We start from the raw sequence: 129228 nt of genomic DNA on the forward strand, positions 1-129228 counted from the left end.
GTTTCTGGACCCTGTCTCCTAGATGCTGACTAAATCTCCCTCCATGGAGGTCAGTAAAGACCCTGTGAGGCCCCTCCCCAGCTCCGCCTCCTCCACGTCCAGTCGCACCTCTCAGGATGATGGGGGCAGTGAGAGTGGCAGCCCAGCAACCCTATCTACCAAACAGCTGGTTTTTATAGCCTCCGATGTGGACAAACTACAGGACCAGGTAGTGATATGGACCAATCATGACCAAGATCCTGCAAAATAAGCCAATTAAGTTTTGTACTGTATTTTTTAAATGTAATTTTATTTCACCATTATTTAACCAGGTAGGCTAGTTGAGAACAAGTTCTCATTTGCAACTGCGACCTGGCCAAGATAAAGCAAAGCAGTTCGACACGTACAACAACACAGAGTTACACGTGGAATAAACAAACATAGTCAATAATACAGTAGAAATGTCTATATACAGCATGTACAAATGAGGTAGGATAAGAGAGGTAAGGCAATAAATAGGCCATGGTGGTGAAGTAATTACAATATAGCAATTAAACACTGGAATGGTAGATGTGCAGAAGATGAATGTGCAAGTAGAGATACTGTGGTGCAAAGGAGCAAGACAAATGAAATAAATACAGTATGGGGATGAGGTGGTTGGATGGGTTATTTACAGATGGGCTATGTACAGGTGCAGTGATATGTGAGCTGCTTTGACACCTGGTGCTTAAAGCTAGTGAGGGAGATATGGGTCTCCAGCTTCAGTGATTTTTGCAGTTTGTTCCAGTCATTGGCAGCAGAGAACTGGAAGGAATGGCGGCCAAAGGAAGAATTGGCTTTGGGGGTGAACAGTGAGATATACCTGCTGGAGCGTGTGCTACGGGTGGGTGCTACTATGGTGACCAGTGAGCTGAGATAAGGCGGGGCTTTACCTAGCAGAGACTTGTAGATGACCTGGAGCCAGTGGGTTTGGCAACGAGTTTGAAGCGAGGGCCAACCAACGAGAGCGTACAGGTCGCCGTGGTGGGTTGTATATGGGGCTTTGGTGACAAAATGGATGGCACTGTGATAGACTGTATCCAATTAGTTTAGTAGAGTGTTGGAGGCTATTTTGTAAATGACATCGCCAAAGTCGAGCATCGGTAGGATGGTCAGTTTTATGAGGTCAGTTTTACCTTCCAAGAAGACAAAAATAAATCACACATTTCTTAATAGATGTGGTTTTTAATTTTAAGAATTACTTTTAGGGGTAGGCAACATTACATAGATATGCAATTGCGTTAACCTTGTTATTTTTGCATCATTAGTTTTCTTTACCATTAAACATTTGCCTTTCTCACAGATTCCGGAACTTTCTAAGATGATTATGCAGAAACTGGAGGTCATTGGGTACAAAAACGTTGTAATTGTTGGAGGTATGTCATCATCATCATCATGCTTGAAAGATTAAATGCACAAACTGATACCTTGCTCCAGACAGTGTTCAATCATGATACTTATTCCATCAGCTGTTACCGTTCTCTTACTGCAAGTCAGTTGATATAGTGCCTTTTGATTGTCTTTTTGACAAGTGTCCTTCCATGCCCTGTGTTCTCTCCCCAGAGGCCCTAGAAGACTCCAAAGCCTCCCTGTCTGGCTGCATTCCCACCCTGAACAGCAAGATGACTCAGCATTTAACTGAGAGGTGCTTTCGCTTCCTGAAGAGTGCCTCTGAGGTCCCCCGACTATACCGAAGGACCAACAAAGTGAGAAGGCCTGCCGTCATCCTCCCAAGACAATGGAGCAGTGCTCCCATTAGGCTTCAACGTTACTGAGATTATTAGAGAACATCTGCTGTATAGTACCAAAATATTGAAAAGTGCACCACAGTCACAAGCTTGAAAATATGTGCCTGTTCTTCATCTACTGTATAGGAAGTTCCCTTCAGAGCTTCTGCCTACATGGACAACGCCCTGCGGCCGCTGCACCAGCTCCTGAGCGACTCCAAAGACATGGTGAAGCCCTCCATTGCCCAGGACTGGCTACGGGTCGCACTCAATGACTGCACTCACAGGTAGGGGGACTCTGCTGTCTGTTAGACTTCCTGTGTAGGCAAGTACAGTATACTGTAAGAGATAGCTGGAGACCACTTCATGAATGGGAAAATAAGATCCTGTGAAGATAATTCTAGTCCACATATACAGCTTTCAATTTGAATGCATGCCAAAGTTTTTAGTCCTGGTAACGTGTTATAATAATATTTAATAAAATGAGGTTGACTCTCTAGGGCCAGTGCAGTGAGTCACAATGTTTTGTCCTAAGAATGGCACCACACAAGGACACAAACTAACAATTGAATTGAATTCAAGGACAGTCAACCTCACAAACTTAAGTAGCTTTTTGGTCTGCTCCACCAAGCACACAATACTAATTTTCCATCTTGACATTGGGCAGATATTTTGAAACCATATCAGATGTTTTGAGTTCCGTAAAAAAAATGGAGGAAAGTTTAAAGAGACTGAAGCAAGCGAGGAAAACGGCAACCACCAACACGATAGGTACCACTGGAGGCCCCACGGATGACAGCAAGATCCGCCTGCAGCTGGCCTTGGATGTGGAGTACCTGGGAGAGCAGGTAGGGTTCACCCTGTTAGAGAACACCAACTTATCTTGTATTTGTCCTTTGTCTATGTTATAGAAAGACAGTATGTTTAACTCAAACAATGGGAAGGCAGGTCAGGAAAACCCCAGAATATAATTGTTGTGATGGTAAGCCTCCAATACCACAAAGACTCCAGCCACCCGAGTCATCGACTGTTCTCTCTGCTACCGCACGGCAAGCGGTACCGGAGCGCCAAGTCTAGGTCCAAGAGGCTTCTAAGCAGCTTCTACCCCCAAGCCATAAGACTCCTAAACATCTAAACAACATCTAAACATCTATTTGAATTGCCCCCCCCCCCCCCCCCCCCCCCTTGAACTTTGCGACCTTTTGCCACATTTCAGGCTTCAAACATAAAGATATAAAACTGTATTTTTTTGTGAAGAATCAACAACAAGTGGGACACAATCATGAAGTGGAACGACATTTATTGGATATTTCAAACTTTTTTAACAAATCAAAAACTGAAAAATTGGGCGTGCAATTCGCACATTGACTCTGTACCGGTACCCCCTGTATATAGTCTCGTTAGTGTTATTTAGTTAGTGTTATTTTACTGCTGCTCTTTAATTATTTGTTTTATTTGTTACTTTTCTTTGGGTATTTTTCTTAACTGTATTATTGGTTAAGGGCTTGTAAGTAAGCATTTCACTGTAAGGTCTACCTACACCTGTTGTATTCGGTGTATGTGACAAATAACATTTGATGTTTGTTTCCCATGACAGATTCAGAAGATGGGTCTGCAACCTGCCGACATCACCATGTTCTCAACACTAAATGACTTGGTCCAAGGAGCACAGGACGTGACTCCATCAGAGCAGGCTGGACCATAATCCTGCACCTATCTGAATGCTCGTAGATAGAAGGAAGAAAGCACAATGAGGGACTGGGTCTTATTTATTTTGAACGCTAATCATATGAAAGATGGTATTGAAATCAAGAGAACTTCAACATTTTAATTTTCAATAGTAATTCAATATTTCTTACTGACCCCCCTGACTGTTCATAACAGCAAATGTGTAATGTAATGGGGTCAAAGGGGGTTAACCCTAACCCTCTATGCCTGCCTGAGAATTCACTGTACGTTCAATAATGCAAGTTATGTCATCATACAAAAGAGATACTGGCAAAAAGTAGACCAGGGCAGCTTCTTGGTCTACTTTTTTAGTGAAGGATAAAGATATTGTACATCGTGAACAGAGTTGGTGAAGGATGAGATTGTACATTTTTTTAAATAAGGTGAATCGAAGTTGTAATAACCTTGGTAATAAAAGCTTTCGATCTTTGTATGTTGTTGTGTAAATGTGATTCAAGTTCAGCTGTTATGAGGGGTGACCTGATAAGGCATATCATAAAGCTCAGTGACATTCAGTTCATTTGAGAGACAGGGATCCGACTTCATTATTTACGGTCTGGTTTTGCGAAGAGGTTTGTCATTATTAGCCCCATGTTATCTAAACCTTTAAGTTTCAGGAGAAATATAGTCAGTAGCTGTTCCCTTTTTTTAAAGGATTTTTCAAGACAAATGGACATTTCAACAATAGAGAAACAATGTTTTATTCATGCAATCGCAACAAAACAAACTCTTAGCATAATAGAATATACAAATTCAGACCTTTCAATAATCCTATCAACCATGTCTACCTTTATCATAGCAAACAGTAAGTACATTGCTGTAATTCTACAATGTATATTAGACAGAAAGATCTGCATAATGTTAGATATAGGTGTCAGGAAGGCCCTAAAAATTGTCAAAGACTCCAGCCATCCTAGTCATAGACTGTTCTCTCTGCTACCACACAGCAAGCGGTACCAGAGTGCCAAGTCTAAGTCCAAGAGGCTTCTAAACAGCTTCTACCCCCAAGCCATAAGACTCCTGAACAGCGAATCAAATCTGTCTACCCAGACTATTTGCACCCCCCCCCCCCCCCACTCTCCATGTACATAATTACCTCAGTTACCTCGACACCGATGCCCCCCTGCAAATTGACTCTGTACCGGTACCCCCTGTATACAGCCCCGCTATTGTTATTTACTGCTGCCCTTTAATTATTTGTTATTCTTATCTCTTACTTTTTTAGGGATTTTCTTAAACCTGCGTTGTTGGTTAAGGGCTTGTAAGTAAGCATTTCACTGTAAGGTCTACACCTGTGGTATTTGGCGCATGTGACAAATACGATTTGATTTGAATGTGCTCTATGTGAATACATTACATCTTAATACAGCGTAATATTGTGTGTTTTTTCACAAACATGACACATGATGTATACATAAGTTCTTAACTCCTGGAATAAATGATCATACTAGTAAGGGAACATGCAATATTGCATTGATCTGTCAGTACAAACAAGTCTGCTGATCCAGGAGGCTTTCATGTGCATTCTTCTGCAGTTGGTCACAGATTTGTTATGTTGATGTAGAAGTCCTAAAGAGTCGGGTTTCTTATTTTTCCCAGCATGAGAATGGCATTGGAGTTTCCCTCTACAATAGCGAAGAAGAAGGGCCTGTTGACAGTGAATTTGAGGGGAACCCCTTCATCTTGGGTCTTGTCTTGAGTCTCAGAACCACCTTCAGACATCTCAAACATGACTTTGTTGAACACCTGGAAGAGATGCACTACTACAATGAGTTCCAAGTCACCATTTGATTCCAACAAATTATTGCAAAAGACTATAGGAGTACTAGAGTACCAACAGTTCTTTCCCCCATTCTCTCTCTTTTGTCTATTTGCATTCACCACACATAGTAGGCTGCAATTTGTAAAGGTACTGTTTAGTTTAGTATCTATCTGCTCCCTATCACAGGTTTATGTAAACATATTTTTGTTGTTCCTATACCACTAAGGGGGAAATCTAGATCTTACCTTATCAACACTGAACGGCTTCTTACTGCTGAGTCTCTCAAACTCAGCATCTGAACCCAGCAGACTTTTCTCAATCTCAGCTGCCATGTCAAAGAGCAATGACCTTAGGTCAGTCAAGGCTGTCATGGAGAACTTGGGCAGAGACAGTTCCAGGAACCTACAGGGAAAACAACAGACCAGTTTGCACAGTGCTTATTTCTGTCCCTATTCCTGATAGCTGCTACAGTACATGTTCCATTAAAGCTGGAATCCTTAGTTGCTACATCCATTTAAGGACTTATAAATTAATGATATATACCCATTGATTCTTGAAGAATATAACCTATAAAAGCCTCATGAGCTTAGTTTAACTGTCATACCCCATCAGAATCCAAAATATAAGCTTGTTTTACTCCATTGTTTGCAAACAATGTAATTGTAAACAAACACTGTATGGCCTCAAAACTTGGTTAAAATTATAACGTTGATATAATGGATGGCCAGTCCTTGCATCCATAGGCTCTGTCTTAGAATTTGAGAGTGGTTACCATTTTTCCAGGCCCATACTTCTGCTTTTTACCGAAACACAGGCGGGGTGACGGCTTTATTATTGTTTCTATTAAGGATTCTACTTTTAAAATAGCTTACTATTGATCAATTGATTTAGTCTTTCCACAAATCTTTGTGGCGCAAAGTGTGAACTGGTGTCAGTTGTCAAAAAATAGATATTCTCCTCGGGACAGAAATATATTGAGCTCCAATATTTCAGTAATAGTTATCAATGTTTAATGCAGCACATAATACAGCACTTGTAGGTGTCATCATAGGTAACATAAATCTGTCAGAAACATTGCAGGATGGAGCTCAGATATTTTCTGACTTACCCCTCCTTCAGATGCCTGTGCCAGCCAGAGATGATGTCTGACTGTAGTCGAGACTCCATGTCATGCAGGCTGCTCCCCTCGTGAGGCAGCACCAGCAGCATGTAGGCCCGTTTGCTCAGAGATAGTTTCACCACGGTGCACTTCCTGTCCTTATCATTCAGGTACTTGTAGGTGCCTGTGTGGGTCATGAGAGGGACCATGACAGTTGTTGTTGCATCAACCTTGAACTCCTGCATGGTAGTTTTCTCTGTCTGGAACGCCTTCCTCCAGTTGCCTGAAAAAGGGAAAAATAGCTTGTTTGTTGCTTATGATGTGGATTTTGTAGAATTGTTTTTGTCTGCTGCTGCAATGTTTTGACACTGCTATTGTACTGTATGTGTTTTTTGGCTTGTGTGAAAACTATGAGTGTTTACCTTTGAAATGGACAGAGCTGACAAACAGTAGATCTGTGGTTGAGCTAAGGTCCTTGAACAGGCTCGTGATTTTCCTGTCTGATGTCTTCTGGATGAAGTTGTTGATCTGGGTCTCAGCTTCCTGGGGTTGGGAGAAATCCACTGCTCTGATGTACGAGGCATCAGAGAAGTCCTGGGTGCCTTGGACAAAGTCCTTCGAGAGGTCAGCGCCCTTGCGAGCAAAGGCCCACACACAAGTGTTGATCTCATCCTTGGGCCCATCCACCAGGGAATTGATGTCCTGCAGAGTGCGAAGAACATTGTGGCCGTCCACTAGGGAGACACAGTCGTCTCTGTCCGTGTCCCTGTTCAGGCCCAGCAGCTGCTGGTAAGGGATGGCTGTTTTTTTGGAGGCCCCCAGGTACAAGGTGACCAGAGAGCCAAAGGTGTTCAATGGCGAGAGCAAGGTGTTGGAGTCCTTTTGCTTGCTGCTCAGAGCCTTGTACATCCGGAGGCCCAGAGAGTTGAGCAGCTCTGCCAGTACAGCAGTGCGCTGAGTGACGTTCTGTTTCAGTCTGTCAGTGCCTGTGAAGTCTCGAGTGTCAGGCACCACACTGTCATTGTTAAGGGGGGTCAAAGGGACAGTCTCCAGAGGTTTGGTCACTTCGGTTTTGATGGTCTCACAGCTGACGTTCTCAGAGGCGAAGAGGTTAAACGGGTGGACATATACACGGTTCGCTAGGCCTACCGAGAGGCAGGAGAGCAGAAGGAGAGGGCAAAATATATGACGCATGTTCTGCCTTTTTGGCCAGAAATTTCCTTTGAATATTTCTGTGAAGAGATAGAAAAGGGTCATAGGGTTAATTCTGTCAGTGCCTGTTACTATTTCAAGCCATGGCTTTGTTATCAATGTTGACCATCTCAAATCATGATTGGCTGCCTGGAACATTGAGCTGAGGTCACTTGTCTAGAACACACCCCCGCAGGTCAGGACACCAGATAGCATATAAACACGTCATAAGCCATCAAATACATGTTTAGAAGAACAGGAAATTAGCTTTAAAATTGCAACATTTTCTCTCAGCCTCATAGCAAAATGTTTAGAATAGCAGGAAATTAGCTCTAAACAGAAACATTTTCTCTTAGACTCATGGCAAAATGCAGGCTTGCTAAGCGGGGGTCTAAGCGTAGGGCAGCGAAATTGCACTACGCCACTGGCTGAGGTCTGTCTGTCAGTGATTGATTTATTTTGACTTTATCTGTCCTTTTCTTTTTGGATAGTGAATGGGATGCTGGCTCGCCTTCAGCTGCAGAGGTCAGTGGGTTAAAGGTTAGGCCATAGCAAGTACATATGGAACTGACCACAAAGAAAAACAGCTTAGCCACTATCCAAACATACGTCCAACCCTAAATTCTGATTATATAGATCTGCTAAGGGAAGCTAATTAATATCTTGGCTTAGACAACTCTTACATCCCAGTTAGCAAAATTACATTGAAAATATAGTTATTGTAGGTTCTGAAGGAAAGGTGGAAATACATAAGAATATTTTCCGTGCATTGAAAATATGTATTTTCCAGACATTGAAAGGAAATTTTCTCGAAGATGAAAATATGTATTTTCCGACCGTTGATTTCAGGTAAATTTTCGGTTCCAATTTAAAGTTGAAAATACATATTTTCCAGACATTGAAATCAGGTTCATTATCGGTTGTAAATGAAAGTTGAAAATAAATAATTTACGGACTCGATTCTATGGCCAAATTTTAACTACACATGAATTCTCAATAAGTAAGCATTATATCACAATAATATTTGTTCTATCCATGTAACATTCAACTGAAGATCTGCTCCCATCTATCACATGCATTTACATGACATTTTCTAAAGCTTATAAAACTGGTGGCAACATAGTCCAACCTATAGAGTAAACCAACAGACCACTTCAACTACAATAACATTCTCAGTAACGGTTACAGAAATATATTTTTTATTTCTATGACTGTGATATGTTGTTGTTTATCTACCTGTTGTTTATCTAGAGCATAGTAGAGCACAGTAGAGTACAGTACAGTTAAATTCAGTAGAGTACAGCACAGTTTAGTTCAGTAGAGTAGAGTACATTCGAGTAAATTAGGGTGCAATATAGTACATTATACTGCTCTATACTCTACTGTGCTGAACTATACTTTACTGTACTCTACTGTGCTCTAATGTATTGTACTGCACTCTACTGTACTGTAGTATGCTCTACTTTTATTTACTGTACTGTACTCTGCTGTGCTGTACTGTGCAGTACTGTAATGTACTCTGCTGTGCTCTACTGTACTGTACTGTGCTGTCCAAACTTGTGAAACATAGACGTCTATGTTTGGCCCAAATATAGGCCGGTCCGGACCGGCCTTGATTTCAACATCCATCGACGTCTGGTCCGGACCGGCCTATATTTGGGCCAAACATAGATGTCTATAATCAGTCAAATTTGATCTGGTCCGGACATGAACCAAACATAGACGTCTAAGTTTGGGCCAAATTAAGGCTGGTACGGACTGGACCAAACAAAAGACGTCAGCGTCAGTCCATGCTAAGTGGGATAGGCCTACTTATCCATAAATACCACTTTTTCAAATGATCACTCCATATTGTTACTTAAACATAGCCAATGAAATGTACTATATTATTTGTGTTGGATGGCTACCAAATAATGAGAGTTCTGGAAGTACAGAACAAACACAAGAGCCTCCTCTTTCTGGGAATACATGGCCTGGATTAATGATTAGGTTTACAGTAAGCAGAGATATTGGGTCATTTAAATAAATAAAAAAACGCTGAAATTCTCTTTTTTGTACACTATGTTTGAATGCTTCCCTTCTCCTTCCCTTTTCTTAAACAAGGTACAGAATATGTTTCCAACAAATAAAGTATTGTATGGTAAAAACCAAAAGTGTTGCTGGAGTAAGTCTCCTTGTTTTAATTTAAAACTTGAAGACATTCACTATCTTGATAAACAAAGGTCAATATTTTTTACATAGATTTTTAAGACAAATCATATTCCCTCTCTCGTGTCTCCTGAATCACAGCTTTTTGACACTCTATATGCGCAAACACTGTACTTCTGTACAAGTACATTGAAAGTGAATTGAGAAAGCTTTGCCTTACCTTGTGATGGCTTGCTATTGCTGTAGCCTAACTGAGTTCAGCAGTGGACTTGCTGTCTGTCTTAAAAAAACTAATAGCTCTGAACCCCTGAGTTACTCATTAACTAGACCATTGCGTCACAGAGTATTCTGTGATGTTCCAGAGTGGCTTATGTACTTGCTGATAAATAAATTGCTCAGAGCAGAAGACCACCCTGTTGTCCTTGTGCCCAGTGTATTTACTCTGAACATGACGCAAGCAGTGGTTTGCGGGATTAACTGACTTTCACAAGAGGAAACCAGGAAATTGTGTCAGACAGGTTTTCCATCTCTTGGGTTGGAATCACAAAGTGTGTAAGAAAAATACAATGTGTTTGTGTATGTTTGTGGGAGGGTGAGTGTTATTGATAAATTCCACAAGTTCTTGGTGCATTGCAGCAAGCCCTTATAGGAAAAGGTCAACATTATAGTTTGGCTGCACCCACTGAACATCTGTTGTTTTTACATCACAAAATATGAAAACACTTTGTTGCCAGCGCCCTAAATAACGTTTATATCACACATTTTATTTATAGATATAATACATGATAATGTCAGTTTATGTCAACCACTACATGCTATGCAATGCATTACTTGTAAAGAATGTGTTACATACAAACATTTGGAACACTTTTGCCCTCAGAACAGCCTCAACTCATCAGGGCATGGACTCTAAAAGGTGTTGAAAGCATTCCACAGGGATGCTGGCCCATGTTGACTCCAATGCTTCCCACAGTTGTGTCAAGTTGGCTGGATGTCCTTTGGGTGGTGGACCATTCTTGATACACAAGGCACTTAAATGTTTTATCTTGCCCAATCACCCTCTGAATGGCATACATACACAATCCATGTCACAATTGTTGCAAGGCTTAAAAATAATTATTTAACCTGTCTCCTCCCCATTCATCTACACTGATTAAAGTGGATTTAACAAGTGACATCAATAAGGGATCAAAGCTTTCACCGGGATTCAGCTGGTCAGTCAATGTTATTGAAAGAGCAGTTCTTAATGTTTGTATACTCGGTGTACCCAAAATTGTTAGTTCAAATAATAACTATCAAAAAGCAGAGTCCCTTTTTGCTGAAACAATACTGCCACCAACTGAATTGTTTTGGTAACTTCACTTCAATTCAACGTCTGTTCCACGTTGGTTCAATTTAATTTAATTGAAGTGACATGGAAACAACTTTGATTCAACCTGTGCGTGCCCAGTGGGATGTTCCGTATAGATGAAAATATTGTAATATGGAGTTGGGTTATGGAGGATTATGTTATTTTGTCTTTATCATTCATCTAGATATTATTACTCTGAACATACATTTACATAAGTATTCACACCCCTGAGTCAATTCTTTGTAGAATCACTTTTAGCAATTACAGCTTTATGGGTAAGTCTCTAAGAGCTTTCTACACCTGGATTGTGCAACATTTGCCAATTATTATTTAACAATTTCTTCAAGCTCTATCAAATTGGTTCTGATCATTGCTAGACAACCATTTTCAGGTTTTGCCATAGATTGTCAAGTAGATTAAGGTCAATAATCTAAAACACAAGGCCACTCAGGAACATTCATTGTCTTCTTGGTAAGCAACTCCAGTGTAGATTTGGCCTTGTGTTTCAGGTTATTGTCCTGTTGAAAGGTGAATTCATCTCCTAGTGTCTGGTGGAAAGCAGATTGAACCAGGTTTCCTTCTAGGATTTTGCCTGTTCTGAGCTCTATTCTGTTTCTTTTATCCCCCCCAAAATTGCTGATGACAAGCATACCCTTAACGCGATGCAGGCACCACCATGCTTGAAGATATGAAGTGTGGTACTTAGTGATGTTTTGTGTTGGACTTGCCCCAAACATAACGTTTTGTATTCAGGACATAAAGTTAATTTCTTTGCCACATTTTTTGTAATTTAACTTTATTGCGTTATTGCAAACAGGATGCGTGTTTTGGAATATTTTTATTCTGTACAGGCTTCCTTCTTTTCACTCTGTCAATAAGGTTAATATTGTGGAGAAACTACAATGTTGTTGATCCATCCTCAGTTGTGCAGTAATATCTAACAAGTAATCTAACAATTCCACAACAACTACCTAGTACACACAAATCTAAAGGCATGGAATAAGAATATGTACATATAAATATATGGATGAGCGATGACCGAGCAGCATAGGCAAGATGCAATAGATGGTATAAGTTACAGTATATACAAATGAGATGAGTAATGTCAGATATGTAAACATTATGAAAGTGGCATTATTTAAAGTGACTAGTTATCCATTTATTAAAGTGGCCATTGATTTGAGTCTGTATGTAGGCAGTCTGATGGCCTTGAGATAGAAGCTATTTTTCAGTCTCTCAGTCCCAGCTTTGATGCACCTGTACTGACCTCGCCTTCTGGATGGTAGCGGCGTGAACAGGCAGTATCTTGGGTGGTTGTTGTCCGTGATGATCTTTTTGGCCTTCCTGTGATATTGGGTGCTGTAGGTGTCCTGGAGGGCAGGTAGTTTGACCCTGGTGATGCGTTGTGCAGACCACACCACCCTCTGGAGAGCCTTGTGGTTGAGGTAGATGCCAACTGGACAACTTTTATATTTATTGCTTTTAAATATTTTAAATTCATTTTTATCTTATTAACATTTTGTTCTAGCTAGCTATTTGTGTAGGTAGCTATAAAGTAAACACAATGATAACCCACCCATTTGGGAGCCAGGCTGACCCACTGAGGAGCCAGGCCCAGCCCATCATAAAGAGGTTTTCTCCACAAAAGCACTTTATTACAGACAGAAATAGTCCTCAGCACCCAAAACCCCACCACCACTCCTCCCCCCCACCCCTACATGGTCTGCGGTTGTGAGGCAGGACAGGACGTACTGCCAAATTCTCTAAAATGACGTTGGAGGCGGATTGTGGTAGAGAAATTAACATTCAATTCTCTGGACATTCCTGCAGTCAGCATGCCAATTGCATGCTCCCTCAAAACTTGAGTCATCTGTGGCATTGTGTTGATTGACAAAACTGCACATTTTAGAGTGGCCTTTTATTTTCCCCAGCTCAAGGTGCACCTGTGTAATGATCATGCTGTTTAATCAGCTTCTTGATATGCCACACCTGTCAGGTGGATGGATTATGTTGACAAAGGACGAAATGCTCACTAACAGGGATGTAAAAAAAAATCTGCACAAAATTTGAGATAAATAACATTTGTATCCGTATGGAATATTTCTTTGATTTCAGCTCATGAAAAAAGGGACTAGCACTTTACATGTTGTGTTTATATTTTTGTTCAGTGTAGTTTTGCTTGCTGAAATTGAAGTAATTATTTTAGTTGAGTTTAATGAACGACACTGAAATGGGTTACAAGGTTGTCGACTACACCTGTTGTTTACGAAGCATGTGACAAATACAATTTGATTTAATTTGAGATGGTTAGGGAAGACATACTTTGTTTGTGAGATATTCCATAACGTTCAGAAGAGCAGGATGAACGCCATATCTGTTTTGTTTCTTGATTTAATAAACACAGGTGTGACAATGTTTATATGTTTCACAAGACCATTGATGTAGTCATAATGTTCTCACACAGTACGTGCGCACAATGTCAAGGCTTTGGCCAATATGGTAATATATCTACATAATTTTGTTTGAAGTAATTTTCATCAACAGGAGAAGGCAATATCACCCCCAATAGCAACCCCTACAAAAATGTCCAATAATTATAATCCATAATAATCCATATTTCCTGTTTCTGCAGGATTATATCCCTGCTGTAGCAGACTGGCTAACATTTTGATCCTATACCTGTACTGTAGAGTAATGGCAGGAAATGCTGAATGTTTTCTGGGAGATATGGTAGTGTCTGAAAAAGCCACAAGAGGGGGAAAAGCTCCTTCTGTTTGAGTTCACTGCCTGTGTCTGTTGTATCTGAAATGTATCTCAAACAGTGGAGGCTGCTGAGGGGAGGATGGCTCATAATAATGGCCAGAATGAAGTGGATGGAATGGTATCAAACACGTCATGTGTTTGATACCATTCCATTCCAGCCATTACACGCCATTCCAGACATTATTATGAGTCGTCCTCCCCTTAGCAGCCTCCACTGATCTCAAGCCAACATGTCGGCAGGCAGCCTAGCGGTTAAGAGCATTGGGCCAGTAACCGAAAGGTCACTGGTTAGAATCCCAGAGTTGACTAGGTGAAAAATCTGCTGATGTGCCCTTGAGTAAGGCACCAAACCCTAATTGCTCATGTAAATCGCTCTGGATTAGAATGTCTGCTAAATGACAAAAATATATTTGCATACTCAATAAGAATGATTAATCTAACACTGTTGTGGTCTTCTTATACACATAATAGTACAAGGCCACACATCACCACAATAAATGTCTACTTGGAAATAATAGACTGTTCCTCCTTACACTAAATTAGTCATGTAATTAGTCATGTAATTACGCAGTCAGGAAGGCAGGCAGTGTAGCACCCTGTGCACATTGTGCCCTTTTTGTACAATACTCCCAAAATAGACAATTAGTTAAAATTTTACACCCCAAATGACTACGCATCAGACTTTCTGTGCCCTTTGCTACTGCCTATGTTTAACACAATACAGCTTTTTATATTGTGGTAGTACTTGTGTTTTCAACATATCTAGCATTTCATTCAATCATAGCTAGGTCATTAACAATGTACATTATGTCATGTAAAAGATGCTCAGACTACATTCTGTGAGAATTTGTACTGTAGCAGGCTCCTTGGTTTCTCAACAGGCCTAACTGGTGTGGTAATATAGTATCAATAAACATCAAAACATGCTATGTTTGTGTGTTAATTACTACATGGTTACAGCTGGATTAGTTAGGGGGAAATGATTTTCTAGGAAAGTACAACCCTTTACTAGGACCTGTAGTAACTGCGGGTGGTGCTGGATCGAAGGGAAGTGAGCTTCTTTCTCTTAAAGCAATCAGTCCCTAACCTGGGATGACTTGGAAAGTGCCAGAAAGGAACTGAAAGTAAAAGAGGGTAATCTAAGCAGTTAGCAGTTAGAATTAGAACATTATACGCTCTATACAGTATCTCTATGCAGGCAGCTGTGTGGGTACACAGATGGCTGCCTCTAACTAAGATAATTTCAGAGTGATTTCGGCTGATGTGCTCAATTAATTGTCTCTAGCTGACTGGGACTATTTCAACACAGCAGAACACCATCCCAAAGTTCTCCTCCCCTGAAATGATCTTCCCTCAGCTGTTGACCGTATCCCCTCATGGATTGGAGAACCTGGTTGATCCTGGTCTAATTTGAGAGCAGATATTTATGTCCGGATCAAGTTGTCCCACTACATTCCTGTTTTATTGTCATTGTTTTCGAGTCATATCCTCATCTTGAGTTGTGACCGACACGCATAGAGTGAAGCTTCTGGGATAAAGTAGGACAAGTATTTTCACCCAACTCATTGAAGTTACAACTTCAATATCTCTTTGTGAAGTAGATTACAGTTGTGCCAGAGAGTCACTGTTAGACAACTTATCTGAGTTCAATCTGTTTTGAAGGGCCTGCCATTGTGAAGTGTTCAGTCTGCTGGCATGACGTTACAGTAAATTAGTCTTCCTGAGCCTGTCCATCAGGCACCGACATGAACAGACATCTATTCCTGGCTTTACCCCCACTAACCTGCGGGGGACGCAGGGAAAAACGGCTCCAACATCTTCCTTGCTCAAGTTTCCAAGTGTTATGAGCTCTCTTGAATGCAAAATCGTGGCCCTGTGAGACGGCGATGCCAATAAGCTGGGTCTTATTAACATGACTCAGGATAAGACACAGATGCAGACACAGGAGGCAGACAGTTTGAATCTCAGATGTTTATTACAAAACAGGGGCAGGCAAATGGCCGGTCTAGGGCAGGCAGAGGTCGGTATTCTAAGACAGCGCCAATAGAACGGGATAGAACGGAAGGTAGACTCAGGGTCAGGGCAGGCAGAATGGTCAGAACCCGGAGGACTAGAAAACAGAAACTAGAGATGCTGCTGAAAATGGGAGAACGCTGGTAAGACTTGATGAGATAAGACGAACTAGCAGCAGATCAACAGGAAACGCAGATATAGTAAGTACACAGGGGAAAATGGGGGGAAATGGGAGACACCCGGTGGAGGGGTGGAGAAAGCCTTATGTTTTTTAATTGCTTATAAAAGGTTTATTTAGTTTTGCTGTCTTTACAGTTATAGTAATGACTCATCCTCATGGGTCAAGTTACAAAATAGTTCTGAATATCTGCATCTATGCTGCTGCCACATATCATACTTTGTTCCATGACCATGGTTTATAAGTTCCGACAGTAAAACTCAACCTTTAAAAGGGACAGCGTGACTTAAAGTTATACAACAACCTGACTGTGCCACGTCAGTGGCTCACTGTGTTTATCATTGCTTAAAGAGCCTCGAATACAAAGTTGTTTCCGCTGTCACTGTCAAAAATACGTACAGAACTGCCTTACAATTTCCTCCCACATGAGCTGACCCAATTGTCAAACAGTAACTCAGCTCAGTTAATGTCATACTTTAGGTCATTTGTTTCTGGAAGACCAACAGGACAAGGAGGATATTGTCACCATGTTGTAACTTGTAATAATGCTGTTCACACAATAATGATTAAATACAGTACATTCAATTACCTTTTGTTGAAACACTGGTGGAAATTTAACATGGACTATGACATTGAGAATTGAGAAGCTTTTTCAGTAATGCGGTTCAGTTGTAACACCATTAGGGATGGGAGTGTTGGGGTTTATTCTCAGTGTGTATAATTTACACAATGTCCTAAATTAGGCATCAAGTTGGTCAGGGGCAATAAAGGGCATCAAGCTGGTCAGGGGCAATAAAGGGCATCAAGCTGGTCAGGGACAATAAAGGGCATTAAGCTGGTCAGGGGCAATAAAGGGCATCAAGCTGGTCAGGGACAATAAAGGGCATTAAGCTGGTCAGGGGCAATAAAGGGCATCAAGTTGGTCAGGGGCAATAAAGGGCATTAAGCTGGTCAGGGGCAATAAAGGGCATCAAGCTGGTCAGGGACAATAAAGGGCATTAAGCTGGTCAGGGGCAATAAAGGGCATCAAGCTGGTCAGGGACAATAAAGGGCATCAAGCTGGTCAGGGGCAATAAAGGGCATTAAGCTGGTCAGGGGCAATAAAGGGCATCAAGCTGGTCAGGGGCAATAAAGGGCATCAAGCTGGTCAGGGACAATAAAGGGCATTAAGCTGGTCAGGGGCAATAAAGGGCATCAAGCTGGTCAGGGACAATAAAGGGCATTAAGCTGGTCAGGGGCAATAAAGGGCATCAAGCTGGTCAGGGGCAATAAAGGGCATCAAGCTGGTCAGGGGCAATAAAGGGCATCAAGCTGGTCAGGGGCAATAAAGGGCATTAAGCTGGTCAGGGGCAATAAAGGGCATCAAGCTGGTCAGGGACAATAAAGGGCATTAAGCTGGTCAGGGGCAATAAAGGGCATCATGCTGGTCAGGGGCAATAAAGGGCATTAAGCTGGTCAGGGGCAATAAAGGGCATTAAGCTGGTCAGGGGCAATAAAGGGCATCAAGCTGGTCAGGGACAATAAAGGGCATTAAGCTGGTCAGGGGCAATAAAGGGCATTAAGCTGGTCAGGGGCAATAAAGGGCATCAAGCTGGTCAGGGGCAATAAAGGGCATCAAGCTGGTCAGGGACAATAAATGGCATTAAGCTGGTCAGGGGCAATAAAGGGCATTAAGCTGGTCAGGGGCAATAAAGGGCATCAAGCTGGTCAGGGGCAATAAAGGGCATCAAGCTGGTCAGGGACAATAAAGGGCATTAAGCTGGTCAGGGGCAATAAAGGGCATCAAGCTGGTCAGGGACAATAAAGGGCATTAAGCTGGTCAGGGGCAATAAAGGGCATCAAGCTGGTCAGGGACAATAAAGGGCATTAAGCTGGTCAGGGGCAATAAAGGGCATCATGCTGGTCAGGGGCAATAAAGGGCATTAAGCTGGTCAGGGGCAATAATTGTAACCGAAAGGTTGCAAAATCGAATCCCCGAGCTGACAAGGTAAAAATCTGTAGTTGTGCCCCTGAACAAGGCAGTCAGTTCCTAGGCCCTCATTGAAAATAAGAATTTGTTCTTAACTGACTTGCCAAGTTAAATAAAGGTAAAATAAAAAATACATAAAAAAAACCCCATGGTTCTTCAGCTATTACATTACCAGGTGTTGGTTCCTGGGAGACAAGACAGGTTGTGAGTGGAATACATAAGTGGCAGTACTTGCAGTCGTTATCTTGTCAAGTATGACTCATTCCTTTTAGAACAATGTCCAATTTCAACACTGTGCTTTAAAAAAAAAGATTTTTCACACAGTGGAGATTGGATCCCTCAAACCCACTTGTTCAACGACTTCAAGCATCAAGCACGCTCACATAACTTTCCCATTTTTTCTCTGATAATCGTGATGGGTATTGACACATGGAGTCTGGGGTGCAGAGATCATCTAAAAATGTAGGTGAATAGCAGCAATGGAATTAGTCTGGCTTTAATGAAGGTTGCAGAGCTCCCTCCCACCCTCCCCCTTTCTCTCTCCTTCCCTCTATATTTCTCTCTTCCCGTGGCCTCAGGCTGCAGCTAAAAGCCCCAGTGGACAGGAAGGTTCCAGACTGGCTCAATCAGGCCCTGCTAATGGAGGTAATGGTTGTTGTGTCATCCCCCTGTGCTCCCTGGGCTGCTTCATGGTCAGGTCCACTGAAGAGAGGCAGGCAGTGAGGAACACTGATGAATGTCAGAGAGCTAGCTCCCTGCACAAGAGAGAGAGAGAGAGACATCTCCCTGCACGAGAGAGAGAGAGAGAGAGAGAGATAGAGAGAGAGAGAGAGAGAGAGAGAGAGAGAGAGAGGGAGAGAGAGCCATCTCCCTGCACGAGAAAGAGAGAGAGAGAGAGACATCTCTCTGCACGAGAGACAGAGAGAGAGAGAGAGAGAGAGAGAGAGAGAGAGAGAAAGAGACGAGGAAAAGAAAGGATCTGCTTACAAGGGTGATCGCTTTCTCCTCTTCCAGTCATGGAACATGCTCGTGAGTGCCCTTTACTCTGTCTCTGTGTGTGTGTCTATGTTATTGTGTCTATTTGAGTGTGTCTGTGGGTGTGAGAGTTTCTTGTCTTTGTGCTTGTTGTCAAAGTTACTGTGTGTGTGTACTGTACAGTAGTTGATAGTAGGAGCTCTCTAATGTTCTCTGTTGGCAAAATTGCCCCTGGACTGTGCATGAAGAGGGTCACCTAGAGCCAGCTGTGATTGCTAAGTACCCTACTTTGCAAGCCTATTGAAAAGGACCTTTATGAGTTTCCCTCTGTGTATTCAGATCAGCTGTTCAGGGAACACCGCCAGGCAAATAGACCCTTGCCTGTAATGTGATGGTTGTTGGTTTACAGTTGTTTAAATTACTTCTTTTTTGCCTAAATTGTTTCGAAACCTGGTTTGTGTTGTAGTTATTTGATTAAATAACGACAAAACACATGGCCTTATCACTTTGAGAGATTACATTTAATAATATTACATGCATCATCATCACATAACTTATCGTATAGTCATATCTAGTGACAGGGTATGATGACTTATTCTTTAGTAGTGCATTACGGTCCGTCTATATTTAGTTGATGTCATTTTATATGTTTAATTACGTTTGCCACACTGTGAATGTCATAACATTTAGCCAAGTCTATTAACTCATGCCATAACTCCTGTTCAAATGCAACTTGTATTGGAGAAAGTGGACTGACAAGGAGAACTAAGTACATAGATTGCCCACACAGAAATATATCAACTGCCACTATGATAATTCTACAGTAGTAACAAACAATGATGTAATGTATACAAAGATGCGAAACAAAGCCATCCTGCATGACTTTGTGTGTGTCTGTTACAGCTTTGTATATTTCTTTACCCATGATTTCATATGGTCCAGGTTGTGCTCTTCAATATTTGTTTTACAATGCAAAACATAATTTGTATTCTGTATCATACGAGGCAGGTTGTCCACGTTTGCATCGCCTCAGACCACAGTGAATCAGCAGTGTCATATTGATGTAGAAAACCCCAAGGCTTGACAAGGCTAAAGTCATTTAAAGTGATTGATAGGATCTGCTTACTCCTTTGTTTATTTCACAAAACTCAACAAAGAGTGAAAACTAATTTCTCAACTCTTCCGTGTGGCATTACTAATGCTGAAAGTTGGTTTATTCTGTCACAATCAACCATACCCCAAAATAGATGCACTCCATGGTGGGAAATGTTGTACTATTTCCATTGGTTAATGATTAAATGCATTCTGACAAATGTTTGATTATTTTGTCTAGTTTTATGTTGTACTTTCAATCGAACTTTTAATTGAAAGAACTTTAGTACAGTGTGGCAGCGTATACCCTTGAAGCAGCAGACCAGTCTTGGTACAAACAACAGGACATTGTGGCAGTGTAATGGTTCAGTCTTGGAAAGGGACCAAAGTAACTGTAATAATGGTAAAAATCAATGACACTAAGCATCAATAACCTTAGCAGCATGAAACGTCTGAACAAAGACAATTGGATTCTAATTGAGGAAGATCAGATGTCTCCTTTGCTGCAGGTAGTGGTGGTGATTTTTCAAGAAACAAACAGTCCTACATTGTTTATTTTTTTGTGAATGAGCAATGGGTGTGTAGACCTCTGTCTCTGGCTGAGTCTGTTGTTGTCTCCTCTCTCTCATAGTGAACCTGTACTTGATCATTAAGCCCCAATTTCTCTGCACTGTGAAATATAATGCTCTCAATTCTCTCTGCAATGGGCTATTATTAAGCAGCCTAGATTTCAAAATAAGAGCCATCCAGACCAGGGAAAATAATCTACTTACTGACAGGATGCCATGTATTGATTTGTATATCTACAACATTTAGGTGTAGGAAGTGAAGTGGTCCCGTAATGATAGATTCACGCCATCCAAACAAAGTAACAAAGTAACTGGTATCAGTTTCAATAATAGTTTGCTTGTGGAGAAGATCAAATCTAATCATGTTGTGTATAAAGTAGATCATTCTGATATGTCAATGTTATTTTTTTTCTTAATATACCATACAGGTATATATAGTATTTGTATGTAATCGCTAATGATTTGTGTATGTGATGAAAGGTTGAGGTTGCAGCATACAGAATCAAACTGTGGTGCAAATTGCACATGCAAAACATAGTTACCATCCCTTCTCTACCATTGGAAGTATGAGTACGTGCTTGCACCTCTCTAGCTCATATAATGCCATTTTCATTTTTGTCTTTTAACTGTTGGAATGGAATGCCGAAATGGTATAACTTAATTCCTTTCTTAAAAACCTCTATAACAGCAAATATTAGCTGGGTCCATCACATAAATTCACTTCAATGTGTACTGTACTGCCGCCTGTAATCTGAATGCACTCACTGACACTTAGCTCTGTGTGATTAGACTATAAGCAACTTGACAAACTCAACGACCATCCAATTATTTCCCAGTGCTTGATAGCGAAACTAGGCCTTTGCTTTTTGGATCTAATAGCAATTACCTGTATGGGCAAACGGTCCTGTCTGCTCCACTCAATCCTTCATGCAGAACAGGTCATATAGTATGGGACCTAAGTCGATTCAGAGCACTGAATGTATCAAATTTGTTATGACACAGTTAGAGATGTTCACCATGGTTTTGCTGTCATTTTAGACAGATAGAAACTAGGTTATATAAAAGATTGTTTACCAACACTTTGGAACACATTCCCTTTGGTTCCACATTTGAGGTTAATAAATAAATAATCTAAAGGAGGAAGAACTAAAAAGCACCACTTAAACAATAATTACCGTGAATTTTTTTCTGAGATTGCTGCTTAATAATGTATGACTCTTTCTCTTTTTCCTCCACATGTCGATGAGCTGTGTGCCCATCGAGCTATTTTCTCAGACATCCTGTTACAGTGCAGTTCCTTTTTCATCCTTGGCCATTAGTCAATGAGTGAGGTATACTGTAACAATACAAAGACATACAGTCAGTATCCATTACGCTATTTCACTTCCTACTACTGGGCCTTCTTCATAATTAATAATTAGGATAATGCTGAGCGGAAATTGTACTAGAATAGCAAAGTAATTAGGCCATACATAATTACTTGTCAAGTATTGAAACAATATAAATGTTGTACTATTTTTAACTTAGTATTTACCCAGTGATTTGTAAAAGTAGGCTGTCCCAACATACCTATCAATACATTCAGGAACTGAAGAAGTTGTAGGGCTAGCTGGGGAATAAGTGTATTAGCACTGATAGATTCATGGGGCTGTATTTGGGTTCTTGTGGAGAGGTTGATAAGTAAAGAATATACTCTTGGCCAATCAAAAATCAATTCCCTTCCATATCCACTTAGACTGCACATTGGTTATAGTCCTCAGGGATTTCCTTCCTATGCCACTGCAGGCTTTCATCTCTAGAGCAATGTTTGGTAACACTTTACTTAAAGCTGACTAGTAATGCTTTAGTACAAATGTTGGATCTTAATTTGACCAGTATTGTCACAGCAAAATAATTCTGCAGCAACAGGATTTGAACGTTTAGTCCATAATGTTACTTGATCGGTGGTTTGGCTGTTAGCTGGACAAAATTAGGCTACATGAAAAGTGCAATACTGTTAATATGTGTGTTAGTATTAGTGCGAGTTTTCAGAGAATGTATGTAAATCACAAAGCTCATCTGAATTTCCTGCGGTGTAGAAATATTCTCAGCAACAAGAGTGATCAAATGAACATCCTACACCTGCAATTATTATAAGCATATATATATTTATTTTATTTATTTAACCTTTTTTTAACTAGGCAAGCCAGTTAAGAACAAATTCTTATTTTTCAATGACTGCCAAACCCTCCCCTAACCCAGACGACGCTGGGCCAATTGAGCGCCCCCTATGGGTTCTTAACAGTAAATTGTCTTCATTCTGTGTTTTACAAAGCAAAACATAATTTGTATGCTGTATCATACGAGGCAGGTTGTCCACATTTGCATAGTGTCAGACCACAATGAATCAGCAGTGTTATAGTGATGTAGAAATATATGAGCCGTGATTGTGTTCAATATTATAAGGCTAATGTTATGTTTCTCCATGTACTGTGGAACATTTTGGTAACACTTTTCTTAGGTCTGATTTTGATTTATGGTATAGTTTCAATAAATCCTTGTATACAGAACATTGTTTATTAAACAGTAGATGGCAGCCCTGCACCTAAACCAAACAGTCTCTGCAAAGGCCAATTCATTTTTACAGCCTCTTTTCATTAGGCTACTCTGTATATCAACTCACCATAGACCCTATTATGTACATACATTCTGGCCATTAATCATGATTCAAATTTTCCTACATGTCAACACTACCTGGTCCTTTAATTGAGCTTCTATATATAGTAGTTTGCACATTTCACTTTATCTACACTCACAGTTTCCCTATTTGTACAATGCCAATGCTCTTACTTAAGGTATAAGTTGTAGTCAGTGTGTGTGTCAGTGCTGGACTGTTTAGTATACCCATGTTTTGGTATGTGAAGGTATTTTATCTCCTGCTAACACACGTCATGCAGCCAAGGTGTCAGCTGAGCCCCCGCAGAGCACTCTATGACATAAGAATCGCATTGCCCACGGGCTGTCGAAAGCTGGAGTTCACTCCAACACACGGGTTGAGCCTCTTGCCTCGAAAAGAAATAGAGTCAGCCATCTTTGGTGTATTTTTAAATGGTGTGAGTGTGCTCAGGGCTGGTGATCTCATAGCATTTAGGGCCAAAGTAACAGCATATGCTTATTGTACAGCGCTGGCTTTGCCAATTCCAAATGATCGTGCTGTAACATTAGGAGATACACTATGGAATAGGAGGGAGGTGGGAGAACGTGGAGATAGATTATGGTGATAAGTTCACCATGTAGCTGCCTATGAGCCAATGCTCAGAGAAGGTCTGGAGGCAGGAGAGGGCTGGTTTCCGTCAGCTCTTGGCAGGAATTGGAGAGCCTTCCTGAGTGGTCCCCACCCACTGGCAATACAGCTCACTCAGGGCTTTTTTCTCCTTCTCAGCAAACCATAGCCTACAGCTAAAGAGGAACTGTTTGGATGGCTGTTACACTCTAAGAAAGTTGTGGGAAAAAAGAAAATACAAAATAATAGATATAATAAAGTTGTGCAGGTAGTAGCATAGGCAGCCGACAGTGGCCGCTAGATCTCTAAGATTGATGTTCATTCCCGGTAATACACTCTTGTCCCCTGTGGACCGGCTAGTACATAAAGCATCCTCCATTCAGGCTGAAAAGGCATAATTTTCCTCCTCAACTAGCTTTAATGGCGGACCGTCTGAAAAAGAACTGGGAAAATATGTGTACTGTCTTAATAAAACATAATTTTCCACCACAATTTTCAGATTTTCCGACAATTTAAGATGATTTATGTAGATCTAAGCTTTCCATTGGCCAAATACATTATTAAACAAACTTTCTATTCCGTTTTCAAAGACCTATTTTAAAATTTGTGCTGAGTTCATATTTATTTTAAACTAGCTAACTAAAAAGAACACTAAAAAACAATACCATGATTATAGTGATTTGAAAGATTTAAAAAAATAAAAGTTATATTGTCACATGCGACAAATACAACAGGTGTAGACTTTACTGAGGAATGCTTACTTACCTAAGAAAAGATTAGCATAAAAAGTAAATCGTAACACAATAAAATAACAATAACGAGGCTACAGTATATACAAGGAGTAACGGTACCGAGTCAATGTGCAGGGGTACGAGGTAGTTGAGGTATATGATGTAATGTGTACATGTAGGTAGGGTAAAAGTCCCTAGGCAATGAGGATAGGTAATAAACAGAGTAGCAGTGTATGTGAAGAGTGTGAATGGTGTCGATATGCATGCGTATGTGTGTGTATTGTGTGTGTGAGTGTATGTAGTTTGTGTGTGTGTGTGTGTGTGTGTGTGTGTGTGTGTGTGTGTGTGTGTGTGTGTGTGTGTGTGTGTGTGTGTGTGTGTGTGTGTGTGTGTGTGTGTGTGTGTGTGTGTTGAAGTGTCAGTGTAGTATATGTGAGTGTGCATAGAGCCAGTGCAAGAATATCAGTGCAAAACAAATCAAATATGAAAGGGGGTCAATGCAAATAGTCCGGGTAGCCATTTGATTAACTGTTCAGCAGTCTTATGGCTTGGTGGTAGAAGCTGTTTAGGAGCCTTTTGGTCCCAGATGTGGTGCTCCGTTACCGCTTGCCGTCTGGTAGCAGAGAGAACAGTCTATGACGGGTGGCTGGAGTCATTGAAATTATTTTTAGGGCATTCCTCTGACACCGCCTGGTATAGAGGTCCTGGATGGGATGGAGCTCAGCTCCAGTGATGTACTTGGCCATATGCATTACCCTCTGTAGCGCCTTGCGGTCGGATGCCAAGCAGTTGCCATACCAAGCGATGATGCAGCCAGTCAAGATGCTCTCAATGTTGCAGCTGTATAACTTTTTGAGGATCTGATGGCCCATGCCAAACCTTTTAAGCCTCCTGGGGGGGAAGAGGCATTGTCGCCCTCTCTTCACGACTGTATTGGTGTGTTTGGAACATGATAGGTCTGTAGTAATGTGGACACTGAGGAACTTGACCCGCTCTCGACCTGCTCCACTACAGCGCTCCACTACAGCCCTGTCGATGTGAATGGGGGTGTGCTCGGCCCTCTGTTCCCTGTAGTCCACGATCAGCTCCTTTGTCTTTCTGACGTTGAAGGAGAGGCTGTTGTCCTGGCACCACACTGCCAGGTCTCTGACCTCCTCCCTGTAGAATGTCTCATCGTCGTCAGTATTTTTGGTTGAAGTTTAATTGAACAGTATAAAACAATCAGAATGGAGAAAGACCCATTGAAATCACTTAGAATGCATGTGTTGCCACCCTAGGGTCACACACTACCAAAATAAAATTTAGAACGTGTATTATTCAAAAACATCAAATAACATCAAATAGCACCATACCTTAAAAAGAAAATGTAATACTGTGATTTTATATTTTGGCCATATCTCCAGTCTGTGCTAGCTAAACAGTCCTGTATCTTAGATTGTTTGCTTGTTGTGCAATCCTCAAACTGCCATCAGTTTGAAGATCTGAACACTGTAATTGTATTATGGTGTCACTGTGTGGTTGAAAAATATCTATACTGTGTTGATTAAATGACATCCAACTATTTACATCTGTTATAGGCACCGAGGTGGTTGTAGGCTATTGGGGCAGTATACCAGAGATTGTGGCTATAATTGTATTTATTTATTTATTTCACCTTTATTTAACCAGGTAGGCAAGTTGAGAACAAGTTCTCATTTACAATTGCGACCTGGCCAAGATAAAGCAAAGCAGTTCGACACATACAACGACACAGAGTTACACATGGAGTAAAACAAACATACAGTCAATAATACAGTATAAACAAGTCTATATACGATGTGAGCAAATGAGGTGAGATAAGGGAGGTAAAGGCAAAAAAAGTCCATGGTGGCAAAGTAAATACAGTATAGCAAGTAAAACACTGGAATGGTAGATTTGCAATGGAAGAATATGCAAAGTGCAAAGTAGAAATAAAAATAATGGGGTGCAAAGGAGCAAAATAAATAAATAAATTAAATACAGTAGGGAAAGAGGTAGTTGTTTGGGCTAAATTATAGGTGGGCTATGTACAGGTGCAGTAATCTGTGAGCTGCTCTGACAGTTGGAGCTTAAAGCTAGTGAGGGAGATAAGTGTTTCCAGTTTCAGAGATTTTTGTAGTTCGTTCCAGTCATTGGCAGCAGAGAACTGGAAGGAGAGGCGGCCAAAGAAAGAATTGGTTTTGGGGGTGACTAGAGAGATATACCTGCTGGAGCGTGTGCTACAGGTGGGAGATGCTATGGTGACCAGCGAGCTGAGATAAGGGGGGACTTTACCTAGCAGAGTCTTGTAGATGACATGGAGCCAGAGGGTTTGGCGACGAGTATGAAGCGAGGGCCAGCCAACGAGAGCGTACAGGTCGCAATGGTGGGTAGTATATGGGGCTTTGGTGACAAAACGGATTGCACTGTGATAGACTGCATCCAATTTGTTTAGTAGGGTATTGGAGGCTATTTTGTAAATGACATCGCCAAAGTCGAGGGTTGGTAGGATGGTCAGTTTTACAAGGGTATGTTTGGCAGCATGAGTGAAGGATGCTTTGTTGCGAAATAGGAAGCCAATTCTAGATTTAACTTTGGATTGGAGATGTTTGATATGGGTCTGGAAGGAGAATGACGAGATGCTCGTGTCTCCACCCTAACAACGGGAGTCGTTGTTCACAAAGGCGGAAGACATGCAGGAGGACGCCAGATCAGGTGGGAACATTATAGCCAATGAGAGGGCAGACACAACTCTGATATCAAATATGTGTTCAAAGTTGCTGGAATGACACGTGCGTCCACTTATATCAGTACACTTGTAACAACCTAAGCATTACGAAAGTTATATTCGATCAAATAAATCGCACGTAGCAAATTTGCAATATATATATTTTTAACCAAATTCGACACACTCATTGGCCTCCAGACACAAATTCCTCACTTCGTGGACAGATTTTGGGCGGAGTAAACCACCTCGCTTCGCCTCTTCCTCTCTGGTAGTAGAGAATTCCTCCCTTCGACCTCTGACGGGTAGTATCCTAATCTGCATAAAGAAATGACAGGCATTCTTGAGCTGAATCGGAGGGAGGTTAAACAGAGGTTCTCAGACCAAGCGACGTTTTTTTCAATAGTTTTAACCCAACAATTGGCCTGAAGTAGGTCAAATTAACTTTAGGATTTGGCGATGACTTTATTGTGAAAGTTCATCGGGGACCGCGTGATTGTTGGTTTGGCGGTCCATTGAAGACAGAATGGGCCAGACTTCTGTCTCCTCCTTGTCTCAAAATGCGAGTGGTGAGTCTGCTTTCCTCATTCACGCGCATACAGATATATCTTATTGTTCAGGAAGTCGATAATGTCTGACAATTTTAACTCGTCTTACTTTTCTAACTTTACCCTTTTGAAATGCACATATTCAACAAGTGTGAGTTGGTTTGCTTGAAAATATCGGTCTTATTTTCCTTTTACTCCAATGTGATCGTACATGGGCATCTACATCATTGCAACTGATTTTGAATGCATAAAGAAAGCTTTTAGAATAATTGTCTTGCATTAGGAGATTGACAAGAATCGGATACTTTGTACCACTAACGGTTACGTTATGCTCATCAGTCATGGAACTAATGAGTCAACAATGACTCATCTTCGAAACCAGTTTTCAATACCCAAACTAAATCGCAATGCAAACTGGAAGACATGCAAAACAGATCATTTGTGCAATAGTGAACGGTTATTCCATAATAAAGAATCCAGTACCAAACTGCTCTGACTCTCCTTTTGACCGGTTTGAGTACTATGAGCTACATACTCAATGGGAGAGATACTGATCAGCACATCTGTTGTCTTTTCAAAAGAGAGCAGGGGCATGTAGGTTTGGTGAATTATCATACACACAATGAGTAACGAAACCTCGACAATGACCAGTGGTGTAAAGTACTTAAGTAAAAATACTTTAAAGTAAGTTGTTTTCTGTACTTTACTATTTCTTTGCCTGCTTTTACTTCACTACATTCCTAAGGAAAATAATGTACTTTTTAGTCCATACATTTTCCCTGACACCCTAAAGTACTTGTTACATTTTGACAGAAAAATTGTCAAATTCACACACTTATCAAAAAGTCATCCCTACTGCCTCTGATCTGGCGGACTCACTAAACACAAATGCTCTGTTTGTAAATTATGTCTGAGTGTTGTGACCCTGGCTATCCATCAATAAAAAAATATAACAAATATTGTGCCATCTGGTTTGCTTAATATAAGGAATTTGAAATGGTTTATACTTTTACTTTTGATACTTAAGTATATTTAAAAAATATATATACTTTTAGACTTTTACTCAAGTAGTATTTTACTGGGTGACTTTCACTTGTATTTGAGTCATTTTCTATTAAGGTATCTTTACTTTTAATCAAGAATGACATTTTAGTACTTTTTCCACAACTGACTGAGACCAGTGGGATAACACAGTAGTCTTGCAGACGACATGTGTTCAATACCCGGTTGGTCACACATGCTCGAGCAAATTGACATTACTGTATTGATGTCAAAGTTACAGTAATATGTGGGTGGTTTAGAAATGTGCGTGGTCTCTGTCGGCATGCCACCTTTGGTGAGACAAAAAATTGCGGTCCTCCTTTTATCCCTCAGCAGAATAGTAGCCTAGGCTATGCAGTGTCAGCCGACAATGCACTTTAATTAATGCCTATCCATGTGGTCGCCTCTGTTTATAAAACAGGCAGTTGGAATGGCTTTATAGTCCTGATACCTGACAAAGATTTAAGACAGCATTTTGGTTATTCAAGCTCTAAATATCAGCTACCGTAGGTGGCGGTTCCTAAAGTAAATTGGAAAACATTTTCCAAATGTTTATACAGTGGATTCGCAAAGTATTCAGACCCCTTTTCTTTTTCCTCATTTGTTTTACGTTACAGCCTTATTCTAAAATTGATTAAATAAATATTTTTCCTCCTCAATCTACACACAATATCCCCATAATGACAAAGCAAAAACAGGTTTTTAGATTTTTTTAACGAAATGTATTAAACATAAACAGATACCTTATTTACACAAGTATTCAGACCCTTTGTTTTGAGACTTTCGAAATTGAGCTCAGGTGCATCCTGTTTCCATTGATCATCCTTGAGATGTTTTTTCAACTTGATTGGAGTCCACCTGTGGTAAATTCAATTGATTGGACATGATTTGGAAAGGCACACACCTGTCTATATAAGGTCCCACAATTGACAGTGCATGTCAGAGCAAAAACCAAGCCATGAGGTCAACGGAATTGTCCGTAGAGTTACGAGAGAGTATTGTGTCAAGGCACAGATCTGGGGAAGGGCACCAAAAAATGTCTGCAGCATTGAATATCCCTAAGAACACAGTGGCCTCCCTCGAAGAAGTTTGGAGTTGGCCGCCCGACCAAACTGAGCAATCGGGGAGAAGGGCCTTGGTCAGGGAGGTGACCAAGAACCCGATGGTCACTCTGAAGGAGCTCCAGAAATGGAAATGGGAGAATCTTCCAGAAGGACAACCATCTCTGCAGTACTCCACCAATCAGGCCTTTATGGTAGAGTGGCCATACGGAAGCCACTCCTCAGTAAAAGGCACATGACTGCCTGCTTGGAGTTTGCCAAAAGGCACCTAAAGGACACTCAGATCCTGAGAAACAAGATTCTCTGGTCTGATGAAACCAAGATTGAACTCTTTGGCCTGAATGCCAAGTTTCACGTCTGGAGGAAACCTGTTGTGGGGATGTTTTTCAGCGGTAGGGACCGGGAGACTAGTCAGAATCGAGGGAAAGATGAATGGAACAAAGTACAGAGAGCTCCTTGGATGAAAACCTGCTCCAGAGCGCTCAAGACCTCAGACCTGGGCCAAGGTTCACCTTCCAACAGGACAACCCAGGAGTGGCTTCGGGACAAGTCTCTGAATGTCCTTGGGTGGCCCAGCCAGAGCCCGGAACTGAACCCAATAGAACATCTCTGGAGAGACTTGAAAATAGCTGTGCAACGCTCCCCATCCAACCTGACGGAGCTTGAGAGGATGTGCAGAGAAGAATAGGTGAAACTCCCCAAATACAGGTGTGCCAAGCTCGTAGCATCATATCCAGGAGGACTTGCGGCTGTAATCACTGCCAAAGGTGCTTCAACAAAGTACTGAGTAAAGGGTCTGAATACTTATGTAAATGTGATATTTCAGCTTTTTATTATTAATACATTTGCAAAGATGATTAAAAACTGTTTTTGTTTTGTCATTATGGGGTATTATGTGTAGATTGAGGAACACATGAATGTAATCCTTTTTAAAATAAGGCTGTAATGTAACGAAATGTGGAAAAAGTGAATACTTTCCAAATGCCTCAGAGGATCATTAACTTCTTAATTGTTTTGCTGTGGATTGTTTCAAATCACAGGCGAGTAGGCTTTGCATTGTTGGGTTGTCCTCAATTTTGGCAGCACTCATGGCAATAGACTTAGCTGATTATTGAGTTGTGCCTGTCAGTGAAAAGCATCAAAAATATGTGTGAAGATGATGTCTTGAGTATAATTTGAAATGTTAAGACAAAAGAAGGGGAGGTTTTGGTGGCGAAGATATGGGCTCATCGCTCTCCAGAATGCACTCAGCTCTCCAGAATGTGCTCAGCTGTCTCCTGCCAATTCATGCACATTAATTGTTTCATTGTGTGAATTGTTTGCCCTTTGTTTATTTGTATCAATTCCTCATTACATATATCACCAGTAGTAGGCTGTATCACATCTGGCCATGAATGGGAGTCCCATAGGGCGGCGCACAATTGTCCCGGCGTCGTCCAAGGTTTGGCCGGGGTAGGCCATCATTGAATAAGAATTTGTTCTTAACTGACTTGCCTAGTTAAATAAAGGTAAAATAAAATGTTTAAAAAAATAAAATAATAATAAATACATATATACACCAAGTTTTATTTATATATATATATATATATATATATATATAATAAAAAGAGTACATTTACAGTTAATCTCTGTCATTTGGTTACATTAATATCTCTTAATGAATGGATTAATTACAGTCATTCTCTGAATGGAAACATTGTTTGCAGAGTTCAAAAGTTTTGGTTTATTTCATACCATGATTTATGAGGTTTGTCAATGTTTTTATTGTCTTGTTTGGAGTGGTCCATATGAGCATGTGTCTGGTTGTTCCTCTATCCTGTTGATGGAGTGCGCGAGCCTGATCAGCATAAAGCAGGCTACCTGGCCTGCAGCGTGCACATGTAGGAAAGTACATTTGAAGATCAGACATTTGGGGATGTCTGATTTCTGACCACCACTAATAATACACTAAGGTTCTGTCATTTTTGTAACCATGTGACAAAGATTTTGAGAAATTAAATGTGAGTATGAAAATCATAACTGGCACGTAGAAGTGGTAGGATACATTCTTAGCTTACCCAAAAGTGAAACTCACGTGCTGCCTGTCAGCTACCCAAGTTTATCATGCGTTGCGTTATCTTGAAAAATGCAGTTTGTATTTTCTTCTTTGCCAAATTTGAAATCGCTAATTATCATGACAATTTAGCCCACTTTGTGAAACTCCCGGACAGCAGTAGTGAGTAGCCTAATTTCATTCCATAGGCTATTGTCCATTTGACCTGTCCTGTTTTTAGAATATGGTGTGTTTGCTAACATGATAGTTCATATTCACATTGAAGCAAATGTTTTATTTGATAGGACACCATTTAGGCTATTTGATCGGAAGCATACATGATATAAAAAGTGTCTCTCTCATGACATGTTTATACATTTGGTTGCCCTGCAGGCTACAGAAAAGGCCACAGAGGCTATATACTCTATCTACTCTATAGGCTACATGATTTGATGTATTGGTGAAGCACCACAGCACTGCGTCTCCAACAGCACCATGGAGAGGCGTGCTGTGCGTGGACAAGATACATATTTTGCACCCCTGCCTTTGGCAAAGTGCACTGCTTATCATGGGGAGGCATCGGCGTTCAATTTAATAGCCCAAATGCCACTGAGTGAGAGAAGTTTTCATTGTTTTGAGGCTGAGTTATGTGAGGTGTTATGTGTTGGAGGTGCGTCTTGATCAGTTTAGCTCGGAAAATGCCGCCCTCGTCAATCTGCAGCTCTAGGCGTCCGCCTAATCCTGTCTGATGGGCGGGCCTGCCCTGCTGTCGGCACAGGGTGGAGCAGGGATGCATCTTCTGTAGCATACTAACCACAATGCTTACTTAACAATAACATTACTCACAAGTAAATGCATGCCTGACATTTCAACTCTTCAAGGCCTAAAGGACCTTCTAGTGCAGCAACATAACCCAAGGTGTTATGGTTGAGTTTACCTTGCAAGGTATGCATACTCTTTAACAACATTGTTCTCTCCATGTTCTTTTTTCTCCTATAAGTAATCATAGCCCATCATTTTCACTGTTCATAATAAAACATATCAGCTTTTTACATGTTTGGTTGGTTACACTAAATTTGAAAAGAATATTGAATGTCAAATAGCTTGGGATCTTAAAATACCATGATGTTTAAGTGCATAAACCCTCCCCGGTGACTGTATAAACACTCCCCGGTGGCTTCAGCTGAAGAAACCTCTCCCTATTTCCCCTTGACCAAATATTTTTCTGGTTGCCGGTGGCACATAAAGCAAGACAATGGGAAAAACATCTGGTGTGCAAACAGCATGTCTGATTGAATTTAAAGCACACAGATGGATGTGAAGCATTTGAATGCTTTTTGTTTTGGTGTGTAGTTCCATCGTATGTCATTTGGCTACTCAAAGTTCTATTTGAGGCCCAAACGGTATTGATGTTTTTGGTTATGACATGCCTTTCCAATGATGTCATCATTCGTTCAGTACGAGTCACACACAGCTTCAAATAAAACTTCAGGCTAATTGATAAATTGCCAAATCCGTCAGGTTATTAAACGTCTGCATAGGTCACAGTTCATAGTTCTTATTGATATGCATTATTATTTCGACTTTCTCCGAACTGAAGACCATCAGGCCAATATTAGGCTATCCCTAGACATTTGAAATATTCACGTCTAGAAGAGCCTCCAGGTTTCCGTCATAGCTGGAAAAAATATAATTACAGGGGCAGTTTGGTGAAACTAATCCCGTCCGGACATGACGTTCTATAGTAATACTAGTCCTGTGTGAATATGGCTTATATACACATTTATGACTGGGACTGTACAGAAGTGGCATTTTCTGTGTCCTTCATTTCGTTACGGCTCCAAGTCATTCTCCTTGACTCTGAAGGGAGGCGTTGTTAGAGCTGAGGACTAACTTTGTTTGTGTCCCTAAACCATTTTCTCCCTTGTCAAGCAGCTGTTTGAATTATTATTGTCATGCAGTACTTTGTTTCATACTGTCTGTGAGTTATACCGCCACCCAAACATGAAAGCTGCTGCCTGGACTACACCAGAGATCAACACTAATCTAATTTTAGGCTTTGTATACTGTATGTGTTAGGAGATCCACATTGACAACAAATCCTGAATGTTTTTTTCCCCTAGCAGATTGGCATTCTTCTGTATGTGGCTTAGATTTTTCTGCTGTCAGTGCAATCTCAATCATTGTCTGTTTGTTTGGTTTGACAGTCAATTAATTCACAAGATAATCAAACACATTTGAGAAGGACTACTGTTCCCTCTGTCAATGAAATTTGCTTGTCTAAGACCAGACTAAAGTTGTCAGTAGCCCCATTTAAAAGTTGGTACTGTAAATTTCAATGTCTCTCAATTGATTTGAAATATAGAGCTATGTCCCAAATTAGTTCTCCCAAATAGTCAACCTCTCTAACTCTCTCCACTGAGCAGCAACAAGTGAAGCCATTGTCCATTCGCTCCCAGGCAGTTCTAGTCTTTTTATTGAAGTCTAATGGTGATAATTGTGAGCTTTACAGATTTTTCTGTCATTAACCACACAAAGAACCTACTGTAACAGTCCCATTGTTCCTATTTGATATCAATCTGGGAATGAAACCATGGGATTGGAAGTTTGGAATGCAGCTGGCCCCACCTCTTTCATATTTGTTTGAAAGCTTAGCTTGATTAATTGAGACTAAATGTGATTATTGTAGAAAATAAATATAATGTGTCCTTCAATAGGCTTACCCCAAAATGCCCCAAACAGTTTGTGGTTGTTTGTGTCAAACTTTTTTGTTGTGTTTTTTTTTTGTTGGTAGTTTTCTATATCCCAAACAGCTATCTATCAATCCCCCTACTGGGGAGCCAGGCCCAGCCAATCAGAATGAGCTTTTCCCCAAAAAAGAGCTTTATTACAGACAGAAGTTCACTTCTGGTGTGGTTACACGTGGTCTGTGGTTGTGAAGCCGGTTGAACGTACTGCCAAATTCTCTAAAACGATGTTGGAAGCAGTTTATGGTAGAGAGATTAACATTCAATTATCTGGCAACAACTCTGGTGGAAATTCCTGCTGTCCACATGCCAATTGCACGTTCCCTCAACTTGAGACATCTGTGGCATTGTGTTGTGTAACAAAACTGCACATTTTAGGTGGCTTTTTATTGTCCCCAGCAGAAGGTATCTTGATATGCCACACCTGTCAGGTGGATGGATTATCTTGGCAAAGGAGAAATGCTCACTAAAAGGGATATAAACAGATTTGTGCACAACATTTGAGAGAAATAAACTTTCTATGCACAAGAAACATTTCTGTGAATATGACATTCACTGTAAATTCCTTGTCAGAATTGAGGAGCAAAGTCTGAAGGGAAGGTATTTATTGATCTGCTGTCGTTGTGTATGACATGTTCTTGCAGTATTCAATGCTGATCACCTCCGGCCTTTTCAAAATTCAATGTCAGGCCTCAGGTAAGACATTATCCCTGCCGGTCTGGTCATTCATGTTAATAATCACGAGTCATCATGGTTGTAAAAAAATATATTATAATAATTGCACCAATGTTTGGTAACTGCCATTTGCAATGAGAGAGAGTTATCAGTTTTTATATAGCTAATCAGTTTTATATGGGTACAATGTTTGAACTTGGAACTGGCACTCTGCTGAAAGGATGAATGGTCAATACATATTGGAAATGATATGTCGACCGTGTAAACACAATTCAGGCTATAAACCTGCCTGATGGCTTGAAAAAGTACTTTTTCATTGCAATTGCATAAGATATGAATCGCCTTAGAATGATGGACAATTGTCATTCTCTAATCAAAACCCAACCCTCGAACAGTGTCACATAAGCTAGCTAGACAAAAACAAGATTAGCTGAAATGGAGGTGTTCGCTCAAGTTGCTAGAAATCACACTTGCCTCATACTGTGCTTCTCTTCACACTGGAGCACTTGCAATATACACTGAATGTACAAAACATTAGGAACAGACTCAATTCATTGGGGCATGGACTCTACAAGGTGTCAAGCATTCCACAAGGATGCTGGCCCATGTAGAGTCCAATGCTTCCCACAGTTGTGTCAAGTTGGCTGGATGTAGTGGACCATTCTTGATACACACGGGAAAGTTGAACGTGAGAAACCCAGCCGTGTTGCATTTCTTGACATACTCAAACCGGTACGCCTGGCACCTAATACCATACCCTGTTCGAAGGCTCTTAAATCTTTTGTCTTGCCCATTCACCCTCTGAATGACAAATACACAATCAATGTCTAAAGGCTTAAAATCCTCCTTTAACCTGTCTCCTCCCCTTAATTTACACTGAAGTGGATTTAACAGGTGACATCAATAAGGGATCATGGCTTTGACCTCTTCACCTGCCTGATCAGTCTGTCATGGAAAGAGCAGGTGTTCCTAATGGTTTCTACACTCTGTGTATAAACACTGGCTGTGACACATTTGATTATTCTCTAGGACCGGTGCCTGGGGTAAAACTCTCACAGTTAAAGAGCCGCATTAGCTTATTACCTGTTATTTGTTTACTCAAAATGTTGTGCAGACATGATACCTTTCAGACCAATCAAATACATCAGACCAATCAAATACATTCAGACCAATCAAATACATCTGCCTTTGATTCTACTAGGTTCTACTCTATAGATGTGTGTGAATATAGGTTGTGTGTGACAGTGAATAGTGATTTGACGTAGGCTAGGTAACTTTCTTTGAATCAGAATTCAGTTGAGTGACAGAGAGAACAAGGATGGTGTGATTAACTCAAATTCCATTATCTTTTTGCTTTTCTTTTCCTCGTGACAGTTCCCTACCTCCTTTCCTTTTTCAATTTAGGTCAAGCTAAAGAATACACAAGGTCACATTTTACAGCCTAAGAATCCAAAAACAACCAAGGACTCAAGATCACTGGATCTTGGGGGAGCGTCCTTGGCAGGGAATGTGGGTGTGCACCTTTGACCTGTGTAGAGGAGTGCATACTGCGTAGTCTCCATGTCTGACTCCTCATATAACATAGAATTGCTAATGAAATCCATCATAAGGTGTAGGACACACGGTTCCTGGTTGTTAGTGATACGGTACCTCTTGTCTGTCGTAATCTTATGGTCTTTGTAGAGCCACACCTCCTAAGGTATTGAGGTAGGTAATGTTAACCTATATGGCCTTTTTGACGCCTCCAGCAATTAACCTTTGAACTACCTTCCGGCTTCCGCTTTTGAATCCTTGAGAAAAATATACATATAGGCTCATCCTTGTGCACTGCAGTGAACAGCAAATCTAAAAAGGAAGTGTTGAGTATACTGGAGATGTTGGTGTGCTTTTGTACTACGTGCTATTACTCAAAGGGAAAATCTGTAGTTGCTACATATACTACCGTTTAAATGTTTGGGGTCACTTAGAAATGTCCTTGTTTTCCATGAAAACATACATGAAATGAGTTGCAAAATGAATAGGAAATATAGTCAAGATGTTGACAAGGTTATAAATAATGATTTTTAATTGAAATAATAATTGTGTTCTTCAAACTTTGCTTTCGTCAAAGAATCCTATATTTGCAGCAATTACAGCCTTGCAGACCTTTGGCATTCTAGTTGTCAATTTGTTGAGGTAATCTGAAGAGGTTTCACCCCATGCTTTCTGAAGCACCTCCCACAAGTTGGATTGGCTTGATGGGCACTTGTTACTTACCATACGGTCAAGCTGCTCCAACAACAGCTCAATAGGGTTGAGATCTGGTGACTGAGCTGGCCACTCCATTATAGACAGGATACCAGCTGACTGCTTCTTCCCTAAATAGTTATTGCATAGTTTGGAGCTGTGCTTTGGGTCATTGTCCTGTTGTAGGAGGAAATTGGCTCCAATTAAGTGCCGTCCACTGGGTATGGCGTTGCAAAATGGAGTGATAGCCTTCCTTCTTCAAGATCCCTTTTACCCTGTACAAATCTCCCACTTTCTCCAGCATCTCTAAATCTCCCACTCCTCCAGCATCTTTACATTTTTCTGCATCTCACGAATGTTCTTCTTTGTGATCCGAACACCTCAAACTTAGATTTGTCTGTCATAACACTTTTTTCCTCTGTCCATCTTAATCTTTTCTTAATCTTTTAAGATCTTAATCTTTTCTTTTTATTGGCCAGTCTGAGATATGGATTTTTCTTTGCAACTCTGTCTAGAAGGCCAGCATCCCGGATTTGCCTCTTCACTATTGACGTTGAGGCTGGTGTTTTGCAGGTACTATTTAATGAAGCTGCCAGTTGAGGACTTGTGCGGGATCTGTTTCTCACACTAGACACTCTAATACTTGTCCACTTGCTCAGTTGTGCACCGGGCCTCCCACTCCTCTTTCTATTCTTGTTAGAGACAGTTTGCGCTGTTCTGTGAACGGAGTAGTACACAGCGTTGTACGAGATCTTCCGTTTCTTGACAATTTCTCACATGGAATAGCCTTCATTTCTCAGAACAAGAATAGATTGACGAGTTTCAGAAGAAAGATCTTTGTTTCTGGCCATTTTGAGCCTGTTATTGGGCCCACAAATGCTGATGCTCCAGATACTCAGCTAGTCTAAAGAAGGCCAGTTGTATTGCTGTTTTAATCAGCACAACAGTTTTCAGCTGTGCTAACATAATTGCAAAATTATTTTCTAATGATCAATTAAGCCTTTTAAAATGATAACCTTGGATTAGCTAACACAACATGCCATTGGTTTGGTTGCTGATAATGGGCCTCTGTACACCTATGTAGATATTCCATTAAAAAGCAGCCGTTTCCAGCTACAATAGTCATTTATAACATTAACAATGTCTACACTGTATTTCTGATCAATTTTGTTATTTTAACGGAGAGAAAATGTGCTTTTATTTAAAAAACAAGGACATTTCTAAGTGACCCCAAACTTTTGAATGGTAATGTACATTTTGGGAGTTCTAAGTTAATGATATGTACCCATTTGATTCTAGAATAATATAACTTAGAAATGTCTCATGAGCTTAGTTCAACTATCATACCCCATCAGAACCCAACATATAACCTTGTTTTAATCCAATGTTTGTAAGCAAAGTACACTGAACAAAAATATAAACGCAACATGTCAAGTGTTAGTTTCAAATCCCAGAAATGTTCCATATGTACAAAAATCTTATTTAGATATGCCAAACCTGTCAGGTGGATGGATTATTAAGAATCTGATTAAACAACATGATCATTACCAGTGGTGTAAGTACTTAAGTAAAAAATAAATTTTCCCTGACACAAAAAGTACTCATAACGTTTTGAATGCAATTCACGCACTTATCAAGAGAACATCCCTCTACTGCCTCTGATCTGACGGACTCACTAAACACACATGCTTCGTATGTAAATTATATCTGAGTGTTGGAGTGTGCCCTAGCTATCAGTAAATGAAAAATAAATTGTGCTGTCTGGTTTGCTTAATGTGAAGATTTTTATACTTTTACTTTTTGATACTTTAAAAAAAATATATTTTATTTTTGCATTTTCCAATTAAGAACATTCAAAACAAAAGTGAAAAGATATTAGACAACGATAGGACAAAGTGACAGTAACAGATGAGCGTAACAAAAATAAATAATAATAATAATTATATAAACAAACATACAATAAGAAAAAAAAAATAACGAGACATTGGATCACCTGCCGTAGGCTACATATTATACATTACGTGTGAAACATTGTGAGGATTATATATAGGTTCAATCAATGAGATGTGGGGGGAGATTCTCCATATAGTCAATAAAAGGTTTCCAAATTCTGTAAAATGTCTTTAACTTATTCCTCAAGCAGTAAGTGATTTTCTCCAAAGGGATACAACTATTAACTTCTGATAGCCACATTGCAACTGGCAGGGAGGAATCCAATTTCCATTTCAAGGCAATACATTTCTTGGCAATCGCTAGCAATATTTCTGTTAGCTTTATAGTATGGCTTTGCCTAAGATTGGTGTTAGTAAAGTTACCCAGTAGACATACTTTTTGATACTTAAGTATATTTAAAATCAAATACTTTGACTTACTCAAGTAGTATTTTACTGGATGACTTCCACTTTTACTTAAGTCCGTTTCTATTAATCTTTATTTTACTCGGGTATGTCAATTGGGTACTTTTTTCATTACTGATCATCACACAGGTGCACCTTGTGCTGGGGGACAATAAAAAGCTACTTTAAAATATGCTGTTTTGTCACACAACACAATGCCACAGATGTCCCAAGTTTTGAGGGAGCGTGCAATTGGCATGCTGACTGCAGGAATGTCCACCGAAGCTCTTGCTAGAAAATTGAATGTTAATTTCTCTACCATAAGCTGCCTCCAACATTGTTTTAGAGAATTTGGCAGTATGTCCAACCGGGCTCACAACTGCAGACCATGTGCAACCACGCCACCCCAGGACCTCCACATCAGGCTTCTTCACCTGTGGAATCATCTGAGGTGGGGTGCTGAGAAGTATTTCTGTCTGTAATGAAGCCCTTTTGTGGGAAATACACATTCTGATTGGTTGGGCCTGGCTCCTCAGTCGGTGGGCCTGGCTGCCAAGAGGGTTGGGCCTATGCCCTCCCATGGCTGCACCACAGCCCAGTCTTGTGAAATCCATAGATTAGGACCTAATTTATTTATTTCAATTGACTGATTTCCTTTTATGAACTGTAACTCAGTAATATCTTTGAAATGGTTGCATTTATATTTTTGTACAGTATGAATGTAAACAAACACTATATAGCCTCAAAACATGGATAAAACTATGGTTTTGATATCATGGATGGTCAGTCCTTGCATCCATAGCTGTATGAATTTGAGTGGTTACATTTCGCCAGCCCCATCTTTTAGCCTTTTACTGAAACGGGCAGGGAGTTGGAGTTATTGTTTCAACTAAGGATTGCTGCTTTTAAGAGGGTCTTCACATTTACTAGACTTTTTGCAAAAATACCCTCGGCTACACATATATATATATATATATATATAGGTCCAGTCAAAAGTTTGGACACACCTACTCATTCCAGGGTTTTACTTTATTTTTTACTATTTTCTACATTGTAGAATAATAGTGAAGACATCAAAACTATGAAATAACACATATGGAATCATGTAGTAACCAAAAAAGTGTTAAACAAATCAAAATATAGGGCCTCCCGAGTGGCACTGCATCGCAGTGGTACTGTGCCACTAGAGATTCTGGGTTCGAGTCCAGGCTCTGTCGCAGCCGGCCGCGACAGGGAGACCCATGGGGCAGCGGCGCACAATTTGCCCAGCATTGTCCAGGTTAGGGGAGGGTTTTGCCTGGCATGGATGTCCTTGTCCCATCGCGCACTAGCAACTTCCGTGGCGAGCTGGGCGCAGTGCACGCTGACACGATCGGGTTAAGTCGGCATTGTCAAGAAGCAGTGCGGCTTGGTTGGGTTGTGTTTCGGAAGACGCACGGCTCTCGACCTTCGCCTCTCCCAAGTCCATACGGGAGTTGCAGCGATGAGACTAGACTGCCACTACCAATTTGGATACCACGAAAAAGAAAAAAATCCAAATGTAAATGTTATATTTGAGATTCTTCAAAGTAGCCACCCTTTGCCTTGATGACAGCATTCACTCAACCAGCTTCATGAGGAATGCATTTCAATTAACAGGTGTGCCTTCTTGAAAGTTAATTTGTGGAATTTCTTTCCTTCTTAATGCGTTTGAGCCAATCAGTTGTGTTGTGACAAGGTAACGGTGGTATACAGAAGATAGCCCTATTTGGTAAAAGACCAAGTCCATATTCTAGCAAGAACAGCTCAAATGAGCAAAGAGAAATGACAATAAAGGTCAGTCGATCTGGAAAATGTCAACAACTTTTAGTTTCTTCAAGTGCAGTCGCAAAAACCGTCAAGTGCTACTGGCTGTCATGAGGACCACCACAGGAATAGATAGTCTTTTACCAAATAAGGCTAAGTCCATATTGTGGCAAGAACAGCCTTGCCAGCCCAATTTTGAATATAAACTAAATTTGATCACATTTACATTTTCTCCTGACACACAAATGGACTATAAATACATAACGTTACCAATTAGTTACCCTGACCAGATGGACAGCGCACATCGGCTGTATGCAGCTGCTCTTATTAGTAGCCTACAGTTGATCAGACTGAAAGATTTTCCCGTTTTTATCCCATACAGAATGTCAGATCTCTAATGTTTAGGTGTAGCCTAGGCTGCTGTAACATTTATGTAATGAGGTTTTGCTTGTCTGTCCGGAGTGATTATGTGTTATCATCTTTGCTAAATAAATGCCGGAGGAAAGTGGAAAGCCCCCAAAAATGCGCTGTGTCAACCTCTCTCTATAATCTAACTTTTAATTGATGATGCGATGGAAGCTATCAAATTGTTCTGAATTGATTTTGACATCCCAGAAAAGACAGTAGAAAGCATCATAATGTGCAATTACCGCTGCAAGCTCCTTGTAGTTGCACTTGTTAGCGGAACTATGCCTCTTGTCGTGTTCTCTAAAAGCCAATTCTTGCATGCCCAAAAACGCAGTGGTGTTGATAAGCCGCTTGAGAACATCATCCCTGTTTATTCTTACTTTCTCATTGTGTTGCGCAGTTTGAATACGCAGACCTTTGTCATGATCGATGCAGCTTTTTCCCTGAAGCTTGAATCTGATGTGGGCATTTATATGCTCCCTGCTTTTGTTTTGCCGTTTAGCTGAACGATCAATGTTCTTCGGGTCACTATACCTCCCCCTGTCGCCCAAGACTCACTTTTCAAAAAGCAGACAAGGCCAGCAATACAGGCGGCTTGATGAAAGGCTCCTTGTTAACCAGCTATACTTTTGATTCCAATTTATATTGAATGCCCTCACCTTTTCATCCTTCTTCATGAAACTGATCTCAGGCAGAGGTCGACCCTCGGTTTTAATTTGCACCTTTTCCGTGTACCCCAGAGAATGAAAGGGGTTCTTAAACAAAAAGTAAACAACATTTGCAGTGAAAACTGCACACTCGAGCTGGTAGCTAGCAAGCTACTGAAGTTTGATATAAATTGCAGTAACTAGACACAAAAAGAAAGTTCTAAAATCAAAACTATTTATAATCTACCTCTGTCTCCTGTAACTTGAAGAAACTAATTTGAATTGAATAATATAAAAAAAATGCTCAACTATCGCTTTTCAATCTCTATCTAATGATGTCACCAACTCACCAAGCCTCTCAACACATGGAACACCCCCCATAATGGTCTGCGGCACAACCCCAATACAACACACTAGGTTAATTCTCTGATCCTAACCCTATGATTGGATGGACACAAAAGCTTTGATTGGTTGGAGGCCGTCCTCCAGAGGTGGTCAAAATGACCATGTAGGACTATGGAAGGGAGTGAGGACAACGAGCCTCCTAGGTTTTGTATTGAAGTCAATGTACCTAGAAGAGGGCAGAAGCTAGCTGATGACATTTCACTGAGGAGGATGGTCCACCCCTTCCTCCTCTGAGGAGCCTCGACTCCAAAAAATGTCCATATTTTCCTGTTTTATTGTTAGTTTTTTTTACATGAAATTGTAGTAACAGCCTGTTACATTCTGAAATTGTCGCCGTAGCTTTACATTTCAATAGTGTTTTTTGCTTGTTTTTTGGGCCTCCACCGAGAGAAGCAGCTCCCAAGGGAATGATCAATGTTTTCAGTCGCGATTTTGCTTGTACCTCATATTATGACTTCCATGATATTTATAAAATTAAGCCTGGCATGTTCTAAGGTAACTTTAATACGGGAGCTTTTAGGCTTACACTAGCTACTATCTAGCTATGGTTCAGCTAAACGTCAGCATTCAGCTATAGCCAGCACGTTTATGTGAGGATGCAGAAATTATTTTGTTGAGCTAGCTAGCGTTACACAGCTGTGTAGCCTATACTATAATATGAATGACATTGTATGATAACGGTACGGTACTTTTATATTCGTATGGGAGGGGTATACGTTCATTATTATATGCTAACATTACTTAATTATGACGAATGTTGTTAATGTTAGTTAGCTAGAGAGCAGGAATTGTTTTTTTTGTCAGCTAATTTAAAGTTGCAGTAACTTTTTGGGCGACCCAACCAAATTCACATTGAAATGTGAGTTATAGATCTGTCATTCTCATTAAAAGCATGTCTAAGAAGTGGTCGATTTGTTCTACAGTTGAAGTCGGATGTTTACATACACTTAGGTTGGAGTCATTAACTTGTTTTCCAACCACTCCACAAATTTCTTGTTAACAAACTATAGTTTGGCAAGTCGGTTAGGACATCTACTTTGTGCATGACACAAGTAATTGTGCCTTTTAAACAGCTTGGAAAATTCCAGAAAATGACATCATGGCTTTAGAAGCTTCTGATAGGCTAATTGGCATCATTTGAGTCAATTGGAGGTGTACCTGTGGATGTATTTCAATCCCTACCTTCAAACTCAGTGCCTCTTTGCTTGACATCATGGGAAAATCTAAATAAATCAGCCAAGACCTCAGAAGAAAATTGTAGACCACCACAAGTCTGGTTCATCCTTGGGAGCAATTTCCAAACGCCTGAAGGTACCACATTCATCTGTACAAACAATAGCAAGCAAGTATTAACACCGAGATGAACATACTTTGGTGTGAAAAGTGCAAATCAATCCCAGAACTACAGCAAAGGACCTTGTGAAGATGCTGGAGGTAACGGGTACAAAAGTATCTATATCCACAGTGAAACGAGTCCTATATCGACATAACCTGAAAGGCCGCTCAGCATGGAAGAAGCCTCTCCTCCAAAACGGCCATAAAAAAGCCAGACCTACGGTTTGCAACTGCACATGGGGACAAATATCGTACTTTTTGGAGAAATGTCCTCTGTTCTGCTGAAACAAAAATAGAACTGTTTGGCCATAATGACCATCGTTATGTTTGGAGGAAAATGGGGGAGGCTTGCAAGCCGAAGAATCCCATCCCAACCGTGAAGCACAGGGTTGGCAGCATCATGTTGTGGGGGTGCTTTGCTGCAGGAGGGACTGGTGCACTTCACAAAGTAGATGGCATCATGAGGACGGAAAATTATGTGGATAAATTGAAGCAACATCTCAAGACATCAGTTAGGGCTTGGTCGCAAATGGGTCTTCCAAATGGACAACAACCCCAAGCATACATCCAAAGTTGTGGCAAAATGGCTTAAGGACAACAAAGTCAAGGTATTGGAGTGGCCATCACAAAGCCCTGACCTCAGTCCTATAGAACATTTGTGGGCAGAACTGAAAAAGCGTGTGCGAGCAAGGAGGCCTACAAACCTGACTCAGTTACACCAGCTCTGTCAGGAGGAATGGGCCAAAATTCACCCAACTTATTGTGGGAAGCTTGTGGAAGGCTACCCAAAACGTTTGACCCAAGTTAAACAATTTAACGGCAATGCTACCAAATACTAATTGAGTGTATGTAAACTTCTGACCCACTGGGAATGTGATGAAAGAAATTAAAGTTGAAATAAATCATTCTCTCTACTATTATTATGACATTTCACATTCTTAAAATAGGCGGTGATCCCAACTGACCTAAAACAGGGAATTTGTACTAGGATTAAATGTCAGGAATTGTGAAAAACTGAGTTTAAATGTATTTGTTTGTGTATGTAAACTTCCGACTTCAACTGTATGTGCGTTATTTCTATGCTTCCCGCTAAGTTTAGTTTTTGTGTCTTTTAATTTCAGAGTTGTACACCAGCTGAAAATACAATATTTTTGGTTATGGAAAAGATTTTTCACACCGGTTTAGATGGTACAATGATTCTCTATACTATATTTGCTTGCTTTGTCACAAACTGAAATTAGGTGAACTATTAGAATGTTAGCAACCAGGAAATGGTGTAGCGGATGTTAAAATAAACCCTTTAATTGTCTGCACATGCTTGTGGATTGTTGCTTTATTCAAGAGTGTAATATGGTTTGGTTTAACATATTGTCATATGTTTTAGAAGAAAAGTTACTTGGATTGTTAAATAGTTTGCTTACTAGCTAGTGGCCACTGTGATATGTACGGTGAAGTTGAGCTGCGGACCAAGAATGTCATGTTGCAAGCCACAACGAAAGGTAAGGCAATTATGTAATGTGAATTGAAAAGTGGAAATCTGTTTGGCCCCTCTGCTCCTTAGACTCTCCTCCATCTCTCGTAGTTGGAATAGGGCCTAAATCTTTGACACTTCCTATGTTTCTCAAGCACATTATTTTTACACTGTCTTGGGAACCTCCCATGTGTTGCTCTTGTGTTCCCCTTTTGTTTGGACAGGCCTCACTTCACTTCCCCTCCATCAGACAGAGACCCATGATTTCATATACAGTTGTGCTGCTTATTTACAGCTACCTGGACATTAAATGAAACAGAGCTTGAGTTGTTCTTGAGATGGTTAGGGTTTCTGTCCCACCATTTTTTATAAAACACCTTTCTTTAATTCAATTTTAATAAATCATCCTTGGGTATTAAGTGTTTTTTTTTTCCTGAACAAGGATGTGCTCCTTCAGCAATCAAAACAAACATCAAACATACAATAATAATTGCATTTGTAGAGCGCTTTTCATTTACAGACATAAATCACAAAGCTCCTTAAATTGAAAGCTACCATTAAATGGAGAAAAAAATTGAATTAAAGGGCTAAAAAACTTAAAGCAAGAAATTAAAAGATCGCAAGCAGCCTCGTATTATACGAGATACATACATTTAATAAAGGAGGCGACATGGACAAAATAATAACTTGAAACGAATGTATAAGACTGACAACAGATACCACAACAATCACATTAAGCGAAATCCAGTTTGAAGAAGTGTTTCTTTAGCTCAGACTTCAAGGCAGTGGTGGTCTGGGGGGGGGGGGGGGCTCGTTCCAGAGCCGGGGGTCGAGACAGCAGAATGCTCAGTGACCCATTGTTTTTAGGTGCGTCTTTGGAACTGCAAGTCATTGATAATTTGACCGGCGTGAACGTGAAGACTGTTTGGGGCTGAAGAGTTCACTGAGGTATTGGGGACCAGAGGAATTGGGGGTTATGAAGAAGAGGGAGTCTGGGGTTGTGTTTATGTTCTCGTGGAATTGGATGTTGCGTTTCCTGATTAGGAAAGGAATGGGGCCTAAGACGGAGCCTTGGGGAACACCACAGTTAATCGTTGAGGCGATGATTCCACTTCTTAATCTTTTCAAATAAGTAGGTGGATAATCTTCCACTGTCCTCTGTGGTAGCAATGTTTTATGTATGGAAGGATGGATGAATGGATGATGCGGAGAAAACAACATTCAGCAGCCATGAGCCATGGAACCTCCCTATTCCTGAGAAGTGAGGCATGAGGAAACGCCACACCTCTTTTTTCCCCCCTCCAACCTTAGTATTCCAGCCTGTTCCCATTCCCCTGGTTTCTTACTTTCAAACAGGAATGGAAAGGATTAGGGAAGGACATGAATCTGGTTGCTAAGGCCAAGTACAGCAACAAATGAATCACTGTGAAACAGGGCTGCACGTGGGTTATCAAAAGGTTTTATCTGCTCTTTTGCTTTGCTATGGAGATTATGATTTGTTTAGCAAAGAAGATATATTATTAAATGCAACAAAGTTGGGTTAATTGTTGACAAAATGATTGACCTAGAAAATCTAATTAAAGTCATGTGAAAGTACATGTTTATTTCTGACGCATACTGAAGTGAATTCACCATTGTGCAACATCCGCTTTCTCATGTTGTGTTTAGTAATTCTTAAAGCATAGTGTTGCAACTGGAGGGTCGATTACCGGTAACTTTCAAAGTTTACCAGTAAACTACAGGAATTTCGAAAACATACAGGATTTTATGGAATTTTCGTAACATATCAAGTATATTTATTTATTTTACTATGTCAATATATTTTTGTAAATGTTTTGATGCCAAATTGGTGGCAGTTGTGAAAAAAAGTGTTGTGAAAAGTGTATTAGTTGGAAGAGTTGCAGAGTTAATAGAAAATTATGCCATTGTTGATTTAAATGTTTTTTCATTAATTAGGCTCTTTTCCCTTGAACCTTGGGTCTTTACTAGAAACCCATGGACAATATGTACACAGATATAAGGATTAATAAATATGTATTTGTAATTCAAATATATTACCAAAGTTACGGTAGATTACCTGTTAATTACCACAATTATAGAAAGTTCCGATAACTTGGTAAATTACCGGTAGTTTTGCAACCCTATGTTCCACGTAGGAATGAACAGGGCTAAGTAAGTATGTTTTCTGATCAGGTGTGTCCTTGTGTGATTTCCCCACAGTTGATGGACTGGAAAAAGCATCTCTCTCCAACTGTGATGTTGTGGTGGGCAGCACCCAGACTCCTCCACTGAAGCAGAAGGGGAAGCTCTCCACTATAGGGAAGATCTTCAAACCCTGGAAATGGCGCAAGAAGAAAACCAGTGACAAGTTTCAGGACCTATCCAAAGGTACGTCTGAAGTAGCCTGGTCACATACTGTTTCATTATGCTGTAGCCAACTATTCCTTTGTTGCCATGCCATATGTTTTCATGCTAACATGAAACTTGTTCTATTTAATATCCCCTGAAATTACCCCCCCCCCCCCACACACACAAAGCCATTCGTTTGTATCTTGCATGACGCTGAAATTCCTGGCAAGCTACATAGTGTGAATACCTTAACTAATGTAAATCTTGTGATATTGACAATTTACATTTATGTAAAGATCTCGAGCGATAGAATATAGGCTGGCTATGGGCAGGTTTGAAATGAATTCGGTGCTGCCAAAGAATAGAAGTGTGATCATGGGTTTAATTTCTCAAGCATCCTCCACTGTCTGTACTATGTAACACATAACTAAATGAAGTGATATCTGATCATCATATGCAGTCATGTTGAGCTCTTCATGTCATTCTAGACCTGGCTTCAAATCATTTTTGTTTTCTTTCAAATACTTTCACCATTTGATGGAGCCTGTCTGGGTGGGGTTTACATTGTTGGTTCTAACCCATTTGTTCCATTGTGCCAGGCAAGCTCAATCAAGTGCAGCTGTTTGAAAGAAAACCAATACTATTTGAACCCAGGTCTGTTGGCTAGTGGAAAGGACTTCTCAGGTTAAACTCTTGGTGTGATAATTGTTATTAGAACACAAATGCTCTCCATTAGCTGTGTTACAGTGGAAGTGATTGTCTGGCAGCATCTCATTTGAACAAAAGCAGCTTTTTGTGCTCTTGCATGGCTAAAGTGTTGGATGGCTGTATATGGGCCGCCAATAGTCAGCAGTGTATTCCCAGTCTATGCCAGCCTATTGAAATATCTGTCACATGCAAGGTGGTATAAAATCCAACCTTCTCGTGTAACTAGTATGAGTGAAACTTTATGCTTAAAGTCAGTTACTATTTCTATGGAAAACTAGAAGAACTACGACTAAATTAAAGTTGTAAACAGATTACATTATCTAAAGGCTTCAGAAGGCTTGAGAATACTCCTCTGGTGTGGACTGAAGAATGGTCATACCTAGGACTGTTGCGGTGACCGTATTACCGCCACACCAGCAGTCATGAGTCATGACCGCAGGAAAAATTCCACTTGACCGTTGAGTCACTGTAATCTCCTTTTATGCACTCTGGACATGCTTTGGTAGTACCCAACTCACTAATGACCGTCAGGTCACTAATGGCCTGGTACTCAGCACTCTATTGTCCCTCAAACCACTCTGACATCAATGCAAATGCCATTAAAAATCACATCAAACACTTATCATCAAAACAGTATCATGCTTTTAAAACTCACTTCACTGTGATCGATCAATTTGAAGAAAGAAGTTCAACAACAGGTTGAAACTGAGGGGAAAACACAGTTGTTGTGAATCTCGTTTCAAAGCCTAATACAACTAAATGGACAGCACTTTCTAAGGGGATGATTAATTCAAAACACCCAAAATAGCCTAGTAATAGGGCATTTTTAAAAATGTTTTCATAATTAATAGACTGACATTACCCCTAGCTACAGAATATCTCACCACTGTGCGTTTCCCTCTCTCTCCTTTCTCAAGCGTGCAGAGAGGAGGGCTGTCAATAGTTTAATGAAATGTTTTCTTGCGAAAAAAAGTTACTATCAATATTCCCTAACAGATTTGACTTTGTTTCCCAAATGAAGCTGCAGGAACAGGGCTGGACAGCCCATGGCATACAGAGTTTGGGCGGAAAAAACCTGTCGCACAGCGAGAGGCTGCATGCTCCTCAAACAGTGGAGTGAAATGGGTGTTCCTATGAGCCCAGTGTGAAAGCAGAGTTTTGATGGTTGCCACTAAAAAGAGGAGGATCCCATCTGCTACTATATTTAGTTTTCAGCTGCTCATATTAAGCACATGCTCCACTATAATACCAGAGTAGCCTACCCTGCATGATTGAAAAACAAGCTATGGGAAAGCGGCCTCCATTCTCCATTCGAGTGCATGTGGATGACATTTCTTTTTTCCCCTACACCTGTTCTTGCCCATTTTATAATGGGCCATTCTAAATCGAAACAACTTTGACATATTAGTGAAGACAAGATTACATTTAGAATAGTCTGATGGGTGAAATATGGTCACTAGTGGTTAGGGCGTTGGACTAGTAACCGGAAGGTTGCAAGTTCAAACCCCCAAGCTGATAAGGTACAAATCTGTCGTTCTGCCCCTGAACAGGCAGTTAACCCACTGTTCCTAGGCCGTCATTGAAAATAAGAATTTGATCTTAACTGACTTGCCTAGTTAAATAAAGGTGAAAAAAAGAGAGAAGAGTGTGTGCAGCCTGAGGCAAGGAACAGAGTGCAAGCTTTTTTTGTGGCTTTCTCAAGTCTTCAATAGCCTATAGACGCACCATGCAGTCCCATATACATTCTAAGGTTTGTATCATTCACAACTAAAGTGGCCAAATAACTCTAAATCTAGCATAAGGACCTGTTTCAAATGATCACTTTTACGCTCAACATAGCCACTCCATATGCTCACTCACTCCAGAATGGGAAAATATATATTTTCTATTTCATCCAGCTAAGGTCAATTATATTCTTCTTTCTATAAAATCATATAATATAAAATAATGGCACAGGATTTGTAAGCAATATCTTGTCTGCTAAATGAACAAGCCTACAGCCTATGGTATGGCACATAGCCAGATAACATACCGTAGGACAACTCATATTCTTTTCTTCTGAAATACATTTTATTCATATCATAATGTTTCTTTAGACCTGCCAAAAAAATGGATTTATTGTGATGTATAGTAAATGGATTCATTCTACTCTTTAATATGTAAATGTTCCAAAGACGCGCATCAGTGGCTTGTAGGCCTATGCGTGGAGGCCTGGAGATGCTAAACATGTTTTAATGTTAATTAAAAGGTCAATTACTGTGAGACTGGCAGTCATTTGCATGACAATAACCGTCTGATAAAATGTCAAGACCTCCACACCCCTAGTCATACCAGGTATTGTATTAGTCCTATGCAGTTTACTCATACCTTGGACAACCTCTAGTTAGTACTAATCCATTCTCTTGAACACAAACACAATCTCACCTAAAGGCTCATGTAACACTTCACTGTGAGATTGTCATGCAAGTACTATTAATGATGTTAAGTGCTGTCGTGCTGTTAGGTGACCTTAACTTAAACTGGGACATGCTTAACACCCCGGCCATCCTACAATCTAAGCTTGATGCCCTCAATCTCACACAAATTATCAATGAACCTACCAGGTACAAACCCAAATCCGTAAAAACGGGCACCCTCATAGATATCACCCTAACCAACCTGCCCTCCAAATACACCTCTGCTGTCTTCAACCAGGATCTCAGCGATCACTGCCTCATTGCCTGTGTCTGTAATGGGTCTACGGTCAAACAACCACCCGTCACCCAGCTGCCCAATGCACTGAGGCTAGGAAACACTGTCACCACCGATAAATCCATGATAATTGAGAATTTCAATAAGCATTTTTTTTTACGGCTGGCCATGCTTTCCACCTGGCTACCCCTACCCTGGTCAACAGCCCTGTACCCCCCACAGCAACTTGACAAAGCCTCCCCCATTTCTCTTTCACCCAAATCAGATAGCTGATTTTCTGAAAGATCTGCAAAATCTGGACCCCTACAAATCAGCTGGGCTAGACAATCTGGACTCTCTCTTTCTAAAACGTATCTGCAGAAATTGTTGCAACCCCTATTACTAGCCTTTTCAACCTCTTTCGTATCGTCCGAGATCGCCAAAGATTGGAAAGCCGCCGCGGTCATCCCCCTCTTCAAAGGGGGAGACACTCCAGACCAAAACTGCTACCTATATCTATCCTACCCTGCCTTTTCTAAGGTCTTCGAAAGCCAAGTTAACAAACAGATCACTGACCATTTCGAATCCCACCGTACCATCTCCGCTATGCAATCTGGTTTCCCGAGCTGGTCATGGGTGTACCTCAGCCACGCTCAAGTTCCTAAACGATATCACAACCGCCATCGATAAAAGCCAATACTGTGCAGCTGTATTCATCGACCTGGCCAAGGCTTTCGACTCTGTCAATCACCACATTCATATCGGCAGACTCAACAGCCTTGGTTTCTCAAATTACTGCCTCGCTTGTTTCACCAACGACTTCTCAGACAGAGTTCAGTGTGTCAAATCGGAGGGCCTGTTGTCCGGACCTCTGGCAGTCTCTATGGGGGTGCCACAGGGTTCAATTCTCTGGCTGACTTTGTTCTCTATATACATCAATGATGTCGCTCTTGCTGCTGGTGATTCTCTGATCCACCTCTACCCAGAAGACACGATACTTCTGGCCCTTCTTTGGACACTGTGTTAACTTCATTGGGATAGCATTTTCACTTTTGGATGAAAAGCGTGCCCAGAGTAAATTGCCTGCTACTCAGTCCCAGATGCTAATATATGCATGTTATTAGTAGTATTGGATATAAAACACTCAGAAGTTTCTAAAACGGTTTGAATGATGTCTGTGAGTATAACAGAACTCATATGCCAGGCAAAAACCTGAGAAAAAAAATCAAGCCAGGAAGTGGGAATTCTGAGGTTTGATGTTTTTCAACTCAGCCCCTATTGAAGATACAGTGGGATATTGGTAATTGTGCACTTCCTAAAGCTTCCACTAGATGTCAACAGTCTTTAGAACATTGTTTCAGGCTTCTACTGTGAAGGGGGGCTGAATGAGAGGGGGATGAGTTAGATGTCTGGCAGAGAGCCATGGGCTCGTGACGCGCGGTCATGTGAGAGTTAGCTCGCCTTTCATTGCTTTTCTACAGACAAAGGAATTCTCCGGTTGGGACATTATTGAAGATTTATGTTAAAAACATCCTAAAGATTGATTCTATACATCGTTTGACATGTTTCTATGGACTTTTTGGACGTTTCGTCCGAACTTTCCGCTGGACTTGCACGCGCGTTTGGATTTGTTTACCAAACGCCCTAACAAAAGGAGGTATATGGACATAAATGATTAACTTTATCGAACAAATCAAACATTTATTGTGGAACTGGGATTCCTGGGAGTGCATTCTGATGAAGATCATCAAAGGTAAGTGAATATTTATAATGCTATTTCTGACTTCTGTTGACTCCACAACATGGCGGATATTTCTTTGGCTGGTTTGGGCTCTGAGCGCCGTACTCAGATTATTGCATGGTATGCTTTTTCCGTAAAGTTTTTTTGAAATCTGACACAGCGGTTGCATCAAGGATAAGTTTATCTAAAGTTCCATGTATAATAAATAGGTGTATCTATTATCAATGTTTATTATGAGTATTTCTGTAAATTGATGTGGCTCTCTGCAAAATCACTGCATGTTTTGGAACTACTGAACATAACACGCCAATGTAAAATTAGATTTTTGGATATAAATATGCACTTTATCAAACAAAACATACATGTATTGTGTAACATGAAGTCCTATGAGTGTCATCTGATGAAGATCATCAAAGGTTAGTGATGAATTTTTATCTATATTTCTGCTTTTTGTGACTCCTCTCTTTGGCTGGAAAAATTGCTATGTTTTTCTGTGACTTGGTGGTGACCTAACATAATCGTTTGTGGAGCTTTCGCTGTAAACGCCTTTCTGAAATCCGACACTGTGGCTGGATTAACGAGAATTTTATCTTTAAAATGGTGCCTAATACTTGTATATTTGAGATGTGATTTATGAGATTTCTGTTGTTTGAATTTGGCGCCCTGCAATTTCACTGGCTGTTGGCGAGGGGTTCCGCAGAACCCCGTTCCCAGACAGGTTAACTAACCTCCAGACGAGCTTCAATGCCATACAACTCTCCTTCCGTGGCCTCCAACTGCTCTTAAATGCAGGTAAAACTAAATGCATGCTCTTCAACCGATCGCTGCCCACACCTGCCCGCCCGCCCGCCCAGCATCACTACTCTGGACGGTTCTGACTTAGAATATGTGGCCAACTACAAATACCTAGGTGTTTGGTTAGACTGTAAACTCTCCTTCCAGACTCACATTAAGCATCTCCAATCCAAAATTAAATCTAGAATCGGCTTCCTATTTCGCAACAAAGCATCCTTCACTCATGCTGCCAAACACACCCTCGTAAAACTGACTATCCTACCGATCCTTGACTTCGGCGATGTCATTTACAAAATAGCCTCCAACACTCCACTCAACAAATTGGATGCAGTCTATCACGGTGCCATCCGTTTTGTCACCAAAGCCCCATATACTACCAACCACTGCAAACTGTATGCTCTCGTTGGCTGGCCCTCGCTTCATATTCGTCGCCAAACCCACTGGCTCCAGGTCATCTATAAGTCTTTGCTAGGTAAAGCCCCACCTTATCTCAGCTCACTGGTCACCATAGCAGCACCCACCAATAGCACGTGCTCCAGCAGGTATATCTCACTGTTCACCCCCAAAGCCAATTCCTTCTTTGGCTGCCTTTCCTTCCAGTTCTCTGCTGCCAATGACTAGAACGAACTGCAAATATCACTGAAGCTGGAGACTCATATCTCCCTCACTAGCTTTAAGCACCAGCTGTGGGAGCAGCTCACAGATCACCGCACCTGGACATATCCCATCTGTAAATAGCTCATCCAACTACCTCATCCCCCATACTGTTATTTATTTTGCTCCTTTGCACCCCAGTATCTCTTCTTGCACACACACCTTCTGCACATCTATCACTCCAGTGTTTAATTGCTATATTGTAATTATATTGCCACCATGGCCTATTTATTGCTTTACCTCCCTTATCCTACCTCATTTGCACACACTGTATATAGACTTTTTATATTGTATATTTGACTGCGTGTTTGTTTATTCCATGTGTAACTCTGTGTTGTTCCTTGTGTCTCACTGCTTTGATTTATCTTGGCTAGGTCGCAGTTGTAAATGAGAACTTGTTCTCAACTATCCTACCTGGTTAAATAAAGGTGAAATAAATAAATAAATAAAACATGATAGAGAATCGGAGTTCCATAAAGCCTTCGAGGGATCATAATTTACATATTTAATGGGCTTACTTTCCCGACTGCATCATGGAACCATTTCCCTAAGCTGTTCATCTTTCACATGGCATGTTGTAATCAATTCATCTGTGTAATTGTTCCTGTACTTTTATTTAATCCCTAATTTAGGGTGTGTGTGGGGGGGGGGGGGGGTGCAGTGGGTAATATCCTCCCCTGTCATTGCAAAAGGCATAGAATTAATGACTGCATCTGGTCAATGATTAACAACTCTGCCATGCTCATCTCCATAGTTCTGGAGAGGAAAATCTCCACGAGGCAAAGTCGAGAGGAGCTGATAAGAAGAGGCGTTCTCATTCCCGATCAAGGTGAGTTATGGCGGGAAAATGTATGAAATCTAACAGTGTGCTAAGTGTTCCATTTGTTTATTATAGTATTGAGTAGAAGTCCCGCCCCAAACCCCCGTTTTCCTCTACGTCATCAGGAAGTGGAATACCACCTGATGTTAGCTGTTGCTACGATGGGGAAGAAACCCAAACTGCAGTTCCGTCTAAGTTGTTTGTGTCCTCCTGGTACACTGTACTGTAGTCCCCTCCCACGCATTGTTTAACACCAATGTAACATTACCTCAAATCTGCGTCAAGGAAGACAAATGTAATTTTGTTCTTAGGGGAGCTAATCTAATGGTAAATGTCTCGAGACGGAAGCCTCCTTTCTTCTTACATTCCTTGTGTGTACTGTATAATTAATGGATGTAGTAAAATAGCTGTCAGTTAAATGTCAGGTAATGTCAGCTAAAATGTACCCCATTCTCACCCCTTGCTAACTCTTAAATGTTTCATTTGCACCAGAGGAGCCAGTGAACTCTGAGAATCTAAATGGCCATGCAACGCCTAGTGTGGGGTCAGATGAGGTCAAAGTTGACATGGAGTCTCCGCAAACACCTTTGGAGGAGAAGACAAAAGGGTCGGAGAATGTGGAGGACAAAGCAGGTATACTGGAATGCGTTTAACATGTTTGTCTGCAAGCAGGCCAGAGCTAAATGAAATGGCATGGTCTAAATCCATTCGGTGAGCTCCAATTGAATAATGTGTCCACTAGCGCTTCCTATTTTGGCTTTGACCTCCAAGCAGGAGTCTGAACAGAGCAATAACCCATCCACTAATGGTCATTATCACCCTTTTAGACCTGCAGGAGTATTGCCATCTGAAGCTTTTTAAGTGTTGTGGGGGTTCCTCAATTCAATTTTTTCCATCCCATATCTATTAACACGTCTCCATTGCTGTTGATCTTTTAGCAGTAGCCCCTGACTGATAGGCATAATGCTGCACACTCCAGCAGAATGTATCCAGATACACCTATGTTAAATCCCCTTAACAGTCTGATAGGGAAACGAAAGAGCAGAAATCCCCTTTTCTTAAGCCCTGCAGACAAAAGGAGGCTGTCACTTCTGCAATGATCAAAGGCCCTCAGTACTCTACTGACCATAACAATATGGGCCTCTGGAGCCAGAGCTCTGGCCTCTTCAGATCAATAGTAGGCCAATCTACTGCTGGGGCGGCAGGTAGTCTAGTGGTTAGAGCGTTGGGCCAGTAACCAAAAGGTTGCTAGATCGAATCCCCAAGTTGACAAGGTAAAAATCTGTCATTCTGAACAAGGCAGTTAACCCACAGTTCCTAGGCCATTATTGTAAATAAGAATTTGTTATTATCTGACTTGCCTAGTTAAATAAAGGTTAAATAAAAAAGAATACTGCTGCCCACTTAATACTGCTGACCAAAGACAAACTGGGATGACCAGCTAGAGCTCTCTCCAACAACACATTCAGAGTGGTTCAGCTGGTCAGTGCGGGTCAGGAAGACTGATTCAAATGAGGCCTCAGTTCATTATGGAGTCATTTGGCGCCCTGTCAGGGCAGATACCCGGACAATGTCTCATCTAAAGTGCCCGGGCACTGAGGGCAATAATCTGTTGCTTTATTGAAGGCAGCAGGAGCTTGGTCGTGATGAGAAGAATGTAAAGAGAAATGATCCTACTCTATAAGATATACTTTATTAGTCCATACTAGATGGTACCAGTACCATTCAAAAGTTTGGACACACCCACTCATTCAAGGGTTTTTCTTTATTTTTTTTACTATTTTCTACATTGTAGAATAATAGTGAAGACATCAAAACTATGAAATAACACATATGGAATCATGTAATAACCAAAAAAGGTTTAAACAAATCAAAATATATTTTATATTTGAGATTCTTCAAAGTAGCCACCCTTTGCCTTGATGACAGATTTGCACACTTTTGGCATTCTCTTAACCAGCTTATGCTGGAATTCTTTCCCAACAGTGTTGAAGGAATTACCACATATGAGCACTTGTTGGTTGTTTTTCCTTCACTCTGCGGTCCAACTCATCCCAAACCATCTCAATTGGGTTGAGGTCGGGTGATTGTGGAGGCCAGGTCATCTGATGCAGCATCATCACTCTCCTTCTTGGTCAAATAGCCCTTACACAGCCTGTAAGTGTGTTGGGTCATTGTCCTGTTGAAAAACAAATGATAGTCCCACAAAGCTCAAACCAGATGGGATGGTGTATTGCTGTAGAATGCTGTGGTAGCCATGCTGGTTAAGTGTGCCCTGAATTCTAAATAAATCACTAACTGTGTCACCAGCAAATCACCATCATAACACCTCCATGCTTCACGGTGGGAACCACACATGCGGAGATCATCCGTTCACCACCTCTGAGTCTCACTAAGACACGGAGGTTGGTACCAAAAATCTCAAATTCGGACTCATCATACCAAAGGACAGATTTACACCGGTCTAATGTCCATTGTTCATGTTTCTTGGCCCAAGCAAAACTCTTCTTCTTATTGGTGTCCTTTAGTAGTAGTTACATTGCAGCAATTCGACCATGAAGGCCTGATTCACACAGTCTCCTCTGAACAGTTGATGTTGATGTGTCTATTACTTGAACTCTGTGAAGCATTTATTTGGGCTGCAATTTCTGGGCTGGTAACTCTAATGAACTTATCCTCTGCTGCAGAGGTAACTCTGGGTTTTCCTTTCCTGTGGCGGTCCTCATGAGAGCCAGTTTCATCATAGCACTTGATGTTTTTTTCCAGATTGACTGACCTTCATGTCTTAAAGTAACGATGGAGTGTCATTTCTCTTTGCTTATTTGAGCTGTTCTTGCCATAATATGGACTTAGTCTTTTACCAAATTGGGCTATCTTCTGTATACCAACACTACCTTGTCACAACACAACTGGTTTGCTCAAACGCATTAATAAGAAGGAAATTCCATAAAATAACTTTTAAGAAGGCACACCTGTTAATTGAAAGGCATTCCAGGTAACTACCTCATGAAGCTGGTTGAGTGAATGCCAAGAGTGGGCAAAGCTGTCGTCAAGGCAAAAGGTGGCTACTTTGAAGAAAATATGTTTTGATTTGTTTAACTTTTTTTGTTTGTTTTTTACTTAACCTTTTGGTAACTACATGATTCCATATGTGTTATTTCATAGTTTTGATATCTTCACTATTATTCTACAATGTAGAAAATATTACGAAAAAAGAAAAACCCTGGAATTAGTAGGGATGTACAAACCTTTGACTGGTACTGTATATATTTCATATATACAGTTGAAGTCGGAAGTTTACATACACTTAGGTTGGAGTCATTAAATCCTGTTTTTCAACCACTCCACAAATTTCTTGTTAACAAACTATAGTTTTGGCAAGTCAGTTAGGACATCTACTTTGTGCATGACACAAGTAATTTTCCCAACAATTGTTTACACACAGATTATTTCACTTATAATTCACTGTATCACAATTCCAGTGGGTCAGAAGTTTACATCCACTAAGTTGACTGTGCCTTTAAACAGCTTGGAAAATTCCAGAAAATGACATCATAGCTTTAGAAGCTTCTGATAGACTAATTGGCATCATTTGAGTCAATTGGAGGTGTACCTGTGGATGTATTTCAAGGCCTACCTTCAAACTCAGTGCCTCTTTGCTTGACATCATTGGAAAATCAAAAGAAATCAGCCAAGACCTCAGAAAAAAAAACTATAGACCTCCACAAGTCTGGTTTATCCTTGGGAGCAATTTCCAAATGCCTGAAGGTACCACGTTCATCTGTACAAACAATAGTACGCAACTATAAACACCATGGGACCACGCAGCCATCATACCGCTCTGGAAGGAGATGCATTCTGTCTCCTAGATATGAACGTACTTTGGTGTGAAAAGTGCAAATCAATCCCAGAACAACAGCAAAGAACCTTGTGAAGATGCTGGAGGAAACCGGTACAAAGGTATCTATATCCATAGTGAAACGAGTCCTATATCTACATAACCTGAAAGGCCCCTCAGCATGGAAGAAGCCACTGCTCCAAAACCGCCATAATAAAGCCAGACTATGGTTTGCAACTGCACATGGGGATAAAAAGTTTGTACTTTTTGGAGAACTATCCTCTGTTCTAATGAAACAACAATAGAACTGTTTGGCCGTAGTGAGCATCGTTATGTTTGGAGGAAAAAGGGGGATGCTTGCAAGCCGAAGATCACCATCCCAACTGTAAAGCACGGGGTGGCAGCATAATTTCGTGGGGGTGCTTTGCTGCTGGAGGGACTGGTGCACTTCACAAAATAGATGGCATCATGAGGACGGAAAATGATGTGGCTGTATTGAAGCAACATCTCAAGACATCAGTCAGGAAGTTAAAGCTTGGTCGCAAATGGGTCTTCCAAATGGACAATGTTCCTAAGCATACTACCAAAGTTGTGGCAAAATGACTTAAGGACAATAAAGGCATGGTATTGGAGTGGCTAATACCATGTCCTGACCTCAATCCTATAGACAATTTGTGGGCAAAACTGAAAAAGCGTGTGCGAGCAAGGAGGCCTACAAACCTGACTCGGTTACATCAGCTCGGTCAGGAGGAATGGGCCAAAATTCACCCAACTTATTGTGGGAAGCTTGTGGAAGGCTACCCAAAATGTTTGACCCAAGTTAAACAATTTAAAGGCAATGCTACCAAATACTAATTGAGTGTATGTAAACTTCTGACCCACTGGGAATGTGATGAAAGAAATAAAAGCTGAAATAAATCATTCTCTCTACTATTATTCTGACATGTCACATTCTTAAAATAAAGTGGTGATCCTAACTGACCTAAGACAGGGAATTTTTACAACGATTAAAGGTCAGGAATTGTGAAACTGAGTTCAAATGTATTTGTCTAAGGTGTATGTAATCTTCCGACTTCAACTGTATATAGGCGTACAGAGGCCCATTATCAGCAACTGTCACTCCTGTGTTCCAATGGCACTTTGTGTTAGCTAATCCAAGTTTATCATTTTACAAGGTTCATTGATCATTAGATACCACTTTTTGCAATTATGTTAGCACAGCTGCAAACTGTTGTCCTGATTTAAAGAAGCAATATAACTGGCCTTCTTTAGACTAGTTGAGTATCTGCAGCATCACCATTTATGGGTTCGATTACAGGCTCAAAATGGCCAGAAACAAAGATCTTTCTTCTAAAACTCGTCAATCTATTCTCGTTCTGAGAAATGAAGGTTATTTCATGCGAGAAATTGCCATGAAACTGAAGATCTCGTACAACGCTGTGTACTACTCCCTTCATACTCCCTTCACATAACAGCGCAAATGGTCTCTAACCAGAATAGAAAGAGGAGTGTGAGGCCCCGGTGCACAACTGAGCAAGAGTACAAGTACTTTAGTGTCTAGTTTGAGAAACAGACACCTCACAAGTCCGCAACTGGCAGCATCATTAAATAGTAATACCCACAAAACACCAGTCTCAACATCAACAGTGAAGAGGGGACTCCGGGATGCTCTGATCCACCTCTATGCAGACGACACCATTCTGTATACTTCTGGCCCTTCTTTGGACACTGTGTTAACTAACCTCCAGACGAGCTTCAATGCTATACAACTCTCCTTCCGTGGCCTCCAACTGCTCTTGAATGCAGGTAAAACTAAATGCATGCTCTTCAACCGATCGCTGCCCACACCTGCCCGCCGTCCAGCATCACTACTCTGGAAGGTTCAGACTTAATATGTGAACAACTACGAATACCTAGGTGTCTGGTTAGACTGTAAACTCTCCTTCCAGACTCACATTAAGCATCTCCATTCCAAAATTAAATCTAGAATCAGCTTCCTATTTCGCAAAACAAAGCATCCTTCACTCATGCTGCCAAACATACCCTTGTAAATCTGACTATCCTACCAATCCTTGACTTTGGCGATGTCATTTACAAAATAGCCTCCAACACTCTACTCAGCAAATTGGATGCAGTCACCAAAGCCCCATATACCACCCACCACTGCGAGCTGTATGCTCTCGTTGGCTGGCCCTCGCTTCATATTAGTTTCCAAACCCACTGGCTCCAGGTCATCTATAAGTCTTTGCTAGGTAAAGCCCTGCCTTATCTCAGCTCACTGGTTACCATAGCAGCACCCACCCGTAGCACGTGCTCCAGCAGGTATATTTCACTGGTCACCCCCAAAGCCAATTCCTCCTTTTGGCCGCCTTTCCTTCCAGTTCTCTGCTGCCAATGACTGGAACGAACTGCAAAAATCCCTGAAGCTGGAGACTCATATCTCCCTCACTAGCTTTAAGCACCAGCTGTCAGAGCAGCTCACAGATCACTGCACCTGGACATAGCCCATCTGTAAATAGCCTATCAAACTACCTCATCCCCATACTGTTATCTATTTCATTTATTTTTGCTCCTGTGCACCCTAGTATCTCTACTTGTACACTCATCTTCTGCACATTTATCACTCCAGTGTTTAATTGCTATATTGTAATTATTTTGCCACTATGGCCTATTTATTGTCTTACCTCTGGTATCCTACCTCATTTGTACACACTGTATGTAGACTTTTTTTTCTACTGTATTATTGACTGTATATTGTGTTTATTCCATGTGTAACTGTGTTGTTGTTTGTGTCGCACTGCTTTGCTTTATCTTGGCCAGGTCGCAGTTGTAAATGAGAACTTGTTCTCAACTATCCTACCTGGTTAAATAAAGGTGAAATAAAATAAATAAAAATACATACATACATACATACATACATACATTGTATCATACAGGGCGCAACGAGTTTTGATCAGTCATGGAAATAAAAGTGATGAAAAAAGTGTGCTAAAAAGAAGATGGAGAACAAGATACTGGAGTTTTGGTGCTGGTGCAGCCAACTAGTGCTATATTGTCAAAACAATACGATATATCATCTAAAATAATATCCCGATATGTAAATGTATCCATTTTTTTTTTCTTCTCCCAACATCATAATGCACATTAGGTTGGAGGTCAGGTCATGTCTGTTAGACTTCGCTTCCTACCTTAGATATGCACATGATGGAGCCACTTTACGTTCCTGACTTTTACGAGTATTAGCTAGACACATTTTTCTACATGGTCCCACCCTTGTGTTTGTCTCTCCCTGACTCCCTCCCTCTGGGTTTGGTAAATTACAGGAGAGGTTGCTCTGCTCCCCCCTCCTCTACCTCCCTTAGTAAGGAATGAAATCAAAGCTACTCCAAAAGGAAACCAGGCCAGAACGCGGGAGGCTAAAAAACATCCCACCACCGCTCCTCCCAAATCAGCTGGTGGGGCTACAGCAGGGCGCAGGGACGGGACCGCTGGTGTTAAAAAGCTGCCAAAAAGCACAGGCAAGCAAGCTTCCACTCTGCCGCCCAAACAAAACCCTCGAAACAATTACATTGGGAACGGTGAGTATCAGTGGCACTGGTTGATTGGGAGAGAGCCCTGTTGGCATGGAGAATGTACCCGTCTTCGCATGTGGAAGGCCTCCCACTGCCCATCAGTGCATCCCTCCTTGTTCCCCTTTAGGATTGAATGGTAGTGTCCATGCTAGAAGGCTAGGGATTTACAGTAGTTGAACGTTTAATTGTTCTTGTTGTGAAACAGGAAGTGAGGAGAGTGTGTACAGAGAGTTGTGTGTACAGAGAGTTGCGTGCAGAGACTTCTCCATTTTCAGACAGCATAGCACTACAATAAGATACGCTGTGTACTGTGTGTCCCATCTTTGTTCCCCTGCCTGCCTGCCTGCCAGCCTCCGAGGGTTTCTGAAAACCCTTGCTTTTTTGTCTTTGGTGCATGACTATTTGGTTCATGGATTGTTTGGTTTCCCAGGGCAATGTGGCCATGTCTCGTGTCTGTGTGTGCGCCAGCGTCCGTGCATGTGACTTGTTTGACCCCACTGGAGTAAACTGCACTACCCAGGAACAATTGTGTTGATTGTAATGGGCATGCCTAACTTGATATTTTATGAGTTTCTTAGAAGAAATGCCAGATTTGGGGCTCTTTCTGTTTCTGTTTAATATCCATTGTCTATAATAATTTTGAGTGCACATTGTTCTCTTGTTGAGTGTCAGTAGTTTATTTGGTTTTGAATAGCTTTTGTATATCTGCCAAATGGCTTATCCACATTACGACCTCTTTCACAGCCACTAATAATATTTGACTTAGACCCTGGCCATGACCCCACTCTATGAAGGTGTCTCAGGGAGAGCTGGGATATGCAAAAAAAGGAAGGCTTATAATACACACTTGAACATGTGTGAAATAGGACAAATATAAGCACCAACCAAATTATTATTATTATTTTACTCTTTTTATTCCGTCACATGACCCCCAACATTCTATAGAAGTAATATATGTTTTTTGTCAGGGACAATGCATCATTACCTGTTCATGTGTGAGACTTAGACAAAAGGCTCATGTTCATCTGTAGTGCCTGGGCAGGTCATTTGACATGAAGGTGCATAAAATGCTACAAGACATCAGACAGTTTTTGCCGTTGTGTTTATCATAAATCTAATGAAGTTTCCTCTCCTCTCAGCCAAATCCTCTCATCCTAAGAAAACTGGAGGCACATCCAAGAGCACGGCCCAGTCCTCATCCTCCTCATCGTCCACACCGCGTACCACAAAGACCTCCAAGGACAGGCCTGCCAACCCAACTGGGACAGAGAAGACAAACAAGCGCGTCCTCCAACTAGTAACTAACCCTTCCAGCTTCTCTGGAGCTCCCAAGGCCTCCCCAGAGACAGTCAACCTTTCTGGGGAGAGACGGGTCCCGGGCACTGGGCATGGGAACCAGGGGTGCAAGGAGGAGCCCTCTTCTGGCTCAGAAGGCAGGCCTGCTGCTCAGGATGACTCTTCTCTGACTGGAATGGATAAAGACAATGCCTCAGGAGCCAGTCCTCAGGACCCTGGGGAGAAGGCCCCTCTGGTCAACAACGCCACTGAGGACACTTTCTTCACCGAGTCTCATAGCGAGAGCTCCAAGGAGGAATCCCTGGGGACTGGGGAAGATGGAGGTGGGCAACAGTCGGGGGACGCAGACCATGAGTTAGAGAAACGTCAGTGGTATGTATCGATACTGCAACACTGATCTATAGGCTTCTAGTGCAGAAAAACCCTATGGGAAGACCTGGGTCAAACACACTTTCAAGTATTTAAGATATGTGAGGTACACTTAATGTAGCTTGAATTCTGCACTTTTGGGACTGTTCTGTTGAACCAGACCAATTAAATTAAATAAGTATTTGAAAATAATTGAGTTATATATTTGACCCAGGTTGGAATTAAACGTCTCCTCCAAACTGAAGAAAATAAAATGTCGTCTTAAATCATAATTGCTGTCATGAAACTTTAGAATGAAATCTGGTGGCATTGGAGGGAAAGCTCTTTACCGCAATCATGATTCCCAAAATAGTACAGTATGCTTTAGAAAACTCCATTGAATACATGGTGTAATTCTTGCTGCATGTGTAGTGTAAATAAATATGAAAAGTTTCAAGTGTTATTACATGATGTGGCAATGTTGTTCGTCATTCTCAGTGTTTTGCAGCTTGAGATGGTTAGTGTTGGGAGTCACACAGTACTGCAGAAAATGGCACAGCAGTGTGAAAAGCTATCCTGTGTGGAAACATAATTATGATAGGTTTTGCTTTACTGGATTATTTCCCACTGGTATTGCACTTGGTCATGTGTTTAACAGTAAGGTCATCACAAAGGTCAAAGTCTATAAATGTACAATACTCTACCTTATAGCCACTACCACCTCACAGTATGCATTCTAAAAGCTGTTGTGCTTAGTTTTCAACCTTCACATTTTACTATGTGCTGTATTCTTAGATGGCTCCTCATTGCCGATGTACTGTTCTGATGATGAACGGCACCACAGCTTGAGTTCAAAGCCCAGAAAATGCTGTTAAAATTTTAGCAGCATTAGCAGCCTAGTTTACCATTTACCGCTACCTGGATTCAGTATTGTCATAATTCATAATGGCTGCTGTGTAATAGGGAGTAACCTATTTAGCCCTCTATTTAAACATTTGGTGTTGTGGCAAATGGTTGTCTCTCTCTCACACACACACGTCTGAGTCAGCATAGATGTCATAAATGGCCTTCATAGCCCTGAGCTGAACTGGTTTAACTTGAATTGGGACAGTAAGTCACAGAGCTCTGTCTGTGTTATAGGCCTTAAACCATTTGGAAAGATGATCATGTTCACATGACTTGCATGATACCAGATTCATGAGGAAAAGACTGTTGGGAAAGAAAAGGCCTGTTTTCACCTATGTTTTTGGTCTATATACCCTTCATTAGAGTTTATATATCGACATTTTCCATTATGCAACAAGGAAAACAATGGACATGATAAATAAATCAGAAGACAAGATAAATCAATTGGGTAAGAATGGTTTATCAGGGTTTTGGTGATGTGACTCCAGGCCTACCAATGGGATTGGAGAGAAGAAGCTCCACAGTGTTAACCTGGAGAGCCCAGAGGTTACAGTCATCCCAGACAGCACTACGGAGTCTGACTACCAGTCCACAGTCAGCGACTCCGACTCAGATGGGCCCATCCTCTACCGAGACGAAGACGAGGATGAGGAAGACGAGTATACCACAAGTAAGGAATCCGTCGCAGATATAGAAGCTTAAAGCTCATTGTATTCTAGCCTTTTTAGTCAGTCAGCATGTGTTAAATGTCTGTCTGTCCAGCCTTTGCAACAAATTAGTCCGTAACCACTCGTGCACTAGAAACAAGGACTAGAAACAAGAATAAAAAAAAGGACTAGAAACAATGAGAACAACCTTGATAACAATCTCATTAATTGTGTTTCCACACTCTTTATTGGTGGTTTTATATGTACTTTTTGACTTATATTTTATATTTACTGCACAGCACACATTCCTATAAAGCCATACTCTTGTACTCTGACTCAGCCCATTTTAAGACTCTCTGGGGGCAGCCTGCATGGCATTGGCTGGGGGAAGGGGCTAGCTAGATTTTCATGTTTATTATTGTTTATTTAGGCTCCCTAGCCAGTAAGATCCGCCGCAGGGACACCCTGGCCATCAAACTGGGCAACCGGCCCAGCAAGAGAGAGCTGGAGGAGAAGAACATCCTGCCTCGCACCTCTGAGACTGAGAGGCAGGAACTCCGGCAACAGATTCACTCCAAGCTAGTGAGGTACAGAGTACACCCATGGAGTCACACAAACTTCTGAAGAAGGAAGAAGTTTTATTTCTACAATTTCCAAAAGATAACCAAACAAAAACGGATTTACTTTTTACAACACGTGTTTGTGCATAAGTAGCACAATTTCGAACTTATTTGTTTTTATTTTGATTGTATTTAATCTGAAATAACTGTTCTGGTGTGAGATTTCCGAAAACTTGGTAGCATTAAAATCCTCTTTCATCCAAGGGACTTAAGATGATCTTAGTGCTACAAAGCTTTTGGGGAACTCACCCCTGTTCCCAAATCACTGAGGTATCGTCTCGTTTCATTCTCCCTCTGTCCCTCACAGACGACTTAGTCAGAGGCCCAGCACTGAGGAACTGGAGCAGAGGAACATTCTGAAACGTGAGTGACGACAGACAGATGCCACCACAGACAGACAGCACCACATTGGCCCCAGTCAGACAACCCCTTAGTACTGTACAAGACATTTCCCCCACACACGGTCTGTTTGTCTTCTGGCTTTGGTCATGTGTGTTTTTCAGATTATTTACTGAACAAAAATATAAATGCAACAGTCAAATCTTTGAAATTGTTACTTGAGTTACAGTTCATATAAGAAAATCAGTCAATTTAAATTAAAAAAATTAAGCCCTAATCTATGGATTTCACATGACTTGGAATACAGGTATACATCGGTTGGTCACCGATACCTTTAAAAAAACAGATAGGGGCGTGGATCAGAAAACTAGTCAGTATCTGGTGTGAGCATAATTTGCCTCATGCAGCGCGACAGATCTCCTTCGCATAGTTGATCAGGCTGTTGATTGTGGGCTGTGGAATGTTGTCCCACTCCTCTTCAATGGCTGTGCGAAGTTTCTGGATATTGGCAGGAACTGGAATACGCTGTTGTACACGTCGATCCAGAGCATCCCAAACATGGTCAATGGGTGACATGTCTGGTGAGTATGCAGGCCATGGAAGAACTGGGACATTTTCAGCTTCCAGTAATTGTGTACAGATCCTTGTGACATGGGGCCGTGGATTATAATGCTGAAACATGAGGTGATGGTGGCGATAATGGACCTCCAGGATCTCGACACGGTATCTCTGTGCATTCAAATTTCCATCGATTTAAAATGTAATTGTGTTTGTTGTCTGTAGTTTATGCCTACCCATACCATAAACCCACCCATGGGCCATTTTTTCAAAACGTTGACATTAGCAAACCACTCGCCTACAAGACGCCATACGTGGTCTGCGATTCTATAAAACAATGTTGGAGGCAGCTTATGGTAGAGAAATTAACATTCAATTATCTGGCAACAGCTCTGGTGGACATTCCTGCAGTCAGCATGCAAATTGCACACTCCTTCAAAACTTGAGACATCTGTGGCATTGTGTAGTGTGACAAAGGTGCATATTTTAGAGTGGCCTTTTATTGTCCCCAGCACAAGGTGCACCGGTGTCATGATCATGCTGTTTAATCAGATTCTTGGATTATCTTGGCAGAGACCAACACTTTATATGTTGCGTTTATTTTTGTTCAGTGTAGATAGTTCAGTTCCACATGACCTAAACAGCTGATGACTTTATCCCATTCAGTCAAAGGTTGATGCTAGACCAGTTACGTTTTCATAAGGAGACGGTGTATGTGAATAAATTAGCCCCGCTGGAATCCAAGACAAAGGTGAAGTTGTTCTCCTGGCTTGGACTGCTGTGCATCAAGGTCTAATGGTGCATTGATGTGGGGGGAGGCCAGTTATTGACTGATGGCTCAGCTACTTGCCCAGTTTATTGGTTAGTAAATCAATTTTGTGAAACACATTACACTAGATTGAGCATGACCAGTGAACATTAACATTTTTAAGAGGATAACATCTTGAGCTCTTATCGTGCCAGACAATGTTTTACATTTTTGGGTCAGAGAAGGTCAGGATAAAAGTCAATAGGAATGTGTTATTTATGTTTACCTGGTCATTCTCTAGAAGCTCATCTCCTAGAAGCTAACTTTGTTCTAAGCAAATCAAACTTAATCTAAAGTGCATCGGAACACACTTTACAGAAAAATCTAAGGGCTACCATTTTGATCAACAGGCTTAAAACATGTTCCTGAAATACAGTCAATGCTCACGTGGAGACTTCCTGTCTATTAAACAGGAAGCAGTGAAAGAAGGGGCCATTTTGTTGTTGTAATCTTGCTGGGGTGTTTACTGCATTATTTATGAGATCTTTGTGGTGGAATCATAATGCATGAGGCCAAGAGGGAGAGGGCAGTTAACTGACTGTTGCCTTATTGAAAGCAGATGGCAAAGGTTGCATGCCTCCCAGGGACTCTATGCACATCTGTCACACACTCAACAACTACCTGTTGAAGAATATAACACAGGTCTACACTGTGCTCTGGTTTAAAGAGTTGACTCTATGTATGGTTAAGAAAATACGACACCAAATCAAAGTTTGTCAGATGTTTTCAGACCTAAAAAGCAGACTGTTGAGATAAGTCCATGTTCCAGGCCATCTGTTTTTTAGATGCAGCCATATGGCACGTTCCAAAATCAATGGGAAAGATAAGCACTGTATCATTTCCAGACTTTCCATTAACCACATTGCTTAATTAATAATCACTATATTGGGCAGTGAAGTACCACCTTAGCCTACTTACAACTTCTTTTTCATTTCACTGCAGAGACTAATGAAGCTGATAAACATGAAGCCATACAAGAGATTAAAAGGAGACTCTCCCGAAAGGTACTGTCATTTATACTTTATTTAGGCACGCCAGTACTAGGCTTGCTAAATGTCTGCATCTCATTAGACATAAAATTCATGTAATGACTCGTGTTGATAAAGTGCATTCGGAAAGTATTCAGGCCCATTGATTTTTTTCCCCTCATTTTGTTACGTTACAGCCTTATTCTAAAATGTATTAAATTGATTTTTTTTGCTCCTCATCAATCTACAAACAATAACCCATAATGACAAAGACAACAATGTTTGACATTTTTGCACATTAATAAATAATAATAATGAAATGTCACATTTACAAAAGTATTCAGACCCTTTACTCAGTACTTTTTTGAAGCACCTTTGGCAGCGATTACAGCCTCGAGTCTTCATGGGTATGACGCTACAAGCTTAGCACACCTGTATTTGGGGAGATTCTCCCATTCTTCACTGCAGATCCTCTCAAGCTCTGTCAGGTTGGATGGGGAGTGGCGCTGCACAGCTATTTTCAGGTCTCTCCAGAGATGTTCGGGCTCTGGCTGAGCCACTCAAGGACATTCAGAGACTTGTCCCGAAGCCACTCCTGCGTTGTCTTGGCTGTGTGCTTAGGGTCGTTGTCCTGTTGGAAGGTGAACCTTGGCCCATGTCTGAGGTCCTGAGCACTCTGGAGCAGGTTTTCATCAAGGGTCTCTCTGTACTTTGCTCCGTTAATCTTTCCATCTATCCTGACTAGTCTCCTAGTCCCTGCCGCTGAAAAACATCCCCACAGCATGATGCTGCCACCACCATGCTTCACCGTAGGGATGGTTCTAGGTCTCCTCCAGGCATGACACTTGGCATTCAGGCCAAAGAGTTCAATCTTGGTTTCATCAAACTAGAGAATCTTGTTTCTCATGGTCTGAGAGTCTTTAGGTGACTTTTGGCAAACTCCAAGCGGGCAGTCATGCACTTTTTACTGAGGAGTGGCTTCCGCTTGGCCACACTACCATAAAGGCCTGATTGGTAGAGTGCTGCAGAGATGGTTGTCCTTCTGGAAGATTCTCTAATCTTCACAGAGGAACTCTGAAGCAATGTCAGAGTGACCATTGGGTTCTTGGTCAACTCCCTGACCAAGGCTCTTCTCCTCCGATTGCTCAGTTTGGCCGGGCGGCCAGCTCTAGGAAGAGTCTTGTTGGTGGCAAACTTCTTCCATTTACGAATTATGGACGCCATTGTGTTCTTGGGGACCCAATTGTTTTGGTACCCTTCCCCAGATCTGTGCTTCGACACAATCCTGTCTCGGAGCTCTACAGACAATTCCTTCAACCTCATGGCTTGGTTTTTGCTTTGACATGAACTGCCAACTGTGGGACCTTTTATACACAGTTGAAGTCGGAAGATTACATACACCATAGCCAAATACATTTGAACTCAGTTTTTCACAATTCCTGACATTTTAATCCTAGTAAAAATTCTCTGTCTTAGGTCAGTTAGGATCACCACTTTATTTTAAGAATGTGAAATGTCAGAATAATAGTAGAGAGAATGATTTATGTCAGCATTTATTTATTTCATCACATTCCCAGTGGGTCAGAAGTTTACACACACTCAATTAGTATTTGGTAGCATTGCCTTTAACTTGAGTCAAACTTTTCAGGTAGCCTTCCACAAGCTTCCCACAATAAGTTGGGTGAATTTTGGCCCATTCCTCCTGACAGAGCTGGTGTAACTGAGTCAGGTTTGTAGGCCTTCTTGCTCGCACATGCTTTTTCAGTTCTGCTCACAAATTGTCTATAGGCTTTGTGATGGCCACTCCAATACCTTGACTTTGTTGTCCTTAAGCCATTTTGCCTTTGGAAGTATGCTTGGGGTCATTGTCCATTTGGAAGACCCATTTGCTACCAAGCTTTAACTTCCTGACTGATGTCTTGAGATGTTGCTTTAATATATCCACATAATTTTCTATTTTGTGAAGTGCACCAGTCCCTCCTGCAGCAAAGCACCCCCACAACATGATGCTGCCACCCCTGTGCTTCACAGTTGAGATGATGTTCTTCGGCTTGCAAGCCTCCCCCTTTTTCCTCCAAACATAACGATGGTCATTAAGGCCAAATAGTTATATTTTTGTTTCATCAGACAGGAGGACATTTTTCCAAAAAGTACCATCTTTGTCCCCATGTGCAGTTGCAAACCGTAGTCTGGCTTTTTTATGTCAGTTTTGGAGCAGTGGCTTCTTCCATGCTGAGCGGCCTTTCAGGTTATGTCGATATAGGACTCTTTCACTGTGGATATAGATACTTTTGTACCGGTTTCCTCCAGCATCTTCACAAGGTCCGTTGCTGCTGTTCTGGGATTGATTTTCACTTTTCACACCAAAGTACGTTCATCTCTTGGAGACAGAACGCGTCTCCTTCCTGAGCTGTATGATGGCTGCGTGGTCCCATGGTGTTTATACTTGCGTACTGTTGTTTGTACAGATGAACGTGGTAACTTCAGGCGTTTGTAAATTGCTCCCAAAGATGAACCCGATTTGTGGAGGTCTACAGTTTTTTTTTCTGAGGTCTTAGCTGATTTCTTTTTGATTTCCCCATGATGTCAAGCAAAGAGGCACTGAGTTTGAAGGTAGGCCTTGAAGTACATCCACAAGTACACCTCCAATTCACTCAAATGATGCCAATTAGCCTATCAGAAGCTTCTAAAGCCATGACATCATTCTCTGGAATTTACCAAGCTGTTTTAAAGGCACAGTCAACTTAGTGTATGTTAACTTCTGACCCACTGGAATTGTGATACAGTGAAATAATCTGTCTATAAACAATTGTTGGAAAAACTACTTGTCATACACAAAGTAGATGTCCTAACCGACTTGCCAAAACTATAGTTTGTTAACAAGAAATTTGTGGAGTGGTTGAAAAACGAGTTTTAATGTCTGTAAACTTCCAACTTCAACTGTTGACAGGTGTGTGCCTTTCTAAATTATGTCCAATCAATTGAATTTACCACATCTCAAGGATGATCAATGGAAACAGGATGCACCTGAGCTCAATTTCGAGTCGCAGAGCAAAGGGTCTGAATATTTTTGAAAGTAAGGTATTTCTGTTTATTAGTTTTTATAAATGTGCAAACATTTCTAAAAACATGTTTTCACTTTGTCATTATAAGGTATTGTGTGTAGATTGGTGGGGGAATGAATTAATCAATTGTAGAACAAGGCTGTAATGTAACAAAATGTGGAAAAAGTCAATGAGTGAGTACTTTCTGAATGCACTGTATATTTGGTACACAGATCCATCTGGTGGACACAGTTGGAACTGAAATAACTGGAACCAAACACATGTCAAACTCATGTAGACTGAATATATGGACTGAACTCAATATAATGAATTACCAAACAACGTCTTGATTTCTGAATTACCAAACACATGTCTAACTCATTTGTTCCTTGTCAGTTAGTTTACTTTTTTTTTTTTACAAAAAATTGTACAAATGTGTAAAAAAAATTAAATTCAGTAATCGTATGACTCAGTTGCCACAGTGCATACGGTAGGGCATTCCAACTCCGTGTGAGCAGCATGCCTCAAAGTGTAGCATCAGGCTTGAAATTCCCCAGATTGCTCAACCCCAGTGGTGGTAGGGAGGGAAGAGGGGATTGGCCAGTGTTAGGCCAACGAGGCTTGACCTCAGCTATATTGAGAACCGGAGTCTAGTTCCAACACTGTATGGCACCATTGAAGGAGTTCAACTTTTCCCACAACTCTCAACCCATCTTCTCACAGGCCCCAAATGTTTTATCTACAAGTCCCAATTTACAGTTGTCAATCACTGGTTACTTGTGCGTGTGTGTAGCTGAGTGTGAGGCCCACAGTAGCAGAGCTGGTGGCTCGGCGGATTCTGCGCTTCAATGAGTATGTGGAGTGCACAGATGCTAAGGACTATGACCGGCGTGCAGACAAACCCTGGACCAGGCTCACTCCAGCTGACAAAGTGGGTCCCAGACTCCTACTGTATGATTTTATTGCAAGAGAACCTAAAATACATGACATTCATAATGTGATGAAATACTTGGAATAAGACAGGTTATAAAAAGGTGTCATTAAAAAACATTTGTTAGAATTGTATTCCTCATGCATACCACATACTGGCCAGCAACTGAACCATACAGTAAATACATTACTCACAAACAATAATAAAGATTTATCATTTAAAGCGGCAATATGTAACTTTTTGGGCAACCTGACCAAATTCACATAGAAGTGTGAGTTATAGATATGTCATTCTCATTGAAAGTGATGTTCTATGTGCACTATTTCTATGTTTCCCATTCTTAAGTTTTGATTTTGCACCTTTAACTTTCAGTTTTGTACACTAGCTTCAAACAGCTGAAAATACAATATTTTGGGTTATTGAAAATATATTTCACAGTGGTTTAGATGGTACAATGATTCTCTACACTATGCATTTCTTGTTTTGTCACAAGCTGAAGTTAGGCAAATTATTCTAATTTTAGCAACCAGGAAATGGTGGAGCGATTTCTGCATATTGCATCTTTAATCTTCAGTTATATGAAACATGTTTACCTGTCTGAAAGTATTGAAGTTCTGACTTTTCTTTTTTTTTTTTCTTCTTTGTAAATGAAGACTTTGATCTTGAATGTTTATATTCCCTCAGGCTGCTATCCGTAAAGAACTGAATGAGTTCAAAAGCAAAGAGATGGAAGTTCATGAAGAGAGCAAGCAATTCACCAGGTAATGACAACTTTGACCTTATTGACCCCCAGCCATTATACTACATTATGTTATGAGTCATACAAGATAATAAACTGCTGATTGATTTAGTCCTAGTATGCAGTCTACTATAATAGGTAGACTGCCGTTCTGAACAGCATCTGTTTTCCCTGTGCCTTGGCAGGTTCCATCGACCCTGAGGTGTCTATTTCTTCAATGGGGGTCCTGGTCAGCTGCCGGCCCTGCCTGAGGGCTCTTTCTTCCAGCTGCCCTGTGTCCCGCTGTGGGCTTCACCGAAGCCTGGAGCCTAGATGCCCCTAGGCACGGACACATGGACAATGTCCCCTGGGGCAAACTTGTCTCCAGCCTTAGAGATCAATGACATTGGGCCACACCTGGTTACACAGACCAGACTGAGCTTTAGTGTTGTGTGGAAAGATACAGAGAGAGAGAGAGAGACCAATATCCATCCAGAGAATGTGAATGGGCCGAGCCCATGCCCATTCACCGTCTTTGCACACCATGAAGAAACAAAACTGTTGCACTTTGTAACACAGCGCTGATTGAATTACCCACATACTGTACCTGTTGGCTTCCCCTAACGCCCCCTAACAAACTTTGACCAAGTCCCTGTGGAAGGGAAATGGTTTTGCAACTATGGCGATGTTGTAGGTTAGGCAAGTCCAGCCAAGGGTAACGGTAATCAAATCAATTCAGCTTAAACGGTGCAATTAAATGCTTACTTGCGAGCTTCCTCTACAGTGCAATGAAAAATATAAACAAATAAAAAAATGAAACACATATTCATAAGCTTAACGTAATGTAAGTGCATGGAAAGGAGTGTTGAAGGAAGAATGGTCACTTTTACTGCCATGTGCTTTTGATGGTGGAAATAAAGGTGTTTTAGGTCTTGTTTTAAGAGGTGATTGTTCATGCTGATCTTAAAGTGGCTGGGACTACATGAATTGTGCCTAGAAACTAAGCATTATGTATCATTACTATATGTGTCATGCTTTTTGGAACTGTAAGTTACCATTATTGAGCATATCTTTATGAGGACAGAGCAGAGTGGACCCTTTTGATTGGTGTAGGCGATCCTTTGCAAATACCCCTCTGTCTGCAAGTCATCCAGTGAGTTTCCAAATTTAGAACAAGTTCAGACAAAATTGGTCTGCTTTTGATTGGTTGAGCTGTTCGTAATGGATGGTCTGTGTAGTTTGAAAGGATGTGGTAAATGTTAGCATTTTACAGACTGAGATAAATCCATCAGGAGCTTTATTCCTGGTCATAAAATGTCCAAAATGTATTTTGTAAAGCATTTCTTTTACATTTCTGTGATCAGGTACACCAATCCATCAGAATGTATATTAATTTCAGACTGCTAAGGGCAGGTGTAGAATATTGGAGGAGAACCACAGTATTCATGTCCATTTCTTTCTCATTCTATAGATTTTCTGTAAGAAAATGTATATCTGATGCATGATCACAACTTTACTGCCAATTACCTGATAGATTTTTACATTGATGTGATGAAGAGGACAATTTTCGTAGTTTATTTTTAAACCCACCCCAATCTCGATTGATGGCGCTATGTGCTGTTCATATGTGAGTACTGTATCTTTGAATTATGTCATGTACATAATAGTAATGTATATGCAGTTATTGTCACTCCCATATTTATCATGCATATAGGTCTATACGTGCATCATATGCCTCTAAATGTCTTTATTTTTCAGTTGTTGATCACATAACTAGATACCATTTCTGCGAAACATCAACGGTGTATGCTCAGGAGGAAGATGCCATAACCCTTCAGTATTAGCTACATAGACTGAAAGTGACCCCATGGCCACTGAATTGGTGTCACATGTTGACTTAGACATCCATTAGGATGTCATGTATATTGATGAAAATACACACTGAATGTCTCACCGTCATTGTGTGTTGGTTTGTATGAGATTCCTTTTTTTTCGTACTGCTTCTGTGATCATTGTGCACAATGGCTTTAAAGTGGCCAGGATCCAAATGTTTTCGAAGTGTGTTTTGTGTTGAAAATCATCTGTGCAGTGGAAAGTAATGTGTCTGCCTGGCCTGAGCCCGCCGTGCAGTCAACTGTGAAGCCATTGAGTGGGTCAATTAAAAGCTGAGCAGGAGGGGGTGCACTCGTTCTCAGTGGCATATTGTCTGTCTGTCTGGTCCTTGGCCATTGATTCCAGTTGAGAAGGGATAGTCCAAAGCACCTCTGTGGATCTAGGCAGCATCAAGTGCCAAAAGTAAAAAGTTCAGTCTCTTAGAAGGGTCAAACTCACAGGCAGGACTGCACACTTGACCAAAGACCACACGTCTCTCAAGTACTATTCTTTGTCATATTTTGAAGCAGTGTATCTCTGTGCTGGAAATGTATGTAGCTAATATGTGTGTGGAAGATACTTTATGTGAATGTCTATTGGAGTGGAATGGGTTACTTTTGAGCCGTTTGTTTGACACCTGCTAAACTCACACAGATGGTTTAAAAGTTGCTTAAGACATTTAACATTTTACTAGAAGTAAGACCGATGTAGCATGTCAATTTGTATCACTTTCCGTTGGGTTACGTCAACACAACTCACATGGATGGGGGTTTATTGGTTTCAGTGTGTAGGTTAATGTAGGAGTTGCAGTCAAACCGACATTGCTTGTCAGTGGAGGCTGCTGAGGGGAGAACGGCTCATAATAATGGCAGGAACGGAGGGAATGGAATGGCATCAAACACCTAAAAACCATGTGTTTGATGTACTTGATACCATTCCTGATTTCGCTCCCGTCATTACCTTGTGGTGCCACCAACCTCCTACTTACATTTGTGCACATATTTGTGACATTGGCAATTGGTTTCACAGGCTCAGCAATATGACATGACATCGGTATACAGTGAGGCGACTTCATGTTTACAGCCATGAACAACAACGGAATGTGTGAGCTTGTTTTGCACAGCCGGGGGACACCGAACCATGTAACCAAAGGCAGAGTTTGCTGTTGCAATCAATTGCTGTAGAGTCGGGGGCGGCAAATGTGGGTCACTAACTAAAACACGACAGGACTAATTGTCAGACAGATCAAAAAAGCAAGACTTATTTCACAGACAGCACCATGACACTTCCATTTGTCTCTGATTCAAATGGCTATTAACGTTTGTTAATCTGAAGTGCTAACTCCGCCCACCCGGGCAACAGCCAAGGGACTGGGCCTTGCAAAACAAGCTCGCTCGATTTCAAATCTGCCAACGTTGCTTCTATTGGCTGTTTCCAAATTGTGCCCTCCTTTGCGGCATGCCTACAATGGGAAGAGCCAATAGTAGTAATAATAATACATGGGACTTATATAGCTCTTTACAATTGTAGAAACTTAAACAATGCCAGACTAACAACAGGAAGAAACATGAAACAAAAAGAAGGGGGTAGGGCTTGAAGGTAGGAAAATAATGGGGCGGCTAAGGTAGATTGATCAGTCACTAGCCCTGTTTATACCTGGTGCTAACATGTGTCCTTTGTCCTAATCTTGTCTACATTCTGATTGTGCCCGTATATTTAGACAGGTGTAGACAATTTAAAATACTTATTGTGATCGGATCTTATAAGTGTAAACTGACATGATTAGCACAATATCTGGATGAAGGACACATGTAAGAACTAGGTATAAACAGGGCAAGTGATGAGTATATTTTGGGGATCTCGTCCTTTGAAAAGGCAGACTTGGCAGTGGCAGACTAGTTATTGACATCTTTAAGCATCAAATTGCCTAGTTATTAAAGGTAAAAAAAAATAGAGAGAAAGTTGCCCCTTTGTGTGGGATGATGTCATACTGATGAGTAAGTATGCTGTAATCAATGGAGCAGTCTAGCCAGTAAGGGACAGAACATTCATATTGTACACCCTCACCTTGAAAGAGTGAAACTCTTTCTAATAACTCTCCCATCAAATATTTTTTGATCAAAACCACTTAATAGCCTTTATTGTCCGAGGCGCCACTTCCACATTGTACACCCTCACCTTGAACTATTTAAACTATTTTCTACTAAGTCTCCTATCAAATCTGTTTTGATCAAAACAGCGTAGCGCCAGGCCTGTAATAGCGGATTTAAACGATATTTACAGTGTTTTTCTCGCGTCTTGTTTACTCCCCTGCTCCTGAAATGTCCGCAATTTGTTCGGGTAGAGATCAAGTGAAATGAAATACTTTAAAAAATGGTGTCCTGGCTTGATAATTTGATGTATTGTAAGAATTATTACACAACTATAGAAAGTTTTAATTTACTTCCTAGACCTAGACTATGCATTGACCTTGACGTTGTTTAGTGTTTCGTGGTCATTTAACGCTCTTCTAATCATATCTGGAACACAGTGTAGCTACTCAGGTTTTACAGAAATCCTGGTTGGAGTATTCCGGATTTTCTGGTATACAGTCCACATACGTTGACTAATAGTTATACAAATGCAATGCGGCCCACTCTAATTGAAGTTGATGAAGCTAGGCGATACATCCATGTTTCAATTCTCTCAAGGGTTAAAAATCCTTGAACCTGTCTCCTCCCCTTCATCTACACTGATTTGAATTGGATTTAACAAATTATATCAATAAGGGATTATAGCTTTCACATGGTCAGTCTATGTCACGGAAAGAGCAGGTGTTCCTAATGTTTTGGACAATCAGTGTACACACCAATGTATGACAAATCCCTCAGGACTGCCATGAAAATAATTTCTGTGCTTTCCAATGGACCTTTTAATTTAGTGAACGACTGCAATGAAGCGAAATGAATCAAATGGAAAAATACATATTTTAAGGAGAAATTAAAATCAAAATACTTGAATATTAATATATGTTGTTGGTAGCAATGTCATTTCAGACTAGGATAGTTGAACCTATTATAAGGGTTGTGATATACTGCTCTGAGCAGGTTGCAAATGACTTTCACGATAAATCAAGTATTGTTCCCCTACTAAATACCACTATACAAGTTTAAGTTACTGTATTGTGGCAGGTAAATGCTTTTTAAAGGTTGCTAAATGAACCACATGTCCTCTTTGTGCTCCTCGCAGACTGCACGTCACTTTAATTGGTCACAGACTGATACCAACGTACATTAAAGGATAAATTGATAACCCAATTTTTCACAGCTCATCTGCCATAACAGCCTGCCAGCTATCTGCAGAGGCTTCGGCGGCATGCGTGTAATGAAAGTGCCTCTGTGAACGGGTTAAGGGAAGCGGCTCATCCTAGCTAAGGCTCTGACTAAATGATGACACGTTTGCTCAATCTGCCCTCAGTCTGTCTTGTAGATGTCATGCACCTGGAAAATGTGATTTCACTAGCAGGATGACTTTCCCCATCTGGTACACTGCCTAGGTTTGTGTTCCATATTGATCTATAAATATTTCACAAAAGGCAGTGTTCAATCCGTTTTTCTCCCAGATGGATGTTCCTCTTTGTGAAGCTGGGATTTATCCATTTGAATGTTTTCTATTACTTCCTAATGAGTTTAGAGAACAGGGAGATACAGTGGGATTAAAGTGCTTCTTGTGTCGCTCTGAATCCACGATGTGGCAGAGGTTGAAAAGCCTTAACACATACGTTTTCTCAACAACAGGTCAATAATATCAAAGGCTGCACTGAAATCAAACAGTACAGCTCCCTAAATCTTCTTATCAATTTCTTTCAAGCAATCATCGGTCATGTATGTCATTGAGGAACATAAGCATGCTGAAAGTCTGTTAATTTAATGACAGAGAAATAGCATTGTATTTGTTCAAGAGGAAAAAAATGTCAACAGTTTGCTAAGAGCTGGCAGCAAGCTGATAGGTCTGCTGTTAGAACCAGTAAAGGCCGCTTCTTGGGTAGCGGAATGACTTTGGCTTCTCTCCAGCCCTGAGGACAAAGACTTTCCTCTAGGCTCAGATTAAAGATAATTATGACAGATAGGAGTGGCTATAGTGTCAGCTACTATCCACAGTAGCTGTCCATCTAAGTGATCAATACATGTGCAAGATCTTGTTCCTGTAATGTTTGTAAACACCCTGGTAGGTTGGTTATTACCCTGAATCAAATTACAGGCACTTGATTACAGGCAGGTTGATGAAAACCAGTCAATATTCAGGTCCCCAAAAAAAGTAGACCTCTGGGTTTACATCACATACACTATCAAGCATTTCACACATATTATTCAGATACTGACTTATCACTTGGTGCCTATAGCAACACCCCAAAAGAAAAGGCTTTAGATGTGCCAAGTGAACCTGCAACCACAACACTTCAATAACACTTGACATACGATGTTCTTTAAGCATTACAGGGATATGGCTCTGAATATATACAGCCACACCTCCCCCATACAGATTCCCGTTTATTCTATAGATTTTATAACCTTGTATTGCTACTGCTTTATCATCAAATGAAAAAAATGGCTAATATATGAATGTTATCTGATGTTAGCAAATTATATATTTCATTAATCTTATTTCTAAGGCTAAATATATTAATATAGACTATTTTCAGGCCTTTCCTGGGTAGCATATCAGAGATAGACATGGAAAAGGGCAAACAAAGCAAAAAATATATATATACATTCAGCAGTCCATAATCAGTTTGTGTGTGTGTGTGTGTGTGTGTGTGTGTGTGTGTGTGTGTGTGTGTGTGTGTGTGTGTGTGTGTGTGTGTGTGTGTGTGCGCGCGATGCGGGGTTGACCCAACGAACCCATAGGCTTGGTTCTCATCCCTTCCAGGCTTTTGGGAGGGAGGGTGGAAAATGAGCCTGTCATAGCGGATGTAAGCAATGTCCCAACTCGTTCACCCAATGTGGATGAAAATACCTTCACATTAAAGCTGACAGTCTACACTTTAACCTCATAGTCATTGTATCTTTTCCAAACCAAAGTGCTGGAATACAGAGCCAAAACAACAAAACGTGTCACGGTCCCAATAGTTTTGGAGCTCACTGTATCTAAAGAAATATGTGAAAGTAAATATCTGAGCCAGCACAATACGGTTCAGATGTGGTTTGAATGGTTAAATAAATGAATAAATTCATGATACATTCATGATACAATGCATTCAATCCATTTAAACAGACAATTAATTGACAATGTCAACATAAGACCCAGCAGTATAATTACAGACAGCATGATGTTACATTTGTGACCTGGAGACAAGACACAGGCAAATCACTCAGGGTTATATCTGAGTCATCACTGTGAATTAGTGTAAATGAATGCTTCCATTCTGTGGGCGTTTAACTACAGATGAATATGTAGAAGAATACACACACATCTTTACTCAATTGAAAAGTATATTTCCTGTTACATCTATGAACATCCACTCTGTGCATCACTATGAGTCCAGGTCCACTACTCATAAATGAAATAAGGTTCTATTAATATATTATTATTATACACTCCCCTCCATACATATTTGGACAGTGAAGATGTATTTTTATTTTTATAATAATAATACTAATAATAATAATATAATAATAATATATATATACAGTGGGGAGAACAAGTATTTGATTCACTGTCGATTTTGCAGGTTTTCCCACTTACAAAGCATGTAGAGGGCTGTAAGGGAACACTTAAACAACACAATGTAACTCCAAGTCAATCACACTTCTGTGAAATCAAACTGTCCACTTAGGAAGCAACACTGATTGACAATAAATTTCACATGCTGTTGTGCAAATGGAATAGACAACAGGTGGAAATTATAGGCAATTAGCAAGACACCCCCAATAAAGGAGTGGTTCTGCAGGTGGTGACCACAGACCACTTCTCAGTTCCTATGCTTCCTGGCTGAGGTTTTGGTCACTTTTGAATGCTGGTGGTGCTTTCACTCTAGTGGTAGCATGAGACGGAGTCTACAACCCACACAAGTGGCTCAGGTAGTGCAGCTCATCCAGGATGGCACATCAATGCGAGCTGTGGCAAGAAGGTTTGCTGTGTCTGTCAGCGTAGTGTCCAGAGCGTGGAGGCGCTACCAGGAGACAGGCCAGTACATCAGGAGACGTGGAGGAGGCCGTAGGAGGGCAACAACCCAGCAGCAGGACCGCTACCTCCGCCTTTGTGCAAGGAGGAGCAGGAGGAGCACTGCCAGAGCCCTGCAAAATGTCCTCCAGCAGGCCACAAATGTGCATGTGTCTGCTCAAACGGTCAGAAACAGACTCCATGAGGGTGGTATGAGGGCCCGACGTCCACACGTGGGGGTTGTGCTTACAGCCCAACACCGTGCAGGACGTTTGACATTTGCCAGAGAACACCAAGATTGGCAAATTCGCCACTGGCGCCCTGTGCTCTTCACAGATGAAAGCAGGTTCACACTGAGCACATGTGACAAACGTGACAGAGTCTGGAGACGCCGTGGAGAACGTTCTGCTGCCTGCAACATCCTCCAGCATGACGGGTTTGTCGGTGGGTCAGTCATGGTGTGGGGTGGGCATTTCTTTGGGGGGCCGCACAGCCCTCCATGTGCTCGCCAGAGGTAGCCTGACTGCCATTAGGTACCGAGATGAGATCCTCAGACCCCTTGTGAGACCATATGCTGGTGCAGTTGGCCCTGGGTTCCTCCTAATGCAAGACAATGCTAGGCCTCATGTGGCTGGAGTGTGTCAGCAGTTCCTGCAAGAGGAAGGCATTGATGCTATGGACTGGCCCGCCCGTTCCCCAGACCTGAATCCAATTGAGCACATCTGGGACATCATGTCTCGCTCCATCCACCAACGCAGACTGCACCACAGACTGTCCAGGAGTTGGAGGATGCATTAGTCCAGGTCTGGGAGGAGATCCCTCAGGAGACCATCCGCCACCTCATCAGGAGCATGCCCAGGCGTTGTAGGGAGATCATACAGGCACGTGGAGGCCACACACACTACTGAGCCTCATTTTGACTTGTTTTAAGGACATTACATCAAAGTTGGATCAGCCTGTAGTGTGCTTTTCCACTTTCATTTTGAGTGTGACTCCAAATCCAGACCTCCATGGGTTGATAATTTTGATTTCCATTGATCATTTTTGTGTGATTTGGTTGTCAGCACATTCAACTATGTAAAGAAGAAAGTATTTAATAAGAATATTTAATTCATTCATATCTAGGGTGTGTTATTTTAGTGTTCCCTTTATTTTTTGGAGCAGTGTATATATGTGTGGCTCTATACAGCACTCCGTTTTAGATTTGATAGATTTCATATTAGCATTTATTTGAGGGTATTTTCATGTTTTTTTGTATTTGTATTTTTTTCTGGATCCCCATTAGCTGCCACAAGGCACCAGCTACTTTTCCCTGGGGTCTATAAACAATTAAATACACTAAAACAATACATAACACATTATTACACTACTATATTACTACTCTACCATAACACATCTACAATACAAAATCGATAATACAGCAAAATAACTTTTGTGTGTGTGTGTAGATTGCATGTGTTTGCAAAGCTGTGTGTGTGTGCATGTCTCTTCACAGTCTACGCTGTACCATAACGTGTAGTTGTATCTTTTTTTAAATTCAATTTTACTGTTTGACTGAGTTACTTGATGTGGAATAGAGCTCCATCTAGTCATCATTTAGAAATGAAAGCACTTTATGTATCTAGTCCCACACTTTAAAGAACTTATAAGTATTTGGACAAATTCACTTAGTGCATTAAAGTAGTCAAAAGTTTAGTCCCACATTCCTTGCACACAATGACTACAGGCTTGTAGGGTCACACAAGCTTGATGTAGTCATTGTGTATAAGGAATATGGGACCAAATACAAAAAATGTGTCCAAATACTTATGACTTCTTCAACTGGGGCGGACAAATAGATCCATAAAGTACATTCATTTCTAAACGGTATTAAAATACCCTTAAAAAAGGTGACATCCTGTACTGTCACCTCATATGAAACATAGATCTCAAATCCAAAATACTGGAGTATAGAGCCACATTTTGAATTTTAGCATCACTGCCCAAATACATATGGGGGTGATGTGTTTGCATTCCATTACTTGATACAGTACATTCGGAAAGTATTCAGACCCATTGACTTTTTCCGCATTTGGTGACATTACAGCCTTATTCTAAAATGTTTTAAATAGTTTTTCCCCCCTCATTAATCTACACACAATAACCCATAATGACAAAGAAAAAACTGCTTAGAATTTTTGCAAAACAAATATTTTAAAAATTAACTGAAATATGACATTAACATAAATGTTCAGACCCTTTACTCAGCACTTTGTTGAAGCACCTTTGGCCGTGATTACAGCCTTGAGTTTTCTTTGGTAAACGCTACAGGCTTGGCACACCTGTATTTGGGGAGTTTCTCCCATTCCTTTCTGCAGATCCTCTCAAGCTCTATTAGGTTGGAGGGGAGCATAGCAGCACAGCTATTTTCAGTTCCCTCCAGAGATGTCCAGGCTCTGGCTGGGCCACTCAAGCACATTCAGAGACTTGTCCCAAAGCCACTCCTGTGTTGTCTTGGCTATGTGCTTAGGGTTGTTGTCCTGTTGGAAGGTGTTTGAGGTCCTGAGCAGGTTTTAATCAATGATCTCTCTGAAATTTGCTCAAACCTGACTAGTCTCCCAGTCCCTGCCACTGAAAAACATCCCCACAGCATGATGCTGGCACCATGCTTCATCGTAGGGATGGTGCCAGGTTTCCTCCAGACATGACGCTTGGCATTGTTCTTATCTGACTTGCCTAGTTAAATAAAGGTTAAATAAAAAATGTAAATAAAAAAGCACCAACAGCCCAAGTGCTGAAAAAAAGGTGTTTGCGAGGAATGTCCAGAATATTTGTGTCTCATTCGTTAAACCGGTGAAGACAGCTGTGACTGGATTGATGATGGATCTAATATCCCTAGCAAATTGATGTTGATCATCTGTGGTAGTCTGCTTGATTTACAGCAGGGTGTCGTTAGATTTAACAGAGAAAGCATCAAGGTAATGAGTTCATGTCTTCGTATGTTTTGAGCAGAGCCCCACCTGTTTTGCATGTTATTTTGACATTAATGTGTCACATATCAGTTTGCAAACAATGTAAAAAAAAAAACAGAGTTAATAAACCTGCATACAAACATGGTTTATCTTTTGCCTTCTTGAGTAAGGCAGCTCCAAAATATAGGCATTTCATCCTAGTTCAGTGCTTTCTGTGGTGGTGGGGTAGCCGGTGGAAAATACTGAGTGTAGGGGTTGGTAATGTTCTCTAGTTGCGCCGTGATTGGCTCAGTGTTCTGTCACTCATGGGGAGACTACGTCACTGCAAAATCTACAGGTAGAGTTTGAAAATTCTTTGGATGCTGTCAGAGAGTTAGTACATTACAAGTGCCCATCCAAGAAGGCTCAAGGTCATTGTCCACAGATAAAATGATGTCAAATCACGTTATATCTACCATAGCTTTGATTGGACTGATCATGTCAACAACATACTTTCAAAATCTTAGCTAGCAATCTAGACAAGCAGTCATCATTAATCACATTAACAATCTACTGGCAAATCCTTTTTAATATTATGAAGAGAAATTATAGATAAAAAAGTATCGGTGCTCATCGGCCATTGGACATAAACTTTACACAAGTTGGAAATCGCAAATTCAACAATGAGTGGTTTGGAAGGAATCAGTGGCTAACTGCAAGCATTGCAAAGCAAATCACTAGCCTGCTATTCAGTGGAGTGGGTGTGTGGTCTAAGTCTGGGTTTAAGGGTCTCTTATCTAAGCTTAAAAGGATAAACATTCAACACCATGGGCAATAGTCATGCTGTCAATCCAGCATAACTTCTGCCGCGTTCAATACAACTGGAAACTCCGAACTGGGAAATCGCAGACTTCAGTGAGTTCAAGACAACTGGGAACTCTGGGGGGAAAAAACGAGCTCCGACTGGTAAAATGTGTTTTGAACGGTCATCCAACTCGGAAACTCTGCCTCTCTCTAGAGCTCCAACCTGAAGATAACTGACGTTATGATCAACCTTGTTTTTTTGCCCGAGTTCCCAGTTGTCTTGAATACATCATAAATCCAGAGAACACCAGACTTTTATGACAACGTTTGATGACAAAATGTGCCTACAAGGAGGACTGCCGCGCCACCTTCCTGTTCAAGTGAGCACAGCACAACAAAGTGAGTCCAAAAATGTATTGTATATTGCTGTATAAATGACGTAATTTGCCAAGGAGATATGTATACTGTAGCTAAGAAAGTAATACTAAGTTTATGTAGTGTAGTAAGCTGTTAGTAGCCCATGTGCCTCACCCTAATAATTTGGTCCCTTTCCCCCTCATAATTTAGCCTACGGTTCTGACTTGGTGTACAGGGAAAAATCTGTAAGAACGGCCCATGTTCTGAATTCTGTCGCTGTATATTTCAAAAGTGCTGAACAAATAGTTATATTGACTACATCTGTCCTAGATCGCTCATTAATGTCTTAATCGAAATAACAGATTGTCTCCTCCGCTCGTCATCCACTAATGCCATAGTTTGTTAATCTCAATTGTCAGTAGAAACCACATACAATGGTCTCCAAAATTACTGGCAATGCACAAACAATTCTTAAACAAATATAAACAATATAATTATAGAGATAAATACAAAATACCAACATGTGAGAAATACTGTACTTTATTAATGTTTCAATGGAACCAACCAAAATAATTTATTGATTTAATTAAAAATCATTGTCCTCCAAATCAAGGTTTCACAATTAATGGCACCCTTAAATATTATTGTAAATAACATCTACCAAAATTAAACCACAAATTAAATTCCACTTATTTAAGTTTATCTAAGTCTTAAGGAACTATATTGAGCCATTACATCACTTCCTGTTTCACTAGGGTATAGAAATGAGGTAACACACATGCAATATCCCGCTGTCATCCAACACCATGAAGAAAACAAAAGACAGATGGTTGTAGACCTTCATAAACCTGGTAATGGCTACAAACGATTGAATATACCACTGAGCACTGTCAGGGCAATTATTAGAAAATTCAAAAGATATGGAACAGTTAAAAACCTCACGGGTAGAGGAGGCAAATGCATTTTGCCCTCCAGGATAGGGAGAAGGATGGTGAGAGAAGCAACAAAATCCCCAAGAATCACTGTGAAAGAATTGCAGGCCTTTGTGGCGTCTTGGGGTCACCAGGTTTCAAAAAGCACCATCAGACGCCACCTCCACCTCCACAGGCTCTTTGGAAGGGTTGCCAGAAGAAAGCCCTTTCTGACCCCAAGACACAGACGCAAGCGCTTGGAGTTTGCCAAACATCATTTCAATTATGACTGGAAGAAGGTGCTCTGGTCAGATGAGACCAAATTTAACGTTTTGGTCAGATACAGCATCGGCATGTTTGGCGTCGAAACAGAGATGCATACAAGGAGAAGCACCTCATATACAGTGAAATATGGAGGGGGTCAGTGATGTTTTGGGGCTGTTTTAATTCCAGAGGTCCAGGGGCACTGGTTAAGATTGATGGCATAATGAATTCTACCAAGTATCAGGCAATTTTGGCTGACAATCTGGTTGCCTCTGCCAGAAGGCTGGGACTTGGCCGTAGGTGGTCTTTCCAACAAGACAATGACCCGAAACATACCTCAAGATCCACACAGAAATGGTTCTGTGACAACAAAATCAACGTTCTGCCATGGCCATCTCTGTCGCCAGGCCTCAATCCAATCAAAAACCTGTGGGCTGAGTGGAAGAGGGCAGTTGATAAGCGCAAACCCAAGAATGTGAAGGATCTTGAAAGGATCTGCATATAGAGGAATGGTCCAAAATCTCTCCAAATGTGTTCCTTAACCTTGTCAAACATTACAGGAAAAAAACAGGCTGTTATCCTTACCAGAGGTGGTGGCACTAAGTACTAAATGAGGAGTGCCAATAATTATGAAACCTTGATTTTGATTAAAATGATTTTGTATTAAATAATTGAATGATTTTGGTTGGTTCCATTGAAACATTAATAAAGTACAGTATTTCTCACATGTTGGTATTTTGAGTTTATCTCTATAATTATATTGTTTATATTTTATTGTATTGTTTGTGCATTGCCAGTCAGGGGTGCCAGTAATTTTGGAGCCCACTGTATGTTTAAGCAAGTCAACCATGTTTTTTAAAGGCAGTAAATGAGGTTGAATGAACTGTTTCGCTCCCAGACAAGGCTCCGCTGATAGCCAGGTGTAGCAGTAGTAAGGATTTACTCCATGGTGCTGGAAAGAAATCTTTGGTGTTGGGACATCTTTATGTAGGCCCTAACAGTTTGTGGGCACCGTTTGTCACCATATAGTGCAATTAATGTATTGTTTAGTGTTGTGGCTTTGGTGGCATGCATTAAAAAATGTGGGGGAGTTTGCCTCACCAAGATTTACATGCTAAAATCACCACTGTTCTGGATATAATGACATAGCCTAGTGGGCTTCTTCATAATATGATCTGGCAATAAAACATGATAAATACATTTCGGTTTCCATGTTACACTGCAAAGGGGTTTGTAGTAGCCAAATGTAATTTGATGTTCAGAAATTCAAGTACTGGAATAGGCCTACCTTGAAATTCAGACATTTCCTCAATTTGGTGCTTGAAAAGTCCTTGTAATTATTCTAGCCGATGTCTAAGTTCTCCTGCTCCCTTATAATTATCCGTAATTTCATTTTTGATCCGTTTTTGTGAGATGTGGCCACTCGCTTGTTTCCCACCACTTCAATTGACTTGTCTTGTTGCGATAATCTGTTGTGGTCAAACCACGTGCGGTTATAACGCTGAACGACAGTCAGGTCAGACCCTGGGGAAGACAACGAGCACACAGAGGAGCTTCTCTTACATGGTTTCTGACAGTTCTGAAAGTTTGTATAGTCCTATGTTGTTGTAAGTGGAGTTACAGGCCAATTTGCATTTTCCTCTAAGTACACATGTGGAACTGCATGAAAATATTTTTACAATTTATTTTTAAATATCACAATGTCTTTCCACAATGTCACACATTGGCCCCACTATTTATAGGAAGACCCATACAGTATGTACAGTGCCTTGCGAAAGTATTCGGCCCCCTTGAACTTTGCGACCTTTTGCCACATTTCAGGCTTCAAACATAAAGATATAAAACTGTATTTTTTTGTGAAGAATCAACAACAAGTGGGACACAGTCATGAAGTGGAACGACATTTATTGGATATTTCAAACTTTTTTAACAAATCAAAAACTGAAAAATTGGGCGTGCAAAATTATTCAGCCCCCTTAAGTTAATACTTTGTAGCGCCACCTTTTGCTGCGATTACAGCTGTAAGTCGCTTGGGGTATGTCTCTATCAGTTTTGCACATTGAGAGACTGACATTTTTTCCCATTCCTCCTTGCAAAACAGCTTGAGCTCAGTGAGGTTGGATGGAGAGCATTTGTGAACAGCAGTTTTCAGTTCTTTCCACAGATTCTCGATTGGATTCAGGTCTGGACTTTGACTTGGCCATTCTAACACCTGGATATGTTTATTTTTGAACCATTCCATTGTAGATTTTGCTTTATGTTTTGGATCATTGTCTTGTTGGAAGACAAATCTCCGTCCCAGTCTCAGGTCTTTTGCAGACTACATCAGGTTTTCTTCCAGAATGGTCCTGTATTTGGCTCCATCCATCTTCCCATCAATTTTAACCATCTTCCCTGTCCCTGCTGAAGAAAAGCAGGCCCAAACCATGATGCTGCCACTACCATGTTTGACAGTGGGGATGGTGTGTTCAGGGTGAACAACAACAACTCAATAATTATGAAACCTTGATTTTGATTAAATTGATTTTGTATTAAATAATTGAATGATTTTGGTTGGTTCCATTGAAACATTAATAAAGTACAGTATTTCTCACATGTTGGTATTTTGAGTTTATCTCTATAATTATATTGTTTATATTTTATTGTATTGTTTGTGCATTGCCAGTCAGGGGTGCCAGTAATTTTGGAGCCCACTGTATGTTTAAGCAAGTCAACCATGTTTTTTAAAGGCAGTAAATGAGGTTGAATGAACTGTTTCGCTCCCAGACAAGGCTCCGCTGATAGCCAGGTGTAGCAGTAGTAAGGATTTACTCCATGGTGCTGGAAAGAAATCTTTGGTGTTGGGACATCTTTATGTAGGCCCTAACAGTTTGTGGGCACCGTTTGTCACCATATAGTGCAATTAATGTATTGTTTAGTGTTGTGGCTTTGGTGGCATGCATTAAAAAATGTGGGGGAGTTTGCCTCACCAAGATTTACATGCTAAAATCACCACTGTTCTGGATATAATGACATAGCCTAGTGGGCTTCTTCATAATATGATCTGGCAATAAAACATGATAAATACATTTCGGTTTCCATGTTACACTGCAAAGGGGTTTGTAGTAGCCAAATGTAATTTGATGTTCAGAAATTCAAGTACTGGAATAGGCCTACCTTGAAATTCAGACATTTCCTCAATTTGGTGCTTGAAAAGTCCTTGTAATTATTCTAGCCGATGTCTAAGTTCTCCTGCTCCCTTATAATTATCCGTAATTTCATTTTTGATCCGTTTTTGTGAGATGTGGCCACTCGCTTGTTTCCCACCACTTCAATTGACTTGTCTTGTTGCGATAATCTGTTGTGGTCAAACCACGTGCGGTTATAACGCTGAACGACAGTCAGGTCAGACCCTGGGGAAGACAACGAGCACACAGAGGAGCTTCTCTTACATGGTTTCTGACAGTTCTGAAAGTTTGTATAGTCCTATGTTGTTGTAAGTGGAGTTACAGGCCAATTTGCATTTTCCTCTAAGTACACATGTGGAACTGCATGAAAATATTTTTACAATTTATTTTTAAATATCACAATGTCTTTCCACAATGTCACACATTGGCCCCACTATTTATAGGAAGACCCATACAGTATGTACAGTGCCTTGCGAAAGTATTCGGCCCCCTTGAACTTTGCGACCTTTTGCCACATCTCAGGCTTCAAACATAAAGATATAAAACTGTATTTTTTTGTGAAGAATCAACAACAAGTGGGACACAGTCATGAAGTGGAACGACATTTATTGGATATTTCAAACTTTTTTAACAAATCAAAAACTGAAAAATTGGGCGTGCAAAATTATTCAGCCCCCTTAAGTTAATACTTTGTAGCGCCACCTTTTGCTGCGATTACAGCTGTAAGTCGCTTGGGGTATGTCTCTATCAGTTTTGCACATTGAGAGACTGACATTTTTTCCCATTCCTCCTTGCAAAACAGCTTGAGCTCAGTGAGGTTGGATGGAGAGCATTTGTGAACAGCAGTTTTCAGTTCTTTCCACAGATTCTCGATTGGATTCAGGTCTGGACTTTGACTTGGCCATTCTAACACCTGGATATGTTTATTTTTGAACCATTCCATTGTAGATTTTGCTTTATGTTTTGGATCATTGTCTTGTTGGAAGACAAATCTCCGTCCCAGTCTCAGGTCTTTTGCAGACTACATCAGGTTTTCTTCCAGAATGGTCCTGTATTTGGCTCCATCCATCTTCCCATCAATTTTAACCATCTTCCCTGTCCCTGCTGAAGAAAAGCAGGCCCAAACCATGATGCTGCCACTACCATGTTTGACAGTGGGGATGGTGTGTTCAGGGTGATGAGCTGTGTTGCTTTTACGCCAAACATAACGTTTTGCATTGTTGCCAAAAAGTTCAATTTTGGTTTCATCTGACCAGAGCACCTTCTTCCACATGTTTGGTGTGTGCTTTCTGGCTTTCTTCTTGCCACTCTTCCATGAAGGCCAGATTTGTGCAATATACGACTGATTGTTGTCCTATGGACAGAGTCTCCCACCTCAGCTGTAGATCTCTGCAGTTCATCCAGAGTGATCATGGGCCTCTTGGCTGCATCTCTGATCAGTCTTCTCCTTGTATGAGCTGAAAGTTTAGAGGGACGGCCAGGTCTTGGTAGATTTGCAGTGGTCTGATACTCCTTCCATTTCAATATTATCGCTTGCACAGTGCTCCTTGGGATGTTTAAAGCTTGGGAAATCTTTTTGTATCCAAATCCGGCTTTAAACCTCTTCACAACAGTATCTCGGACCTGCCTGGTGTGTTCCTTGTTCTTCATGATGCTCTCTGCGCTTTTAACGGACCTCTGAGGCTATCACAGTGCAGGTGCATTTATACGGAGACTTGATTACACACAGGTGGATTGTATTTATCATCATTAGTCATTTAGGTCAACATTGGATCATTCAGAGATCCTCACTGAACTTCTGGAGAGAGTTTGCTGCACTGAAAGTAAAGGGGCTGAATAATTTTGCACGCCCAATTTTTCAGTTTTTTATTTGTTAAAAAAGTTTGACATATCCAATAAATGTTGTTCCACTTCATGATTGTGTCCCACTTGTTGTTGATTCTTCACAAAAAAATACAGTTTTATATCTTTATGTTTGAAGCCTGAAATGTGGCAAAAGGTCGCAAAGTTCAAGGGGGCCGAATACTTTTGCAAGGCACTGTATATACCTTAGAGACATAGATATTACAAGTAACAATGACTTTCAAAACAGGACTAAGTTTGAATCGTGCTACACCGGCTCCGATGCTTTCAAACTATTACAGGCTACAAAGGGAAGCACAGCCGCGAGCTTCCCAGTGACACGAGCTAAATAAATTCTATGCTTCCTTCGAGGCAAGCAACACTGAAGCATGCATAAGAGCATCAGCTGTTCCGGAAGACTGTGTATCACGCTCTCCGTAGCAGATGTCAGCAAGACCTTTAAACAGGTCAACATTCACAAGGCTACAGGGCCAAACGGATTACCAGGATGTGCCGACCAACTGGCAAGGGTCTTTACTGACATTTTCAATCTGTCCCTGATTGAGTCTGTAATACCAACATGTTTCAAGCAGACCACCATAGTCCCTGTGCCCAAGAATACTAAGGTAGGCTGCCTAAATGACTACCCGACCCGTAGCATTCACGTCTGTAGCCATGAAGTGCTTTGAAAGGCTGGTCATGGCTCACATCAACAACATTATCCCAGAATCCCTAGACCCACTCCAATTTAAATACCGACCCATCATCCACAGATGATGCAATCTCTATTGCACTCCACACTACCCTTTCCCACCTGGACAAAAGGAACACCTATGTGAGAATGCTATAAATTGACAACAGCTCAGCGTTCAACACCATAGTGCCCTCAAAGCTCATCACTAAGCTAAGGACCCTGCGACGAAACAACTCCCTCTGCAACTGGATCCTGGACTTCCTGGTGGTAAGGGTAGGTAACAACATCTGATCTTCAACACAGTCACCTCCTGTACTCCCTGTTCACTCATGACTGCATGGCCTGACACAACTCCATCACCCCACCTACCACAATAGTGGTAGGCATGATCACCGACAACAAAGAGACTATAGGGGAAGTCGTCAAAGACCTGGCCGTGTGGTGCCAGGTTAACAACCTCTCCCTCAACATGATCAAGACAGAGATGATGATTGTGGACAACAAGAAAAGGAGGACAGAGCACACCCCCATTCTCATCGATGGGGCTGTAAAGGGAGCAGGTTGAGAGCTGCAAGTTCCTTGGTGGCCACATCAGCAAACTTTCATGGTCCAAACAAACCAAGACAGTTGTGAAGAGGGCACGACAAAGCCTATTCCCCCTCAGGAGACTGAAAAGATTTGGCATGGGTCCTCAGATCCTCAAAATGTTCTACAGCTGCACCATCGAGAGCATCCTGACTGGTTGCATCACTGCCTGGTATGACAACTGCTCGGCCTCCGACCGCAAGGCACTACAGAGAGTAGTGCGTACGGCCCAGTACATCATTGGGGCCAAGCATCCTGCCATTCAGGACCTCTATACCAGGCAGTGTCAGAGGAAGGCCCTAAGCCACCCTAGTCATAGACTGTTCTCTCTGCTAACCCACGGCAACCTGTACCGGAGGCTACAAGTCTAGGTCCAAAAAGCTTTTTAACGGCTTCTACCACCAAGCCATAAGACTCCTGAACAGCTAATCAAATGGCTACCAAGACTATTTACATTGTCCCCCCCACACCTTTATGCAGCTGCCACTATGTTTATTATCTATGAATTGCCACTTTAACTCTACCTAGAGTACATATTAACTCAATTACCTCGACTAACCAGTACCCACTGTATATAGCCTCGCTACTGTTATTTTACTGCTGCTCTTTTATTTTTTTACTTCTTAAAACTGCTTTGTTGGTTAAGGGCTTGTAAGTAAGCATTTCACTAAGTTTTACACCTGTTGTATTCGGCGCATGTGACAAATACAATTTGATTTTATTTATTGAAGAATAGTTTATAGTGATATTGCATGATCTTGCTCCCACTATTTACTTTGCTTTATTGTATACATCTTTCCAAGCTTGGGAAAATGGAAAACATTAACAATAATCAAATCTGGCCATGGGAGCCCAGTGGGAGAGAAAATTCTGCAGCCTCCCAATGTCCTCAGCCCTGACACAGCAGAAATAGCATCGCCACAGCCATGATTCAAACTGTGGGGACAGCCGGTGAGGACTTACCCCGGCTAGGTGATGTTCCTGCCAATTAATTAATTAATTAATTAATTGACTGACTCTCTCACGCACGCACGCACGCACGCACACACACACACACACACTTCACAGGAGACTTCCCCAGCAGCGTGGGCACAATGACGTAATCTCTCGCTCTCTATTCAACGTTGAATCATCATGGCCTCTCTTCCGCTCACATAATGAAATGTCTTTCTACTTCTGTCATAGGCACAAGTAGTCAAAGTCATGGTTCTGTATGGGCGTTTTAATGATAAGGCTTATTGTGTGTGGGTGGACAAGATAATGGGGTGCATCTTTTCAATCAGAACCAAGGCCAACATAACCTTTACATGCCCAGTTCAGTGGACAATATCTGAAATGGAATAGCCAAGAATAAACAGGGTGGATTTTCTACATTGTGACCACGGACTACATAGAGAAACTAAGACAAATTGTCTCCCATGTAGGCCTACACAATACTGAAGCCAAACCACTGACATCTTGTGTGTAACTAGCTAGGACTGTATAAATCTGGGCCATGTACCTCCATATGTTCCCCTCAAACTGAGAGCACAGTAAACAGGGAGTATTTAAAAAAAAAAATGTTTACATGTTTTGTTTTTGCTCAATCTTATTGGGTGGGCTTGTGTCCACCCATGTCTACGTCTCTGGAGGAAATGTTTGTACAAATTCAACTGGGTCTGGTCCACAGAATTACTGACTCCACCCCCAGATACCTACCTAATTATTATATTAGAGATGTACACCTGTCTAATACCAGTGCCAGACTCTGATATTGTTTCAAACTCCTTCCTGTATATCCGCTCAGTGGAGGGGAACACAACCACAACTCAAAGCAATAAAGCATTATTTTAAAAAGAATATGGCTGGCTGATGACTGAACCATAGGCTCATGGGAGCTCAGTAGCGAGTAGGACTTTTGTAGGACCACTTTTGTCTGTGATTATATAATTATTCAACCACGCCCTTTAAGACACCTGCCTTAATCTTGCCAAAAGGAACACAATGGAAGTAACTCATGGACTTTTTTATGCATGTCCTGTCTGTATATGTACTTTTTCAAATAAACTCAAATAATCCCAAACTCCTCATGACAGGCAAGATAAATAATGCGCACCTCAAGTATTGACGTATTCCACCCAGGTCTGCACTCATTACTATCCAGTTCTGGGAATTAATTTAATCAAAATCATTGAGTAAATGTTTCGATAACTGTTGAAGTGATTGACAACAAGCTATTATAAGGGTGCAATATACAGAACATTTTACAATGATCATTCGCAATGCTCACTGGCATTTGTAACGACAAGATGGCGGTCAGGCAAGTGGACAATTCTTTGAAGACAAATAACACCTGACCACAACCAGTTCTTTTCAATGTTTATTTTCAATGCAAATTCTTAAGGCAAATATAAAATGGGTGGGGGAAAAAGGAAAACTGATGCATTGTTTGTCAACATTGCTTCCATTTCATGCATCTCAAACATGACTTCTAATCAACATGATGGATAGCCAAACAGTAAAACTACATTTTCTAATTCCTGCCAGTTGAACTCCTTAGACTAAGCATCGTCAGGTTTGTCCGAAGGTGGGCCACAGGGCTGCAGCATCTTCTCCATGAGATTGAAGCGCACGCGGGCTTTGCTCTCGTTCTCAGCAACAGAGAAGTAATTCAGCAGGTCAAAGTGACCCATATATGAACAGTACGAGTCCCGATGTTGGTTCACCAACCATTCCCACTTGCTGGTGTCCGCATGGCCTGTTCCAATGTATTTAGATTGAAGATGCTCCAACTGGCTGTGAATGTTGTAGCGGTCTGTCATCTTCAGGCAAATGTCTACACAAGGAAGGAAAATAATGTCAGTGCATGTAGCTATTAGTTGGCCAATTGCTGGTGTCCTGACCTTTTAGCAATAGCTTGCTGATTAGTTCGGGAAATATTCGTAATGTGCATTGTATAGCCAGAATGTTGAATAAACTGTCATTTGAACATACTCCGCCAGTTGTCCATCTGGCATTATGTCTTTGGAAATGTAACAAAATATTCACAGGAAAGTATTGTTAAACTTTTACTGCCATTGTGATTTATATCACCTGACATGCAAGAAGAAAAAACAAACATGTAAACCCCTGCATGAGCTCTACTAGTACGCATACATTACATGCATTGTGGGTTAGAGTAGAGTACGCTTCCTCCTGAGTTGGCTCACGTCAAGCTCGGACCCAGGACCTCTATCTTGCTAGCATAAGTGACCGCCCTCCTGAATCGTCATACTAGTCGCTGCACGCGAAAAATTATCGGACGACGCAACTGGGGACACTTTATGGGTTTCACACATCCCCATGTGCTAAATGCACATGTGATCAACAAACCGTCAGAGCCACGCACAGACACACGTTTTGAAGTCGATGTAATAACTTTCCTGTGGATATAGTCTGAAATTTCCAATGACATAATAATGACAACCAGGCAAGATAGTTACGAATATTTCAATGGAAGAGGCAAACCTAATCACCAAGCTATTGCTATTAGCTAGGTCACGAAACCGGCAAACCTGGCAATAGGTTTACAGACCAAAGCAGGATTAATGAGGCTGAACAACTAGAAATAACTAACGTTAACTATTAATTTTCTGCTACATTACGAAATATCAACTTATGTGTTTTTGGTTGTTTAGTCAATGAGAATGCCCATTTCAAGATTAGTTAACGTCATATTCCAAAAATATATACGTTATTTCTGAACATTTAGGAAAGTTAGTTAGCTTGTTAAGTCATTGAGACTGCTCTTGCATTAACATTAGGCTGGACAATAGAACGAGCCAAAATTTACCCAAGGCTGAAAAACGGCAAAAGAACGTTGGCTAACATGGAACACTAGCGCGAGCCCATAGCAGATGAATGGTATCGAACGTTCACAGAGCCTGTTTTGACTGGAGTGATGCTTAGAATTTCATTTCACCTAAATGGCACAAATGAATCCCTTTTTATTTTACCACTACAATATATTCGTCGGACGAAACAGGGGGAAAAAACTCGAAAGTAGGGAAAAAATGAAAACGGACTATTTCTGGTTTTAGTGATCGACAACCGAGCTCACTGCCCAGATTTACATAATTATAAAGAGGAGATTCTCGAGATTAAAATGGCGTCTAATTTAAACAATCCAAATATACACATTGCGAGATAGTTGGAGAATTAGACAGACATGCAGAGTTCATCGAGTCATTTTGTTGTTTACATTTGAACTATAAACAACGTGAGCGGTCTCATTATCAACAATAGCGAATCAGGCATTGTGAAGTAGAACACTAAACTGGGAATAGAACGTTCGGAAGGCGAGTAGGTGCTCAATGTAACTAATAGAGGATGGAAATGCCATAAAATAAGGCCTGCTTTTTCGTGATTACTTCAAAACGACGGCAAACAGATGGGAAATATGGTATAAAACTGGGCTACACGGCGGAAGCAATGAAATCGTTATCAGAAAAAAAGCGTTGTTAAAAAAAATGTAATGTCCAGCCTAGTAACATACCCCTAGAAATCCTGGTTGTTTACTAGCTGCTAGTAGTGCTAGCAAGCTAGGCCTAGAACCGATAGGATCACAATGCCACATGATTTCACGTTGTGCCGTTTAAACACGGGCGACTTTTTAATCACACCGATTAGTGAGTAACAAGTAGTTAACTCTAACAAGTTTTAAAGTATTATTTGAAATTAAACTGAGGCCTATTGTTTAAGCTCCGGCGAGTGAAGCTAGCTAATGTTAGCTAAGCATTATCCCAAGTTAGCAATCGTTTTCGAAAATAACCAAATATCTTTAGCTTCTGTATTCAGTTTGATTAGAATCTGCTATAACGTTTCTTACTCAGAACCAAGACCTTTGTTCAAATGTGTACGACGACGTTGATTATTTCAGGTCGGAGTCATTCGCCGAGGAAACGGAAAGGTATCGGAACGTCCTGTACGTGTAACATAGAATAATGTCTGGTGGGAAACAAAGCCAGCCCCATAGAATTAATCTATTCGTATGTAATTCATTACCACCAGTTATTTGTACTAACGTGATCATTATTGTTTCGATGCACGCATTAATTTGTTCAATTGAACATTGATTAAAATCAATACAATTGCGTGTATTGCATAACAATCATACATATTGTAATGGTGTAAAAATGATACAGTTGTAATATAGAATGTAATATAATATCTAATCACATACAATTCTAGATATTACAAAAACTATTTTTAAAACGTCCTTGTGAATGTGAACCAATATCTTATTTAATTGAACAGGAAATATCCATAAGTAATATTGATTTGTGCTGGTCTGTATTTAATCCTAATTCATATTTCATCAAGTGCAAAGTTCTCCCTTTTCTGGTCCATCTAATTGTCCACTGTCCGTAAAGTCTCTGATACCTAACTGTTACAAGCCAATAGAGGAAGGTCAATTGGGCGCTAATCTACTGTAAACTGTGGGAACCTAATGCGAAAATGGTATGCTGCCATAGCCATCTATATGTAATGAATATTGATGCAAAAAGCTCCAACGTTGATATTTATGAGGATAACTCATCTGACAGAGGGAACTGTTTCTTCAATAGTTATCACAGTAACATAAGGTTTACCTTTCAGAAGGCCGGTGTGATTAAATTATATATTTTTTATATGGGGATGGAGGGGGGGGGAGGGGGGGTAGATCAGCTTTAATATTGCAGATAGATTGCAGCTTCCATCAATGTAATTGTCTGCATCATTTCCAATCATCCATATATATTTTAAAATATATGTTTTCCTTTATTTTTTTCCCCTAGACCTACCATCCCTCCCCTAATTGCAGTAAACAAATGGACAACAACACTTATGCTTCTACTTCCAGCTTAGACATACTATATACATTTTACGGACACAGTATATTTTACAATATTTATATTTTGTTTGTTTTTAGTCAGCTCCACTCAACCCCTCCCATCTATCTCTGAACCCCTCCCATCTATCTCTGAACCCCTTCCAGTTTTGATTTATATTTCCCATATATTTTTTAAACTGTGCTGTGATGTTTCACAAAAGTTCTGAACCTTTCTATTCTCATAGATTCTACATATTGTAAATAAAAAATAAACATGTTTGCTAAGAGTATAATTATATTATTGATCGACTGACTATGACTTTTTAAATCACCCAGCAGTGCTATTTGCAAAGCGGGACATAACTGGGCAGGGGGTCTGGGGGTCATCACATTTTTGTGGGCATCTAAAGCAGATTTCCTGCATTTCTACACGATCTAATATAACTCTAATATGACGGCCCTTCTAGCCGTCTGTATTTAGAAGAACAAAAGGAAGCAAAAATGCCCACAGTCATTAAGCTAGGTAAGAGATTATTAAATATGTTTAAGTGACTGATAAGACTGAACTAGATCCATGATAATTCAATAATCAATATTGTGTTGCACCTTTAACCAATAGCCTAATAAATTAACAACTCTTACAAATAAAATACAAAGACAACTTTTGATTGTCTCTAAGACATTCTCTATATCAAATTTCAGCCAGACCACCCAGCCAACCCGAGCCGCCTACACGCCTGATCCCCACCAGTCTAGTCGATAACTCAACTCTCTCCCTAAAACAACTTCCTTTTTTTATGGCTCAATAGATAGGTTTGGAAAAAAAAAGTTGAATGATAACACACACACACCTACACATTAACACACAGAAACAGTACACCCTCCAAATACTGTAATTCATATCATAGGCATAATAGTACTGTAGAGCTTTTTTTACTTGCACACAAAATAGCTGGGTCACCCTGTCCTGCCCCTAGGGGTCCATGGCCCTGTAGCACCCCAACCCAACACACCCCACTCAGCTTTAGGATCTTAGTGAAACATTAATTATTGCTTTTAGGTGTGTTAGGCCAAGGCCAGAGTGACAACAGTACAGCAGACCCCCAGGGTCAGGGCTGAGCAGCCCAGCAGATAGGGATTGCCTAAATCTCTCCTACCGTGGGCATGTTTTAAATACAGACTCCCTTTGTCATTCAGTATTCCATATAAGGCCTCCAGACCTTATGAAAGTTGCACAGTATACCCTTAATCTTAAAACAAATCTAGTGATTCTGTACATAACTTGACATTTCTTCCATACATTGTGGGAGGATAACCAACCTTCCAATTAATGGCAATGCATTTATTAGCCACTAGAAATGCTAGGTTACACAGTTTCTTCTGATAACAGTCTCCAGTATCAACATTTCCAAGGAAACAAAAACAGGGAGAAGGAAGAATCTGTAGATATGCTGAGATAAAAGAACATACTCTGCCAGAATTCAGCCAACCTTCACAAGAGCACAACATATGCAAATATGTCCCCTTTTGTGCTTTAAACATCCAGCAGAATAATAACATTTAATAACACATCATCAATAGCATCTCCCAGGTCTTCCTCACATTTTTGTTTTACAATTTTTAATTGAGAAAAGCCTCTATCAACTCTTGATAACATTTAGAAATCAATTTTGGAGGTTTGTCAGACTGCCTTAATAAAATAGCATTGTCCAGTGTTTGCTGGATAGATAGAAAAAGTGTTGTCTCTGCAAAAATTCACCTCACCTCTGTCACGGACTGGTCTTCCCTGGCTGCCTGACTCTGCTGAGACCCCTGTTACCCCGCTCACCTAAAGTGAGGCATGACAAAGAATTACCTTGGTTTACATTTATACATTATTTTATCAAAGAATATAATCAGTGGTTCAATAATTTAAATGACCATTACTCCCAGATCCCAGACTATAGCTTTAAGCTACTTTCCTGTAGCTACTATAGGTCTACCCATCAATTCAAGATGGAACTTTGTATCATTCACTGAATACACTTCAAAATTCACTCTGTAGACTGGTCTTCCCTGGCTGTCTGACCCTACTGGGACCCCTGTCACCATCTGATCCTGCTAAGAAACAGTGAGCATAGTGTTGTGTACTGACTGCACTAGAGGGCTGCATTCCTGCAGGATGCCTGCGGGTCCAACAGAGATCATTGTGGCGCGATCTGCATTTTTCATGCTGCAGGTGGGAGTGGGCGGTCAGAGAGACGACTTTGGGATGAAAATATTTTGTTGTCTCACACGTTATTTTGAAAGGGTCCTCTTTCTGCGTTAGCCTACCTATTGTATTAAAAACACATATTTTTCTGCATTTTTCACACACTCAGAATTTACTACTTCAACTTCAGTAGCCTACCTCTCCTAGTTGGGCGTGAGAGTTCAAGTGTTGACTGATATAGCTCCGTAATACAATGTAAGGGCAATGTGAGAATCTCTGGTAATTTAACCTATTCAGTTATTTTTTCACATTTGATATTGCCTATAGGGCACAAAATTGCTAAGACCATGGCTGGCAAGTGAGCTGCGTCACATATGCCTAAAATAATATTTCGGGACTGCGGTTGGGTTTGGCACCAGTTCTTGTGGTGGCAGGTGGGAATGAAGAAATCGGTCCCACAGACCTCTACTGTGCACCATGACAGGGAAGCTGTTTATCACTGTAAGTGGGGTGGCAGGTGGTCTAGTGGTTAGAGCGTTGGGCCAGTAACCAAAAGGTTGGTGGATCGAATCCTCAAGCTGACAAGGTGAAAATCTATTGTTCTACTCCTGAACAAGGCAGTTACCCACTGTTCCTAGGCCATCATTGTAAATAAGAATTTGTTCTTAACTGACTCGCCTAGTTAAATAAAGTGAAATGTAGAGAATTAGCTAGGTAAGCTGACAGCTCAATAATGTTACGCTGACTAATACAACTCACATTGCACGGATAAAATATAAATCTTGAATTGTTTGGCTGATGGTTTAATTGAGGCAAAAATGAAAGCCAACTTTTAGCCAGCTCTCTCTCCAACGGTACATCAACTGGTGAAAGCTTGCCAATTTAATTTACTTCTGAAACGTGATAGAACAAAGGTTACAAAACATTTCCATACAAACAACTACTGTTAGATAGTAATATTAGCCACCTCATATCGCCATCCGACAGATAACTAGAGGCTAGAGCTAACCTGGCTGTGGTAGCTACTCACTAGCATAGCTTATTCACCTCAGTCGATAGGGGATGAAACATTAGCTAATGTTACATGTCAGTTACAATACTAGCTCAGCACTGCGAATAAATATTAGTTTAGTTTTTTTTCTATTAAGTTAAACAGAAGTTACCTTGCCAGCTACATCAGTCAACTAAAGAGTAGCCAGTTTTTGTTCTGCTTCCTTTTACAACTCGGTGAAAGAGTGCAACACAAACACACTGAACTATGCTCAACACTCCCATGCTGGTCCAGCCAGCCTTCCAGCAGCTTTGCCTTCACACAGGCTGTGAGCCTGCTCTGTGGTGTCCGTGTGGTCCTAAATAAATAAACACTCCAAACAGCCTATCCGACCGCTCGGGGTCTCCGCATGGTCCTAAAAGACACCATTGCCTCGTTTTGTATCATATTCCAATGATAAAACTGGGGGCGACAAAAATGCAATGTCCCCGTCCCCCCGTCCCCGTCCCCAGTGAAAGTTGCACCCCTGGTTAGAGCACAGTTACATGATCAATTACTGTAGTCACACAGGTTGTACAACCTTAGCACAATTATATAAACATCACAGAAATGTATTGAATGCCATGAAAGTCCTTCATGTTCACTTTGCTTATCTGAAAATAGACTATCCAATTAACATGAGAGAGAGGGGCCTGTGTTGCTCATTCAATGTGTTTTTTTTCCCAAGTGCTTATTTTTCCTGCAGTGTCTAAGTGTGCAGTTTTGAGATGGACTGTGTTGCCATAGTAATGAAATATAGGAGGCTTAGAGCAAGACAATGCTAGGTTGAAAATAACAAGGTTATTTTCAACCTAGAAATAATTACGGAACTGTTACCTACATTTACTCAGATTGGTTGAGTGATGTTCCTCAAACAAGGTGGTTCCTTCAGCTTTAAAACTTTGTAACTATCAAATTGACGTAATGGACTGTCAGTCAATCCATTCATAGGATCCATCAAATTTGGAACTGGTTACATTTCTTTATCCCCATCCTTCAGCTTTATAACAAGCCAGGTGGCTATACTGAATTTCTTGAGGTTTACCATCAACGAAATCCAACAAAGAACAGAACAGGTTGATGTGAGCCAAATCCTGGATGGTTACTTCCAGCCTCCAGACATCAATGGACAGACAAACAAACTGAAGCCTGTCATCTGACACATTCTTTGAGGAACCAAAAGGGATTATTTACCTTTTCACAGATCTTCAGAATAAACACTTAATTCATAAAGACTGAGAAAATCGTATTTCAACCACATGCAACCATTTTTATTTTCTTCTCTTTTCTTAGAGCCACTACAACAGCTTGATAGTCAACTGAATTGATCACTCATATCACCTACCACACAGCTCTCAACTCCACAGAGTCTATCTTCTCTCTGTCACACAGGTATTGGCATCCTAATGAAATAAGAGGTTATCAATAGAGCCCACCTCTTCTATTCTGTTAAAATCTGACAGCGTTGGTACTCTGGGATAAGGTCTGAAGCAGACCATGTCATATTAATGGAAGAGCAAGCGTAACAACCTTCATTATCATTCAACTCAACGAAGCTAATCACACTGACAAGTGACAATCAATCCAATCCAAAATGTCCAACCTTAGAAAAATCTATCTAGGCCTAATTCATCATCTTCCTCTAGTCTGAGTTACACTCTGTGTGTGAATGTATTCTTCATGTCAACTGTCATCATGGTGTAAATTGTGAATAAATATACCTCTTATAAATAGTCATAACCAGAGCCATACATAGCCCTGGTCATAACCATGCATTGATTTCCCTAATGATGGATCTGAATATTTTCTTAATCCAAACACAAAAGCTGACTCCTATTTAATTTCCCTTAGGTATACACTGTAGAACAGCATGTCAGAAACAATAGAGGGACTAAAAAGAGAGAAGGACTGGTGAACAGTGTACATGAAATATTTGATTTCAAAGTATCAAATTATAGCCCCTCTAAAGCCGGTGGAGGTCCCCTGTCTGGTAATAAAAAGCCTGGCAATAACTGAAAACAGCTGCTTCTTTCTGGGCATCATTTTGTTTCCAGGCTAGCTCTTCTGTAAGGAAGGGAAGAGGAGAGACTGACATCAGACACTGTTCTAGGCTATCTAGAACCTAAAATCTTTCTTCGGCTGTCCCCTTAAGAGAACCCTTATTGGTTCCCGGTAGAACCCTTTTGTGCTCCATGTAGAACCCTTTTGTGTTCCATGTAGAACCCATTCCACAGAGGGTTCTACCTGGAACCAAAAAGCGTTCTCCTATGGGGACAGCCGTACTCTGTATTGTTCATTCTTACAAAACTCTGTCTCAAATTGTGCACTTTACATTTTAGTAGATGCTCTTATCCAGAGCAACTTACAGTAGTGAGTGCATACATTTCCATACTAGTCCTCCATGGCAATCAAACCCACAACCCTGGTGTTACAAGCACCATGCTCTACCACTGAGCCACATGGGACCATTACACATAAAGCATACATGACACATTGGCTTGTTGGCTGTAACACACCTGTTGATACCAAATGTGATACCAAGTCACAATGTCAAATGCTTTGACAGCTTTGACATGATAAGAGAATTGGATGGGGAAAACATATTGGTCATTCATGTGAGATCTAAAGTTTTTGATGCAGAGCATCTCAACCAAAACCTTTTTTTTAATGCATTATAGTGAGGGACGGTGTGCAAATTAATAATTATTACAGTGCTTGATAGATAATGGTATATTTGAATACTTATAAAAAAACAATCATGACATAAAAATTCTGAATTTAAGTATATTTTTAAAAAACAACGGTTTGCCGATTAACAAAAATGTCAAATTTAGGTATCATGCATATTGTAAATATTGTAATGAAAATGTGAGTAATTTGATATAATGTATACTTAGATATTTTGAGTAAAAATCATACTCAATTTCCAATTTCCAATAATAATTTAAAAAGTACACACCATACAATGTTCACTGTGGTAAAATTAAAAGCATCCACTGTTTTAAGACAAATCTGGAATTTTGTCAAAAAGCTTGTGATTACAGAATTGTTCATACAGAACAATAATGCAACTCTTACAATACAAAGTTACATATTACACTAGGGATAATCAACTAGATTCATACATGGGCCGGTTTCTTGTTGAGCGGATGGTCAGGGGGCCGGAACATAATTACAAATAATTTGTCAACTGCAAATTGACCGCAAGAAACCCTAACAGATATCATATTTAACAAAATAAAATCATTTCAAACTTTGCTTACATTTGTGACTCACCACCTGGATTCGGTCTTATGTAACAACATTTTAAATAGTTTTTTTTACATTGGCTAAAAGTAGAGACTCAGAGCTACAAAATGGTATATCATACACATACTTTTTGAGGAACAATGGGAAAGTAGTTCTGCTTTGAAAGTTGATACACTTGTAAACTCACTTTTGAGAAAAGGGTCTTTGAAAGTTTTGGTACCTACTGGAGAACTCTGCTTTGTCTACACCTATTAAGCGTTGTTCAGACCCTCTTAAGCCAGCCTCACCCATCTCTTTAAGGATTCACATGTGAGGTCATGTGCTAAACAGTGAGTAGTGTAGTAAAAATTAAGGCTAAAAGTGGTAGCAGCCTACAATAAGGAACATTTTCAGGTTAACAGAAAGTGTCCAGATAAAAATATTTTATAAATTTTAGATAACGCTTACCCAGACACACTTGTCTAGTGTGATGGGTCATGTGAAAGAAATGCTATAGCCCCCAGCCACATCCAGTGTACTAAATTGTCATACTTGAGTAAAGCATGAATAATTTCAAATTCCTTATATTAAACCAGACGGCACTATTTTTTTCTCTTATTTTTTTTATTGACGGATAGCCAGGGGCACACTCCAACACTCAGACACAATTTACAAACGAAGCATTTGTGTTTAGTGAGTCTGCCAGATCAGATGCAGTAGGGATGTTCTCTTGATAAGTGTGTGAATTGTACAATTTTCCTGTCAAAATGTATCAAGTACTTTGGGGTGTCAGGGAAAATGTATGGAGTAAAAAGTACATGATTTTATTTCGAATGTAGTAAAGTAAAAGTAAAAGTTGGCAAAAATATAAATACTAAAGTAATGTACAGATAGCCCCCCAAAAATACAGTAGTTAGGTAGTACTTTAAAGTATTTTTTACATAAGTACTTTTGACCACTGACCAAATGTCTTCACACCAGTACATTAGCATACTATATACTGTTACACACACACTTATCACATAGTATTCCATACATAAGTTAAGGCCATGCAACCTGAGTTGAAACCTGATTGAGGTGCACATGTACAGTACATAAACAGATGCATGCGCCATATATTTATGTGGATGCGCCATATTGGGGCGGCAGGGTAGCCTACTGGTTAGCGCATTGGACTAGTAACCGGAAGGTTGCAAGTTCAAATCCCCATGCTGACAAGGTACAAATCTGTTGTTCTGCCCCTGAACAGGCAGTTTACCCACTGTTCCCAGGCTGTCAATGAAAATAAGAGTTTGTTCTTAACTGACTTGCCTGGTAAAATAAAAATATGTTTATGTGGTGGACACTTGATACGGTCACATTATATTGTTGTGAAATGTCACAAAATCATGTGACTTAATATACTTAGTCTTACTAAGTGGATGGGTCTCTACAAAAGGTGTAAACAGAACAGCCAAACGGTTACTTGCATAGTAGCAATATCAGAAATAGATAGTGTCAGTATAAAATATTATACAGTATGTACAAGAACAATATCAATAAAAATATCAGTGATAGACGAGGTAGTTATATGCATACAATCAGGGGTAAAGTGGCTGAGCAGCAGGATCATTTTTTTTGTTGTAGCAGCAACGTATGGCATGTGTGTTAGGAGAGAGTCATGTGAATAGAGGGACTGCAGATAGTGCTAATGACTGGTCTGTCCAAACCATGCATGAACAAGGGAATCTATATTCGGAGAGCCTGTTTCTGTCCTGCCCTTGACCTTGGTGCAGGGCATGTGATGTCCATAGCCTCTTCGTCACAAAACTCCCAGATCTTCTCAAAAAGATACGTTTGTCTAGCTGTGTCCAGTCCAGGTGGTGCTTGTACAGGTAGACCATCTATGGGAGGAAGGATGTCAGCGTTGCTCAGCAAATGAAACCTGGTCCCCACAGTCCGACTGCTCCTTGGCGACAACAACACCAGGCTCCAGAGCATCGAAGCTGTAAAACAGGGAATAACAACAACAAAAAATCAGAAGACATTACAACCCTGCACAACATCAATTCACCTCCCAAATTTAGATGAGAAGAATAACCATGCAATACAATGAAAATGGTTTTCACCTGAAGTGCTGGTACTGCTTAATCTGTGGCAGCGGCTTGAAGTACGGAGTCAGGTGTTGTTGTCAGCCATAACTTTCCACCATCACCGTACCATCCTCCAGTCCAACCAGCTATGGGATGTTGACCCCTGTCACAGTGGTGTCCTTCACAACACCAGCACAACACCAGCAATCTCAGAGAAAGTGTTCACTCTGGTCTGAAGCGCTGCTTGATGAGGCCGAAGCACCAGTCGGGGGTAAACTTGGTGTGGCCTGTGATCAGGAAGTGTGTCGGATGTGTGAGAAAAACTCAGAGGTGTCAGAGCTTGGACTGTTGTTCCTGCGTCTATGCAATTTAAACACATCTTAACTCTTAGGATAGTAAATAAAGTATTGTTATTGAACTTCATTCCAATGATAATGCCCAGAAATAAAGATGGGCATTTTCAAAGGATTGTGTAATTGACTATATAAATATACACTTTATTCTATGAGAACCCCATGCATAAACATTACGAAATGCAGTCCATTACCCACTGAAATGTGTTGAATTTTCATTCCGTAAGTCATTTGAGCTTGAGAGTAGCAAATACAATCCCATTATGATCATCCACATCATTCAGATTGTTTTTCCATGAGAAAATGTTTAATTCATTTCAAGTACCACATCAGCAGTCTTCACCTGGGATTTGAAATTGTCTCACTTCTTCTCATTTCCAACACTCTTTATTCTCTTCTAATTAGTTTTTCAGAATAGATAACAGCAAATTATATTTCAGTCAGGGTTCTTTGGAAAAATCAAGCTGATTACAATGTTTAGATCATTACTAAACGGTGGCCCTGATTAGGAAAATGGACTGTGTCATATATTATGGAACACACACTATTCACAAATCCACATCATTATGCATATATATAAATGTATTAATTTCCTTAAATAGAATCGAATATAAAGAGGCGATAAGCAAGTTCATGTGAAATCCCAAGTGGGGGTCCAAAGGATGCAGGGTAAACTAGTTGGCACTTATGGTGGTTGTTTTGATATTTAAGGGGTATGATTTTCAGGATTGTAATTGTTCAGCACTGTCTGGAACGCCAATCACAAGGGAACATGCAAATCCTATTTATCTTTTACTCTAAAGACACAAAATCAAATGTGTACTCTGTGAATTGTGACATGTTTGATCCAATAATAAGATAAGTGTCAACTGTAACATATCAAGGCAGTGTTTAACAATTGCAACAGGCATTTAGCCAAGACTTGTTCAATGGGAACCACAAAGACACAAAGTCAATAAAATGAGCCGTCAAATTTAATTTGATGTAATTTCCATAAAAGCTGTAATTTTTAATTTGCCACTTCCTTTTGGGATAATACAACAAGAAAGAAAAAACACGGTTTTGTCCCTCTGACATCATTGCACGCACGACAGAAAATCAGAATATGTACTACAATTATTTTTACCACACTGCAGGAAGCTCCTCTTATACGTACTTTTCACCTCCATTTCAACACATCCCTTCATTTGTCTCAAAGTCAGTACAATGTAGACCAAACTCATTCGGGAAATGCATAATAGACACCTATTTAACATAAATGAAGAATTAGTGGAGAAAGTCATAAAATTTGTCCACCTATCGGCATCAAGGTCACAAATTTGTGATAGCGCCGACAGAGATGGTCGCCTCGCTTCAAGTCCTTAGGAAACCATGTAGTATTTTGTTTTTTTATGTACTATTTCTTACATTGTTATCCCAGGAAATCTGGAGTCTTATTACATACAGCCGGGAATAACTATTGGATATAAGAGCGACGTCAACTTAACAACAGTACGAGCAGAAATATGACTTTCCCAAAGCGGATCCTCTGCTTGGACCACTACCGAGGACAATGGATCTAATCCCAGAAGCCAACCCAAAACATAATCTACCTTGACAACAAGGTAGACGAAATTCGAGCAAGTGTTGCCTTCCAGAGAGACATCAGAGATTGTAACATTCTCTGTTTCACGGAAACATGGCTCTCTCGGGATTTGTTGCCACCGGGCTTCTCCATGCATCGCGTTGACAGAGATAAACACCTCTCTGGGAAGAGAAAGGGCAGGGGTGTATGCTTCATGATTAATGACTCATGGTGTAATCATAACAACATACAGGAACTGAAGTCCTTCTGACATAAAATTCCTTACAATCAAATGCCAGCCATATTACCTCCGAAGAGAATTCTCGTCAGTTATCGTCAGAGCTGTGTACATACCCCCACGAGCAGACACCAAGACAGCCCTCAAGGAAGTTCACTGGATTCTATGTAAACTGGAAACCATACATCCTAAGGATACATTTATTGTAGCTGGGGATTTTAACAGAGCAAATTTGAGAACAAGGTTACCTAAATTCTATCAGCATTTTGATTGCACTATGCACAGGCGTAATACACTCGATCACTGCTACTCTAACTTCCGTGATGCATACAAAGCCCTCCCCCGCCTTCCCTTCGGCAAATCCGACCACAAAGCCATCTTGCTCCTACCGTCTTATAGGCAGAAACTCAAACAGGATGGAATCCACGCTTCAGGATTGTTTTGATCACGCGGACTGGGATATGTTCCGATCAGCCTCAGGGAACAATATCGATCTATATGCTGACTCGGTGAGTGAGTTCATAAAGAAGTGCATTGGAGATGTTGTACCCACGGTGACTATTAAAACCTGCTCTAACCAGAAACCGTGGATGTATGGCGGCATTCACGCAAAACTGAAAACGCGAACCACCACATTTATCCATGGAAAGAGGTCTGGGAATATGGCTGAATATAAACAGTGTAGTTATTCCCCACGAAAGGCAATAAAACAAGCAAAGTGCCAGTGCAGGGACAAAGTGGAGTCGCAATTCAATGGCTCAGACACTAGACGTATGTGACAGGGTCTACAGGAAATCACGGACTACAAAAAGAAAACTAGCCACGTCATGAACACCGATGCTATGCTTCCAGACAAACTAAACACCTTCTTTGCCCGCTTTGAGGATAATACAGTGCAACCGTCGCGGCCTGTTAACAAGGACTGCGCCCCCCATCTCCTTCTCCATGGCCGACGTAAGTAAAACATTTAAATGTGTTAACCCTCGCAACGCTGCTGTCCCAGACAACATTCCTAGCCGCGTCCTCAGAGCATACGCAGACCAGCTTGCTGGTGTGTTTACGGACATATTCAATCGCTCCGTATCCCAAGCTGCTGTCCCCACATGCTTCAAGATGGCCATAATTTTTCCTGTACCCAAGAAGGCAAAGATAAGTGAACTAAATGACTACCGCCCCATAGCACTCACTTCTGTCATCATCAAGTGCTTTGAGACTAGTCAAGGATCATATCACCTCCACCTTACTGGCCACCCTAGACCCACTTCAGTTTGAATACCGCCCCCAAATGGTGAAGGTAGGAAACAACATCTCCACTTCGCTGACCAGCAAAACTGAGGCCACACAAGGGTGCGTGCTCAGCCTCCTCCTGTACTCCCGGTACACACACGACTGCGTGGCCATGCACGCCTCCAACTCAATCAAGTTTGCAGATGGCACAACAGTAGTGGGCTTGATTACCAACAACGACGAGACAGCCTACAGGGAGAAGGTGAAGGCACTCGGAGTGTGGTGTCAGGCTCGATGTCAGGGCAGGCAGAAGGGTCTGGCAGGCTGGTACGGAGTCCGGAAAAAAAACAGGCAGGTCGAACTGGCACAGAGAGACAGGAAACACTGGGATAAATACACTTGGGAAAATAAGCGACATGAGGAGGTGGAGACAATCACAAGAACAGGTAAAACAGATCAGGGCGTGACACCAACATCCCCAGCATTTACCATGAATGCAATCTCTAAGAATGTCAGGGAAATTACCTTGTCGATAGTGCATTGCACTTGGATTGAATCCTGCCCGAATATTGAACTAGCTGGGGGCATGCATGCCAAAATAAGACAAGATAATACATTTTTTGTCTGCTATGTTTGCCGTTTGAGCATGGAGTTGTGCATTGTACATAAGCTATGGATGTAAACACGGAACTGGATGTCTTGCGCTGTAAACATAACATTGTCTGCTAATGCACAGTCTGTGTCTGATGGATGTTTCTAAGGTGTTTAGGTTGATGTCATCAGTGAAAAATACAGGAAAAGACAGGAGCAGGGTGTTTTGTATTGCACATTCTGGAACACAAAATCACTGTCTATGTCACATCCTGACCTATAACGGAAGAAAACCGTTACAGAACTACCCACCACCAAAGGACCAAGCAGTGTGGTAACAAGGAGCAGACGGTTCTGGACTCCTGGACTTGGGAGGAGATATTGGACGGCAAGGGACCCTGGGCACTGGCTGGGGAATATTGCCGCCCCAAGGAAGAACTGGAGGCAGCGAAAGCTGAGCGGCGGCGATAACAGGCACGAGAGGCAGCTCCCGGGGAGTGGCACACGGGGAGATTGGCAGAGTCAGGCGATAGACCTGAGCCAACTCCCCGTGCTTACCGGAAGAAGCGTAGTACTGGTCAGGCACCGTGTTATGCAGTCAAGCGCACGGTGTTGCCAGTACGCGCTCATAGCCCGGTGCGATATAGGCCAGCCCCCCGCAAGTGCCATGCGAGGGTGGGCATCCAGCCAGGGCGTATTGTGCCGGCTCAGCGTGTTTGGTCTCCGGTACCCCGTTTCGGCCCAGGGTATCCTGCGCCAGCTCTGCATGCTGTGTCTCCGGGGCACTGGGAGGTTGCAGTGAGCCCTATGCCTGCGCTCCGCCCATGCCGGGCAAATGTGGGCATTGAGCCTAAGGGAGAGGTGTGAGTGGTATGCACCAGATCTCCAGTGCTCACCCACAGCCCGGTTCAACCTGTGCCTGCACTCTGGAGGGTCCGGGCTAAAGTGGTCATCCAGCCTGGAAGAGTGGTGCCAAGGCTGCACACCAGAGCTGGGGGCCGTAAGGGCCCCCAGTCTGGGGTCGGCGGCAAGGGTCGCCGCTCCAAAGGCGGCACTTAAGTGGGCCAAGACTATGGTGGAGTGGGGTCCTCGTCCCGCTCCAGAGCCTCCACCGCGGACAGTTGCCCACCCAGACCCTCCCCTATGGGTTTAGGTTTTGCGGCCGGAGTCCACACCTTTGGGGGGGGTGGGTAATGTCACGTCCTGACCTTAGTTCCTTTTTTATGTCTCTATTTTAGTTTGGTTAGGGCGTGAGTTGGGGTGGGCATTCTATGTTTTTGTTCTATGTTTTGTATTTCTGGTTTTGGCCTGGTATGGTTCCCAATCAGAGGCAGCTGTCAATCGTTGTCGCTGATTGAGAACCATACTTAGGCAGCCTGGTTCCCACTATGGGTTGTGGGTAGTTGTTTTCTGTTTTGTGTTGCTGCACCTTACAGGACTGTTTCATTTTCGTTTCACTCTCTTTGTTATGCTGTTTAGTGTTTCTGTTCCAATAAATAACATGAACACTTACCACGCTGCGCATTGGTCCAATCCTTCATACTCCTCGTCAGAAGAGGAAGAAAACTGTTACAGTCTATAACAAGACCATAAAACACAGCTGGGGTGAATTGTTGATCATGTCTACCTCCGGTGTGAAGGGTAGATCTCTCAGACAAAAAAGTATGATTACCTACTAGTTTGAAGGAGAGAAACTGAAAAGATAGCTCCTACTGTAATGAAAAACAATACAGGGGGAACCTATATGAATCTCCAAATTATACAAAAAGCCATTCCAACATGCTCTCAACTGTTTTCATTACTCCCATATATGAACTTGAATGGAAACTGAAGGGAAGTTCAGAAGCACTATCAGTAATCACGAGTGGGTGACAGTGACAGCAATGGTTGGAGTTCACTTCTTCATACTGTATCTGTCACAGACAGGCCACTGACTGAATATTGAATGAAACTCAAGACCACGTATCATGTGAAAAGTAAAGGGAAATGTAATATGGCTCGTTACTTGGCCCTTAGGCTGAAAATAAGAAACAGATCATGGTACGGGTGGCAATGCAAAATGGATTCTCACAGAGACATCCTCTCACATGTTCTCCCAGAACCCAGGCCCCACCCCAAATGCACCACCTCAAATGCCCTTCCCCTCTGCCACCTGTGATCAGAGATAGAGGGAGGAAAGAGAGGGAACAAAGAAAAGCAAAATTATAGTACAACAAATTACATCACATACAACTACTGAAGAATAATGGATCAAGATGTAATGATGAAAGTATGCATATAACTAAGTTGAGGAAGTATGAATTATGACACTGGCCAGTATAATAAAGGATAAACACATAAACATTCATGCATCCACTCAGGCACCCCGCGAAGGCCTCTCTTCACATTTCCCACCCCATCAGCCATTTCAGAGCCTGGGTGACAAGATAAATATTCAGACACTATGTCCTGACTCTCCATGAGCTAGCACAGCTCGTAGTCCCACTTTGGATGTATCAGTCTATTCTGCACCACAAAAGGCTTCGAGAAGTCTGGACTGACCAGAACTGGATGGCTACATACCACCCGTTTGAGTCTCTGAAACGCCTCTTCACAGGCTGTGGTCCGCAGGAATGGTTTCTGCTCCTTGGTTTTGGCCTGCTCATTCAAGGGGTAGGTCACATCTGAGAAGTCTGGAACAAAATGGTGGTACTAGCCAATGAGCCCCAGGAAGGACTTCACAGCAGCCCGTGTGCCAGGAGTAGAACTGTTTTGCATAGCTGCTACTTGGCCACTTGAGGGCACATTTCCTCTGGCCAATGCGGAAGCCCAAGTACAGGACATCTTCTCTGGTAACAACATACTTGGTTCCATTCACAGTGAGCCCCTCCTTCTTCTCCCCTGACAGATGGTTGATGTCTGGCTTAGTCTCCTGGCGTTCCTCACAAGGAAAACACCCTTCAGCAGCCTCCACGTCCTCCACTTTCCTTACCAAAGCCATTGTCTTCTTCCTCTCCTTCCTCTTCTTTAGAAGGTTCACATGAAAGATCTTCCCTGCTCCGTCATGCCTATCTCATATGTGACAGGCCCGGTCTTCCGGACCACTTCAACCGGCCCCTGCCATTTGGCCAACAGTTTGTGCTCTGAGGAGGGCAGCAGCAGTAGCACCTTCTGGCCACGTATGTACTCCCTCTGTACTCCCTCTGCTGTGGTGGCCATACCAGCACTTTTGAGCCTTCTGAGCCTCAGTCATGTTCTCTTTCCACAGCACAGTGTTGTGGGAGAGCCTGTCCCTCACCTGCAGAACATGAGAAACAGAGACATTTCTGTCATACAAAAGTTCAAATGTGGAGAATCCTGGGGATGCATGTGGTACACAAACAGCAGGAGGGGAGCCACGTGTCCCAGTCCTTCCCAGACTCATTGACAAATCTCTGGAGCATCCCCTTGAGGGTCTGGTTAAAGCGTACCACTAACCCATCTGTTTCTGGATGATAAGGAGTACTGCGTATGGACTTTATGCCTAAAACCTTGTACAGCAAAGCAGCCACAAAATTGCTGCCCTGATATGTAATTATTTCTCTAGGTAGGCCTACACGTGTGATGAAATGACCTAGAGCCTTCGCTACCTGCTTAGCTTTGATGTTCCTCAGAGAAAAAGCTTCAAGGTAAAGTGTGAAATAATCACATATGACTAGCATGTACTTGTTCATTGAGCTGCTTGTTACTAAAGGCCCCACAATATCCATGGCAATGTGTGAAAATGGCTCCTCATATACTGGCAGCGGACACAAAGGCCCTCTCTCTAAAACCCTGAGAAGAGTTGTAGCCTAAACTGGACATGACTGGCAAACATCTGCAACATCCTGTGTTATCTGGGGCCAATAAAACTATTCTCTCTACCTGGATGATCAGCCATAAGCCCATAACACTTGCCCTGCATTGCACTGGCAACACCAACTGGTTGCAACCAGTTGATGTGGCCAGTGCAATGCAGGGCTAGTGTTATGGAGTTGATTTAAATTGAAATCAATTTCCATAATACCTATAAAGTATAATGGTAGGGGAAACACTGTGCTGAGTTCCTTTGGTAGAGTTAGAGTTAGAAAGAGGTATTTAATAGTCAGTCCACAATAATACAATAATACAAAATAAAGATACAAAAATCAAACTCAATTTGAATGGTCCACAATGGGTTTTGAGACCCTAAAAACAATAAAACATGGTACAGGTCTCATCTATAATACATTACATAATCTATACACTTCTGCATCATTTAAATACATTTTTTTAAAGACAATTAACCACTCAACTTAAACTTCTGAAGAATATTAAAATGGAAAGTGGGCAATTTAGACTGACATCTTTATTTTTCCAGCGTTTTAAAACTGACGAGTTTTGTCAAAGGGACAATACGTTATTCAGTTGGAAATGTCAAACTGTCAAAGACATGTTCTGACAAAAATCATCATCACAAAAGCTACTGTTAATGAGAAAGCAGTAATGAGTTTGATTAAAAACAAGGTTTTATTCTGTAGCTGAATTTCTTTTGCCCCAAACAAAGCTAAGTACAGGTGTAGGATCTTAATTCGATCACCATGTTGTTGCAGGAAATGTCCTATACTTGTAGTATATTAAAGGTTTAAAAAGGTTTCTGAAGTTTTAATTTCCACTTTTAAATGTCAGACTTGATTAACCCTAACTAAAAATGTATAACAATCCATTATCCATTAATTAGAATTCACACAATAATTTACATTTTCCGTTGCTGCAGGATTATTTCCCTGCTGTGAGAAACAGGTCAAATAAGGACCCACATCTTTACAATTCTTTGTACATATGTGAGTCATGAATTAATTGACAAAGCTACTTTCAATCAAACTGTGAATAAATATTACTCTTCAGGAGCAGGGCTATTATTTTCTTCATTTTACAGTACCTTCAGGAAAGACGATCCTACGGGAAGGAGGCAATGGTGGAAATTAAATTGTTCATCGCTGATGACCTTTCAAGACCAATATTATTAATCTCCCTTAATAAAGAGCAGGTTGACATTTATTGGGATGAGCCTTGTCCTTAAGGCAGAATTTAGCGATTTCCTCTATGTGGGCCAGCTGTAAAGTTAAATTTGGCTATATTTACACCAAAATGATATTTTTGGTCTTAATTTAATGTTAGGGTTAGGCATTAGGGTTAGCAGTGTGGTTAAGGTTAGGGTTAGGGTTAGGCTTAAAATCAGATTTTATGACTTTGTGGCTGAGCAAGCTAGTGACTACTTTGCAGAGCTGCCTGCAAAACAAAATTAATGACGAGAAACACTAATCTTCTAAGATGGAAGGTCATTGAGTGGCATTGCCCTGGAAACCAAATGTGTAAGGAATCACACAGCATGCTACATCCTGTCAATAGACTTCTGGAGTTAATCATAAGGAGAGCCAACATATTGAGCGTGACACAGTGTGACATAAACTGCTTGTTGGGGATCCATAGGTGGCTGAGTTACAATGGACATCAATTATGTGCATGTTATTTCCTGACTACAAGATGTGTACCTCCTGGAGTTTGAGAGGATGGAACTACTAGTATTAACAAAAAAAATTCTGCCCATTTAACCGATTCTGTTGGGCTTGGAGTACTGTGTTGAGCCTATTCAAACACATTTCTAAAACCGTAGTTATCCCCAAAGGACCTCCAGCACATGGCAAGTAATCTTTGAAGTGACTTATGAAACCTACTAACATGAAAAAAGAAAGGAGAGATTTTATTACAAAAGGGTTGGTGAATGATGTTGATCAGGGAACACTTACAGAAAAATAAACCTAATGTTTATATTGATTTATTATGTATCCCTTAGCTCAGAACCCTCCTTTATATAATACATTAATTGGACCTGCTGTATTAGGCAGCTTGTGATAAGAGGACAATTTAAATTATACATCTTTATTAATCAATATAATTTTGTTTGTGCATAGAGGGAAATTGCAGCCTGAATTGATTTACCTATCTCGTCATGCATTTCACACTGTACAAAATGATGATAAAAACTAGCATTAGCCTGACGACAATAGCCCACCTTCTTGTTAATCAATGATCATATGGCTATGAAGGGTATATGACCATCTTGAATGCATTGTTTGTGACCCAAAAATTTAAGTGTTAACAGCAATTAAGGGCATAGATCAGACAGGATGTTTTATTGTACTGTAAGATAGGAAACAGCTCTGCTCTTGCTGGTAGGCTGACTGGGGGAAGGGATGGTCGGAGAGAACGCCTGAGTGTCTCCATGACAACAAAAAGCACTGCACTATTTTCTCTGTGATTTCCTGCAGTTCTAGAATTGATTTATCACATGAGCGTGCAGATATCATTCTGTGGGTGACACAACTTGTCATTTGTTTGTGCTTGTGAGAGTTCCTGGATGTAAGCACTGATCTGGTGGAACTTGTGGGTGGGTCAGGTGTCGTTGCTAATGGCATGAACGTTATCCACCATGTAGGTGCTGACACTCAGCAAAGACCAAGAAAGGTTAAAAAGGTCTTTACGGTTACTAATTATTATTTTAACTTCATCTGCATTTTAAGAAGGAATCCTAATTTGAGATAATTATTGTTAACTTGATTTCACATATATCATGCATTCATGTCAATGCAAGATATGCACAAGTTACGCATGCCAATCTCAAGCTATATTTTAATCATAATGCCAATCAGTTAACTCACTGGGGTAAATGGATGACTTGATTGGATTCTGAATTCCCCAAGGGAGTTGACTCTCTTGAGGTTGTGCTTACAGTAGCTGACATGTCTCACGGTCATAGTGAAGCGTGGCAGTGTGCTTTTCAGCGTTGGTGGTATGACAACATTTAGCTGTTTTAAAGCAATTTCCTGAAATTCTACACATTTTGCCATGGGGAGGATAACATTTTACAGTTTTAAATCTAGTTTCCTGCAATTCTACATATATTATCATGGTGCTGAGAGACAAACTAGTTTGAAAACTAATTTCCTGCAATTCTACACATTTTCCCATGGCATATGTCGTGTTCTTATGCTATTTACATTTTTTGTCATTTTGCAGACATTTTGCAGACTCCTTTGCTTCGCTTCCCCTCCTCAGATTTTTAACTTTTTCTTATGGAACAGAGGCTTGTGCTCCACAAGACCTGAGCTTTTTATTGTTCTAACTTCAATGAGCCCTTTTGCATGGTTCGGACCAATGAGATACACTTTTTTTTATTTCAGCATAGAGAGAAAATAACATCAATATTTAATAAAAGGAAAAGGGAAATTATGCCTTCAACATTTTTTTTGACATGTTTAATAGTATATCATTACATAGACAAATCATTACCCATGTGACTGAGTTGACAGCCTATTAGTAATAATGCAAATATGGGCTTAATAATGATGTTTAACAACAATCAAGTATTTTTCTGTTCCTAGTACGACCCCTTCCATTGAGTTGTATTTATGATAGTAAGTACTATTCTGGTAAGTACGACCTAACTGTTAGTTGTTAAGTAACACACACACACACACACACACACACACACACACACACACACACACACACACACACACACACACACACACACACACACACACACACACACACACACACACAGTTTCTGCTGCTATATCCTGTGAACTCTGCCCCTCTCATCTATTTTCTCTCCTCCCCAGTTAGAACAACAGTGAGACTGACTAACACAGGCAGCAGCACTGGAGAGCCATGCAGGCAAAGGTAACACAACACACAGTTTCAGCTGTTACAGTATATACTGCAACCTCTGTGCCTCTCATTTCTCCCGTTTCCTAACTAGTTAAAACTCAGCCACGCACACACACACACACACACACACACACACACACACACACACACACACACACACACACACACACACACACACACACACACACACACACACACACACACACACACACACACACACACACACACACACACACACACACACACACACACACACACACACACAAACACTTTCTGCTGTTATATCCAGTGAACTCTTCCCCTCTCATCTCTCTCCTGTCCTCCCCAGTTAAGACAGGGCCTGTGAACAACAGTGAGACTGACTACCAAAGAAGGCAGCACTGGACAGCTATTCAGGCGAAGGTAACACCACACACAGTTTCAGCCTCTTATTTCTCCCTTTAAAACGGAGCCTACAACACACGCATAAACATATGTTTTTGGTGTACCAGCCATATTAAAACCAACTATCACCAAGTTTTGTCACGTCTGCTCCCGCTCCCCCTCTCTGGCGCTCGAGGTCGCCTGGCTGCTTATCATTACGCACACCTGTCACCATCGTTACGCGCATCAGCGCTTCATTGGACTCACCTGGACTCATCACATTATTAATTACTTCCCCTATATCTGTCACTTACTCAGTTTCTTTCCCGAGTCAGCATTAATGTCGTTATGTGTCCCTTGTCCAGACGCTGTTCGTATTTTGTTTTTTGTCTGTTTATTCCTTAAATATTCACTCCCTTTAATTGCTTCTTGTCTCCCAGCGTCTGTCATTACAAGTTTACCATTGCAGACATCCGGTTCCCTTCACACCAATACACATAAGCTGTTAATGTGATGTGACCACTCTCACTCTTGTTACAAAATATGCTTTTACCATATTTATTCAATTTCATTTTTTTATCTCCTAGGAATCCTCTTTTATGCAGTGCTGGTGAAATGGGCAATCAAACATGTCAGCCGTTGCTTCATTGGATAACAACATTTCCATGCAATCTTATATCTTGTGCAATCTGTCCATATTTTTGAAAGAATGTGGATTGTTCTACATGAAATTCTCTGAAGGATGAGGAAGGAATCTAGCAGGTTGTGCTACAGGAAAATGGCCCTTGAATATGGAATATCCTGCAGGACATTAATTCTGCAGGATTCCTGCAGGATTGTTTTCCTACAGGACCCTGCAGGAATTGTCCTACAGGAAAGTTGCCCCGGAAATCTTGTTGGGATATCCTGCAGTTCTTCCTATTTCCTATACGGACACAACAGACCGCAAATAAGGGAAAGGGAAAGGGCTTAGGCTTCCCCATGGTGTAAACAGTCTTTAGACATAGTTTCAGGTTTTTATTTTGAAAAATGAGCGAGAAAGATCACATCGCATCATTGTATGGCTGGGTGCCATCAGCGTTTTGCATGCGCAACATCTTGGAGCAGACATTTTCTCTCTCTCTCCTATTGAAGAAGCTACAGTCCCGGTTGAAATATTATTGATTATATATTGTAAAAACAACCTGAGGATGTAACGGTTTTCTTCATCTGAAGGAGAGGCGGACCAAAATGCAGCGTGGTGGTTATTCATGTTTTTAATAAAGACGACTATAAATGAACAGACTAAACAAAACAAGAAAAGTCCTATCTGGTGCCAACACAGAGACAGGAACAATTACCCACAAACACACAGTGAAACCCAGGCTACCTAAGTATGATTCTCAATCAGAGACAACTAATGACACTAACTGCCTCTGATTGAGAACCATACTAGGCCGAAACATAGAAATACCCAAATCATAGAAAAACAAACATAGACTGCCCAACCAACTCACGCCCTGACCATACTAAATAAATACAAAACAAAGGAAATAAAGGTCAGAACGTGACAGTACCGCCCCCCCCCCCCCCCCCCCCCAAAGGTGCGGACTCCGGCCGCAAAACCTTGACCTATAGGGGAGGGTCTGGGTGGGAGTCTGTCCGCGGTGGCGGCTCTGGCACGGGACGCGGACCCCACTTCACCATTGTCTTAGTCCGCCTCATTGTCCGGCTCCGTGGCTCTCTAACCATGGCAACCCCTCTCAATGACCCCACTGGACAGAGGGGCAGCTCGGGACAGAGGTGCAGCTGCTCGGGACAGAGGGGCAGCTCGGGACAGAGGTGCAGCTGCTCGGGACAGAGGGGCAGCTGCTCGGGACAGAGGGGCTCTGGCGCCTCTGGGCTGAGGGGCTGTGGCACCTCTGGGCTGAGGGGCTCTGGCGCCTCTGGGCTGAGGGGCTCTGGCGCCTCTGGGCTGACTGGCGGCACTGGCGGCCCCTGGCTGACTGGCGGCACTGGCGGCCCCTGGCTGACTGGCGGCACTGGCGGCTCCTGGCAGACTGGCGGCACTGGCGGCGCTGGGCAGATGGGCGGCTCAGGCGGCGCTGGGCAGACGGGAGGCTCAGGCGGCGCTGGGCAGACGGGTGGCTCAGGCGGCGCTGGGCAGACGGGTGGCTCAGGCGGCGCTGGGCAGACGGGTGGCTCAGATGGCGCTGGGCAGACGGGAGGCTCCGGCAACGCTGGAGAGACGGGTAGCTCAGATGGCGCTGGGCAGACGGGAAGCTCCGGCAAAGCTGGAGAGGAAGGCTCTGGCAGCTCTGGAGAGGCGAGGCGCACTGTAGGCCTGATGCGTGGTGCTGGCACTGGTGGTACTGGGCCGAGGACACGCACAGGAAGCCTGGTGCGGGGAGCTGCCACCGGAGGGCTGGTGGGTGGAGGTGGCACAGGATGGACCGGACCGTGAAGGCGTGCTGGAGATCTTGAGAGCAGGGCTGGCACCAACCGCCCTGGCTGGATCTTCAGTCTAGCCCGGCAGATGTGAGGAGCTGAGCTGTAGCGTACCGGGCTAAGCATGCGTACTGGGGACACCGTGCGTTCCACCGCATAGCACGGTGCCTGACCAGTACCACGCCCGCCACGGTTAGCACTGCTAGGCGCACTGTAACGCTGAGCTGGCACAGGACGTGCAAGGCTAGGGAGGTGCACAGGAGGCCTGGTGCGTGAGGCTGGCACCATCTTCACCAGCCGACTAGCACGCACCTCAGGACGAGTATGGAGAGCTGACCCAGGTGTCATCAAATCCTCGACACGCTCTGTCGGGCGAATTCCATGTCTCATGCACCAACACAGCAACTCCCTCATATCTCTCTCTTCCAATCTCCCCATTAACTCCTTCACCGTCTCTGCTTCGCTCACCTCCAACACCGGCTCTGGTTTCAAGGCCAAAATCCCCGTCACTGGCAAGAAAAAAAATACTAAATATACAATCATTGGACTATAAATTAGATGAGGTACGATCACGAATATCCTACCAACGGGACATCAAACACTGTTATATCTTATGTTTCACCGAATCGTGTCTGAATTACGACATGGATAACATTCAGCTGGTGGGATATACGCTGCACCGGCTAGAAAGAACAGCATACGTGGGGGGGGGGGGTCGAGGGGGAGGTGGTCTGTGTATATTTTTAAACAACAGCTGGTGCACGAAATCAAAGGAAGTCTCTAGATTTTGCTCGCCTGAAGTAGAGTATCTCATGATAAGTTGTAGACCACACAATTTGCCAAAAGAGTTATCACTCATTTTTTTCGTGGCTGTGTATTTACCACAAAAGACGGATGCTCATCCAGAGGTGGCGCTCCTAGTGGCCGGGGACTTTAATGCATTGAAACTTAAATTAGTTTTATCTAATTTCTATCAGCATGTTAAATGTGCAACCAGAGGTAAAGAAAATCTAGATCACCTTTTCTCCACACACAGAGACGCCTACAAAGGGGTAGCCTAGTGGTTAGAGTGTTAGACTAGTAACCAGAAGGTTGCAAGTTCAAACCCCTGAGCTGACAAGGTACAAATCTGTCATTCTGCCCCTGAACAGGCAGTTAACCTACTGTTCCTAGGCCATTGAAAATAAGAATTTGTTCTTAACTGACTTGCCTAGTTAAATAAAATAAAAAAGCCCTCCATTTGGCAAATCTGACCATAATTCTATCCTCCTGATTTCTGCTTACAAGTGAAAATTTGTCAAATGAAGCTAAACTACAGGACTATTTTGCTAGCACAGACTGGAATATGTTCCGGGATTCTTGGCATTGACATTGAGGAGAATCCCATCAGTCACTGGCTTTATCAATAATTGCATCAAGGATGTCGTTCCCACAGTGACTGTACGTACATACCCAAACCAGAAGCCATGGATTACAGGCATAATTTGCACTGAGCTAAAGGGTAGAGGTGCCGCTTTCAAGGTGCGGGTCTCTTATAAGCTTATAAGAAATCCTGCTATGCCCTCCGAAAATCCATCAAACCGGCAGAGTGCCAAAACAGGACTAAGATTGAATCGCACTACACCGGCTCCGACGCTCGTTGGATGTGGCAGGGCCTGCAAACTATTACAGACTACAAAGGGAAGCACAGCCTCAAGCTGCCAAGTGACACGAGCCTACCAGAAGAGCTAAATTACTTCTATGCTCGTTTCGAGATAAGCAACACTGAGGCATGCATGAGAGCATCAGCTGTTCCGGACGACTGTGTGAAGACGCTCTCCGTAGCCGACGTGAGTAAGACTTTCAAACAGGTCAACATTCAGAAATCTGCTGGGCCAGACGGATTACCAGGAGGTGTGCTCCGGGCATGTGCTGACCAACTGGCAGGTGTCTTCACTGACATTTTCAGCATGCCCCTGATTGAGTCTGTAATACCAACATGTTTCAAGCAGACCACCATAGTCCCTGTGCCTAAGATCACTAAGGTAACCTGCCTAAATGACTACCGACCCGTAGCACTCACGTTTGTAGCCAAGAAGTGCTTTGAAAGGCTGGTAATGGCTCACATTAACACCATTATCCCACAAACCCTAGACCCACTGCAATTTGCATACCACTCAAACAGATCCACAGATGAAGCGATCTCTACTGGACTCAACACTGCCCTTTCACACCTGGACAAAAGGAACACCTACGTGAGAATGCTATTCGTTGACTTCAGCTCAGGGTTCAACACCATAGTGCCCTGAAAGCGTATCACTAAGCTAAGGATCCTGGGACTAAACACCTCCCTCTGCAAATGGATCCTGGACTTCCTGATGGGCCCCAGGTGGTGAGGGTAGGTAGCAACTAGGGCTGGGCGATAAATCAATAACAATATTTATCGAGGTAATTACTTCCTCAATGACGATATAAAAACGTTTAGATTCATTTTCGATAATGTCGATATAGAATAATTAGGTACAGCAGTCCATTTGACCTCTGTGACGCAGCAGGAACGTGCAGAGAAGTGACAATATGCACGTGGAGAGGTACACGCCCACTAAAAACCACTTAGCACCTCAAGTGATGGAGTAGCCACTATTAACAACGAAAAATGAGTGATGGAGGTGAAAACAGTGGCAGTGATAGCCATGGAGAAGGAGCAGCTTCCAATTAAGAAAGTATTGATAAAAAGGGTTGAACTGTTTCAGTAATTTGGAAGTGGTTTGGTGTTTTGAAGTCCGGCAAAGAGCAGAGCAATGTTCGGTACAAATTGTGGCTACGACAGGTGGCTATGAAGTCTGGTAATAAGACAAACCTTTTTCAACATATGAAGCAAAATCACTTCTTTGGAACATGCAGGAAGTTTGAGTTTGTGCCACGGTATTGATAAACGCCCCTCAAGCACCAGCCAATCTAGGGACGTTTGCCCGAAGCAGTCAACACTGACAGCGTTTATGCCCTACAAGCAAACATCGAAAAGACAAAGACATCACAAATACTATTATGCATTACATTGCTAAGGACATGCTACCAATTAGCACAGTCGAAAAGGAAGGTTTCAAGAGGCGTATCAATTTAATTGACCACAGGTCCCTGGCCGCAAACATTCAAGTATAATTTTATGTGTAGCTCACAATTAAAGAAAATGTAAACTTTATTTAAATAGGCAAGTCAGTTAAGAACAACTTCTTATTTACAATGACGGCCTATTGGGAAACAATGGGTTAACTGCCTTGTTCAGGGGTAGAACAACAGATTTTTTTACCTTGTTAGCTCGGGTATTCGATCTAGCAACCTTTCAGTTACTGGCCCAACGCTCTAACCACGGTTTGTTCAGGCATTCTTGAGTTTGAAGCAGATATGCACCCGTTAAACATTATTATTATTTTTATTTTATTTTACATTTGACCCCTTTTTCTCCCCAATTTCATGGTATCCAATTGTTTAGTAGCTACTATCTTGTCTCATCGCTACAACTCCAGTACGGGCTCGGGAGAGACAAAGGTTGAAAGTCATGCGTCCTCCGATACACAACCCAACTAAGCCGCACTGCTTCTTAACACAGCGCTCATCCAACCCGGAAGCCAGCTGCACCAATGTGTCGGAGGAAACACCGTGCACCTGGCAACCTTGGTTGGCGCGCACTGCACCAGGCCCGCCACAGGAGTTGCTGGTGCACAATGTGACAAGGATATCCCTACTGGCCAAACCCTCCCTAACCCGGACGACGCTAGGTCAATTGTGCGTCACCCCACGGGCCTCCCGGTTGCGGCCGGCTGCGACAGAGCCTGGGCGTGAACCCAGAGTCCCAGGTGGCACAGCTGGCGCTGCAGTACAGCGCCCTTAACCACTGCTCCACCCGGGAGGCCCCTTTAAACATTATTTGATTAATATCGTGATAATTAATAGATAATTATGATAATAGTTCGCTACACCCGCAATAATGTCTGCTAAACACGTGTATGTGACTAATAAAATGTGATTTGATTTGAAGCACACAGCCAAGACAACGCAGGAGTGACTTCGGGACAAGTCTCTGCATGTCCTTGAGTGACCCAGCCAGAGCCCGGACTTGAACCCGATTGAACATCTCTGGAGAGACCTAAAAATAGCTGTGCAGCAATGCTTCCCATCCAACCTGACAGAGTTTGAGAGGATCTGCAGAGTAGAATGCGGGACACTCCCCAAATATATGTGTACCAAGCTTGTAGAGTCATACCCAATAAAACACAAGGTTGTAATCGCTGCCAAAGGTGCATCAACAAAGTACTGAGCAAAGGGTCTAAATACATATGTAAATGTGATATTTCCATTTTTTATTTTCAATAAATTAGCAAAAATGTATAAAAAACTGTTTTTCCTTTTCATTATGGGGTATTGTGCGTAGATTGACGAGGGAAAAAATTATTGAATCACTTTTTTTTAAGGCTGTAACGTAACAAATGTGGAACAATTCAAGGGGTCTGAATACTTTCCGAAGGCACTGTATATAAACATGACATTAATCTATTGAAAGCCACGAATGCTTATCTGAAAATAGACTTTCCAATTACAATGAGAGAGATGGTCCTGTGTTGGTCATTCAATGTGTTTTTTGGATAAGTGCTAATGTTTTTGGGATTCTCACAGTGTGCAGTTTTGTGATGGGGCTGTGTTGCCATAGTAATGAAATATATGAAGCTGAGAGCAAGACAAATAATGTCAGAACTCCCGCCCCATTACGTTTCACTCTGTAGTATTTGCATAGACTAAGAGTTTCTTTGTCTCCAAGGGCACATGGAAGCAAAGGATGCATGTGTTGATTTTTGGAGAAACCTGACAACTTGTATTCATATACAGTATGCTCACACACTTCCGAGAAGAGATTTCAAGCCATTTGGGTCAACATTAGCCTACCCTGGTTGTCAGAATAAAATATTCTTAACATATTTCGCAGTTTTATAGCTTTGTTTTATGCAAATGTATTTTATATGTGCAATAAAGACTAAATGATGTATACTTAATTTATAGAAATTGATGCAATTGGCAAGAAACAGTCATGTGGCCTTCATCAGAGGCAAACAGGATCCTTGGCAACAACTAGAATGCTTAATATAGTGCATCTCTAACATAGTGCCGTTCTTCCAAGCTACTCTGTAACACAAGTATCTCTGGCTAAGTGCAGGACTAAGTGCTGGACTAAGTGTGTGTGTGCGTCTGTGTGTGTGCGAGCGTTGTGTGTGTGCATGAGTGAGTGTTGTGTCCCAAAACCACCGCCAAGCCTCCTAAAACTGCTGCTTCATCAGACAGAGAAAAGGCTTGATCTCTTACCATTCAGTTGCTTGTATTGTCCCAGAATCTTCAAAAAATAGTAATCATTTCCATCATTGCCACCCACTGCCATGCTATTATGTCGTGTCTGCACTGCTGCAGTGGTTGAGCGATGTTCCTAAAAGAAGGTGGTTTCTTCAGTCGGCAGGCATGGAGCCAGTAAGAGTATGCTATGACATACTGCTGCCTGTGACTTACTCCTTATTCAGCAGGTCCTCCATTTCAGCAGCAAAATGCAATTTTCCCCTCATTGAGATTGGGTGGTTAGGTAGCCATTTCTCAAAGTGTGAAATGTGTTAAGGTACCATTACCTTCTAAAAGGATGGAGTGAGAAGTGAGTGCATAGACTGAGTGTTTTTTCACAGGAAGAAATGTTTGCTTATTTGATGAGATAGGTACATGTCTGGACAGTTTTTTCCAGGAAGAAATGTTTGCTTATTTGATGAGATAGGTACATGTCTGGACAGTTTTTTTCCAGGAAGAAATGTTTGCTTATTTGATGAGATAGGTACATGTCTGGACAGTTTTTTTCCAGGAAGAAATGTTTGTTATTTGATGTTATTTAACTGTTTTACCCATCTCATATGAATATACTGTATTCCAGTCAAAGCTCATCCTATATAACTACTGTTGTACACACCTTTTCTATTCATATACTGTCTATAATGTCTATTTCAACCATGATATACATATACATTTATATTCCTGACTCTGACATTGCTCGTTCTAATATTTCTATATTAAAAAAAACAACATTGTGTGGCGGTGTATTGTTGTGCATTGCGTATATTGTTTCAAATTGTTAGGTATTACTGCACTGTTGGGGCTAGGAACATAAGCATTTTGCTACACACTCGATGACATCTGAAAAATATGTGTACATGACCAATAAAATTAAGATAAGGTAGGGATCTAGCACAGAATTCAATCCAGGACCTTGCTATTTTCAACCTAGAAATAATGCCGGAACTATTACCTACCTTTTCTCAGAGTGATTGAGCAATGTTGGTCAAACAAGAGGGTTTCTTCAGCCAGCTGGCACGTTGACCCTTGGCTTCTTTAAAGGTACAATCTGCAATACTGCTGTTCATATGGTCATTGGAATTAGGCTAGTCGTACTGTATACCCATTGATCCTTGAAGAAAATGCCTTAGAACA

General features: G+C 41.3%; 4 protein-coding genes across 12 annotated transcripts in view; 2 read left to right on the forward strand and 2 right to left on the reverse strand.

Annotated features, from left to right (window-relative positions):
* cog2 (component of oligomeric golgi complex 2) overlaps positions 1–3903 on the forward strand; it is an 11284-nt gene extending 7381 nt beyond the window's left edge. For both annotated transcript variants that reach the window (XM_021576311.3, XM_021576312.3), the window contains exons 13-18: positions 23–208; positions 1322–1394; positions 1582–1724; positions 1893–2032; positions 2413–2593; positions 3343–3903. In XM_021576311.3, coding sequence (XP_021431986.3) covers positions 23–208; positions 1322–1394; positions 1582–1724; positions 1893–2032; positions 2413–2593; positions 3343–3450 — 831 coding nt within the window. In that variant the 3' untranslated portion in view covers positions 3451–3903. The remainder of the gene's footprint in view (positions 1–22; positions 209–1321; positions 1395–1581; positions 1725–1892; positions 2033–2412; positions 2594–3342) is intronic.
* Positions 3904–4149: 246 nt separating this feature from the next.
* agt (angiotensinogen) lies at positions 4150–10205 on the reverse strand. Its single transcript, XM_021576313.3, has 5 exons — positions 9894–10205; positions 6757–7566; positions 6344–6617; positions 5481–5637; positions 4150–5219 (listed from the first exon to the last, which is right to left on the reverse strand). The coding sequence occupies exons 2-5, from the start codon at positions 7526–7528 to the stop codon at positions 5043–5045; spliced, it is 1380 nt and encodes a 459-aa protein (XP_021431988.3). The 5' UTR covers positions 7529–7566; positions 9894–10205; the 3' UTR covers positions 4150–5042.
* Positions 10206–18648: 8443 nt separating this feature from the next.
* On the forward strand, positions 18649–76545 carry phactr2 (phosphatase and actin regulator 2). 7 transcript variants are annotated; one of them, XM_021576315.3, is made up of 13 exons: positions 18843–18976; positions 48236–48403; positions 55687–55761; positions 56245–56385; positions 62914–63168; positions 64302–64830; positions 66201–66382; positions 66790–66946; positions 67287–67342; positions 69627–69688; positions 73490–73627; positions 74312–74388; positions 74552–76545. In XM_021576315.3, exons 1-13 carry the CDS (start codon positions 18964–18966, stop codon positions 74565–74567), a joined length of 1869 nt encoding a protein of 622 aa, XP_021431990.3. In that variant the 5' UTR covers positions 18843–18963; the 3' UTR covers positions 74568–76545. The 7 variants fall into 7 exon arrangements, with proteins under 7 accessions (XP_090069029.1, XP_021431990.3, XP_021431992.3 ...); XM_021576314.3 differs by lacking the exon at positions 18843–18976 and adding an exon at positions 27545–27867; XM_090212903.1 differs by lacking the exon at positions 62914–63168 and having other exon boundaries at positions 18649–18976.
* Positions 76546–96258: 19713 nt separating this feature from the next.
* Positions 96259–98870, reverse strand: sf3b5 (splicing factor 3b, subunit 5). 2 transcript variants are annotated; one of them, XM_090211860.1, is made up of 2 exons: positions 98772–98870; positions 96259–96727 (listed from the first exon to the last, which is right to left on the reverse strand). In XM_090211860.1, exon 2 carries the CDS (start codon positions 96711–96713, stop codon positions 96453–96455), a length of 261 nt encoding a protein of 86 aa, XP_090067986.1. In that variant the 5' UTR covers positions 96714–96727; positions 98772–98870; the 3' UTR covers positions 96259–96452.
* Positions 98871–129228: the final 30358 nt, after the last annotated feature.

The sequence above is a fragment of the Oncorhynchus mykiss genome, chromosome 20 (genome assembly GCF_057628025.1).
Source record: "Oncorhynchus mykiss isolate SJ-2025 chromosome 20, ASM5762802v1, whole genome shotgun sequence".
NCBI classification, from domain to species: Eukaryota; Metazoa; Chordata; class Actinopteri; order Salmoniformes; family Salmonidae; genus Oncorhynchus; species Oncorhynchus mykiss.

What these genes read in the sequence shown, in the direction of transcription:
- phactr2 (XM_021576314.3), top strand. Translation starts at nt 27,825, where the DNA reads ATGGGCCAGACTTCTGTCTCCTCCTTGTCTCAAAATGCGAGTG. An exon ending in GAATGTGGAGGACAAAGCAG is followed by an intron (nt 56,386 to 62,913) that starts GTATACTGGAAT and finishes GGTAAATTACAG; the next exon opens with GAGAGGTTGCTCTGCTCCCC. An exon ending in GGAAGACGAGTATACCACAA is followed by an intron (nt 66,383 to 66,789) that starts GTAAGGAATCCG and finishes TTGTTTATTTAG; the next exon opens with GCTCCCTAGCCAGTAAGATC.
- agt (XM_021576313.3), bottom strand. Translation starts at nt 7,528, where the DNA reads ATGCGTCATATATTTTGCCCTCTCCTTCTGCTCTCCTGCCTCTCGGTA. An exon ending in CAGCTCTGTCCATTTCAAAG is followed by an intron (nt 6,618 to 6,756) that starts GTAAACACTCAT and finishes TCCCTTTTTCAG; the next exon opens with GCAACTGGAGGAAGGCGTTC. An exon ending in CACAGGCATCTGAAGGAGGG is followed by an intron (nt 5,638 to 6,343) that starts GTAAGTCAGAAA and finishes TTTTCCCTGTAG; the next exon opens with GTTCCTGGAACTGTCTCTGC.
- sf3b5 (XM_090211860.1), bottom strand. Translation starts at nt 96,713, where the DNA reads ATGACAGACCGCTACAACATTCACAGCCAGTTGGAGCATCTTCAATCT.